The following is a 119,521-nucleotide window of genomic DNA, read 5'->3' as shown; positions in this document are numbered from 1 at the left end:
ACACGGAGAGAGGCGGGGCCGCGTTAGCCAAACCAGCACCGCCCCTTCAGCTGCCCTAGCGGCTCAGGCCTTCCAGCCCCAACAAGCGGCCAATTTGTCGGCCCCCTAAAGCGCGTAGGCAGTCCAGGGCAGCCCGACACACCCCTCCAAAGGGAGTGAAAAAGTAAGGATTCCCAATGCGCCTCTCCACAAACCGCCTTGGCCCTTTAACACTCCCAGCGCTCGCGCCCATTGGCGGAGAGGCTTACGTCATCGCTGCGCGCCGAACGGCGTCTTCCCGCTCCCTAAGCCTGACAACTGAGCGTCGCCGACCTCAGCGGCTGAGGAGAGCGGGACGAAGTCGCGGTGGCGGGAAGATGTAAGTGGGGGAATCCGACCCCATCCGACCTTCGGGGGGGCGCGCCCCGCTATTAGCGGGACGCATCTTGGAGCCGGCGCGCTCCTCGACCCCACGGTGAGGACGGAGGCCTGGCGGTGCAAGCGCGGGGACTAAGAAGAAAGTGTGGCCCGGGGTGGACGGAGTGGGAGGGTTCGAGGCCGCGGCCCGGAAGTAGTTGGAGCCGCGGCGGGCGGAAGGGCGGCCTTGCATCGTCCCCTCTGCGGCAGGCCCAGCTAGGCCCACCGGACTCGGAACAACCGCGAGCGTGGCCTCTGCCCTCAGGACCCTCTCGCCGGGCTGGAGATCCAGGCCTGCAACGCCGGGCCCTGCCCTGGAAGCGCTCGCGGTTCGGCGCCTGGACTGGGGAGTTGTGAGTGAACGGGTGCGGCGAGGTCGCGTGCGAAGCCCGTGCCCGGTGGGTGCGGAGTTGCTTTGTGGGATAGATGCCGACTAATCCTCCCTTCGGGGCCATTAATTCAAACATTTACTCCACGAATGTTTACTGAGCCCCTGTGTGCCATTCTCGGTGCTAGCCCTTGGGGATACGGCCCCTGAGATCACGGAGCTCAGATTGACGGCTTAACCCAGAAGGGAAGGCTAAAATCAATGGAGGAGATACGTGGCTTTTTCTCTCTTTGTTACTTTGCATGAATTGTGCCTAAAATGTACTTTTAAATGGGGAAGGTTCTCTGAAGATTTGAGCTGAACGCCATCTGCTCGAGATTTAACTAATTGTTCTCTCCTCTCTCTGACTGTTGGACGCGCACCTTTTCCGGAGGATGGGGGAGGTAACCAAGTCCTGTGCTGTTAACCCGAACTTGTGTGAGCAAAGAACCTCAACCTTTGCTTTTTAGCGTTCGGCCACACCCAACAAAGAGTTCATTTACTCTGTGGTTCTTAATTTTTAGTGTTTAAGAATAATTGGTGGTGCTTGTTTTCACAAAGTACATTCCAGTAGATCTTTAGAACTGGGATGGAGTCCAGGAATCTGTATTCTAAGTCAGTGTAGGTAGCCATTGGCCACATAGGGCTATTGAGCACTTGAAATACAATTATACCAAATTGAGGTGTTTTTAGACTTAATAGGGGGTGTTAAATGTTTTACTAATAAGATTTTATACTGATTGTTGAAAAGGTAATACTTGTTAACTTCTACTTTTTGTAATGTGGCTACTAGAAAATTTTAGGATGTTTGGAACTCTATTGGACAGTGCTGCTCCTAGTGATCCTAATGGGGGCTGTTCAGGGACCACTTATTGAGCATCAGGGATATGTCACTTGGGGGACAAGGGTTTATATGGGAAAAGAGCCTCCAAACATGAACAGCCCTTACTGAGCCTTAACTAGATGCCCAGTCTTTTTCATGAGTTAATTTGATTGTTGTCCTTGATAACTATGAGGTATAGGAACTGTAATTGTCACCATAATACTGGTGAGACATTGAGGCCCAGAAAGGTTAAGTGACTTATGCAAGGTTACACAGCAAAGCTAACTCAAGCAAGCTGACTCCAGAGTTTTAACCATAATCACTGATTGTCCAAGGACACTAACCTTATCTGGTATTGCCAGCTCGGTGTCTATAGTATGTTAATATTTTAAGGCAAAACATTAAAGATTTTACAGCCCAAGAAAAGAGGAGCACTCATTTGATTGTTTAAGGCCAGGCCCTTTGTTAACCATACCATTATTCACATTTTAGACACCCCCTTCACACACGGAAACAGAATCCCAAAGGGTGTGCTATGTCCATTTTACTTACAGGCTATTGAAAAAGGTGGGACAGAAGTAGTTAAGACTGACATCCTGAGATCTTTGCTTACAACTCAAGCAAACTTTACAAAACCTCACGGGAATTACTGAGGCAGCAGTCCCCAGGAAATAGGACACATAATGAATTAGCAGTTTGTTCTTGAGTAAAATTTACTAATGACCATTTATTGAGCACGTACTTAACCTGTGATATCTCGTCCAATTCCAATGTCTACTTCCCATCCCCAAGCATTTTATTTTTTAAAGAATATAAACAGCCGAAACCGGTTTGGCTCAGTGGATAGAGCGTCGGCCTGCGGACTGAAAGGTCCCGGGTTCGATTCCGGTCAAGGGCATGTACCTTGGTTGCGGGCACATCCTCAGTAGGAGGTGTGCAGGAGGCAGCTGATCAATGTTTCTCTCTCATTGATGTTTCTAGCTCTCTATCCCTCTCCCTTCCTCTCTGTGAAATATCAATAAAAAAATATATTTAAAAAAAGAATATAAACATACAGAAAGGTTGAAAGAATTGTGCAGTGAATACTCACATTACCACCACCTAGATTTTATTAGTCGAATTTCTGCAATATTTGCTTTATCATATATGAACTAAAGTTCAGTAGTTACAATGACTACTCTTTAACGTGTTGTTTCATTGCTTTTAAAACGTTCTTATGGGATAATTTATCTGTGTGTGGGTAGTAAACTTTTTTTTTAAACCTCATCTGAGGACATATTTGAGAGAGAGGGAGAAAGAGACATCAATCAATTGCCTTCTATACATGCCCCCCCCCCCCAGGATCTAATCCACAACCCAGGTGTGTACCCAGACCAGGAATCAAACTGGCAGCCTTTTGGTATACAGGACAATGCTCAACCAATTGAGCCACTCTGTTTTGATGCCAGTACCAGTAACTTTTGAAGTAGTTTTTGCTTCCAGTAATATCATATATCCAAAGTACCCTATAAGGAAATTAGAGCAATAAAACAAGATCTAAACCTATCAGGAGAGCCTCACATTCACTTAGGTTTTTCTCTATTCTGCATGCAAATGTGCTGTAGTATTTCTGTGGAATTGTAAAGGACTTATCGTCAAATTTACAAGTGAAAAACGGGTATTGTGCCATCTGTAAAATAGCAGTGACCAGCATCACCATCATTTCCTTAAGAAAAGACAAGCTGAGGTGACGATTCTACTGTGTGTCCTGTGAAGATGGGATCTTCCCTGAGGAAGTGGTCCCCAGGTGTTCCTGGCTTTGTGGACACTCGCTGCTGTGTTCCTTGCCACCATCTTGTGTGCTCAACTTTTGGCTGCAAAGTAGATTTGTTGCCTTGTCAATTTGTTCACTCTGTAAATCCTTTTATCTTGTTATTAGGCTGCACTTTGGCGTAAATTGCAATCGATTAGGGATCGTTTCTCTGACTCAAGTTAGAAGTGAGAGTTCAGATAAGTGAGGCCGCCATTGCTGCTTTGAACACCTCAGAAGGGGAGAATGGATTTATCAGGAGTGAAAAAGAAGAGCTTGCTAGGAGTCAAAGAAAATAATAAAAAGTCCAGCACTAGGTAATTCTTCTGTCAGATTTTTCTAGTGCTACTTTGGGGGTGCTTGTTGCTAGGGATTCTGAGAAATGGGAAGATTGGAAATGTCTTACATTGTATGGTGAAAGTGACCGAAGCCATAGATCATTTTTGGTCTATGATGGCCTGGGATATAGCCGCATGGATCCCCTCTTTTGGGTTGTGCTGTTGTTTCTGGGTTCGATCAAAGGGGCATGCAATCTCACACTCTTCTTCACCATCCAGGGCTCCTTCTCCTACCAAACGCAAAGACCGTTCTGATGAGAAGTCCAAGGATCGCTCTAAAGATAAAGGGGCCACCAAGGAGTCAAGTGAGAAGGATCGTGGCAGGGATAAAACTCGAAAGAGGCGCAGCGCTTCCAGCGGTAGCAGCAGCACCAGGTGGGGCTGACAGGATAGTGTTAAGAGGCCTCACTTCCCTCCTGAAGAGCCCAGAGAGTGCTCTGTCTTTTTTATTATTTATAAATAAATCACACTCAGATTGTTAATTGGCATTCTAATTGTGGCCAACTGGTTTGGGGTTTGCTCTGGTTATGTATAGGAAGTTGGTGTCTGGTTTTTCTTTCCTTGAGATGTTGAGGAATGAGACATCTTGGGGTATATTTTTCTCTAAAGTGCTTTTTATTCGGAGTTGTAATTGTATTGCCCAAGCCCAGAACTTTTTTCTTCCATTGAAAACCAGCCTCAGTTGGTCAGTCAGTAGTTACCTTTCAAGCTGAATTGATGGCTCTGATTTGCCAAGCTCCTTCTTTACCTTTCAGTAGACAGGGCTTCTGTGTCAGTAGGAAGCAGCCCATTCTTCCTTTTTTGTCACTGCACAATGTGAATGCTGTTTCCTGTTCCCACTGAGGGTTTTGGCTTGAGTGTGAGGTGGTAAATGTTTTCCCCGCTGGGGAACGTAGGGCCACTTGGAAAACTGAGAACAGCTATTTACTCTTGGGAGCATGTTGCAGGCTTGTTTGTGCTGTGAAGAAACATTGCTCCCACCTGTTGTCTGTAACACCCCGCTCTGCCATCTTACTCCTCAGGTCTCGGTCCAGCTCTACCTCCAGCTCTGGCTCCAGTACTAGCACTGGCTCAAGCAGTGGCTCTAGCTCTTCATCAGCATCAAGCCGCTCAGGAAGTTCCAGCACATCCCGAAGCTCCAGTTCCAGCAGCTCCTCCGGCTCTCCGAGTCCTTCTCGGCGCAGACATGACAACAGGCGGCGGTCCCGCTCCAAGTAAGCTCCCCTCCAACACCATTTCTCACCAGACTTGTGACTTATCTCTAAACATTTTAAGTTTAAAAGGGGGGGACTATAAAGTTACTGTAATTATTCTAAAAGTGACCCAAAAGGAGTCTTTCTGTCCTAGTAGTATTTCTAAGACAGGGATAATATGTATGAACTAGTAGGGAAGGCTTCCTTATTTAAAAACTCACACTAGCAGTTAACATCTCAACAACAACATAACTTTGATTTGACAGAAATTGATTGTTTTGGTATTTTGTTGTTTTTTGTTTTTGTTTTTGTTTTTTTTCAATCAGATCCAAACCACCCAAAAGAGACGAAAAGGAAAGGAAAAGGCGGAGCCCTTCCCCTAAACCCACCAAAGTACACATTGGTAGGCTCACCAGGAATGTGACCAAGGTGAGGAATCCCAAATCTAGTGGATCTGGGATGTTATCTTTGGATGTAGCCTTTTGGAGTCACTTGTGTGATGGATGGTACATGATTCAAATAGTGCACTGATTAATTCATTTTAATGGAGTGTGAGTGTGTGAGAGAAAGACTAGATTTACCCCCAAATGACAAGGTTGTAGTTGTTATGTGGTGAATTCTCGTGTGTGTGTGTGTGTGTGTTGTTTGTTTTTATTAATGATTTCGGAGAGGAAGGGCAAGATGGACACATCAATAATGAAAGAGAATCATTGATCTGCTGCCTCCTGCATGCCCCACACTGGGGATCGAGCCCGCTACCTGGGCATGTGCCCTGACCACAAATTGAACCGTGACCTCCTGGTTCAGTAGGTCGACGCTCAACCACTGAGCCACCAAGGCCGGGCAGTTCTCTTTCACTCTAATACAAGTGACTGGTGCTTAAGCATTAGTGACGCTTCTTTCCCTTTAGGATCACATCATGGAGATATTCTCTACCTATGGGAAAATTAAAATGATTGACATGCCTGTAGAAAGGATGCACCCCCATCTATCTAAAGGCTATGCATACGTGGAGTTTGAGAATCCAGATGAAGCTGAGAAGGCGCTGAAGCACATGGATGGAGGTGGGTGTGGGTGGCCCTACCAGCGTTCCTGGACTCCCTTCTCTGTCTCCTATCCAAGACCGGCTACCCACCACATATAGGGACCTTTAGAACCAATTTCCAACCTGGCTACACATCAAAATCTCCCTGGAGCTCTTTCAGGATTTTAATTCTTATTAGTGGGTGTGGTTTTACCAAAAACATGTTTATGGAACATTATTGAAAAAAAAAATAGCAGACATGAATATATTAGCTTTTTTTTTTTTTTAATATATTTTATTGATATTTCACAGAGAGGAAAGGAGAGGGATAGAGAGCTAGAAATATCGATGAGAGAGAAACATCGATCAGCTGCCTCCTGCACACCTCCCACTGGGGATGTGCCCGCAACCAAGGTACATGCCCTTGACCGGAATCGAACCCAGGACCTTTAAGTCCGCAGGCCGACGCTCTATCCACTGAGCCAAACCGGTTTCGGCGAATATATTAGCATTTTAAGAATTTTTCTTTAGATTGAATGGTGTGAGTTTTGTGTGGGTGTTTTTTTGTTTTTACAAAGAATAGATTATGGATATAATGGAGCCATTTGACTTTTGTATGGGAACGTTTCCTTTAATCCTCTCTGAGAATCATTTTTCTATTTTGGTAACATTTCAGCATTTTGGGGATTTTTTAAAATTTTCTGAATTCACAAATTTAACCCATTTTCTAAAAGCTTGTATTTTAACTGTTTATGCTATTTGCAGCCATTTGGTATTGAGCAGAATGATCTTAACGTTTAAACATTTGTGAATAGTTTCAGGTGGCCAGTTTTCATTTTGTCTTTAAGGAATGTGTAATTTGTCTCTGCCCCAGCTCACTGACTCCTTTTCAATTTATTTAAATCCCTTTGAACTGTTTTAGGGAGTAGTTTAGTTCAGAATAAACTACATTTCATCACTTTGCATGCATCAGCTTTTGGCTTTGTGAGTTACACCTTCGTATTAGAGGTTGTCAGTCATGTTTGACAATCTGTACACTTGCTAAAAATTCAAGAGACTTGGACACATCCAAGGTGTACCTGATTTATAAACATTCCACATTTTCTTTTAAGATTCTGGTGGACTTTTGTGTTTTCCCATATTGTGCTATGCACCATTGAATGGAACAAGTCTACATTATCTCCAGAAGGAAAGTGAAAGGCTTGGCCTTTACTGGCAGCTGGCCATGAGGTGTATTTGTCTCTATTTTATAATCAGTGCCATGAATTCTGTAACAGGCTGGCTTTGGTAGTGCCAGGGCGCTGCAAATACTTAAGCCTTTCGAGTCTCTTCTGAACACAGTTCCTCATGCCTCAGTTACCCCTCCATGCCTTTGAAATTTCCTTAAAGGTTGGAGCTGAGAAGATAAAAGAGTCCTCTACCCCGTGGGGGGACACACAGGAGCTGTGCTTGGTTCCCTGGGCAATTCCTAGACTGAGGTTGCAGTGTATGCTTCCCTGAGGTTCCTGGGTCTGTGGCTCAGTGTCCTTTGGTCTTTCACTGAATCCCTGCAGGCTCCTCTGGCCTCCTTCCTAAGCTGCCTCCCTGTGAGCACTTTTCCAAACTCTTAGGGCAGACTTGGCATCTCCTGAACCTCATTTCATTTTGTCCCCTCACTCCTGAGGTGTTCTTCCTCCTGAGCCCTACTTCTCAGGTAATGCATTCAAAACCTGGTTCTGGTGATTTTATGTCCCAGTTATCCCTTGTGTTCTTAGTTTTCACCCTATCTCAGTTCTTGTGAAACCCCCTCGTGGGTCTCCCTTCTCTTGCCTATCCCCTTCCCATTGTTCTTGAGAAGGAAGCTCAAGTGCTAATCCCATGGTCCTGCTCAGGGCCGGCACACTCTTCCCCTCAGTTTTGCAGATTCCAGCATATTCTTTAGATGTTGACCCTGGGAGGCCATCCCAGTGCATCAAGATTGAGTCCCTAGTAATGTTCTATGCCCACTTACAGTTTTCTTTAATGAAACCTTCAATGATAGTAATTATGTGGTTATTTCTGTGAGGAGTTGAGTTTGTCCTTATTCCCAGGGCCCATTTATCTTGCTTTCCATGGTATGCCTACATCTGACATGATAAGGGGCATGTTAGATCTTTTGTGACTTGATCCTTTTTTCAACAGGACAAATTGATGGCCAGGAAATCACCGCCACTGCTGTGCTGGCCCCCTGGCCTAGGCCACCCCCCAGGCGATTCAGCCCTCCCAGGAGAATGCTACCACCACCTCCCATGTGGCGTCGGTCACCCCCACGAATGAGGAGAAGGTAAGTCAGTTTGAGGTTTCACAGAAGACTGGGGCCAGTTTGGGTTTGTTTTATTTACACCACAATGTGACAGTAATGACTTTGGGATTTTATTCAGCCCCACATGTACTCATGCACAAGTGCACACACACCGTGATGCGCCTTCAAAGCTCATGTTCATTACAGCAGGGGAAAGGGAAAGAGAACACCAGAAGGTGTGGCCCTTGCAGATTGCACCAAAACTCCAGAACATCTTTCCTTTGCAAGCTATCCTGACTCGGGAGTGTTGAACCAGGAAACTGTACAGAATTGTTTCAAAAAGAAGCCAGCATCCAAGATGCAGAGCTGCTTCCATGGCGTGTGCTTCAATGTCTATGTTTTTCCTCTTCCCACAGGTCACGCTCCCCGCGGCGCAGGTCCCCCGTGCGTCGGCGATCCCGCTCCCCTGGCCGCCGCCGCCACAGAAGCCGCTCCAGCTCCAATTCCTCCCGATAAGCAAGCCACCGAAGCTCTGCCCCAAAACTTATATCCCAACCAACTCAGTTCTGTCACTTTTCTAGCTGAAGGACAGTCAGTAGGAAACAAATCCTCACTCAGGGGCAGGCTTCCAAAGGAGCATTGAGACGTTTCCTCTGAAGGCCAAGTTTGGCTACAGAAGTGTTGTTGATTTGGGGTTGTGCCTATGAAGATGCTCTCCAGTTTCATAGCTAGAAAGTTCCCACATTTCCAGTCTCTGAGAGTCAGTTTAGTGGCAGAGCCAACAGGAACAGAGCAGGGTTCCAGGTGGCAGTGCCGCCCCGCCTGGGAGCACATGTTTCCATTCCATAGATGACCTAGGGCCTGTCTAGTAGCCTGAGGATCCTTCAGGAAAGGGCATGCTTTTGTGCAGCTGCTGTTCCTATTAATCTGGCTGTGCTCCCCTGCTTGAGTTCTGACCTCTAGAGAAACATCCCATGTTAGTTGCTGTAAATGGTTGTTTTCACATGTACTCATGTACATACATCCTTATGGCACATCTCCTTTTTCTCTAAAATTGGTGGGCAAATTGAGAGCTCTGCAAGGTCATCACAGACCTTCTCCCCCTTCGTGGTGGTTTTTGGGGTTACCTTGACAATGTGTACATTGCTTTTTCAGCTATTATTGTACAGTCAGTACTATGAATTTTCTGTTTTGAATTTTTTGTAACTTTGTAGCATTTTAGATAATGTGTTTATACTTTGTTGTGTAGAGTAAAAGAATTGTGTTGAATAAATCTAGGATTAGAATGCAGATTGAATGTTGGGTTCATTGCTTTCTTCCTGTCTCTTGGCCCCAAAGATAGCTATGATTGTGAGGGACATGTGGCTGCCTAAGATCTTAATTGGTTTCGTTTTCAAAGTCACACCTCCAAAATCAAACAAGAGAACACTGGTCAGTTGGGTTGCTCCTGCACATAGACATATATGAGGAAGATGTTTTATCACCTTTATATTCCCAGGAACTTCTAGTTCTGCCTGACTGGAAACATAGATCTCATTTGCTGCTGCTATATTTGATACTATGGAAAAAACTATTTTTCCTCATCATAAATTGGTTTGTTCCAAGAGGAAGACTTTGAAACACTTAAGGTGTTAAAAAACAAAAGTTCGAATTATCCGATATTGCACTTGACCCTTACTGTGCCCACTGTGCAAACTGAATGGTCAGAACAAGACCATGTCCTGCCAGGCGGTATAAAGGCTTACTCCCCTGCCTCTCAGGTCATCTTTATTTGTTTATTGGGTATCTTTTCGGCGTTTCTCCATGTGGGGTCAAGCAAATGAAAACACCCACTATTTCTTGCGGAGGAGGTAGCAACTGTCCTGCCATTATTGCCAGTTGCAGTCTGCAGCAAGTGTGCTGGGGGAAAGCAGATATTCCCTTCTTAATCACCAGGCTATGCTGATTCCCATGCCTAAGCTACTATCCTCAGTTTTTTTCCCACCACAGGCAGGAGGCAGAGCTCACACTTGAGGCAGCACCTGGCTCCCATCTGTTTCTTGGTGTGAGTTTGCCAGGGCTCCCAAAGTCCCTATTACCCTTAAACTGACAAACCTCTCCTTGACCTCTGTGAGTTATGTGCAGTCACTCCCAGTTTCAACACTCCTGCTTTGGTAACTTGATCTTTGCCAGGTTGGGAAGCCTGCCAGCCTCCCATGGGCGTAGCTGTAGGTGGAGGGGAAGGGGTGCGGGTCTGTTCTGTGGGATTTATGGGAAAGGTCTGCCTTGGACCGGCGGCCCGCGCCAGTTCCTGCAACCCCGCAGCCGTGTCCTGCTCAGTGAAGCCCATTGCACCTTGTAAGCCAAGGAGGGCGGGACTGCTCCGCCTTCAAGAGGAGTGGCTTGAGGCCTGGACCGGGAAGCTTTGCACCCTGGGTGACACGGGGGCGGAGCGGGCTTGAGCCAGGGCTGCGGTGGAGTGGAGTGGACCTTAGCAGGCGAGCGGAGGTAATGCTGGGGGAGGGGGCGTGGCCTTCCAGCCCCTGACAGTGAGGCCACACCCGTGCGCTGCGGCCCGACCGCTTCCAGTCAAGATGGCGCTGGCGACTGGAATGCGCGTCCCGGCGCGCGCCCTGCTCCGCGCGTGTGCGTGACCGGCGGGTGGACTGGGGCTGGGGGTGGCGGGCTTGGGACGGGATGGGGGGCGAGCTAACAGGTCTCGCGCTGCCGTTCACAGGGGCCTGGCTCCCGGGCGCGGCCCTCGGGCGGACAGAGCCGGCGGCAGGCGGTAGCGGTGGCGTCGGCGTGCGACGTTTCGGGAATCAACGGGTGCTGGTGGAGCCGGACCCGGCCGCAGGTAAGCGTGCCCCGCGCCCTCGAGCTCTAAAGTCCGGGCCTTCCGCATGCCCGCCTCGCCTGCTCCGTGCATCGGCCCACGGATTCAGAGGTTCGGCACCATGCCGATGCCTGGCCGGCCAGAGTTGCCCAACGTGCTAAGCTGGCTCCCTGCCATTGCCCGCTGCCAAGGGGTGAGAAAGGCGAAATTGAATAATGCCTTGCAGTGCTGACAGAGCAGGCTCCATAATGCAGTTTGTCGTATTATTCTCCTCCAGGGTTTGGGGTCTGTGCCCCTTTAAGCTATTAAACTGGAAATTGAAAATAATTGGAAGTATTTTTGGAATAAAATATTTTAATTTTTCTTAATACTTTCACATGGCACAGAACCCAGCAGATATTGCACTAGTTAAAACCAGGATCCACAAGTGGAATCACTCCTAATACCGCCACCGCTCTCCAAAGGGGATAGAAAAGGTAGAAAAGGCACTTTCGAAAGAGAAACCTGGGCACTCCAGAGCTGGGTACGGAGAAGGCTTGAGGTCAGAGATGAGCAAAGTTTTGGATTTTAGGACATGCTGTGCCATGACCTCCCAGCGGTAAGGCCTTAGCCACATAAAAAGTGCAACAACACATTTTAAACTTTTGGAATGGATGGTGGTAATGGCTGCACAACATTGTGAATACATACTTAACACCACTGAATTGTACACTTAAAAAATGGTTTAAATGGTAAATTTTATGTTGTATTTAAAAAGTATTGTTGAGATCATTTTTTACCAAAGTGTGTTCCCACCCCACCACAGAACTCACTAGCTTTGTTGGCTTGTTAGAAAGTCAAGTTTGGGGTCTTAAAGCCAGAGCTGGTTTTGTCCTCACTGCTAGGCCCACTTAGCTTTCAGAAATCTTGAGGTTTGGATGAAGTAATGCGGTAAAAGTGCTTTTAAAATTTTTTATTTAAGTGCTGCTACTGAAACTGATCTTAGATTCGTTTGTAATATTTATTTTAATAATCATCCTGTGCCAGGGGTGTTGTTACTTATCTCTGGTTCATCCAAGTTCATCCAAATTTCTCTTTGTTAACTCATGTTCACCTTTGGCCTCTTACCTTTCCCCCAGTGTCCTGAATTCTGCCCCACCAGGCTCCACAAAAATCTAGGGTCACCTTCAGAAACTTCCTTCTGAACCAAGTTTGGGTAATTCACTTCTGGAAGTTTTGATTGCTTCTTATATGTAATAATTACCTCTCCCTCCTAAATTAAAGGCCTCAAAAGATTCTTTAGGACTTAGTTCTTACTCCTGCAGAATGGTGTGTGTTGATGGTCCAGAGATTTCCAAGGCCCTGGCCAGGGAAATGCACAAATGAACAGTGCGGTATCGGAAGTCCTTGGTGGCTGCCCTTGCTCAGGCAGTGAGAACAGATGCCCCACCACCCCCCCCCCCCCGCCCCGGCCCAGGCTAGCAGGTGCACTGTCCACAAGGGCAGGCCCTGTCCCTCCTGCTTTTCCTGCTGCTGGCATTATGAATGAATGAAGAACATCTGACACCCCCCCCCCAGTATTTTTTGCCTCTGTCCTTAGATAAGCATAAACAAAAAAGGGGGGAGGTCCCTCCATGTTATTTTTTGAGATAACATGGAGGACCTGGAGATTATGCTAAGCAAAGTAAGTCAGTCAGAGAAAGACAAATATCACATGGTCTCATTTATATGTGGAATATAATTAACAAAGTAACTGACAAACAAAATAGATCCAGAGACATGGACGCATGTGACAGACTGATGATTCTCAGAGGGAAGTGGGGAGGAGGCAGGAAGAGAATAACCGAAGAATTTATATGTTATATGCATAACCAATGGACACAGACAGTAGGTGTGGTGAAGGCCTGGGGAGGGAGCCAATGGAGGGAAAAGAGGGACAGCTATAATACTTTCAACAATAAAGACAAGTTTAAAAATAAAATAAGCGTGCCCTGACCAGTTTGGCTCAGTGGATAGAGCACCGGCCTGCAGACTGAAGGGTCCCAGGTTCGATTCCGGTCAAGGGTATGTACCTCGGTTGCAGGCACATCCCCAGTAGGAGGTGTGCAGGAGGCAGCTGAATCGATGTTTCTCTCTCATCGATGTTTCTAACTCTCTACCTCTCTCCTTTCCTCTCTGTAAAAAATCAATAAAATATATTTAAAAAAATAAAATAAGCGAGAACCAGAGTACCTCCCTGGATTCCTCCTTGCACATCTACTTCTCAGAGTTGGCTCACTCACTCCTTAAGAAACTAAGGCTATTTCCTACTCCCATGAAGTCAGTGGACTTGTGTGGAAGGAAAATTTGTATGTGAATGTTCACAGAAGCATTATTCACAATAGACAAGAGGTGGAACCAACCCAAGTGTTCATCAACACATGAATGCAATATACAACGGGATATTATTTGACCTAAAAAAGGAATAAGGCTTCCCTGACATGTGGCTCAGTTGGAGCATTGTCCCATGCACCAAAGGGTCGTGAGTTTGATTCCCAGTCAGGGCACATACCCAGGTTGTAGGTTTGATCCCTGGTCGGGGCGCATACAGGAGGCAACCAATTGATGTTTCTCCCTCTCCTCTCTGTTAAAAAAAAAAAAAAAAAAAAAAAAAAAAAGGAATGAGGCACTGATACATGTTACAACATAGGTGAACCTTTAAAAACATGTTAAGTGAAAAGAAGCCAAACAAAAGGTCACATATGATTCCATTTATATGAAATGTCCACAGTAGGCAAAATCATAGCAACAGTAAATAGATCAGTGGTGGCAAGGGGCTAGCACAGGAGGAATGGTGACTGCCCTGCCAATCGGTACAGCATTTCCTTTTTAGGTGATGGAAATGTCCTGGAACTCCATAATGATTGTACAACAGTGAATCTACTTAACACGTTAAGCGCCCAGCCTGTTTTGTCTTCCAGACAGAAAATATAGTGTCAGTCACCGGTGACTGAGAGGGCGCTTAATGTGTTAATGGACCTGAATTATTCACTTTTATTTATTTTTATTTAATCTATTTTTATTGATTTCAGGGAGGAAGGAAGAGGGGGAGAGAGATAGAAACATCAGTGACAAGAGAGAACCATTGATCGGCTGCCTCCCGCACGCCCCCCACTGGGGATCGAGCCCGCAACCCAGGCATGTGCCCTCGACCAGAATCGAACCTGGGACCCTTCAGTCCACAGGTCGATGCCCTATCCACCGAGCCAAACCAGCTAGGATTAATTTATGTTATGCAAATATCACCTCAATTTTTAAAACCCATGTAACTTCCCATGGCCAGGTTGTGGGTGCAGGATAACTAGGGGCACTTTTCCAATGCTGGGCATGAGCTTTCTCTTCATTTTCACACTAGGGATTGCTGTGATGAAGTTCAAGAACCCCCCAGTGAACAGCCTCAGCCTAGAGTTGCTGACAGAGTTCGTCATCAGTCTGGAGAAACTGGAGAATGACAAGACCTTCCGAGGCGTCATCTTAACTTCGGTGGGTGCTTGTTAGTGCCCTGTGTCCCAGGGTTCCCTGATCAAAGTGTGAACCTGTTACCAGATCAGAGTCCAAACTCGGAGACCATCTGTATGTCATAGTGTGGAATAACTAGGCAGCCTTGGATGCAGATGCCCACAAGAGATTTCTGGGGATCATGGTCCTAGGCAGGTGATGTTTTTGCAGGCACAATCCTGAGCCCACGTTGATTCATGAAGTCTAGACCTGTGCAAACTGGGCAGTGGATTCCTGGGGTGCCCTCCCTGAGTGGTCCTCAGAACCTGGGCTGGTTTTAACACCCAGACCCGCAGGACTTGGCATCTCATGTGTTCCTACCCTCCTCCAGTGGGTCCAGTGGGCATCAGGCTTACCTGCTCTGCCAGGCACCAGAGGTGCCAAGAGAGGACACAGATAAGACCAGGCCAGGGAGGTGAAGTGTGGACCCAACTTAACAGGCCATTTGTTGGGTCAGGAAGAGTATTAGGGTCACCTTTCAAGTTAGGAGCCACAGACAGCATGAGGGTCCCCCAAAGCTAAGTGCCTTCATATTAGATACCTGCCATCAGTAGTAAAGGTGCAGGAAGTAGACTGCCCCAGCCTCTTTCAGCCAAGATTTGGAGCATCCACTGTAGGTGTACATCTGCTTTCTTATCCCTCAGGTTGTCCCAGGGGTAGCCTGGTATTGTCAAAGCTCTGAGGAGCCTGGCTGCCTCTGACCCTGGGGGAACCAGCACTGTGCCAGCGACAAGGACCAGCAAGGAACTCCCAGGAACTGGGTGTGATGTATATACCTGGTGGATACTGTGAAGCTGGGGTTTGTAGAACAAAGCGTGGCCCCAGGCCTTGGAAGAGAGATTATCCCATGTTTCTCCGAAGGTGGGACTGATACTTGTGGGTGTAGATTGTTGAGGGCCTGGTGACAGAATCCCAGAGAACTTTTTGACAGTCGCAGCAGAACTTTCTGGAGATGCTAAAATTGCCTGGGAACTTTTCACCTTGGGTAATTTCTGAAAATACTCCACTTAAGATGTCATATCATAGCATGACATTTTCTTTATTGTGCTCTAACATGAGGGAACTGTGTGTCACCAAATATAGGACCTTCAGAAAGAAAGAGGGGGAAACCATCACTTCACAAGGCCCCAGCCTCTGTGCTTGTGGACACTGGGTGCTACACAGTGAAGGTCCCTGCTGTCTCCAGGCCTCAAAGTCCCACAGCCCTGAAGGAGGGAGCCAGGGTTTGTCCCTCCACGGCCCATTTTCTCCCCACTACAGCGTGATTGCCCCCCAAATGTATCTCTGTGTTGTGTTCTGTATTGAGTGCCTACTGTGCATGTAGTAGCACAGGCCTGCACAGTGGTTCCTCAGCAGATGAGTGTGGAATGATGTCACTAGTGTCATGTGACCACCATCACAAAGCACACAAATGGGCTGGTTTAAAACAACAGAAATGTACTCTCACAGTTCTGGAGTCCACAAGGTCTAAATCAAGGCATCGGCAGGGCTGACTCCTACAAGCCCTAGGAGAGAATCCTCCTTGGCCTCATCCAGCTCTGGGAGCTCCTGGTGTTCTCTACTTGTCTCCGCCACCAGCCTCCTCCATCTTCACAAATGCCTGCCCTGTGTCTCTGTGTCCACATTTCCCTCTCCTTAGAAAGATACCAGGCACAGGATTTAGACCCCCCCCCCCCACACACACACACACACACCACCACCACCACCACCACCACAGTATGACCTCATTTAGATCACATCTGCAAAGACCCTATTTCTGAATAAGGTCATGTTCACAGATCTGGGGGTGAGGAGCTGACCTTGTCCTTTTCAGGGATGCAATTTGGCCCACTGTCAATGTGTTGCTAAATCACAGAAACAGGCCATCCCACACCCCTTCTAGTTTATTTAACAGAGACCATCCCAGTTAGGATTATGTGGTTTATTCTCACATCCGAAATATAATGCTTTGCCTTTGATTTCCTGAATATGGGCAAATGCTGTTATCCTGCCCTACATCTGTGCTGATAAAATGTTTTGGATTTTGTGGGGGGAGGGGACCAGGGGATTTTGGTGGGAAAAGGATAAGGAAAAAGGCAGAAGCTAAATGTACTCTTGCCATGTCCTTTAAGCAAGAGCAACTCTGTCCCTGCTGCCATCCCTTTCCCAACCAAGGGCTGCCTGGTTTCCAGGTCCCTATGTCTGGCCCATGAGGAACAGTGGACTTGGTATAATGATTGCCCATCTTTCTCTGTTGGGTCTTTTTAAGTTACAGGAGTAGGACACAGTCCATGGAGACAAGAGGTCAGCCTCCCGAGTATTTTGCACATACAAGCCATTGAGTATGACTGTCCCATATTTTATCTGTCTGCTCTTCACAGACAATGGGTGGTTGTCATTCTCATAAGCGGTGTGGTACCCATAGTCAGTTCTAGTTGGCACCAGCCTCAGGCATCCCATCCCCCAGCCATGGGAGTATGGGAACATCTTTGCTCAGAGGTGCTGTGCCCACATGGGAGCCCCAGGGGTGGGTGTTTCCAAGTGAAGGCGGCTGAGCCATCCCTCCCTGTCTGTGTTCTTGGCCAACAGTCCTTTGAACACACACAACTTGGTGCCCACTGCTGGAAAGTGCCATCATGCTAGCAGCCCTTTATTTCAGTCTATCACTCCTCTTGTGTGTTTGCTCCCCCTCCCTTTCTTGGCAGCTGTTTCAGGACCTCTGGCATCCATACAGGACATATGTCTTCAGAGTCATTCCCCAGGCTTCTGTCTTACATGTGACAGCCCAGGGCAGAGGTCTAGCTTCTTTACTGGTCACTGCCCCTCTTCTGACCAGACAGCAGCATCTTCTTGTCTGCAGCAGTTGGCAGCTTGCTAGACCTTTGGGAGTACATCAACATGTGCCCCCAACAGACTGTCAGAAGTTCTCCCCATGCCTCTTAAGTTTTCTGCCTGGGATACCACATAGGTTTGCACAGAGCCTGGGGGAATGCCTGACCCTGCCTGCCTGTTCTGCCTTTTCCAGTTTGAATTTGGAAAGGGAAGAACTTCCTAGGACAGAGAAGGAACTGAGTCTGAGGGAAGTTGAGGCTGAGTCCTAGAGCCCCAGCTTTGGGCTCCTTGGGGCAGTGTTCTGCCTCATCCTGAGCAAGACCTCAGCCTTGCTGCCTCTTGAACACCTGTGGGCTCCCCCTGCTCTGGGAGCACATTGCCCTGGAAAGGTGGACTCTGAATGGGCCCTGGCTCCCTCACTCACCCAGGACAGCCCCGGGGTCTTCTCAGCTGGCCTGGACCTGAGGGAAATGTGCGGGAGGAACCCAGCGCACTATGCTGAATACTGGAAGGCTGTGCAGGAGCTGTGGTTGCGGCTCTACCTGTCCAATCTGGTGCTGATTTCCGCCATCAATGTGAGTGTTTCCACTCTCCACTGGCCTTGCTGACTCCCTGGAGGTTTGGAGGCGGGGGGCGCGTGCAGATGTGGCCCTGCCCTCAGGAAACCCTCAGAGGGGAACGGTGCCTTGGGGAGAGATGTGCACAGGTAAGCATGCCATTACAGATCACTATGACATGGTGACAAACAAGGTAGGGGCCACAGGGGTCAACTCACTCACTGGGGTGGGGGCAGGGCCCAGGATCCAAGGGCTATATGGGGAGCAAGTGGGGAATTGGATCCACATTTTGAAAACATCACTTTGGCCTGACCTGGGCAAGACAGGGACAAACAGGTAAGGTGCTGAAGCTAATGCTCCAGAATTAGTGCCCTGAAGAGATGTGGTAACAACCCAAGTAAGGTGCAAGGAGATCCTGAGCCTGGTGGAGGGAGGGGTGGCAGGGTTAGGTCAGTGTGAGAGCTCACACACACTAGCAGGCATTCCTCGGGACCCTGGCTCTCTGGAATACTATTGGGACCAGCAGTAGCAGCACCCAGAGCCCAGTGATCTTGCTTCCCCTGCAGGGAGCCTGCCCTGCTGGAGGCTGCCTGATCTCCCTTACCTGTGACTACCGGGTCCTGGCTGACAATCCCAAATATGCCATTGGGCTGAATGAGACCCTGCTGGGCATCGTCGCCCCTTTCTGGTAAGGCCAGGAACTGCACCCATTTTCCACTTGGCCCAGGGATGAACCAACCCACCTGGGAGCCCCCAGCCCCAGGTGAGTGGGTGTCTGCATTCCAGGTTCAAAGATACCCTTGTGAACACCATTGGGCACCGTGCTGCAGAGCGTGCTCTGCAGCTGGGGTTGCTCTTCCCGCCAGCAGAGGCCCTCCAGGTCGGCATAGTGGACAAGGTGGTGCCTGAGGACCAGGTGCAGAGCACAGTGCTCTCAGTGATGGCCCAGTGGATGGCCATTCCAGGTGAGGAGCACAGGGATGGGCAGCCACTGTGGATACTGGTGAGCAAGCAAAGCCTCCTTCCCTCCCCTTCTCTTCCCCCCTCCTTCCCCTTCGCTCCCTAGCCTGATACTCCTGGTGAGACCAGAAAGTTCTCATGTGAAAGTACACTGTGCAAATCAAGAACATGCAGACTGGCTTAGTGCCCTGGGGTTACTATAACAAATGATCACGGTGTGGAGACCAGAAGTCCAAAATCAAGTTTTAAAAGGGCCATGATCACTCCAGATATTCTAGGGGAGGCTCCTTTCTTCCTCTCAGTTCCTGGTGGCTCCAGACATTCCTTGGTTTGTGGCCTCATCACTCCAATCTTTGATTCCATCTTTACATGATCTCCTTTATCCCAAATCTCCCTTTCCTTTCTTTAGAAGGACCTCATCTTAATTGCATCTGCAAAGACCCTTTTCCAAATAAGGCCACATGCATTGGTTCTAGAAGGGTGGTTAGGACTTATATCCTGTATATCTTATTTATAGAAATAGGGCTGGTTATGTCAATTACAATAGGGACTTGGATCAGCAGACTCTATAAAAGAGCCAGGTGGATTTTTGGCTTTATGGGTCACACAGTCTCTGTCACAACTGTGGCACAAAGGCAGCCACAGAGAGGATGTGAACTAATGAGCATGTTGATGTTCTGATAAAACTTAGGGCCACTGAAATTTTATTTCATGTAATTTCACATTGCAACATATTACCCTTTTTGTTGTTCAACTATCCTATATAATAAAAGGCTAATATGCAAATTGACCGAACGGTGGAGTGGCCTGACATGTACTGACCACCAGGGGGCAGATGCTCAACACAGGAGCTGCCCCCTGGTGGTCAGTGCACTCCCACAGGGAGAGTGCTGCTCAGCCAGAAGCCGGGCTCACAGCTGGCGAGCGCTGAGGCTGTAGCAGGAGCCTCTCCTACCTCTGCGGCAGCGCTAAAGATGTCCAACTGAGGGCTTAGGCCGTCCCATAGGGAGTGGGCCTAAGCCGTTGGTCAGACATCCCCCAAGGGGTCCCGGGCTGAGGGACCTCTACCCCAGAGTGCATGAATTTTGTGCACCGGGCCTCTAGTACTATATAAAAATATAAAAACCATTCTCAGCTCAGACATGGGATGACCGAATATTGTGCAGCTGTTACTTATGATAGGATATTGAGTGACTTGGAAAATATTCTTGATAAGTCCTGGCAGGTGTGACTTAGTTGGTTGGGCTTCATCCCATGCATTAAAAGGTTGCTGGTTTGATTCCTGGTTAGGGGAGATGCCCTAGTTGCCCGCTAGATCCCCAGTTGGGGGCATGCATGAGGCAGTCTCACACTGATGTTTCTCTCTCTTCTCCCTCTCTAAAAATAAAAAAATGGAAATCAAAAATCTTTAATAAAAGGAAGATATTCTCAATAATATAGTTGCGTGAAAATAAATAGGCTAAAAATGCAAATTATTATTATTATTATTTTTTATTGATTTCAGAGACAGGAAGGGAGCGGGAGAGAGACATGGAAACATCAATGATGATAAAGAATCACTGATAGGCTGTCTCCTGCACAAACCCTACTGGGGATTGAGCCTGAAACTGGGGCATGTGCTGTGACCTGGTTCGTGGATTAAAGCTTAACCATTGAGCCATACTGGTCGGGCTAAAAAGGCAGTTTTTACAGTATCATCTTATGTTTTTAAAAGATAACAGTGGGTAGTGGGAACATAGGTGATTTCATTATCTTTTGCTTATGTTTAACTTCTAAGTGTTCTACCAAAGTTTGTTGGAACTCTCTTAGGAAGGTTGGGAATTATTTTTCACACATGGACCCTGTTATCTTTAGATCACGCTCGACAGCTGACCAAGAACATGATGCGAAAGCCCACAGCAGACCGCTTGGTGAAACAGCGTGATGCCGACATCAAGAACTTTGTCAGTTTTATCTCCAGAGACTCCATTCAGAAGTCCTTGCAAATTTACTTAGAAAAGCTCAAACAAAAGAAAGGCTAACAGCTGGGCTGCCCACACAGGTTTTAGGCTTATCCACCCTTCCAGGGGTGCTCTGGTCCCAAGGGGTTTTAAACAAGGTATTTCCAATCTAAAAATCCTTCAGCTCTTTGTTTTGCTGATCTTCCCAGAAGGCCCTCTTCCTTGTAGCCAGGGCCAAAGACCCACCACCATACATGAGTGCATTTTCTGCCTGGCAGGTGGGCAGAGTGGGGTTGGCGGGCAGTATCTGGATTTGGGAATTATGAACTGGCAGGTGGACCTATTCTGGACCTGGGCAGTGTCACCACTGAGTTCCTCCTTTCCAAAGAATTGTGACTAAAGCCCTGGCAAGTGTGTTTCAGTGATTAGAGCATTGGCCGGTACACCAAAGGGTCACGGGTTCAATTCCCAGTCCCTGGCGTGTGTAGAAGGCAACGGATCAATGTGGGACACATCAAGGTTTCTCTCTCCCCCCCGCCCTCCCTTCCACCTCTAAAAATTAATGGGAAAAATATCCTCAGTTGAGTGTTAAAAAAAAAAAGAATTGTCACTAAAGTTCTCAGGTTGTCCTGGCCTCTCGGCTGCCTGATTGCTAGAAGCATAAGGGAGTCATGGGCCCTGATGATCCACACAAGATACCTCCCCTCTCTTTCCCCCCGCAACTCCAGAGAAAAACCCTTTGGCTACCACATTTGTTCATTTAGATGGAGGGAATGTATAACAATTCAGAGAAATCGGGAACTTCTTCAAGGATCAAGGGAGGCATTATTTGAGAGGCATTCTATGTTTCAAAAATGTCCTAGATCTTAATTTAAAAAGACTTGTCAAGAAAAACCTGTTCGAACTTTTGACAAAAAGGCTTTTCCTCCCACCATACAATTCAGGACAGTTACCAAATCCTGCCAAAAACTAGAAAGCTCATCAGGGCCCTGTCAGTTATGCTGTGTACTCCAGCCCTGCTTGTTCCTGATCCTCAGGTGATGGGTTTACCTGGGATACAGGCCATTGTCCTCCTGGTCAAGTCCTTGCCCAGCCCAGGGCTCCTAAGAACCTACCCAGGAAGGTGGTAGTTTCCGGCAGGATATGAAATGGGCAGGCCAGACTGTGCCTGTCCCCTAAAGCAGCGGTCACCAGCTGGTAGTCCATGAGGTCCAATAGGTTGGCAACCGCTGCCCTGAAGAACCTGCTGGGCTGCAGGACAGGGTTTGTGCTGCAGGAAGACAATCCTAAGAAGACACGGAGGCCTCTAAGCTGACCTGTTTGTGGTCCTAGCTGAGCACTCTTGTTTATTGAGCAGAGCCACACCCAGTACTCTGGGTTGCTCCTCACACCCCTGTGAGGTAGGTAGTGGTAGGCCATTTACAGATGGGGGATAGGCTCAGTGTCCCAGTAACATGTTAATGGCCACCTGTCCACGCCCGGTTCACCCTGCCCTGCAGCCTTACTGAGGGCAAGCCAGCCACCTTGAAGGAGTCCTGTAGAGCTGTTCCTCATAGCCAGTCTGCAGGCAGCATGCCCTGGCCAGTCCTCGGAGCTGTCAGTGGGACTTGAGGGTTACCTCCACAGGAAAATGGTCACTGATGGCAAGGGCCTGGAGGGAGAGGGGCCAAGTCTCAGTGTCCCTGCTGGGCAGCCTGTCCTTCCTGAGGCTTCACCTCAGAGAATTGGCCCCCCACCTAGGATGAAGCACACTGGGTTTATAAGAAACCACTGCATCTAGGGGAGCAGGCCAGTGAGGCCTGGGCTGTTCATCCCTGCTGTTGCCTGTAAATGGGGTGTGAGCACAGACTCAGGACCCTACCTCTGGGAGAGGTGAAGGCATCTTATTCTGCCATCCCAGGTTTGTTCCATTCAGCCAGAACTGACCCTGTAGGGGCCTTTTCCAGAAACTAGGGCAGGGATGGGGTCGCCAGGTGCCCTGAGGCTAAGCCTGGTCCTATCTGCCAGTGCAGAGCAGCCTGGGGACACCCCCACACCTCCCTGCCCCACCCCCCATGGAGCTCAGCACTCACCTGAGTCTGGTCCAGGCCAAATAACTCCTGGAAGTTGTGCACCGTGGCCGACTGGGGCTTCAGACTCCTGCGCAGGTGAGCACCACAGACAACAATGCGGTCGTAGGCGCAGTCCGAGTTGCCCACTGTAGTGTCAGCACTGTCCGGGATGAGCCACTTGAACACTTCGCTGCTGCGCAGGCGGATAGCCGCCCAGTCTTGCTCCTTCACGTAGCTGCAGTCCGCGTTGAAGTCGCCCAGAAACAGCATGTCCTGCAGGGGACCAGGGTCAGCCAGCCCAGGCCTCTATGGCCGCCCCCAGGGCCTGCCTCCAGGGATCCAGGGCTGTGGGGACGCGGGGCTTACGTCGGTGCCCCACTTGTCGATAATGTCCAGGTACACATCGTAGAGAGCATCGATCTCCGCTACCGCGTGGTGAGGCGCAGCGTGCAGCGGAACCAGCACAAACTCCTTGGCAGCTGTTGAAGAGGGTGGGTGTCAGAGGTGGGGTGGGGCCTGCAGCAGGAGGGGGGCCTGCAGTAGGGGCGGGGCCTCACCGGAGCTGGGAGCTGAAAATTTGACTACGAAAGGTTCACGACTAAAGGTGTCCTCCGGGTCCGGGTACTGGTACGTGTCTACAACCGACACCGCGTCCTTCCTGGGGGCAAAGGGCGGGTGGGTACGCTAAGCCAGCAACCTCCTACCCCACACGCTGCGACCCCACCTCTCACCTGTAAACGAACAGGTACATTTCCTTGTACAGATCCCGCCCCAGGGGCTCACTGCTCACGTAGCTGTACTGGTACCTAGACACGCTGCGGAGATATGGACCAAGCCCTGAGTCAAAGCACCGCTCCAAGGCCTAGGATACCTGCCGGAGCTCCCGTCGCTGCCCTGCCCGCCACACCTGTTGATCTGCTCCATGAGCGCGGACACTGCGCTCAGGTCCGGGTCTCGCACCTCCTGCACGAGCGTGATGTCATAGCCAGCCAAGATCTGGAGAGGGGACCGTAGGGGCGGGGTCACGCTCGGCAGATTTCACCCGCAGAGCCCAGAGGCAGCAGCCCCAACCCAGGCCCCCGCCTCACTTGTGCGATGACGCTGCCACAGTCTGAGTCCAACACTTTGCTGTCACCAAAACTTTGGATATTGAAGGCTCCAATGCGCAGCGCTGCTGCCCCGGCAGCCCCCAGAGCCCAGAGCACAGCCAGTAGGGCCCGGGGCCGTCCCATTGCTCCGAGGTAGTGGGCTGGGAGGGACAGACACAGCCCTGAGCGCCCACCGGGAGTCGGACACACCCAACCACCTCTCACCTCCCCAGGCTTGGGGGCCTGACAGGGTATGCCACCCCATGCTGGCCAGCACCAAGGCGCTGCGCTCTCCCCAGGGTGGTGTGCTGGGTTCATGGCCATTCTCCTACACCGTGGAAGACTGAAGCCCAAACAGAGGGACCCCATTACCATCCAGCCCAAGACTCACCTGAGATGTGGATAGGGCAGTGCCAGAGGCTCAGGATTTGGGCCCAAGTAAGGGTTTGAGGTCCAGGCTGGGAGTGTGTCCGTGGTATCAGACTCCAAGGGCTTGGTGTGGCAAAAGGTCTGATGCCTGGGCACACTCAGGTATTTGAGGCCCTGGTCCAGGGAGGGGCCAACTGTGTTGGGTCCCGCCCCCTAACAAAGTTGGTGCCAGAACTCCTGGCTCCCATTCCCAGGAGACCTCAGAAGGCAAGGCAACAGGGGATCCCCCCTGTGGCTCCAGCCCCCAAGTCTGTCAGAATCAGGACTCAGAATCCCCTGCCAACACCCCAAGAGCTTCATGAGGAATGAGGGAGATGGCCAGCCAGGCCCTTAGTCCAGGCCTGTTCTTGTCCCCACCCCTCAGAAACTAGGTCACCCAGAATCTCCCTCCTAGGAGAGCATCCCCTCAGGGAAACTAAGGCAATACAATTAGGAAAGCCCCTCATTCTTGGCTCCACATCTTCCACTGTTTCTGCTACACATTGTTAAGAGACTCCTGGTCTCCTGGCCTAAGTCCCTTGCCCCAGAGCACAACATCGGGCCTCAGGAAGCTGGGGTCACAGATCCCAGTGGGCAGGGCACCAGTAGATGGCTGCCTGTCCACATGCCAGTGACACCCACACACAGCCAAGGTGTCGCCAGCCCCATCAGGAATACTGGGTGGGGTGGCCAGGCATGAGAGTTTACAGTGTGGCCTGGGCAGGCAGGTGCAGCCACGGGAGAGCCTGCCAGGGCTGCCACTGCCGCAATATCACAAGTGGTGGGTTTTCATGTTTTATTGTAAAGCAACAAAAAACTCTTATTTACACTTCCACATGTCTGAACATCTGAATTCTGTGCCTGTCTTGTCCATACCAGGCCAAGTAGGAGTGGGTAGGGCGCTCAGGTTCCTTGCCCCTGACCCAGCCCAGCCCAGTGGGACCCATGCTAAACAATGACAGTCTGCACCTCGAGCTGGCCCTCTGGCGAGGCAATGACCAGCTCGCCTGCATGCTCCAGGATCTCAATGTCCTCCGATGAAACCATGGTCACAGTAGCCTGTTCAGTGCCATTTGCACCCGCACGGGCAGTAAGCACAGTGCCCTCGCTGATGGCTGAAGCCAGTGTCATGGCCACCTGCTCTGTCAGGCTTTCAGGGGTGGCAATGGTAATGGTGTCTGCAGCAGCTGCTTCTGGACCTAGCCCCGCCTCCTGGTCCATGGTGACATTCTGCACAATGATTTGGTGCCCAGCGCTGGCCTGGTGTACGATCTGCTGCACCACCTTCATAATATGGCTATCCACCTGTGGGTGGCTCACAGCTCAGCCCACAAGGTTGGGTAAGGGCTCCACACCTCCCCTCACCCTCTCCCCCAGCCCCTCACCTCTGTCTGGGTGCCCTCGATGATCTCTGTAGCTTCACTGGTCTCCACATCATCTGTGGTGGCCTGGAAAGAGGGTCAGAGGTCATCCTTGCCTGCCCCTGGGCCACATTCCAGCCCTGCCCTACACCCACCTCAATGATGTACTCCTGGGTGTCGGCCACCACAGATGAGAATTCAACCAACACAGTGTGCGGGTCTTCATCAAGGACAGTGGCAGCTGCTGTGGGGCTCTCTTCAGATACCAGCAGTTCCTCCACCTCCAGCAGGCAGCCCCCTGAGGTGGGGAGCTCAGTCAGGGCTGGCCTCCTGCTGCCCCTCACTCCCTCCTGCCTCCCACTAGCTCCCAACCTTTAGTGCGTAGGTGCCGGTTGAGCGTGCCATGCTCGGCAAAGCCACGGCCACACTTGTAGCACTTGAAGGGTTTCTCGCCCGTGTGGTGGCGGACATGCCGCACCAGTGAGCCCTTCTCCCGGAAGCCTCGGCTGCAATATGGGCACACGTGCGGCTTCTCTTCCAGGTGTGTCCGGAAGTGTACCTGCTGGGCATTCTGAGGAGGCCCACTGTCAGGATCAACCTGGTCTTGTCCACACCTAAGACTGAGGCTTTCCCCATCGACTTCTAGGGCCAGGGAAGGGGCGGGATTCATTGGCCAGCAGGGAGGGTCCAAGCCAACATTGGGCAGAGGGGTAACAAGGGAGGGCTAGGGCAGAAACAAGGGACGGAGCTGGCCCACAGAGTGGGGAGCTCATGGGTGGGAGGTCAGAAGTCAGGGCTGGAGGGCCCACCTTGGTCTTGTAGCGCTTGCCACACTCAGGACAAGGGTAGGGCCGCTCATCTGAATGGACACGCCGGTGGCCGCGAACATGAGCGATGGTCTTGTAGAGTTTCCCACAGTCCCCACAGCGGAAACGGCGCTCGTGCACGTGGACCTCCTGGTGCTTCTTGAGCAGGTAGGCCTTGGGGAAGGCCTTGCCACACTGCATACATGTGAACAGCTTCGGCCCTGGGGCCACAGGCAATGTCAGGCCATGTCCAATCCAATCCCCAAGGCACCCCCCAATTGCCTGTTGCCTGCCCACAGGCCACCCTGACCACCATTGCCCAAGGGACCACCCTGGCCACTCACAGATCATCCACTGACCAGTGCCCCACACTCCTGCCACCCACCTGCATGGCTCCTTCTGTGGGCCTCTAGGGTGGCAGCTGTCGGGAAGGTTTCACTGCACTGAGGGCACAGGTGGGTCCTGGGTACCGCTGAGGCTTCATTGGCCACCTGCTGGGGGACCACAGCATATTTCCAGTATCCACTGCAGGCTGGGCCCCAGCAGTACCAAGGACAGGCCCGTAGTACCCCCACCCTTTTAGGCTCCATCATGGGCTTAGGGGTAAGCAGATCAGGGGACAAAGTCACTGCAGAAAGTGACAGCAGGGAGAACAGCAAGGAGGCTGGCGGCCAGGCCAGTGTAATGAATAGCTTCATCTAAGGTGCGGCCCCCAGGAACGAGCACACTGGCAGCACAGGTACCTACTGTCTCCACCTGCTCCACCTCCAGCAGCGGCAGTTCTGGGGGACCATCTCCTAGGGGCTGGGCACTGGACGCAGCGGGAGGGACTGGTTCCAGGGCCCCCTCCTCCCCAGTGACCCGCTCAAGGACAATGCCAGAGTTCTGCATGGCCTGGTGCAGCAGGTTCTCCCGACTGTCCTCGCTGGAACAGGGAAGCTCCTTGGGAGCAGGGGGCTGCGGGGGAGGTGGAGGGAGGGAGGTTGGCCAGGCGGCTCAGCACATGGCACCCACCCGAACCCACCACACAGGAGAAATCCAAGGGGCCCAAGGACCACTGTGCACACCCAATATCTTCACTCAAGAATGCCCCTGGGAGCCCCGCAGTCCACGCCCATCTGCTCTTGCCTGCCCCATCTAGGGCAGCCATTGGTCTTTCATCACCTCTGCAACCAAACAGAGTGCAGGCCCAGGTCAGTCCCATTCCCACTGGAGCCAGTGCCCAGAACAGATCCGGCACTGAGCAGTCAGAGGCCATACCCCCAGACGGCCCCCACCTCTGGAGTTAGGGCTTTCATGCCCAGTGGAAGCTCTTGCATCTGGACATGGACTTCATGAATGACAGTGCCCTTGGCATCTGTCACCAGATGAATCACGGGTGATGTCTCCATGGGCTCGCCTATCACCGATGATGATGTAACGGTCCCCATGGCAGAGGCACCAGACCCTTTAAGGCAGAACCAAGAAGAGTCCTTGAAGAAGCCTCCCTGACCAGGGCAGCTTCGGGGCTGGAACAGGGAGCCTTCACCATGCTGACCTGTATGCGCATCCTCTTTGCCAACAACCACATCCTTGCTCATGGTGAATCGGATTTTTTCAGTGCACGGGGTGAGAGACTTGAGGTGCCGGGTCAGTGCACCTGACTCCCGGAAGCTCTTTCCACACTTGGCACACTTATAGGGACGCTCATCTGTGGAATGGAGTCAGCTTTGTAAAGAAGGCAGGCCTGGAGCCATAGCCTCCCACCAGGAGGCAGGGGTGCCCCACATACTGAGCTAGATCACCTGTGTGCCGCCGGTGGTGCCGGATGAGAGAGCCCTTGGTCCGGAAGGAGGCCCCGCACAGCTTGCACTCGTGGTCCTTACGACTGCTGTGGGTGACCATGTGGGCCTTGAGGATGCTACCCTGAGGGGGAGGGGCAGCGAGGCTCAGGCAGCTCCCTGGGCAGGAGGCCTAGTCCCCTTAGCTAACACAGCCCAAGATCTGGGGCTCACCGTCTTGAAGGTCTTGTGACACAATGCACACACGTAGCGGCCATCCTCGTTCACTAGCAGCTTGAGCTGGGCCTGTTCACCCTGCCCGGCCAGCCCAGGCCCCTGATGATCAGGGCTGCCTGAGGCCTCTGCCATCTCATTGTCGCCTGGATCCACCTCAGCAGCCACAATGACCTCTTTGATGTGTCCACTGTCTAAAGAAAAGCAGGTCAGCCTGAGTCTCAGGATGCCGTGGGCCCTACCACCTCCTGGGATCCTGGCCCAGGAATACTGCTGGGGTATATTGGAGCTGCCTAGAGAAGTTCCAGGCCCCCAGAATGTATCCAGTGGAGACCATGGTGAGCAAATGCCCCCTCCCCTAAGCCAAAAGGAGTACTGCACTAGATGTGCACAGGGGTCCTACCACTTCTAAGGGCAATGGAGTACCCAACACAGAGCCAGTGGGCAGGCCAACCCAGCTCACTATAACCTATCCTGCTTGTTGCCCCAGCTCCCACTAACATAAGAAAATGCCTCCGGAGTCACCCACTAGCATCTATTTTGAAGCAGGCAGGTGAGGAACCCAGCCTGAAAGTGAATGCTCATGAGACACCTGGGACAGCCTGAGGTTTCTGCACCTGTTGAGAGCATTGAAAAAATCTGACAATCACCCTGGCTGGGTAGCTCAATTGGTTAGAGCAGTGGTCGGGAAACCGCGGCTCGCAAGCCACATGCGGCTCTTTGGCCCCTTGAGTGTGGCTCTTCCACAAAATGCCACGTACGGGCGCGCATGTACAGTGCAATTGAAACTTCGTGGCCCATGCGCAGAAGTCGGTTTTCAGCTCTCAAATTTCAATCGTTGTACTGTTGATATTTGGCTCTGTTGACTAATGAGTTTGCCGACCTCTGGGTTAGAGTGCCATCCCAATGTGAGTTCGATCCCCGTTAAGGACACATACAAGAATCAACCAATGTGCCCTGTCTAGTGTAGCTCATCTCTTGCACTGGGAGGTTGCCAATTTGATCTTGTCAGGGCACCTGCCAGGATTGGGGGCTCGATCCCTGGTGGGAGTGTGCAGGAGGCAGCCGATAGATGTTTTTCTCTCACATCAATTTTTTCTCTCCCCCCTCCCTTCCTCTCTCTCTAGAATAAAAACATATTTTTAAAAAAAATCTGACAATGTGTAAAGCTAAGCTGTAAACACTTCACAAATTTCTGTTCATAAAAATGACAGTTGGAAATGGTTGTGAAACTGCTTCTTTGAAGCCTCAATCAGGCTGGCACCATGTTTTGACAGTCATTCCCTCCAAATAGAACGGAAGCACAACAAATAAGGGCCCAGCCAGTGTGGTTCAGTGGTTGAGCGTCAATTTCCAGTCAGGGCACATGCCCAGGTTGCCAGCTCGATCCCCAGCAGAGGATGTGCAGAAGGCAGCCAATCGATGATTTTCTCTCATCACTGATGTTTCTCTCTCTCTCCCCACTCCCTTCCTCTGAAATCAATATTATATTAAGAAGAAGAAGAAGAAGAAGAAGAAGAAGAAGAAGAAGACGACGATAAAGCATGCCTGATGCTTTATCTTTCCTCTGCCCCAGAATGTGTCATACAGTAGACGAAAGGTTCAGGGAAGGGTTAACAAGTAAAATGCAAGTTTAGCCCTGGCCAGTTTGGCTCAGTGGATAGAGTGTAGGCCTGCGGACTCAAGAGTCCCAGGTTCGATTCCAGTCAAGGGCATGTACCTTGGTTGCGGGCACATCCCCTGTGGGGGGTGTGCAGGAGGCAGCTGATTGATGTTTCTCTCTTATCGATGTTTGTGACTCTCCCTCTCCCTTCCTCTCTGTAAAAAATCAATAAAATATATTTTAAAAAAAAGAAAGAAAGAAATGCAAGTTTGTTTCCCAAGAAGAGGCAGGAGTGGGTATCTAGCTGCTAATCAGCCCCAGCAGCCCCTGCTGACCATGCAAGGACACAGAACTCCCAACCCTGGGACAACAGCAGATGGTAGTTTAGAGTCTGGCCAATCCTGGGCAGCTAACACCAAGGGGACATTTGGGGCAACCAGGATGGCTGCAAAATGAGAAACTTCAAAGGATGTAAGAGAGGCAGGGGGTGCCCAGAGAGGAGCCCTCAGAGCTGCTGAGCTGCAGGCATGGGCAGGCTGGAGGTCAGGGTGGTGGAAAGATGCCTGACTAGACAAGGGTCTGCAGCCCGTAGATGCTACCCAAACACAGAAAATTTGTTTTTCTTTTTTCTTTATTTTTATTTTTTTAATCCTTACCCAAGGATATGCTTTTATTGATTTTTAGAGAGAGAGGAAGGGGGAGAGAGAGAAACATCAATGTGAGAGAGAAACATTGTTCAGTTTCCTCCCATAGGTGCCCTGACCGGAAACGGAACCTACAACCTTTTGGTGTACAGGACAGCACTCCAACCAACTGAGCCACCCAGCCAGGGCAGGGAACTTGTTTTTCTATATGACACTAACACCAAGCCAGGGCTGAAGCATGGCCCCACCTCCCACATGACAACATTCCTATGCCAGAGCGGCACCAGATGAACCTCCTTGTCCACAGGAATCTCAGGGGGAAAGATAGCATGGAAACAAGGACAGGTGTCCCATCACCTCCCTGAGGTGGGGCCTTGGCAAAAAGCCTGCTCTAAGGTTCCCCTCCCCCACGTCTCCTCCACCATCACTTCCTTCTACCCCAGATGGTCCTAAGAGCTTCCCAAGGGCAAATTCTACCTGTTGCCCAAACTTCCTGTCTAGCTCCTCAACCCACTCATGCACCTGTCAAGGTCTCTGCCCAGTAGGCTCCCCAGGTAACCACCATTCCCTTCCCAATTTCCCCGAGGCAGTAGGCCCAACCCAGCCTCCCTCCACTGCTGTGCACACACCCAGCACCTACCCTCTTCCCCCACCCCGCCCCCTCCAGCGCTCTTCACCTGCCCCAGCCCTGGGCTACCCTTTGAATGTCCCCCTGCATTGGCCTGTCCCCAATTAATGAGTGTGTGATCCAATCCAAACCTCTCAACACCCCTCCCCTATTGTAACTTTAAAAAAGCCATCAAAGAGGCTGACTTGGCGTTGTATGCTCATAAAAGCCTTGTGAGAATCAGGTCAGGAATCACTACCCCCACAGGGAATGAGCACTGGGGAGTAGAAGGCCAAGGTCAGACAGCAGATCATGGCCGAGCTGGAGCAGCAGATGCACCCCATGCATACCCACCCGGAATCTCCAAAGCCAACTGCGGGAAAGAAAAAGGAACCAGGGGGGGTAGCAGAAAAGTAGGGAAGATCCTAGGACAGCCCAGGCAACATGCTTTCCCTTTCCTGGCAGGAGAGGGCCTGATGCCCAATGCTCTATCCTCCTGTAGACCTTGCCCTGGGGAAGGTGCACACGAGGCCTCAGTTCCTCCTGGGCCAGGCCTTGCTCTCGGGGGAGCAGAGGAATGTGGGCAGCAGAGGTTCCAGCCTCCAGCCCTGACCACTGATGGCTACCAGGTCAGCAACACTTTAGGGCTAAAAGCCAGGAGTGGACACGCCCAGTGGGGCCAGCTTACCAACAATATCAGGTGTGTGGCTGATGTCCGGTGTCAGAGCAGCTGCCTCCACAACAATGTGGGCCAAAGTGATGGGCTCCTCCGGACTTGCCACGGCCGGGACCACCTATCAATGGTGAACAAGGGACAAAAGGAACTCATCTGTGGAGCTCCAGAGCTCCCTTGGTTTGGTGAGTGCAGGCTTGGTTTTATGTCCACGCAAGATGGCTGGGTGGAGGCTCTCATCTCCCCCAAGAGAGTCACTACTCTGAGCCCAACTCCCAGCCTGGCCCAGCGTGTCAGCCCCATCACTCTAACACCTTTGGCCACTGAGGAACACAGAGCACCAAGCACCCTCAGGGAGGACTCCGGAAGGAAGTGATCAGAGCTCCAGCTCGAAGCTCAGCTGGCTGTGCAGGAATGAAGATGGTAAAGGTAAGCAATTACACCCACCAGCCCCAGCCAGGAGTCACAGGAAAGGGCTCTGGGAGTGTGGGTCCAGGGGCCTTCCTAGAGGAGAGGGCACTTCTGGGAGGGGCACGTACAGAGCACAGGGTCGGAGTAAGACAACTCTGGGCCCACTGTCCTCTAGGCTACTCCCTGTAGTGACCTGAGGCAACTGACTTGTCTTGGAGCCTCCTTTCCCACTTCCCTCCGAGGATGACAAGAGTGCCCACTGTGCAGGGCACTATGGACCTTAACTGTGTGTGTACAGCCCCAAGCATACATGGGGTGCAACAAAGTCGGCCATTTTTATTATGGGGTGACAGGATCCAAAGCCATGCTCTGTTTGTGGGATCCACAAGAACTATGTGTACAGGATAGAAGACAGGCCAAAAATACAAAAACCATCATGATACCCCTGAGCCAAGACAGAACTTTGGGCCACAAGAAAGGAGGGACCACAGGCCCCAACTGCATATGCTTCGGCCAGAGGCTGCTGAGAAGGCTAGGCCATACAGGAAATCCTAGAGCACCACCAGGCTCTTGGTGGTAGAGCCAGATCCCCCCTCCCCCCGACAGAGGGAAGTCCCATCCGGATGGCTCAGAGTCACAAGCCAATCACTGCGGTGTCTGCCACCCTTTTAACCCTCCCTTGGCTCAGAGTCACAAAATCGGATGCTTGCTCTCTGCCTGCCCCAGTGTCACTTGGGAACCAGCTGCACAAGTCTGTCCCGCATGCCACCTCCTCCTCATCCTGCGTGTGTGGGTGGTGGGCTTACCTCCTGACCCAGCAGTGCAGCAGCCGCAGGGGTGGCAGGCAAGGCCTCCTGGGGAGCCCGCTGGCAGACCTTCTGGAGCTTGTGCTGAACAAAGTCCTCCAGAGCAGTAAACTCCGCCTGGCAGCGGCCGCATCTATGCACATCGTCCTCATCTGTAACAAGCCTGAGGTCAGTGGGGCTTGGCAGGGCTTCCAGGCCCAGGCCAAATCCACCCAGGGTGGCATCAGAACCAGAAGCGCCTTCCCTGGCCCTCCCAGAGGGGCTGAGAACACTCTCAGGAGCCCAAGGTGCAAGCCCCCATCCTCTGGAGGTCAGCCTCAACAGTACACTTAGGCTGCAGGAATCCACCGAGGCCGTCGTGTCCAAAGCCCCCACCTCAGAGATGAGGGGAGGGAGGCCTAGAGAGGCGGTCATGAGGCAGAGGCATTTGACCAACTCAGTTTGGGAACAGTGGTGTATAGGGTTTGCATGTGACCTTGGGTACCTCAATGACCACATCTGGGTCTGTTCCCTCCACTATAAAATGGGCTGACCCAATGCAGAGTACAGCAGAGGGAGAAGAGGTGCTGGTGCCCACGGGGCTCTGGCTAAGAGATCGGCCCTTGGCAAACACAGAAGAGGGGGCACCCTGACCCATAATTACTCTTCTCTCACTCTGACTTGGTGCTTCCTTGGTTCCAACAGGCAGCACCTCCCTGCTCTGGTGATGACATCCAGGATGGAACCTGAGAGGGGCTCCACGTCTTAGGGCCATAGCACCTGAGCCCCTCACCATCTGGGATAACCAGCCAGTGCCTGCCCCTCCTGCTCACTGAGTCCCTACCACATTCCAGGCACCTCACTGAGGATGTCACCAAATCCAGACAGTGCCCTGGGGAAATGGAAATTACTATTTCCACTCTAGAAAAGCAACTTGAGATTCAAGGCCACCCAGCTGGTGACTGTTGGGGCCAGAACCTGAACCTGAGGGTCTACTCCAGAAATCACAGTTTATACAAAGGGATGGGGAGGTGTTCCCTCTGCTTCCATAGAAGTCTGCTAGTTTCCATCATCTCATATGCAGTCCCACATTAGGGTCAAACCCAGGCCTGGTGCACAGAGGTGGTCAATGTCTATTGAATTAATGAGCAAACAAAGGGCCAAACCACAGCCATGACTCGCCTACAGGCCACCTGACAGAGGGCAGTCCCATCCAGATGGCTCAGAGTCACAAGCCAAGCACTGAGGTGTCCGCCACCCTTTTAACTTACTGAGTCTGACTCGGCACCAGGGTATTGCGGTTAAAGGAACTCCTGCCACAGAAGGGGACACACCTAGCCCATGTGACACTGAGACAATGCCATGGGCAAGCCCAGCAGGGCACAGCAATCTCCAAAGAGACCCCTCTTCAAGTTGGCCCTACCCCTCCCCAAGCTGGAATAAGGAGTAAGAAAAAATACTGTACCAGGAATATGAATGCTGTAGGGACAATGACCACCAACCCAATATTACTAGCCAACCTCCTCCTGTCTGGCCCAGTCTACAGCTGCATGGGACAAGCTCAGAGGGCAGAGACCTTAGTTCTATCTCCAAAAGCTACTTCTCTGTGAATATGAGCCCTCAGTGTGTTCCAGCTTTGTTCTCAGTGACTTACATGCTCTATTTTCACTCTCACCACTGCCCTATGAAATGGAAGAACACAGAAGTTAAGGAGTGTGTTGAGCTGTCTCACAGTCCTGGAATCCAATCCAGTCCTTGCTGCTTACTAGCTGGGTGACTTGGTCACTTCCACATTTTTGAACCTCAATATTCCTCAATCACAAAATGGGAATAACAACAATAATAATAGTGTCCAGAGTTGGTTTGAAGATGAAAAAAGCTGACACAGGTTAAGTGCTTGATACCTTGTTATCAGCAGCATCCCCATTTGTAATAGGAAATGAAGAGGGAGGTGTGTGGTCACCTGCCCAGGATCAAATAGCTAGAAACGGGTAGGTCTGGGACGGAGCCCGCAGGCTGGCGGCAGTGCACCGGCTCTCCTCCCCAAGTGCCAACCTAGACAAAGCCCAAATCCTGGAGAAACCCGAGGCCCCGCCCTCCTGGAGCCCCCAGTCACACCCCAGCCAGGGCCCTAGCGGCCCGTCAGGTGCAGTGGGAGGGGGCCCAGAGAAAAGCTGGGCCGTGCCCAGACAGGAAAGCAGAGAGGTGCCGGGCGGCGGGACTGAGGGCAGGGCTGGCGGTGGAGGCGTTCGTGGAGGTCTATACGGACAGCCCCGAAGGCTTGGGCAACTGTGAGTATCAAAGAGTAAGCACCGGAACACACGAGGATGATTGGCGCCCCGCGGGTGAGGCCCAAGAGTCTGAGGAAACCGGGGACTCGTGCAGGTGTCAGAGGGGTCCCATGAGAAAGAAATCCGGGTCTGGGAAAGTCAGTCGCGCCTGCAGCTCAGGTAATCGGAGCCTCCGCCAGCCCCGGGCAGAGTTGCCCCCACCCCGGCCACACCCCGCCGCATCCGACCGTGTTACCTTCCTCGCTAAAGGGCGCCGGGAGGCCGAGGAAGCCGCCAGGGGCTAAGGCCGCCGCCGACGCCGCCTCGACCCCGCCCTCGCCCGCTTCCCTCCTGGCTTCGGCCCGGGCTTCTGCCGTATGAGCGGCCGTCACCCGCACTGCCATTGCGCCCTCCATGTCGCAACGCGCCGCAGGAAGATGGCGGATTTACGACCGTGTCGTCATAACAACGGGCCGCGCCGGAGCGAGAAAGACTTTGCCAGGATGGCGGGGCGGGGCCAGGGTGAGTTTGATTGACAGTTAGGGGCGGAGCTTATAACGAGAGATGATGGGCGGGGCTTCTTATGTGGGCTTGGTTTACAGTGGAGCGGACTTTCAAGCAACGGTCTGGATCCAGAGGAGGGCTCTTTGGATTTGGTTTAGCAAGGAAGGAACGTGGCCGTGCTAGAGGAAAACGGAAGGCTGGGGCAGGACTGGAAGGGGTTGGGCTGGGTTCCGAAAGCTGCATCTAGACTTGAGAGCTGGAGTATAGGGGCGAGGTAGCCCGGCGGCGCCACCCGGCCAGCCTTGAGAATGTGCTGTGGCCCTGGGCACCACGCCGGGATCCGAGCTCCAAAGGGCCATATGGTGCCCTCCGTCCACCGACCCCCCCTCAGGTGTCAGAACATCCCTTGTTGGTTGCCCGGGTCATGGAGTAAAACCGAGTTTGGGATGGCTCACGCACAGTTAGCTTCACTAAGCCTCTTATTTTTTTGTATATTTTTTAAGTTGTAATAAATACACATAAAACTTATCATTAGTGACATTTAGAATATTCGCAATGTTGTGCAACCATCACCATCATCAAATTTCAGAACTTTTGTCATTTCAAAAGAAAACCTGTACCCATTAGCCGTCACTCTCCATTATCCCCTTACCCCAGCCCCTGGCAACTGTTAGAGAGTGGGAATTTTTGAGCACTCCGGAGAGGCCGTGGCCTATGCCCCAGATAGGGTTGTCAGTGCTGACACCAGGCCAGGCCTTGAGATATGGTCTCCTGGCCCCTTTCCCCTTGCACCTCACAAAATAGCCCTGCAAGACAGAACACTGTCAGCTTTCTAAAGAACAGGATAACCCTGTAAATAACATGGTCGTCAATAGCATGGCCCTGACATTATTTGGGAAAAACTGTTTTGTCTTGGGTTACTTACTCTGCAAAAACAGGATGTGGTTAATGTGCTTAAAATTGGTTTTACACAAAGGGTCGGGGCTGCTCTCTGACCTACCTGCGTGAAGAGAGAGCAGTCGCCGGCCGGCAATAAAGGCCCCCTCAATTTTATTTTATTTTTTTTTGTAAAAATATATTTTATTGATATTTCACAGAGAGGAAGGGAGAGGGATAGAGAGCTAGAAACATCGATGAGAGAGAGACATCGATCAGCTGCCTCCTGCACACCCCCCACTGGGGATGTGCCTGCAACCAAGGTACATGCCCTTGACCGGAATCGAACCCGGGACCCTTCAGTCCACAGGCCGACACTCTATCCACTGAGCCAAACCGGTTTTGGCAAGGCTCCCTCAATTTTAATTTGGTCTGTACTCCAGTGGTCTTTACTTGCATTTACTCCACAACAGCAACCACTTTCTGTTTCTATGGATTTACCATTTCTGGACATTTCATATAAATAAAATTATACATGTGGTCTTTTGCCTCTGGCTTTTTTTTTTTAATTTCTTTTATTGATCTCTGAGAAGGGAGAGGGAGAGAGAGATAGAAACGTCAATGAAGAGAATCACCGATGGGCTGCCTCCTGCATGCCCCCCACTGGGGATGGAGCTGGCAACCTGGGCATGTGCCCTGACCGGGAGTCAAACCGTGACCTTCTGGTTCATAGGTCAATGCACAACCACTGAGCCACTCCGGCTGGGCAACCTCTGGCTTCTTTTGCCTAGCATAATGTTTTCAAAATTCATCTGTGGTAGCAGTTAGACAGACATGAGCAGAGCAAAGGGCTAGGTATTGGAAGTCACCAGGGCGGGAAGCCCTGGGTACCAAGCAACAGACAAAGCTGGGAAAACAAGGACCTTGCCCTCAAGGTAACCTTTCCTCCCCTAGCATATTGCTAATCATGCAGTTTAGACCCGCTGACCTTCCATATCACTGGTCATGCTGTTTGGACCCTGCCCTGACCTTGCCTCCCCTGGCACGTTGCTAGTCATGGGGTTGTGGGTTGGGAAGTGAACAAGGGGACTGGAGAATAGCCCTTAAGCATTAACCCCGAGGGATAACATCTAGGCTTCAGTTGTATTTCAGCTACAGAAAAGCAACAAGCCCTAACCAGTTTGGCTCAGTGCCGTGGTCCGCAAACTGCGGCTCTCGAGCCACATGCGGCTCTTTGTCCCCTTGAGTGTGGCTCTTCCACAAAATACCACGACCTGGGTAAATCTATTTTGAAGTGGCGTTAGAAGAAGTTTAAGTTTTAAAAATTTGGCTCTCAAAAGAAATTTCAATCGTTGTACTGTTGATATTTGGCTCTGTTGACTAATGAGTTTGCCAACCACTGGCTCAGTGGATAGAGCATCGGCCTGGGGACTGAAGGGTCCCAGGTTTGATTCCAGTCAAGGCATGTACCTTAGTTGCGGGCACATCCCCAGTAGGGGGTGTGCAGGAGGCAGCTGATTGATGTTTCTCTCTCATCAATGTTTCTAACTCTCTATCCCTCTCCCTTCCTCTCTGTAAAAAATCAATAAAAAATATTTTTTAAAAAAGAAAAGTAACAAAACCTGGCAGCTGACCTCAGGACCAGCTGCATTTACTGATGACACCCTGCCCTGACACCGGCCAATCAGTGGAGACCATGACCCTGAAAAGATACACCTGGAAAGTTGATAAGTATTCTATTTGGATCATCCCCAGGGATTGCCCCTAAAATTCCTGCCCTTAGGGTGAAAAAAAAAAAAGCCCTTAGGGTGGAGGACCCAGCTTGCTCTCCCTCCCCTGAGCACACCCTCCACCTTTCCCTTCCCATGCCTCTTCCCTCTCCTCGCAAGGCATGTTACCTCCTGAGCCCATTTCTTCTGCCACTCACTTCTTCCACCTCTGTGATTTTCTAAATAAATGTTCTCTTATAGTTTGAGTTTTGGCTCTGAATTCTTTCCTAGCCAGAACTCAAGTACCAAGGTTGCTGAACCAAGGTGCAGTCTGACCCCACCCATCTAACACCTGTGCCATTCCCGCCACCACCAACACATCCAGGTTGTTGCATGTATCAGAACTTGATTCCTTTTTGTGGCTGAATAATTATATGGATACATCACAATTTATTTATTCATTCATTACACTTGGGTTGTTTCCACCTTGTATGGTAAATGGGAACATGGGCCGCTTCCCACCCTATTGGAAATATAGTGAAGACCACCTGTAAGAGGACTGTGAGGCCTTGGGAACCTGGCCAGAAGAAATGCCAAAGAGAAACTGCTTCTAGATTGTAAACAGTTAGTGGTCTTTTGGTTGTTGTTTTTTTGTTAATCCTCACCAGAGGATATTTTTCCCATTGATTTTTAGAGAGTGGAAAGGAGGGAGGGAAAGAAAGAGAGAGAAATAGAGAAACATTGATGTGGAACACATCAATTGATTACTTCCCGCACTTGCCCCTACTGAGGCTGGAGAATGGGCCTGCAACCCATGTACATGCCCTTGACTGAGAATGGAACCTGCAACCCTTTGGTGCATGGGCTGACACTGGCCAGGGCTCAACATCTAGTGTTTTTGTTTGTTTGTTTTAATATTTTATATGTCTTTTCAATATATTATTGATTTCAGAGAGGAAGAGAGAGGTAGAAACATAAATGATGAGAGAGAATCATGTGCCCTGACCAGGAATAGAACCATTACCTCCTGGTTCATGGGTCCATGCTCAACCACTGAGTCACACCAGCTGGGCTATATGTTTTTATTGATTTCAGAGAGAGGAAGGGAGAGGGAGAGAGAGATAGAAACATCAATGATAAGAGAGAATCATCGACTGGCTGCCTCTTGCACACCCCCAATGGGCATGTGCCCTAACTAGAACGAACTGTGATCTCCTGGCTCATGCTCAACCACTGAACCACACAGGCTGGGCAACAGCTAGTGTTTTGATCTCACACAGGCCCATCCCTCTTGCAGTGCATGCCCTGTTTTTCTATGTACTTTATAAAACCTTGTGTTGGGAAAGTCTGGGTAGCCGTGAAACAATAGCACCAGCAGGCTGCCCCTGATGCAGCCCATCACAGGCTGGGTGGGACTTAGCAGTTCAATTTCACAGTGGCAGCTGGTGCGGTAATAAACTTAACTGGATGACAGCCACCAGTGTTCACATAAGTCCTAATAAACCCATGTCCTTCACAGCCAGCCCTCTGGTTTATTTCTTTCTTTGGAATCCACGAACAATATGCTGAGGTTTTCTGGGACCTAAGTACTTTGCATAACACACCTTTTCTACTATTGTGAATAGTGCTGCCATGAATATGCTCATACAAGGTTTTTTAAATTACTAAATATTTTTTTCTTGATTTCAGAGAGGAAAGGAGAGGGAGAGAGATAGAAACATCAATGATGAGAAAGAATCATTGATTGGTTGCCTCCTGCAAACTCCCCACTGAGGATCAAGCCCACAACCCAGGCATGTTCCCTGACCAGGAATTGAACTGGTGCCCTCTTAGTTCATGGGTCAATAATTAACCACTGAGCCACACTAGCCAGACGCACACTGTGTTTTACAGTCAATACTGTGTTGACTTTCCGTGGGCAGAGCCTGATGGGAACTCCATCATCTTTATGATGGCTGCTCAATCTCCATTTTTTGGATATACTTTTATTTAACCAATCTCATGTTGAAGAATATTTAGGTGGAATATAATTTTTTTGCCACCTGAGTCTTTTATCAATGACCCCCTTTTTTTGCTTAACTCCTCAGGGGTGAAAATTCAGACTCATTGGCCACTTGTAATATATATATATTTCAGAAAGGAAGTCAGGGGGAGAGAGAGAGAGAGCAAGAGAGAAACATCAATGATGAGAGAAAATCATTGATTGGCTGTCTCTTGCACGCCCCCTACTGGGGATTGTGCCCTTGACTGGAATCGAACCCAAGACCCTTCAGTCCGCAGGCCGATGCTCTATCCACTGAGCCAAACCAGCTAGGGCTATTTTCTAGTACAATTTAAATCCATGCAACACTATTAAGATTAAATAGTGTTGTCCTTATGCCACCTATATCCATGCCCCATTCCTCTTGCAGTATGGTATTCCTGCTTGGGGGAGACCCTGACACCATTCATTTGTAGGTAAAAGCTGAGCACCTACTGTGTGTTGGGAACACATCATGGTTGTGATTTGCTCCTTTCCCATCCAGTTGCAGGGCACCTCACCCAAGGTCAGTCCTCTCCAGTAAATGGCACCAGCCCTTCTAATCTTCTCCTGGACCTGTCCACAACCATCCACTATGTCTCAGTACTGACTGTTATACCTCTCCCACTCTGCCACCTCAGTCCCCACAAACTGCAGGGGATGTTAAACCAAACAGGTGTAGCAGAGCTCAGCTTTGGGGTAAGCTGAGTTTAATCCTGACTCTGCATTGCCCACCTGGTGATTCCCTGTAGCTCGGTTTCCTCATCTATAAATCAGGATACTAATAGCCCCTGCCTCTCAGGGCTGTCCTGTGGTTCCAACAAGGTAATGCAGGTAAGGAGCAGTGTTCAGTGCATAGATGCTTACAAAGTGCCCAGTAAACCAAGGCAACCTGGCAAGTATTGTATGAGCCAGCCTATGGCTGCACAGCAGCAGTATTTTCCATTCTGGTCAGTTTACCACATACACTGGGTGTTTCTGGGAGCTTAACGAGGGGTTTGTGATCTTCTGTCAAATCCAGTTCCTCCCCAGGGTCAGCTCCACCCCCAAAACTGAGCAGGAAGACACAGGGAGGAAGGTACTCCCTTCTTGGGTTGTGGGTGTACCAATAAGGAACACTTTGCATGCCCTGCCTTTGTGGGCCATGGCCCTGTCTTTCAGGGGTTCCCAGGCCAGCAGAGACAAACTGAAACAGGTCTTATGAAAACAAGCAGGGCCCAGCTGATGTGGCTCAGTGGTTGAACGTCAACACATGCCCCGAGAGGTCATCAGTTCAGTTCCTGGTCAGGGCACATACCTGGGTTGAGAGTATGATCCCCTGCAGGGCTTGCAGGAGGCAGCGAATCCGTGTTTGTCTTTCACATCGATGTTTCTCTCTCTTTCCCTCTCCCTTCCTGTCTGAAATCATTAAAAATACATTTTAAAAGAAGAAGCAGAGGTCTTAGGACTTCAACTTTCTTTCTTTTTTAAAGGCCAAATAGAAACTGCTTCTAGATGTAAATAGCTAGTGTTTCGATCTCACATAGCTTATGTACGGGCACATCCCCCTCCCCCTGTGTGCCCTGTTTTTCTCTGTTTTTTGTACTCCATAAAACCTTGTGTTGGAAAAGTCTGGGTGGCAGCAAAACAGTAGCATCAGCCAGCCACCCCCATTGCGGCCTGTCTGCAGGCCAGATGGGACTTAGTGAGACAACTTCACTGGTGGCAGCCAGTGTGGTGGCAAACTTCACTGCTTGGTCGCCACTGGTACACACGTTAAGTCCTAATAAACACATGTCTTTCACAGTCAGTCCTCCGAGTTATTTCTTTGGAATTCATGAACAATATGCTAAGGTTTTCTGGGACCTCAGCACTTTGCATAAGAAGCCCCAAAGTGGAAACAACCCAAATGTCCATGAACTGGAGAAGAGATCAACAAGGGTATATTCTTACAATATTCCACATGGCAACTCTGGACAAAAAGGGGCCATATGCTAACCTGACTAGCTCAGGGAAGGCCTGCATGGTGGCCTTGCAAACTCAGAGATCTAAAGTAACCACAAAGGTTACTTTGTGATAAATACACATTAAATTGTATTTATGGTAGTCTTAAATTAAAACGTTTTAGCTAAAAACAGTGTATGGGGGGTAGTCATGACCTAAGCCAGCATCTTCCCTGACAAAGGTCAATCTTTACCCTAATTGAGCCTGTCATTGTCTTTTTGCATCTGTGATAACATATCTTTGGAATGTCAAAGTAATTTTCCTTTTTCTGGACCCCTCAAAGCACGGGCACCGCTCTGTGGAGACCAAGACCATAAATCCCCTCATTGTTATTGAGTTTATTGTTGACTGTTAACTATCCTATACCCACCTATATGTAAAAGAAGTATGTGTCTATCATTTTACTTTTTATCCAATCCCAGAGGTTCCTCCCCCCTACCCCGGCTTTCTCCTGCCTCCCTAATCTATCACCAATAGATTTCATATACATCTTCTCTTTTGATTGTAATGTATAAAATAAAGTGCAAAACTGCCATTCTCGAGAGCATTATCTCAATCTGTTGAGATTTTGCTTCCCAGCAATTGTTGACAGTTTGGCTCAAATAAACTCACAAAAATTCTTCACAGGTTTGAATGTTTTTTTACGTTGACACAACTGAAATGAAACAAAAACACTAAGAAGGAAGCATTTCGCCGAAACCGGTTTGGCTCAGTGGATAGAGCGTCAGCCTGCGGACTGAAAGGTCCCAGGTTCGATTCCGGTCAAGGGCATGTACCTGGGTTGCGGGCACATCCCCAGTAGGGGGTGTGCAGGAGGCAGCTGATCGATGTTTCTCTCTCATCGATGTTTCTAACTCTCTATCCCTCTCCCTTCCTCTCTGTAAAAATATCAATAAAATATATTAAAAAAAAAAAAAAAAAAAAAAAAAAGAAGGAAGCATTTCACAGACATCATGTTGATCCAAAGAAGCAAGAGCCAGAAGAATACACTCAGTAAGATATCTTTTTAAGATGGTCTGGAACAGGCAAAGGGGGCCATGACTTCATAGTGATAGTAGTCAGGAAAGAGGTTGGTGGGGGGAGTCCGCTATTGGCTGGATAGTGAGTGATGTGAGGGAAGTTTGTGAAGTGATGGAAATATTCTGAATCTTGATCTGGGTTGTGTTTACACAGGTGTATAGGTATGTAAAAATCCCATCAAGCTGCATACTTAAGATTTATGCAATTTATTATACATTACACCTCAATAAAAGATAACAATAACCTAATAATAATGATGATGACCAAATAAGGACCCTAATCCCACTGCCTCGAAATTACTCGTTCACAAAACCACTAAGACCGCAGGGAAAGCATTTTTGGAAATGACAACGCAAGGCTTGTGAGGAAGGAGTTCCGAGGTGGCTCTCAGGACTGGCCGTAATCGGTCTGCACGCTGACACTGTGTGCGGAGAAAGTCCAGTGGGAAGGACAATGCCTGGCTCAGCCTAAGCAAAGGTTAAGACGTGACTGCCTCCGAAAGGGGGGCAGCACCCCACCCCGACAGCGCTCCTGCGGAGAGCCCCGCCCGCACGACGGGAGAGAAGCCAGCCAATCAGTAGCCTGCCCGATTGAGGGTCATTCGATTAAGGGTCTCCGTCACCTAAGCTGACCACGAGCCTCCAATGAGCGAGCTGCCCATTGAGCTGCCCAATAAGCAGCGGCCTTACGTCCTGCGCCGGTTCCCCGGCTCCACAGCGTTTCCGCAGTCAAGGTTCCACAACGAATACCGGTTGGCTCTCTGCCAACCAATCACCGAAGAGCCCCTGGACTTACAGCCAATAGCTGTCCTCTTCCCTGCGCCGGGCCGTGACGGTTGGCGCTGAGCTCCGGCAACCTGAGGTAGGCAGGGGCGGATTGGCGCAGGCGGTGTCCAATGGGTGGTGCGCGTGAGGCGGGGGGCCAATGAGCACGGCGGGGGCGGGGCGGACACTGTGGCGGGCGGCTGTGAGGAGAGGCCGGTGGCTGCCGGTGGCGGTGACGGCGGCAGGCGGCCATGGCAGAGGCGGAGGCAGGTGGCGACGACGCCCGCTGCGTGCGGCTGAGCGCGGAGCGGGCCCAGGCGCTGCTGGCCGACGTGGACACGCTGCTGTTCGACTGCGACGGCGTGCTGTGGCGCGGCGAGACTGCCGTGCCTGGCGCGCCTGAGACCCTAACGGCGCTGCGGGCCCGTGGCAAACGCCTCGGCTTCATCACCAACAACAGCAGCAAGACCCGTGAGGCCTACGCCGAGAAGCTGCGGCGCCTGGGCTTCGGCGGCCCCGCGGGACCCGGCGACAGCCCTGAGGTCTTCGGCACGGCCTACTGCACCGCCCTCTACCTGCGCCAGCGCCTGACCGGCTCTCCGGCTCCCAAGGCCTACGTGCTGGGCAGTGCAGCTCTGGCCGCGGAGCTAGAGGCCGTGGGCATCTCCTGCGTGGGCGTGGGGCCGGATCCCCTGCAGGGCGACGGCCCTGGCGCCTGGCTAGACACGCCACTCGAGCCTGATGTGCGCGCCGTCGTGGTTGGCTTCGACCCGCACTTCAGCTACATGAAGCTCACCAAGGCCGTGTGTTACTTGCAGCAGCCCAGCTGCCTGCTCGTGGGCACCAACATGGACAACCGGCTCCCCCTCGAGAACGGCCGCTTCATCGCGGGTCCGTGCGCTTCGGGGCAGGAGGTTGGAGGGCGGCGGCGGGCCCCTCCAACCCTCTGACCTCGGGCGCTCTCCTCCCCTCCCCTCTCCGCCCCTCAGGTACCGGTTGTCTGGTCCGAGCCGTGGAGATGGCCGCTGAGCGACAGGCCGACATCATAGGGAAGCCCAGCCGCTTCATCTTCGACTGCGTGTCCCAGGAGTACGGCATCAACCCAGAGCGCACCGTCATGGTGGGAGATCGCCTGGACACAGATATCCTCCTAGGTGTCACCTGTGGCCTAAAGACCATCCTCACCCTCACTGGAGTCTCCTCTCTAAGAGATGTGAAGAGTAATCAGGAAAGTGACTGCATGTCTAAAAGGAAAATGGTCCCTGACTTCTATGTTGACAGCATAGCCGATCTTTTGCCTGCCCTTCAAGGTTAAAGATTTAGCGTCTTTAATCTACAGAATAAAAAAAAATTTGAAAATCACTTAACCAAATTAATAGGTGGGGCTTAAGCACTTGCTCAGCTAGGTGGCTTTAAAGGTAATACTTGGAGTTAAGCAAAGGCACTAGTAACCTTGGAAGTAAAGGTTTGGGGGGTGATTTTGTTACAGGTGTTTATAATTTAAGATGCACTTTTTTTTTTTTTTTTTTTTTTAAGAGAGTAAAGGAGAGAAACATCAATTTGCTGTTATTTATGCATTCATTGGTTGCTTCTTGGATGTGCCCTGACTGGGGATCGAACCCACAAACTTGGCATATCAGGACAACCCTCTTAACTGAGCCACCTGGCCAGGGCCTAAAATGCACTTTTAAACTTGGAGGGCATTGTGGGGATTCTGGGCCTTGGTTGCCATTGGCAAGAGCAGGTTTCACATCTGTCCAGAATTCAGATAACCTAAGGGCCTGCTGATGGGACAGGTAGGTCTAGGGGTGTCACATATTTTATTGAAATTTTTATTCAGGGATTAAGTCCCCTTGTTGGGCAAAGGGGAGAAGGGACTGATTATTTTGACTAGCAGGAGAAATGTACAAACCAACCCATTGACCCCATGGGTGGGGTCATCAGCAGAGGAGCTTGCTGCTGTATTCCATCTTCTCACCTGCAGGGTGTGATGGAGGATGGGATGGTACCCTGGTAGTGTCTCCCTGTCTTTGGGGCGTGGAGACCTGTCCTTACCACCACCACTCCACATTTCCTTACAAACCACTCTGCCATACTGAGTGTTGTGTTTCAGATGCTCAGGGCTGCTGCTCCTCATACATGGTCGTGCAGCTCTGTAAACTCGCCCCAGCTAAACCACAGCTTTCTCAAATGTGCATTTAAACCCAAGTGACATGGAGTGAGCATATTGTTGGCTGAGTAGCCAGGAGGACATGGGTGCCTTTGCTGAACTTTGGCCTGCTGTGTAGGGAGCTCAGAGCAGCATTGTTATAAAAAATTATTTTTTTAAACTTTTGAACAACTTTGTCAAGGGGTGGAATTGAATCTTAAGCATGTTAATAGCTGTGCTCTGTCTTGTAGGGCAAATCTCACCGAAGAAATCTCCAGACCCCGCAGTGAGCAGCAGGGCTAAAGTCATATGCAGGCCAAGGAATGCCTGTTATCCAGGGTGCCCTCTGGGTGGGAGAAGAAAGAAGTGTCCCTAAGAACAGGAAAAATGGTTCCTACAAAGCATCCAGCCTCTTCCTGTCCTCCCATACCTTTGGTTGTTGTGGGGGTTAGATGCCAATGGTCCATGAGGTCAACTGTCTTGGCTCTGAAGTCCTTTGTCAGTGGCCAGCTGGAGGACTGGCAGGGTTCACCGGCTAGCCACGGGTTCTTGGTAGGGAGCCCTGGCCTTTGCCTATCCCCTAAGTTGCTGACCTTTGGGAACAGGCCTGATAAGCAGACTTTCCAGCTGCACTTGTAGGGTAGAGCCTGGGAAGCTGTTCCTTTGGGCCGACTCCTTCCCGGCGCCTTGCTCTGCACCCAGTGGGGTCTGCCTACAACCTGTGGCTTCTCTCCTAGTCCCAGAGTTACAGCACTCTTTCACTTCTTTCTCTAAGAGTTCTCAGTAGTAAAGGGTATCCTGAGCCTTTAGCTCCTCCCAGGCTTGGAGTGTTTGGGGGTTGGACTCTGCCAACAACAGCAGGGCAGCCGGTGCCTGTGAGGTTGGTGGTGCTGACGTTGGCTCTGCGAGGTCGGCTCAAGGTGGGTCTGGATATTGAGCAGGCCTGTCAGGGCGTTGTCACCCACACCAGGAGCACGCAGCAGGTGCAGCAGCCAGCGACACCTTCCTCTTCTGCGCCCATCTCTGCCCTTATTGCACTGTGTGAACTCAAATGCACATTAAACTCTCAAACCCATGCTGACTAGCGTTCCTTGCTCTCGCCTTGACAGCAGCCTTCACACACAGGCTGCAGCTGTCTAGACTTCGTGTGGGTATGGGGCGGGAGGACTTAGTTGAAGGCTCTTCAATTCCAGAACTGGAAACAACCCTATCTCAGGTTCATAACAGGACAGGTTCTGAAGATCCAGGAAAAATGAAGCACAAAGCAAAACCAGAGTAGGACAGGGCTCCTGGTGAGGACACCCATGTTGTGAAAGCTGTCTGGGGAGCCCTGCCTGTGGCAATCCACAGTGTTAAGTGACTGGAAATGCAAGCTAGGAGCCAGGGCCATAGCACAGTTAGAGAAAGCCATGCTGGCCAGGGCAGAGGCTGGTGGACACAAGGCTGACCTAATCGTCTCAGGGTGCAAGCGAGGTTCAAGTAGGCTACCTTTACTGCAGCAGGGCTCCCTGGAAGCCATCCTGGTGTCAGGCACATTCTCTGGGATGCTGCCCAACCCAAAATTGCAGGGGTTGGGAAGTGGGGTGGCAGTGCAGAATACCAACCTTTCATAACAGGCATTTATTGATAGTTTGCTGTGTGCCAGGCCTTGTGCCCAGCCCTAGGAGTCTGGAGGTAACCCAGGAGACTAGAAACAGGTCTCTTTAGGAAAAACTAATCTGCCCACAACCAGACTCTACAAAGCTGCTCTTGCCAGGCCTGGGCTGCCCTCCCTGCTATTCAGCAGGTCTTGATTTCCACAATGGCCATGCTCTCATGCCCTACCAGGTTTGTGCTCTCAGGTTAGCACAGGCCAGGTGTGAGGAGAGCCAGGCAGGATGACAAGCTCATCCCCCTCCCCCAGGTGGAGGGGAGGGCTGTCTTGGCTCAGGTAGCTGGGCTGGGGAGGAGGCAGTAGGGTCAGGAGGGGAGGGGGCCAGGACGGCTGTTTGGCTTATCAGAGGCTCCTAAGGTTTTCCTGGCTGACTCTAAGGAGTGGCAGACAATCAGTGCATTGTCACCAGGGCTGCATCATGGAGCAGGGGAGCTGCTGTGCAGAGGACCCCAGGCCTGGGCCTATCAGGGTGAGTGCCTCCCATCACCCATTGCCCTCTCCTGGGACAGAGACCCAGGGCATGCCCTGAGCAGGGGACAAGAGGGCAACACCCATCACCCACACCTCCTCAACCCCTACCTTCCCTGAGCCAGTCTGCTTCAAGCCCACTGACTGCGATGTGCCCTCAGGTGAAGACCAGGCCCTGCCATGGGGGCTGGAAAGCCCTGGGCCTGCTGCTGCTGCTGGCATTGGCCACTGCTGGGGCTGTGGCTGGAGGGCTTTTTGGCTTTGCTCACAGCCCTCCCAAGGTGAGCCTCCTCAGGACCTGGGCAGGCATGCACACTGGGAAGGGGGAGGAGAAGCCAGCACATCCAGCCCTCCAATAAATCCAGGGCTTAGAGCTGAGCTTACAGGGGGAGGACAAAGGAGTGGAGGGGTCAGAAGCCTCGAAGAAGAGCTGGGGAAAGAGGGTGAGGGCAGCCCTAGCCTGTCCAGCTGAGCTCTGGCTTCCCACCCAGCCACTGCTACAGATGCTCCATCTGACCCTCCCGAGCCCCAGGGTGTACCCGTTCAACCAAACTGCCCAGGTGGATGTGGCCGGGAATGTGGCAACCATCAGGGTAACCCCCACTCAGAATAACCACAGCTGGGCGGTGCTGTTCGATGGGCAGAGCGTGAGTTGACTGGTGGGGAAGGGGGGTGGTCACTGCCAAAAGGTGTTCAGATGGACTTTCCTTACCTGCCTGCCTCCCCAGGGCTGTGTCTGTTACCGACCTGCAGAGCACCGGGCCTGCTTCCTCCACCTGATGGAGCCCAGAGATCGCAAGACCCTGCAGCTTCTGGTGAACACCTCAAAAGTGAGCAGCCTCCATACCTGCATGATCAGGCTTTCCAGGCCAGGGGCCAGACAAAGGGTCCTGTGTACACCCTGGGCCCGGGGTGGGCTGGGGCTCTGGTTTCAGGGGAACAGAAGCTCTATCTTCCCTTTGCTGAGGCTGCTGACAAGAATTGAAGGCGTGGCTGGCACAGTGCTGGCATGTCCAGAGATTCAAGGGCCCTGCCCAGCCAAAGGCAGTGCAAGTATCCCTGTCCCAAGGCCCACCAGAGTCTTCTCTGCAGACCCAGGGGTCTAACAGCCCCAGCCAGGATACTCACTATGCTCAGGAGCTGCTGGCAGTGCTTGGGAGCCATGAGGTGGACCCTGCCCAAGTGGGGGCTTCAGTGCAGCACTTTTGCTCAAAGATCCCCATTTACTGGGCCCGTCGAGCAGAGGGTGAGTTGGGGCAACTATGGGGAGAGGCCTGGGCTCCCATGGACATTCTGGGAGAGGGAGAGGAACTCTTTTGGGGTTCATTAAGGCCCTTCCCCACAGGGCCCCGGAGGCAGCGGCTGATCTATCTATGCATCGACATCTGCTTCCCAAGCAACATCTGTGTGTCAGTCTGCTTTTATTATCTCCCAGACTGAACCCCAAGCCCACCCAGCCCCACAAGCCAGCCAGCTGGACAGCCCTATCATCAGTACTATGGAAGGCAGCCACCAGCAGGGGCTAATAAACCCCTCTACCTGGCCATGATGGTGTTTTCTGTGGTCTCGGGACATATAATGGGTGGGGAGGGGGAAAAGCACTGGCTTGGGGTGGGCAGCAGCCAGGCTGCTTGGGTCAGCCTCCTGAGCCCTGTCACATCCAGATAAGCAACTGGGGACTAAAAGTGCCCCCAGGCTGGCCAAGGGGGTCAGGGTATTCAGTCAGGTCCAGCTAGCCTAAGCTGGTAGAGGCTAGCCTGAGGAAAGGTTCGCTCTGACTTGGCAGCTGAACAATCACATCTAGCCAGTGCTGCCTGACGGCTGCATGCAATCCCAGCGGGGCAAAGGCTAGCCCAGAACACTGTCATTGAAGGCCAAGCAGACCACGGCTTTCTGGTGGCCGCCGTATTCTCTCTTGATCTCTCCCGTCTCCACGCACCACAGCCGGGCCAGGTTGTCAGAGGAAGCTGCGGGGAGGGAGGATATGGGTAGCAACTCAGGATTCGGCCCCACACTGGAGGCTGGCTCCCAGGTAGCAGGGAAGCCGCAGCAATCACCACTGGGCTAGCAGGGCAGGGAGGCAGGGTAGGTGGGACTCACCCGTGACAATGTACTGGGAGTCCCCAGAGAAGGCACAGCCCCACATCCAGCCTCGGGATGACTCTCCGGGATTGCTGCTCTTGATGCTTAGCTCTGTCATCAGGGAGAAGTTGGATGTCCTCCAAATCTTGCATGTCTGGTCAGCCGAGCAGGTGGCGAGGAGCCTAGGGGTGGGTGTGAGCATGGTGGGGATGTCATCAGCAGTCACTCCAACCCTGCATTCCCTTGCCATCCACCAAGCAGGCACGGATCCATCAAGCCCCCAACCCAGGCAGGTCCCTTCCTCCCCAGAGCCATGGAGAACTCCTGGTCCACCAGGCCCCACACACACGTGGAGTCTGGGCTGAAGCGGCACTGCAAGGCGTAGCGGGTGTGTGCTGGGATCTTGGTCTTGGGGATGAGCTGCGTCACCTCATCGCCAATGCCCCCCGTCAGATTCCAGACATAGCAGTTCCCCTGCGGGGTAGGAGGAAAATCATGGGGGGACCAGGACCTCCAGTCTGACACATGGGGATGGATGCCCTAGCAGGTAGACCCAGATCCAGGGGCTGCCATCCAACACTGTGGTTGTACACAGGGGATCTTGGGGCCGGGGACATATTGCAGGCACATCAAGTCCCGCCTGCAGGGAGCACCTGGAGGCCTGGCCCCAATCAAGGGCTACCCCTGGTGGGCTGAGAGCAAGAGGCTATATCTAGCCTTCCTGATGCTGCTGGCCAACCGGAATGCGAAGAATGAGATGGGCCCTGGTTAGCATGGGTCAATGGTTAGAGCATGGCCTGCATCCTGAAAGGTCACAGGTTCAACTCTGGTTCAAGGGCACACACCTAGGTTGCAGGTCTGATCCCTGCCCGCAGTCAGGGTGAGTGTGGGAGGCAACCAACTAATGTGTCTCTGTCACATCATGTTTCTCTCTTTCCTCTTCCCTCCAATCCCTCCCCCAACCCCATCCTCCCTTCTACTTTCTAAAATCAATGGAAAAAATATCCTCATTCCTTGGGTGAGGATTTAAAAAAAAAATGAGATGAGAGGAGGGCACCCACAGTATCTTGAGGCCATGATAAGGAGCCAGGGTCATCATTGGATTTATGCAGGGAACAATGGGATCAGGCTGGTACTACTGAAGGACGCCCTGGTGGCAGAAAGAGAATGGATAGGGGTGAGGGGGGTCAGAGGGAGGCCACAGAGAAGGGGAGGCAAGGGAAACTTGGACCAGAAAATGGGGTAAGTGGGACAGATTTTAGATTCAGGAGATGGTAACTGATGGGGTTACTGCAGGTAACGAGAGGTGGCATCTTGACTTTGTGACTGAGTTGGAGCTGGAGTACAGGAGGGGAAAGCAGAACTGTGGGAGACACCTGCAGAGAATAAAGGAGATAAGGGGCTGGGTGCTGAGTTGGTCTCCCCCACTGCACCCACCCCAAGACTCACAGTGCTATTTACTGCTGCCATGTAGCTGGCATCCGGATCAATGTGGGCAGATGTGATGGAGACCTCAGGCTCAGGGATCAACTGCTCATTGTGGTCAGTTTTTAAGTCCCAGATGTGGATAGCGCCGCTCTGGTCACCCACAATGAGCTCTGCCTAGGGTGCAAGGGAGGTGAGATAAGGCAGGACCCCTTCCCCCCAAAGCCCCAGGGTGCCTAGACCTGTGCATACCCCTCACCTGGTTGGGGTGCAGGCACACACAGTTAATGGGTGCGTTCACCTGGAAGATCCGCTGACACTGCAGGTTGCGGGACCTTTGGGGTGGGAGACAAATACTGTAGATGCTGTTGGTGTCCCACCCAGATGACCTTTCCCTGGCCATTTATCCTTGTCCCTCTGCTGGTAAGAGCTATCCCACAGGAAATACTTAGGAAGTTCACACTCACCAGGGGCAGTCTGAAGCCAATGATTGACTCAGAAGGGACATAAAGGCCAGTCCCCTGCCTCAAGGCAGGACTTGCTCTTTGATGCAATTTATTCTCCTGAGTTCCCTGTGGGATCAGGCTGAGACTGGACTCATCTTTGTGTGGCTTTCTCTCTTCTCTAAACTGCTTTCCTCATTGCTCTCAAAAAATCACCCACATAGCAAACCCTGTCTCGGCTTCTGCTGAGAGGGAACTCTCCAGTTTGACCCCCACTCCCATACACCCAGAACCCCTACACATCCAGGCAGCTGGCCCTCCTGCCTGGCATCCACACCTGAGGTCCCAGATCCGGGCAGTGCAGTCCTCCCCACCAGTGTACATCCAGCGGCCATCCTCATGGAAGCCCACAGACGCGATGTTCTTATTGACCCCATCATAACTGATGATGGGGTTGGGGTTATTGGAGTTGAGATCATACATGCGGATGTGCTGGTAACCTGGGGGCACAGACCAAACTGAGGTTTGGCTGTGCCTAGATCAAACCACCAAGAGGTTAGGGGTCAGGTTGAGGGTACAGGTACCTGCAGCAGCAATCATACTGCGATCAGGCGTGATTTCCAGTGCATTCACCTGCTATGTATGCTAAGGATGATGACCAGCAGAGCCCTGGAGTCAGGAGCCCTCAAGGCCTCCACCATCTGGCTCAGCTGCTGCTGTATTCTCCCCACCCCAGGCCTTCGCCCAGGCTGTTATCCCCACCAGGGATCCTGTACAGCACCACCCTCCCCACCTCCCCAGCAGAGGATACAGAGTCCTGGTGCTGCACCGTGCGGGTGCAGATCCCGCTGTGGGCCTGCCAAAACCGCACGGTGTGGTCATAGCCCGCAGTAGCCAAGATGACTGGGTCACTGCCCACAGTGCCTGGGGATGTGTTCATGTTGTGGCTGCTTGGAAGACTCAGCAGGGGTCAAAGGTCAGAAGATCTGGAAAATAGAAAGGTGAGTATACCCTTTATGTCCTAAACCAGCGATTTTCAATCTTTTACACCTCATGGCACACATAAACTAAATACTAAAATTCTGCGACACACCAAGAAATATTTTTGCTGACCTGACAAAAAAAAAGTTATAATTCTGATTCATTCACACTGAAGGGCTATTGTTGTGTTGGCTGTTGTCATTTTTTAATTTGACAACCTAATGGAAAAGAGGTCAGTGCCCCTGACTAAATGGGAATTGCACGTTTTAAAAATTCTTGCGGCACACCAGTTTAAAATCGCTGTCCTAAACAGATTATAGGTCCACTCGGAGATATATATGAATATCATTCCCATTTTAGAGATGGAGAAACTGAGGCACAGAGAGGTTTAGGGACACGCGCGGCAACTGGCAAGAGGCAGCCTCCCAGCTCTGCGGCGTACTCCCGTGCCGGCCCCACAGACACGCCGCGGACGCCGCCACCCGCAGGGGGCAGCTACGCCGACGCTACTCTGCCGCAAGGATGGGTCGCGCGTGCGCAAGGCAGCAGATGGGCCGACCGGAAAGCCGAGACTGCGCATGCGTAGCAGGCCAGCGGCTAGACCTGATGTGAGGGGGCCCTCTGTGGCGGGATCCTGGCGCTCCCTGGTTCTCTGCCGGCCGGCCGGGCTCTGTCCCACTGGGCCAACTTCCTCCGGGTGCGCTCTCCGGGCCACACAGTAGCTGCTTTCTAGCCCTCGTCCCGCGACCTCAATACCGTACAGGCGGCTCGGCGCTCCGCCGCAGTCCAGGACGGCGAGTGGAGGAGTGAGTCGATAGAGTCTGAGGCCGAGCGTAGAGTTATCGATGGGCCGTTAGGGCGACACCACGGGCGCGCGGGGGGTGGGGGGGTGGGGGGGTGGGACGAGACCAAAGTTCTGGTGCTGCGAAGCCAGTCCCTCCCTGGAAGAACCAGTAGAGGTCTTGGTGCTGGCTGGCGGCGAGGGGTAGATGAACGAAGTAGTGGCCTCAGCTTTCTCCTCACTCGAGCACCCCTCCCTTGTGGCACTCATTTTCCATGCTTGGGTCCCGAGGCCAGGTCGCGCAGTCTCTTCCAGCCCCTACTCCCCGTGCCGGGGTAGGATTCCCAGGTAAATTACGGGACGCTTAGTTATATTTGAATTTCAGATGAGCAGCAATAACTTAAAAAAAAAAAAAGCCCCAAATATTGCATGAGATAAACTAAAAAGTTATTCGTTGCTTACGTGAAATTCAGATGTAACTAGGCGTCCTGTAAGTTTTATTCGCTAAATCTGGCAACCTTAGTCCGGGCACGTACAGGGCTTTGTAGACCCATCCTCCATTCCCCTAACTCAAACCAGTGACCCCTCCAAAACTGGGGTCCCTCATACTTTATTTTCCACCCCCCCCCCACACACACTCCAGGCACGTGGTCTCACCCTTTTTCACAGAAAAACAGCCCTTAAGACAGGCTCTCCCACTGTTTGTGCTCACCACGGTCAAAACGCAGCTGCACATCCACCCCCTTCCTTATCTGGCCCTTGTACTAAGGCCACATCCTCCAGCCCATCCACCCAGGCCCTGGGTCCCAAGAACCTTCCTTGTACCTTCCCCACCTCCCCTTCTTCCTTCTCCCCAGACTTGAAACGCCATAAAACAACCCAAAACTCTACTTCCAGCCAGCACTCTCTCCTTCAAAGAGCTGTCTTCACTGCCTTGCTGGTTCCACATTCTCACTTCCCACTCCTCTTGCTGTCAGGACTTTTATTCCCAGCTATCCAGTTAAAATGTCACAAGGTCACTGCCCTTCTCATGCTGCCAAACCCAGTTGATACTTTTCTTTCTGGATCTTGACACGTTTGCACAGGAGTTGACAGCACTGCTCCTGAAAAGCTCCTGTTGCCTAGCTGCTTGTCCAGGCATTCAGTCTCTCTCTATCCCTAAGGCTGGTGCCCTTCAGAGTTCTTGTCTCGGCACACCACACTGTCCCTGGGGTCTCCAGGGCTTCTAATACCACCATCCCTCCTCCCGGTCTCCAGCTCAGATCTGGCACCCTGTGAGACACTGTCCCTGGAAGGCCCCACTACATCTCTCCTTTTCATAGCCAAGACAATTCGCTATGGACCTGCTCCTCTGTGTGCAGTGGCTACTTGGGTGTTGCAACTAGTTATGTATGATGCAGGTGCATTCACTACCCACTCTCCCATAACATTCTCCTGGCCTGCCTTCCCACACCACTCTGGCCCCCCTTCAAGCTATCCTACACATTGCAAAACCGTCTCTTAAAAACCTAAGTTGAGCCCTGTTAAAAGCCTTCAGGGGTTTCCTGTCACCCTCCACACTCCTGGGTCTGGCCTCTACAGACCCCACAGCTTTCTCCCCCTCTCCGCTCCATAAGCCACTTGCTTTATGCTCCATCTGGCCAGAGGATATGACTTGCCACCACACGCTCGCTTCTGAACCTTTCCCCATACCTAGGATGCTTTCCCCTCCACCTCTTTACCTATTGATCTCCTGGTTTTCAGCACCTTTCATAGCATTTTGAGGGCTTATTCTGTGTGAGGCATTATGCTGTTTTTGTTTTAATTGAGGTGAAATTCACATAATATGAAATGAACTATTTTCAAAGTTTGTGGCACTTAGTACATTAAAAAGGTCTGCAACTACCACTTCTATCTAGTTCCAGAACATTTTCATCACCCCAAAAGAAAACCCCATATCCATTATGCAATCACTCATCATTCCCCACCCCCCCTCAACTCCCCCAGCTCTTGGCAACCACCAATCAATCTACTTTCTGTCTCTATGGATTTGCCTATTCTGGATATTTCTTTTTTATATAAAAAGAAATCCTCTCCCTTTTATGCATCAGCTTGTTCCCAGTGTGTTTGTTTTGTTTATTCATTTGTTTTGTTTTCAGGTTCAACATATAAGTGAAATCATAGGGTATTTGTCTTTCTTTTGTCTGACTTATTTCACTTAGAATAATGCCCTCTAGGTCCAACCATGTTATTGCAAATGGCAAGATTTCATAATTTTTATGGCTGAATAATATTCCATCATATATATATATATATATATATATATATATATATATATATAATCACATCTTCATTATCCATTTCTCTATTGATGGACATCTATGTTACTTCCATACATTGGCTATTACTAGTAATGCTGCAGTGAACATAGGGGTGCATATATCTTTCAAATTAGTGTTTTTGTTTTCAGATAAATACCCAGAATGAATTTGCTGGGTTATATGGTAGCTCTATTTTTAATTTTTTGAGGGATCTCCGTACTGTTTTCCATAGTGGCTGTACTAGTTTACAGTCCCATCAACAGTGTATGTGGGTTCCCTTTTCTCCACATGCTCACCAACATTTGTTGTTTATTGATGATAGCCATTGTGACAGGTGTGAGGTGATATCTCACTGTGGTTTTTATTTTAATTTCCCTGATCATTAGTGATGTTGAGCATCTTTTCATATTTCTGTTGGCCATCTGTATGTTCTGTTGGGAGAAATGTTTATTCAGGTCCTCTGCCCATTTAAAAAATTTTTTATTTTTCCATTAAAGTTGACATTCAATATTATTTTGTACTAGAGGCCCGGTGCACGAAATTCGTACACTGGGCGGGGTGGGGGGGTTGTCCCTCAGCCCAGCCTGCACCTTTTTGCAGTCTGGGACCCCTGCCGGCTTCTGGCCAGGGCCTGCCTGCTTGCTGCTCCTTAGCGCTGCCACGGAGGCAAGAGAGGCTCCTGCCACTGCTGCTGCACTCACCAGCCTTGAGCCCAGCTTCTGGCTGAGTGGCGCTTCCCCTGTGGGAGCGCACTGACCACCAGGGGGCAGCAGCTGCATTGAGTGTCTGCCCCCTGGTGGTCAGTGCACATCATAGCAACTGGTTGTTCTGGTCGTTCCGCTGACAGTCGCTTAGGCTTTTATTATATAGATTAGTTTTAGGGGTACAGCATAGTGGTTAAACAGTCATATACTTCATAAAGTGATCACCCCAATATTTCAAGTACCCATCTGGTACCATACATAGTTATTACAATATTATTGACTATATTACCTATGCTGTACTTTTTTTTTTTTTTAAATATATTTTATTGATATTTTACAGAGAGGAAGGGAGAGGGATAGAGAGTTAGAAACATCAATGAGAGAGAAACATCGATCAGCTGCCTCCTGCACACCTCCTACTGGAGATGTGCCCGCAACCAAGGTACATGCCCCTGACCGGAATCGAACCCGGGACCCTTCAGTCCGCAGGCTGACGCTCTATCCACTGAGCCAAACCGGTTTTGGCACCTATGCTGTACTTTTATATTCCAGTGACTATTTTGTAACTACCAATTTGTACTTCATTTTTGTTGTTGTTGTTTTTATTGTTATTGTTTTTGTTGTTGTTCTTAATCCTAACCCGAAGATATTTTTCCATTGACTCTTTTTTTAGAGAGAGTGGAAGGGATGGGGAGAGACAGAGAGAAAACATCGATTGGTTGTCTCCTGCATGCACCCTGATAAGGGCCAGGGATTGAGCCTGCAACCATGATATGTGCCCTTGCTGGAATCAAACCTGGGAGCCTTCAGTCTGAGGGCCCATGCTCTACCCACTGAACCAACTGACTAGGGCCCAATTTGTACTTCTTAATCCTTTTACCTTTTTCACCCACCTCTGCCCATTTTTTTAATTGGATTTTTTTGGTGTTAAGTTGTATGAGTGCCTTATATATTTTGGATATTAACCTTTTGTGAGATGTATCATTTGTGAATATCTTCTCCCATTCAGTAGGTTATCTTTTCATTTTGTTGATGGTTTCCTTCACTGTGCAAAAACTTTTTAGTGTGATGTAATCCCCTTTTTTTTCTTTTTCCCCCTTATTTGAAGAGACTATATCCAAAAAGATACTGCTAAGACTGATGTCCAGCCCAGCCGGTGTGGTTGGGTGGTTGAGCGTCAACCTATGAACCAGGAGGTCATGGTTCGATTCCCAGACAGGGCACATGCCTGGGTTGTGGGCTTGATCCCCATTAGAGGGCATGCAGGAGGCAGCCAGTCAATGATTCTCATCACTGATGTTTATATCTCTCTCTCCCTTTCCCTTCTTCTCTGAAATCAATAAAAAATATATTTTTTTCAAAAAAAAAGTGATGTCTAAGAGATTACTGCCTATGTTTCCTTCTAGGAGATTTTGGTTTCAGGTCTTACATTTAAGTCTTTAATCCATTTTGAGTTTATTTTATACTAGAGGCCCAGTACACGAAATTCATGCACAGGTAGGGTCCCTAGCAGCTGCCGGCTTCTGGCCAGGGCCTCCCTTCCCCCGGCTGCCTGCCACCACTGCCCCCTGGTGGTCAGTGCACGTTTACTCCTGGTCGGTTGAACTCCTGCCCATGGGGACAATTTGCATATTAACCTTTTATTATATAGGAGATTGCCAGTGTGTGTCATATGTACCGGCTGGTCGGACAGGTGGATGGATGGACAGTTGGTCACTTAGCCTTTTATATATATAGATATGGTGTAAGAAAGTAGTCCAGTTTCATTTTTTTCTGCATGTATCTGTACAGTTTTCTCAACACTACTTATTGAAGAGACTGTCTTTACTCCATTGAATATCCTTGCTTTCTTTGTTGTAGATTAATTGACCATTTAAGAGAAGATTTATTTTGGGAATCTCTATTCCATTGATCTGTATATTTGTTTTCATGCTAGTATCACACTGTTTTGATTATTGTAACTTTGTAGTATAGTTTGAAATCAGGGAGTATGATCGCTTCCACTTTGTTTTTCCCCAAGATTTCTTTGCCTATTCTGGGCCTTTTGTAGTTCCATGTAACTTTTAGAATGAGTTGTTCTAATTCTGAGAAAAATGCCATTGGTATTTTAATAGGGATTGCATTGAATCTGTATTATCTGTATATTGCTTTAGGTAGTGAGGACATTTTAACAATCCTTTCAATTCATGAGCAAGGTATAGCTTTCCATTTATTTGTATCTTCTTCAATGCCTTTCTTCCATGTCTTTTTTTAAAATTTCTTTATTGATTAAGGTATCATATATTTGTCCTCATCCCCCCATTCCCATCCCAAACCCCTCCCCACTCATGCCCCCACCCCCCTGTTGTCCGTGACCACTGGTTAGGCTTATATGCATGCATACAAGTCCTTTGGTTGATCTCTCCCCCTTACCCCCACCCTCCCCTACCTTCCCTCTGAGGTTTGACAGTCTGATCGATGCTTCCCTGTCTCTGGGTCTGTTTTTGTTCATCAGTTTATGTTGTTCATTATTTCCCCTAGATGAGTGAGATCATGTGATACTAGAAATACACTTATAAGAACCAAAAATGGGACAAGCAATAATGGTATGCTGATAGGCAAATGAATCAGTCTGTAGTGAGTTTCTTTCTGGGCCAACAGTTCTTTTGAGTCCCAATTTCAATGTCAAACAGTTCCTTATGTGTACATGTCAGCAATGATATTTCAGTTCTGGATGGTGGACAAATGGTGGTAATGCAGGTCCGACCCTCTCTGGTTTCTTCAATGTCTTAATAGTTTTCGGAGTACAGGTCTTTCACCTCCTGGCTTAAATTTATTCCTGGGTATTTTATACTTTTTTTTAAAAAATATATTTTATTGATATTTTACAGAGAGGAAGGGAGAGGGATAGAGAGCTAGAAACATCGATGAGAGAGAAATATCAATCAGCTGCCTCCTGCACACCTCCCACTGGGGATGTGCCCGCAACCAAGGTACATGCCCTTGACCGGAATCGAACCTGGGACCCCTCAGTCCGCAGGCCGACGCTCTATCCACTGAGCCAAACCGGTTTCGGCGGTATTTTATACTTTTTGATGCAGTTGTAAATGGAATTGTTTTCTTTTTCTGATCACTCATTATTGGTATATAGAAATGCAACAGATTTCTACATATCAATTACCCTATAACTTTACTGAATTTATTTATTCTAATAGTTTTTTGGGGGAGTCTTTAGGGTTTTCTATATATCACATCATATCTACAAATAATGAGAGTTTTACTTCTTCCTTTTCATTTTGAATGCCTTTTTTTCCCTCTTACTGCTATGGCTATGACTCCAATACTATATTGAATAGAAGTGGTAATAATGGACATCTTTGCCCTGTTTCTGATCTTACAGGAAAAGCTTTCAGTTTTTCACCAGTAAGTATGATATTAGCTGTGGGTTTATCATACATAGCCTTTATTATGTTGAGATATGTTTCTTATATAACCACTCTGTTGACTTTTTCTCAAAAATGGATGTTTAATTGTGTCAAATGCTTTTTCTGAATCTGTTGAGATGATATACGATTTTTATCCTTAATTTTGTTAATGTGATGTATCACACTGATTGATTTACAGATGTTGAACCATCCTTGCATCCTTGGAATGAATCCCACTATGTCATGGTGTGTAATCCTTTTAATGTATTGTTGAATCCAGTTTGCTAGTATTTTGTTGAAAATTTTTGCATCTGTGTTCATCAAGAACATTGGCTTGTATGGGTATTTCATATAAATGGAATTATACAATATATGGCTTTTTGTGTCTGGCTTCTTTTATGTTATAACAAGTATTAGTACTTCTTTCCTTTTTAAAAAATAAAGCAGAACTCTTTTGTATTGATTTTAGAGAGAAAGGGAGAGGGAGAGAGAGATAGAAACACCCATGATGAGAGAGAATCATTGATCGGTTGCCTTCTGCACACCCCACACTGGGGATTGAGCCTGCAACCCAGGCATGTGCCCTGACCAGGAATCGAACCATGACCTCCTGGTTCATAGGTTGATGCTCAACCACTGAGCCACGCTGGCTGGGCAGTACTTTTTTCCTTTTTATGGCCAAATAATTTTCCATTGTGTAGCTAGACCACATTTTATTTATTCATTCAACTTAAATTTGTTTCTACTTTTTGGTTATTTTGAATGATGCTGCTATGAAAATTCCTGTACAAGTATCTTTTTTTTTAAAAAAAAAAAAGTATTTTTATTGATTTCAAAGAGGAAGGGAGAGGGAGAGAGAGATAGAAACATCAATGATGAGAGAGGATCATTGATCGGCTGCCTCCTGCATGCCCCACACTGGGGATTGAGCCCACAATCCGGGCATGTGCCCTGTCCGGGAATCGAACCATGACCTTCATAGGTTGACGCTCAACTACTGAGCCACACCAGCCAGGTTATACAAGTATCTTTTTGAGTACATGTTTTCATTTCTCATATACCTAGGAGTAGAATTGTTGGGTCACATGGTGACTGTTTAACTTTTTGAAGAACCACCAAACCGTGCTGAGCATTTTAACTACATTATGCATCAGGTTTTCACAATGGCTCTGCCAAAGAGAAACCACTCCATCTTGGAAACAGGAATACTGAGGCTCAGAGATGTAGAGTCATGTGTCTAAGGGCACACAGCTAGGACACGATAGAACCCATCCTGCTGGGCTCAGCTCTCCCCTGGTTTCCCTGCTTCTGGCTATGGTGACTACTCTCTGGGCAGCCCCCTGCATTTCGTATGTCCTCCCCATATTCCTCTGTAAGTACAGGAGCTATCCTACTCCTCCAGGGCAGCTCCACCAGGCTCAGAGGCAGCTCTGGGAGTGGCAGATGAATATGCAGGACCCAAAGGCTGAAAAAGGAAGAGTGCTACGAACCCCAACATTTGAAGGATATCCAGAGCAAAGCGGCAAAGGAACCTGAAAGCAGGACAGAGGGAAGGGGCTGAGGGAAGGTTGGAAGCCTTGGCCAGGTGTCTATGGCGTCGTTCCACTTTGGGCTCAGGAGACGGGCTCTGAGCTATTTGCTTTTGTGTGGGGGCTCTGGATGGAGTGTGGCAGCTGCCCATGCTCCATGCCTAGGGGTAACTGGCAGACCAGGCCATTCTCCCTGCCCAGCCTAAGCAGCTCCAGCATCTCTGCTGGACAGGAAGGGTGGGCAGGATGCATGGATGTGAATCCCCTCTTATGTATCAAGTATCTAGGAGAGTGATAGAAGCCATGGCAGCTAACATATACTGCATGCATGCTCCCAAGCAGCCCATGGAGAGAGTACATTCATCATGTCATCCCCATTTTATATATATGGAGCAGGGTACTAGGGCTCTGGAGGGTAGAGAAGGGCCCTAGGGAGTGCCTGAGCAGGCATATAGCTGGTGGGCAGAAGCAAGGGCAGGGCCTGCCGGTGGAGGCGGTTGTGCAGTGGGAAGGGGGCCAGCCCAGGCTGCAGTGAAGTGGCCGCCAGCTCTGCTCCAGGCTGAGCCTCAGCAATTCTGCTGGCTCAGCAGCCTCTCCTACCAGAGATGAGATTGGAGGCCTGGCTTCCTGGAGGGCTGCCCAAGTCCCACACTTCTGCATCCTAATCCCTCCGCTGGATCAGCTGGTCTGCTCTGTGGCCCCCATCCCCAGGGTTGGGGGATTCCGGAAAATACACATTTTTGTTTTCATATGGATCTTCCCATCAGCCCTGCGCTACAGGCAGAACTACTGGCCCATTTTACAGATGAGGCAGCTGAGTGTCAGGAGCTTGTACAAGGAGCTAGTCAGCCATAGATCCAGGACTTCCTGGCCCTTCCTAGGGCATTAGCCTCACTGAGCAGGTTGAATCTAGGAGAATCTATACAGCCCTCTTCCCAGGTCTGTCCTCCTGAAGGTGGACTACACAGCAAGGGGCCCACCCCTAGGTGTGAGGTGTGACTAAGGGGTATAGATGGAGCTGGAGCTGGGCAAAGAATGGAAGTGCAGCAGCTGTGGGCAGGGGCCAGTTCATTACCCAGAGGAATCAGAATTCTAAATTGGAATTTGGCCTTTCAGGTCATGATGAAGGTATATTTGTCAAAGTAGGATGATAGAACATATTTTATTTAACAAGTTATTAGCACGATTTATAACATTTAAATATTTAGACATTCACTGTGTGGGTGTCTGTTTGTACTCTGGCCCCAGGCCCTGCAAATGTTAGGCTCAGGCCAGAGTGGTTTACCTTAGCCAGCCAAAAAATAGAAATAATAGTAAGGATGATTGCTATCTTTGTACTTTTTTGTAGTGTTTCCTGTGTGCTACACTGATAGGGTCTGCAATTATAAAGATGAATAAAATACAGTTGCTTCTCTGATAGCCCAGGTAGGGACACACAAGAATATCACAATATTCACAGCAGCTATTTGTTGAGCACTTAATAAGTTCTATTGCAAAGTGCTTTATTGATTGCATCATAATGTATCCTCAAATAACCTAAAGGGGATCATTTTTTTAAAAAAATTTTGATTTTTAGAGAGAGGAAGGGAGAGGGAGAAAGAAACATTGATGTGAGAGCAAAACATCAATTGGTTGTCTCCTGCAAGCCCCCTACTGGGATCGAGCCCACAACTTAGGCATGTGTCCTGACTGGGAATCAAACCGGAGACCCTTCAGTGCACGGAACAAGGCCAACCAACTAAGCCACACCAGCCAGGTTGGGAATATTATTCTTACCACATTTTATGGACGGGAAGCTACGACTTGGAAAGACAGAGTGATAAGAAACAAACCCAAAAACCCAAAACAATGAGAGGCAGAACCGGGACAAGTGCAGTTGAGACTAATGTGGGTTCTAAGCAAAAACTCATGATCTCGAGACTCTGGGACCGTAGGTGAGTCGCTTGGCTTCTCTGAGCTTCAGTTTCTTCATCTGTAAAATGGACACAAGCTCCTCTATGAAGTGACTAGCACAGTTCCTGACTCAGCAGGTGCCTAGGAATTGGTCACCATAAAGGATGGGAGAAAGGGCCCTTGCATTTAGCGGCCCTTCTGACAGACCAGGTCCAGACTTGCTCCCTAAACTTCATGGGAGACCCCACTGGAGAGGGGAATTGACCAGCTGCTGGTCACCTTCCTTCTGTAGGTGCTTGATGGTCTGGGCCAGTGGTCGGCAAACTTATTAGTCAACAGAGCGGCAAACCGCGGCTCCCAAGCCACAGTTTGCCGACCATTGGTCTGGGTATAGGAAGAGGGGCATCAGGCTATTATATGTGCAAACTCACCAAACAGCCTTGCCCCATGGGGTAATAATCTTCCCCTCCCTGCCAATGAGGAAACAGCCTGAGCCAGGAGACAGACTTCAAGACTGTTATCTCTGGAATGCTGCAGCCATTACAAGGTGAGGGATTGAGGCTCAGGAAGTCAGAAGGGTGAGACCTGTATGAGTGTGTGTGTGTGTGTCATGTGGGGGTGTCAGCATCTGTCCAGCAGCCCCTGTCTAGGCCTGCCAGAGTCTGAAGCTGGAGGCTGGAGGGTACACAGGCTTTGTGGGGGCTCAGATTGGTGTTGAGCAGGCCTGTGACCCTGTTGGTGCTGGAGATGGGGGATTGAGGACCCCTTGGCAATAGGTGGGGGCTGCACCCCAGTTTGGGGTGCTTCACTGGGGTTGGGGTTCAGATTGAGGCTTGGGAGGAAGGAGCTATTGCCCAGTGTTGTTTGTGGAGAGAGACAGAGAATTCAAGGGAAGAAGGTGTAGGGTGCAGGGCGGAGCGGGGGTGGGGTGGTGCAGGTTCCCTGACACTGAATTCATTATTGGGAGATTCCTCTTCACAATCCCTCGACACCTCCCACGGGAACCACAGGCCAGAAATGTTTGACAGCCTCTGGCGCGCCGACTCCATGGCACAGCTGGTGCTCTGGTCTCTCAGTGCCTGGGTCTGTGCCCGGGTACCCGCCCGCCCACTGCCACCGAGTTACTCCCCCGCTTGGGTCCCGCAGCCTTTGGAAACCTCTCTCAGGCTCAGCCTAGCAGCGCCGCCGCCGTATCAGGGCTTAGGGTCCATCTCCCCCTACGTCCCCAGTCCCCGGCGCTCCGGGGCAGCAGGGTGTTCGCGTAGGCCCGGCCTGACCCCCGCGGCCCGCACGTGGGGAGGGGGCGCCTAGGGAGGACGCGGCCTGATGTAGGGGCGGAGCCAAGGAGCCGGGCGCGCGGCCGGTGCTGCGGACGGAGGTCAGCAGCCACCAGAGAGGGACCCAGGCGTCCCGGAGGCGGTGCCAGGTGCCGCGCCCCCGCCTCGCGCCCGCCGCCGGCCCCCGCCTCCGGGCCGCCCCCCGCCCGTGACGCGCTCCCCGCCCCATCCTCGCCTGGAGCCCGAGCCGGAGCCGGAGCCGGAGGACGGCAAGGGGCGCGGGCGGTGGAAAAGGCGGTGGAGGAGGGAGGAGGATGCGGCCGGCGCCGCGGGGCTGCCGCCCTTGCTTCTGAGCCGCGCAGAGCGCACGGAGCGCAGCAGCGTCGCTGCGGCCCCGGCCGCGCCATGGGGAAGGAGCAGGAGCTGGTGCAGGCTGTGAAGGCGGAGGACGTGGGGACCGCGCAGCGGCTGCTGCAGAGGCCGCGGCCGGGGAAAGCCAGTGAGTGTAGGGGGCGCGGGGTTGGGGGGGCGGGGCGGAGGGAGCCGCGGCGCGCTCGGGGGCTACCTCCAGCGCGGAGCCCCTCACCCCTCCTGGCGCAGGAGGGGGATGCTGTCGGTCCCCGGGGGCGGGGCGGGGCCGGGCCAGCAGCGCCCAGAACCTCGGTCCACACCCGCACCCCCAGCACTGACTGAGGGGCGGCACCGAGCGCCTGGCCGTCATCCCGAGCCCCCCATCGGGCACCTGGCGATACCCACCTGCCCGATCTTGACATTCGCTACCCTCCCTCCCTGCCTCGGTCCTTTTCTCTCCCCGGGCTGTGGGCTGACAGCTGGAGGTCTCTGCTGGGCCTTTAAAGGGCAAGGATGCCCTCCCCTTGGAGAGAGGAGGGGCCCCTTGCGGTGAGGGGCATCAAGGCGCCTGATAGTCCCTGTCAGACCCCCCTTCCCTCCCCATGTTTAATAACACGCTTTTCAGGGAAGTCGGGGGGAGGACCATGCTGGGGGTGTGGCTGCCCAGGCATGGCTGGGTGGGGGCCATTTACTGATAGGGGAGCAGAGGCCCAAGGTCGCCCAGCCTAGGCCAGGCTGAGCTCCAAGCAAGTGCAGACCCTGCAACAGATCCCAGTTCATTCTGGCTTCCCTGTTGGCAAAGAGGGCTGTAGGAGAGGGAGAGGTCTCCCACTGGCCATCCTGAGCTTGTGCTGGGGGTACCCCAGGGAAGGGTTGGGAGCTTGAAGCCCTGATCCCAGCACTCATCCCAGCTCAACCAGGAGCCTCCCTGGGGGCTGCTGGAGATGGATGGATGGGCGTGTGGACCACATGTGCGGCTGCGCACGTATGGCTGTGTCAGTGTATCAGGGCACCTGTAGGGGCGCGGGCAGGCTCTGCAGGATGGCACGTGGAGTCTGGGGACCCCACTCCCTACACCACCCCCAGGAACTGTATGGAAGCCAGGGTGGCCCCCTTCCCCTCTCTCCAGGAAGGATGCTGAGAACTGAGACTGCCTCGGAAGGTGGGAGGTATGTCCTTGAGCCCCAGAGGGACCCTCCTGCGGCAGAGCCTGCTCGCCAGATCCTGTCTGCTCTGTGCAATTAGAGCTGCACATCTGTGCCTTGCGGGCACAGAGACACAGGCTGGCCTGGCCTTCCATGCCTAGTCGCCTAGTCGGGGCTGGCTTCAGGGTCTCAGGATTTCGAGGAGACTGAGCCTCGAAAGCAGGTGGAGGGATTGAGATGTGGAAGGCAAGGTCAAGACTTCCACCTAGTGGTCGTGCCACCTTGTACATAAACAACTCCAGCTCCCCAAGCCGCGTCTGCAGGATGGGGATATTCGTGGTGCCTGTCTCCTAGCATTGTTGTAAGAATAGTGAGAGAGCGAACATGAAGCTTAGGCTCTTACTAAGTGCTCAGTAAGCACTAACTGGGACCATTTCCTCAGCCCAGAGTGGGCAGGCCAGGAAAGTGGGAGCATCAGATTTGGAGGCTCCTCCTCCCATCTACTCTGGCCCCTTGGGGGAAGGTGTGGGGACTTTTACTTTTACCTGGGTCTCACCTGGATCTCACCATACACCCCTGCCTGGACTGGTCTCTGGGCTCTGACTCACAGGAGCGGGCTTAATAAGTCAGACGGAGAAATCCCTCCATGAATTAGCTCAGTCGTCATGACAACGCTGGCCTGCTTTGGAGTAAAATGTATTTTGATTCAGCAAAGTACAGCTGGAGTTTGGGCCATGGGGTGGGGGGCACCCAGCAGTGCTCCATAGGGCCCACTAGACTCCAGAGGTATTTTTATAACCCTTGTTCCCATGATCTCCTTCCTGTGCTGGCATCTTCCCTGGGCCCCAGCCCCCCAGTGTGGCCCCAGGCTCTGTCAGCCCCCCATCCCACCTTGAAGGGCACCTCCCTTTACACACACAGGAACTAGCACCCTTAGCAGTTGTCTTTGAAGGGAAGAAGGGAGAAGACTGGATGGGGGTTGGCTTTATGCTGGGTGGGGGATACCCTGCTTTTCCTTCTGGCCCACTTGCCCTTTCTGAGTTTCCTGAAAATTACAGGCCAGTGCTCCTGTGTTCTCTCACCTTGCCCACTAATAGTTCCCCTCCAGCATCTGACCTAGAGTCCCCTGCCTGGGGGCGATTGGGAAGAGACAGCATTGGCCTTGCTTCCCTGGAGAAGCTGGGTGGGTACCTTGCCCCATGGAGGCCATGGGGCTCAGCTACTCTGAGATGAGACCGGAGGAGACCAGGACCACATCCCTGTAGGGGAAGAAGTAGCTCTGTGAGGCGGCCTATAAGAGGCTTCTGTAGTTGGAGGAGCATCTGGGCAGAGGGGTACAGGGAGGCCATGGGGGTAGGGTGGGAGAGGGGCTGGGGCCTCTGCAGCCTCGAGTTTGGAGCTGACCTCAAAGGTAGAGATGGTTCCAGGAGAGCAGTTAGAGGTCAGGGTTGATCAGAGACTGAAGAGCGCAAGTCATGTGGGGTGGGGGTGGGGGTGGGGTGGGGGTGGGGGTGGCGAAGTTTATGCGCTGTTACTGATGCGGAATCCATAGGCTTAGTGCCCTTGCGGAAAGGGAAAGGGGGCTTCTAAGACTTTCAACTTGGTCCCCACTTGCCCCCTTATCCCACCCTTACCCAGTCTCCCCCCTCTCCCCCCCATGCTCTGCTCCAGCTTCATTCAGAGCACCTGTCTCCACCTGGTTCAGCCTCCCCAGTCCTATGAAGGGTTCAGTTCTGGGACCTTCCTCAGTGCTCAGTGTCTCTCATAGGAATCAGGTGACTATTCCAAAACCTCGAGCTCCCCTCCATCCAATTCCAGCCATTTTCCTCTTTGAGGAGACCAGTGGCAGGGAGAAGGGTGAGATGACCTTACTGTGATGCCCCTCCTCATGGGAGGAGTGATCCCCTTTGGGATGGAGACTCCTCCTCCACTGGCGACTGTGTCACTTCCTGGGCCTTGCACTCCAGCCCCTCTGAAATTTCAACAAGTATGGGCCAGGTGAGCAGGTGGGCCTGGCTCTGGGTTCCACTTGGAGCACCTGGCTCAGCGGCTGCTTGGAAGGCATCTGCTGTGGGAGGGAGGAAAGGGGCCTGGACTGGGAAGTCTTGCTGGAGAGGCTGAGAACTGGCTACTAAGAACTGAAACTAAGAAAAGTGGTAGGTGGCAAACATTAGAATTGTGCAAGGTGCGTGTGTGTGTGTGTGTGGGGGGGCGGCGTTGAACATGTCCTGAGTGTGATCCTGGACAGGGTGGGAGGTGCTACGGGACAGCCATGTCTCACTCTCTCTCTCTCTTTTTTAATTCTCACCTGAGGATATTTTTTCCCATTGATTTTAAGGAGAGCAGAAGGGAGGGAAACAGGGAGGGAGGGAGAGAGAGAGAGAGGGAGGGAGGGAGAGAAAGAAAGAGAAACATCGATGTGAGACACATCGGTTGGTTGCCTTTGGCACGCACCCGGCCCACTCTAGCCACTGAGCACACTGGCCAGGGCATCACTGTCCTCAGTGTAATAAGGAACTGCAGCATAGGGCCCCGTGCAACATGGGTGCCTTGTCCAAAAGTAAGAATTTAAAATAGCAGTTTGAATGAACAGATGTAGATATCTATACTAATAAAAGGAATATATGCTAATTAGACCAGGAGACCTTTCGGGAGACCTTCCAGACATCCTTCTGGACAAAGCCATGGTGGCGGGGCCAAGGCAGAGGCAGAGGCGATCAGGCCAGGAGGGGAGGTCAGTTGGGGGTGATCAGGTCAGCAGGGGGGGGCAGTTGGGGGCGAGCAGGTTGGCAGGGGGGGCAGTTGGGGGCAAGCAGGCTGGCAGGGGGGGCAGTTGGGGGTGATCAGGTCAGCAGGGAGGGCAGTTGGGGGCAAGCAGGCTGGCAGGGTAGGGGGGCAGTTGGGGGTGAGAAGGCCAGTGGGGGGCATTTGGGGGCAAGCAGGCTGGCAGGCAGAGTGGTTAGGGGCGATCAAGCAGGCAGGCAGGTGAGGGGTTAGGAGCCAGCAGTCCCAGATTACGAGAAAGATGTCCGACTGCCGGTTTAAACTGGCAGTCGGACATCCCCTGAGGGATCCTAGATTGAAGAGGGTGCAGGCTGGGCTGAGGGACACCCCCCTCCTGTGCACGAACTTCATGCACCGGGCCACTAGGGTGTTCTATAATGGGCCAGAAATAAGGGAGGTTTCAAAGTTAAGGAATAAAACATCTCATCATTTGTATTGTATCTCTTTAGTCAAAGTTATCCTAATATACTCGCACATCGTGGCTTCTAAAAAGTTGTTCAAAGGATTAAAGAAAGCACTCTGTAAACAGATAAAAGCATTGAACATAATGTAGGCTTAGAAATCCCATAATATTTATTAGGAAAAGATTAGTACATTTTTCAGAGGTTTCCCTTTGAGTCAATAAAATTTTTCTGTTGGAACAGCAACAACAACAAAAAAGAATTTAAGATGATGACAAGCAGATTATCCAACCAGGTGGGGGGCCCTTTGTGTGACAATATAGGTCACATGCCTGAAACTGGCCCTGGCAGGTGGACAGAGTGTGGGGACTAGGATATGACTTCAGTCTCTAATTTACTGAGCACCTTGTATGTACCCGGCACTGTTTCAGCCACCAAGGTTATAGCAGTGAGCAAATCAAAGCCCTGGTCCTCTTGGAGCTAGCAGTTTAGTGACGGAGATGGACAATAAACAAGGTCCATGGTGGTGATGGAGGCTAAAGAGAAATATACAACAGACCTGGGGTGGGTGGGGTGTTACTATTTTATTTTATTTTTTTAATATATTTCTTTATTGATTTCAGAGAGGAAGGGAGAGGGATAGAGAGATAGAAACATCAATGATGAGAGAGAATCATTGATCGGCACGCCCCCTACCGGGGACCGAGCCCACAACCCTGGCATGTGCCCTTGGCCGGAATCGAACCCGGGACCCCTCAGTCCGCAGGCCGACGCTCTATCCACCGAGCCAAACCAGCCAGGGCGGGGGGTTACTATTTTAGATGGGGAGACCATGCAGGTGACATTTGGATAAAGACCTCAAGGACATGAGGTAAGGAATCATAGGAATAACTGGCGGAAGAAAAGCCTCACACGTGTATGTAACATGTGCAGTTTCAGTGGCAGGGTGGCCAGTGTTCTAACAGGGTTCCTGCGGGTATGGAGGGTAAACTGAAGGGGGCACAGGGGAAGTGAGGGCACCAGTGGCGAGGTGATGGCAGTGATTCCTCTAGAGATGCTGGCCTGGCTCAGGGTTGTAACAATGGCGGCGGTGAGAAGTGGTAGGATCCTGAGTGTACTTTGAGCGTGTCTTAAAGATAGAGCCAGCAGGATTTACCAATGGAGAAGATTTAAGGTAGTCAAGAAGGGACTCAGGGCTGACTTCCAGGTTTTGGCCTGGACCACTGAGGGAAGGCTGGCATTGCTGCTGAGATAGATGGATTTCAGCACCAGCAGTGTCTGAGCAGAGGGCAGGGGCAGGGAGGGGTGATGCCTCTCTTCCTGGAGCCTCTGCTCTGAGCAGGAGAAGCCCCCCATCACTGGAGGGTGTGGGTGGGGTTCCCATAGAGCTAATATTAGTCATCGCTACTCACTGAGCCGACTCCTTGCCAAACCCTTCCTGCTTTATGTCTGGAAACGTCCTTAGGTCTCCGAGGCCAGCCCCCTTCGAGCTCATTGCTGGTGCCATAGGGGTGGTGTGAGGGGCAGAGTAAGAATTCGAATTTGGGCCTGTCTGACTTTGTGCGCTTTGTGGGCCATTGGGGGACCTACACCCTGCACTGAGCTGCCCTGCAGCAGCCCCTCTGTGACTCGACTCTCTTGGTTCCCTGTCCTTGGGCCCCCCTGCCCCCATCCCTGTCTTGGGCCTGGACAAAGGGGCTTCTGTCCTGCCAGCCCCTCCCTCCCTCACAGAGCAACTGACCCACAAATAGGTTATGTAACCATGGCCTAGACAGGCAGGGGCTTGGCCTGAGTCTGGCTGGACCTGAGCCCACGGGGAGGGTGTCCGAGGGCCCCCCTCCTTTTGGCAGGCAGCTTCTAGGGGCCCCAGGAGGAGACTACAGCCCTGAAAGGAGGACTTGGGCCCCTCGGGCTTCAGGTGATTAATCCTAGGACCTGTGTGTGCCCATGAGCATGTATATTAGGTGGCCATTCTCATGTGGTCACTCAGAGGCACTGGCCCAATCGCTTTCTTTCTCTTCCTGCCCTGCTGAGTAGGGCTCATCTTATACTGGCCAGCCCCAAGGCTGGGAGTTGGGGAGGCTGCATCGTGGAAATGCAGATCTTCCCTCAGAGATACCCTCATTTCTGGGTGTCCCAGCCTTCCCGGGCCACCCCCAGCCCATCTGGGTCCTTCTGAAAGACAGATTGGGCCGGCTCTCTCCCTCCCACTGTTGGCCGGGGATACGTTTGCACATGTGTGTGCCTGTGTGGGTGTACATCCCTGGCTTCTGTCTGCAGGCAGGGACAGGCCTGGAGACCTTGGACCTGTGACCCTCCCAACGTCTTAGTTTAGTGGGAAACCAAGGTCTAAAAAGCTGGAGCTAAGTGCAGGGAACAGAGTTGAATGAATGAATGGACGAATGAATGAATGTTTCTAGACTAAACACTTAGATAGCTTTGGCTCTGAGCCTTCCAGGGAGCCAGCTAGCACCCTCTGCCTGCTTTTAAGCTGCTGGAGTGGGCTAGGACCCAGGCAGACTGCAGGAGGGGCAGGGCAGATCCTCCCTCACTTGTGTCTCCTTCCCACTCCCAGAGCTCCTGGGCTCCACCAAGAAGATCAATGTCAACTTTCAGGACCCGGATGGGTGAGTTCTCAGCCAGGGCAATACCAGTCTGGGATGGGGGCAAAGGGGCTTCTGGGGGAGGCTGGGTGCCTGAGTCCTTGCCCATATGTGTTTGTCACCTGTCCCAGCTTCTCTGCCCTGCACCACGCGGCCCTGAATGGCAACACGGAATTGATCACCCTGCTGCTGGAGGCCCAAGCTGCCGTAGACATCAAGGACAACAAAGGCAAGGCCTGGCAGGGACCTTAGAGCAAGGGGATGGGTTGAGGTCAGGGGTCCCTTGAGGACTGGATGGTTCTTCAATTGAGGTCTCCACCCAGGGTCTCAGGCTGGGTCTAGGCAGGTCCTCATGGGATCTGCATCCTAGAGGTCAGGGGTGGGCTCAGGGTGAGAGACCAGCTCCCAGTGGCTCCTGCCTGCCCCCAGGCATGCGGCCACTGCACTATGCGGCCTGGCAGGGCCGGAAGGAGCCCATGAAGCTGGTGCTAAAGGCAGGCTCAGCGGTGAACATCCCATCAGATGAGGGCCACATCCCCCTCCACCTAGCGGCCCAGCACGGTCACTATGATGTGGTGAGGACCACCTCGGGGGTTGCGAGTGTGGGAGGCGTGAGCCTGGCAGCACTGGGCTGACTGCACTCTGCACCCCCAGTCTGAGATGCTGCTGCAGCACCAATCGAACCCGTGCATGGTGGACAGCGCCGGGAAGACGCCTCTGGACCTGGCCTGCGAGTTCGGCCGTGTTGGGGTAAGTCTCCCAGGAGCTGAGAGCCACTCCATCTGTTCTGCTGCCTCTTCTGGGGTTGGAGTTGGGGACAGACCTGCAACCCCCTGGCCTATTTCTGGGTGCCCCCTACTCTGACCCTTCCTTCAAGGTGGTCCAGCTGCTCCTGAGCAGCAACATGTGCACAGCCTTGCTGGAGCCCCGGCCGGGGGATACCACTGACCCCAATGGAACCAGCCCCTTGCACCTGGCAGCCAAGAATGGCCACATTGACATCATCAGGTATGGTTCTGTGCGGGTGGGGTTCCCAGCTCAGGGGCTCTGCTCCTGGCTTGGTGACAAGATGGGAGCAGTCTTGTAGCTGTGGCCTCTGGATGCTACGGGCACCTCCAGCTGCCCACATGAGGGATGTACTAGAAGGGGATGGGGAGTGGGCATCCATAGCCACATAGCCTGGGCTCTGTTGCAGTCCTGTCACTTGCTGGGTGACTTCGTGGATACACTTAACCTCTCTGAGCCTCAGCTCTTCCATGGGCATCACAGCAGTACCAATGGGAAAAGACGAGATAACTGCTGGGAAGGGTTAGCACAGGGCGGGCACTTCCACAAGTGCTTCGTCACTGTCAGGTATGTTGTCAGGGAGACGGGTAGGGCTGGTTAATCCTTAGGCACTTGGAAATCGGGGCTCAGCTTTGGGGTGCTGGGGCAGAGGGCTCCTGCTGTAGGCCCTGCCTGCTCCCCCTGCCTTCCTGCCAGACTCCTGCTCCAAGCTGGTATTGACATTAACCGCCAGACCAAGTCTGGCACGGCACTGCACGAGGCTGCACTCTGTGGGAAGACAGAAGTGGTTCGGCTGCTGCTGGACGTGAGTTGGAGGCCCAGGGGACGCTGGATCCAAGGCAGGGTTGGGGGAATGGGGTGCTCTTGACAGACCTCACCTTCTGGCACATGCAGAATGGGATCAATGCCCATGTGAGGAACACATACAGCCAGACGGCCCTGGACATCGTGCACCAGTTTACCACGTCGCAGGCCAGCAAGGAGATCAAGCAGCTGCTGCGAGGTGGGCCCAGGTGGGGCAGGGGATCTGGAGCAGGGCCTGGGCCAGGCTGGTTCGAAGGACTGGGGAGTCTACCTCCTGTGTCCCCAGAGGCCTCGGCGGCTCTGCAGGTCCGGGCAACCCAAGATTATTGCAACAATTATGACCTGACCAGCCTCAACGTGAAAGCTGGGGATATCATCACAGTAAGGATGGCCTGGGGCTGCTGGAGCTGGGATGCTCACCCCACATTTCCCCCTCAGCAATTGGCGAGTCAGGGGGTCTGGGCAGAAGGCCCAGGCCACCCACCCGCTTGACCCAGAAGTCTCCCTGCGTGTGCTTTCCCCACCTCATCTGGCCAGGTCCTTGAGCAGCATCCAGATGGCCGATGGAAGGGCTGTATCCATGACAACCGGACAGGCAATGACCGGGTGGGCTACTTCCCATCCTCCCTGGGCGAGGCCATCGTCAAGCGAGCAGGCAAGTCCTACCCAGGTCTGGGCTTGGGGGCCAGAAGGAAGTAAGTGCACATGTGTGTGGGATGGCAGGGCTAAGGACTGAGCTCTAGCTATTGCTAGGTGTAGGGTCCAAAGTGGTGTTCAGAAGTTTGTCCTGCCAGCTGTCTCCTCATCAGTGTCCTCATGCCCATTTCTTCATTTATTCAACCAACATTGCACACTGACCACTAGGAATAGATAGTGACTCAGATGGACATCAGTCCTGCTTTCAAGGAGCTTACCCCCAGGGAGGGAGGGGAGCAGGGGACAGTGAAGTAAACATGGAATAAAACATACCAGCCAATGGCAGAGACTGTGGATGGAGACCTGCTTTAGACAGGGTGGTCAGAGGAGGCCCTGAGAAATGGGAGGGACTGGCTACAGGCAGAGCAATCCAGGCAGCGGGAACCACGTGTGCAAAGGCACTGAGGCAGGAGAGAGGGTGATATGTGTAAGGGTCCATAGGAGGCCAGCATGGCTGGCGCAGAGTTAGGGAGAGGGAGAGGGGTGAAGGCATGGCCCCAGGAGTGGTTTCAGGTGGGGGACTGGTGAGATCACAGAGGTGGACAGGTGGGACAAAAGAGAGAGTGGTCCAGTCAGGTGATGTATCTAGTCTACCCATCTAACTGGCCACTAGTTTTCCTGGGGTGGAGAGCCTCACCCCAGGCTCCTGGGTGCCTCTTTCCTCCCCCCTGTTCCCCTGGCACAGAGGAGGTTTCACCCTCTGACAATCTGCACCCCTCCCCACAACAGGATCACAGGGCCACTGGTAAGCCGGCAGGATAGCCTGGCTTGGGCTCCGCTCTGCCACATTCTCCTGCTCTCCAATGTCTGGTGTGGGGAGAGGGTCTTCTAAGGGTCTCTCAGGGCAGGAGGAGACAGTGTGCTGACCCCTTAGGTGTGCATGTGTTGGGCCTCTACCTAGGCTTGGGGCCGGGCCAGGGGACGCCCTCCTTTCAGTGTCTGCTCCCAGGCCTGGGCTGGTCCAATACTCAGGGAGGCTATGGTTGGTCCACAGGTTCCCGAGCAGGTGCTGAACAAAGCTCACCTCAGGGAGGCAGCTTGCCGGGACCCTCTGCACCACCTGAAGAGATCTGGGTGCTGAGGAAGCCTTTTGCAGGTAGCGGGGCCTCTGGAGGGCAGGGGCAACAGTGCTTCTGCAAGGCAGCTCCCAAGCTAGGCAGGGCCAGCACTGGCTGATGTTCCCATGCGCTTGCAGGTGGAGACCGCAGTGGCAGCTTGAGCAGTGTGGCTGTTGGCCGGAGCAGCGGGGCCCACACCCTGCATGCAGGCTCTGAAGGGGTCAAGGTAGGTGGGGTGGTGACAGGGCCAGGGTAGCCTGGGCCCAGAGCAGCGCTGGCCAGCTGATCTGTCTGGGTTGCAGCTCCTGGCAACAGTGCTCTCCCAGAAGTCCGTCTCGGAGTCTAGCCCCGGGGACAGCCCCGTCAAGCCTCTGGAGGGCTCAGCAGGTAAGAGCAAGGACGCAGCACTGCTGTCCTGGCTGACAGGTAGCCTTTGAGCAGCCCTTGGCCCACCATGCCCTCTCATCCCCAGGGGCGGCCAGGTCCCAGCCTCCAGTGGCCCATGCTGGGCAGGTGTATGCGGAACTGCCGTCCAAGAAGCTGGAGCCGGCATCGGAGGGCAAGGTACAGGGCCTGGGCTGGCAGCAGGGAGGGTGCCCAGGGCAGCCTGCCTGGCCTGGCCACAGTACAGCCAGGGGCTCTTGACAGGCTAGCCCCCTCCTTCTGTCTGTCTCAGTCTGTGTGTGTAGGTGTTGTCTATTGTGTGGGCTGTGCGTGTGAACTAATATGTGTAAGAAGTGTGCACAGGTGTGAGGTGAACAAGGATGTGCATGTGTTGTGGTGTGACTGTGAGGCGGGCACGTGTGCATGTGTGCGTGTGTATGAAATGGCACGTGTGAGACAAGACAAGTTGTGTACATGGGTGAGATGGGTCCTGTGTGCATGACTTACGTGCTGGGGAAGGTGGGAGCTGCTGGCTGAGTCCTGCATACTTCTGGGCAAAGCTCACCTTCCAGGGAGTGAGGGGCAGTGCTGAGGCCCCATCCTAGAGCCTCACATGGGGCCACACTGCAGGGTGTCCCTGGTGCAGGAAGGGGGGGATGGTCAGAAGCAGCTGAACCTACCCGGTGGAGAACATAGAACGATGCTGCAGTGCCATGCGAAGCTCAAGACAACGGCATCCAGGACCACAGAGTGAGGAGGGAGCACCGGTGCCAGACTGACTGGGGCCTAGCTGCACATGGACCCGTGGACGGCAGACTGAGCTTACACAGAGGAGGCACCGTGGTGGCTGGGGTGTGTGCCTGGTGGGTGGGTGGGTGGGCGGGCCTGCAGCGGGTGCCTTGTGTCTTCCAGAGCGCTGAGGCTGTTAGCCAGTGGCTCGCCACGTTCCAGCTGCAGCTGTATGCCCCCAACTTCCTCAGTGCTGGTTATGACCTGCCCACCATCAGCCGCATGACCCCTGAGGTGAGCTGCCCAAAGGCTGGCCACCAGCCATGACCCAGAAACAGATCCCCCACCTCCAGCTAACGGGCTTCTCCTCTAACTAGGACCTCACGGCCATTGGGGTCACCAAACCAGGCCACCGGAAGAAGATCACGGCAGAGATCAGCAGCCTCAGCATCCCCGACTGGCTGCCTGAGCACAAACCCGTAAGGCTCCCTGCACCCCGTGGCTGGGCCCAGGATGGGCAGATAGACAGACAGACTGCCTCCCTGGCTACAGCCCTCAGCTGCCCTCTGGAGCTCCAGGGAGAGGAGACCAGAGGACGGTCCCTCAGCAGTGGCCCACCTGGACGGCGTTTTTCCATCACAGGCACTGGGACCAGCCTTCCCAAGGCAGGAACAGGGGTGACAACCTGTGAGGGCCATCAGGGTGAAGGGAGAATACCTCTCTTCACTCCATGCTCCTGCAGCGACCCCCCTCCATATTCAGGCAGTCACACAGGGACACCGGCACCCCAGCAACGCTGCCCATTGCACACCTACCCAGACAGCAGAGGGAGCCTGCATTGATGGGATATGCTTGCACACACCAGGCATGTGCGTGGGGAAGATGTGTGAGTGAACATGCTACATGTACACAGACAGCACACGCACACTAAATATATTCAAGGTGCCCATTGATGACTGCGCACGCACACCCACATATTTAACTGCACGTGCCAGCTGTGTTGACAGCTGACACCCACTCTGACTGCAGGCTGTGCTATTACTAACAGGCACTCAAATGGTGGAACCAGTTCTGGGCCAGGAGAAGGTAGGCTCAGGGCCTGTTGCATCAGTGCTGCCTCTCTGCTTCTCACGCAGAGCTGTGATTCCCCATCCGTTGGTGGGGGAGATGCCATGACCACCTAAAGCCCCAGGGCTGTGGGTCAGGGACAGGTAGGTTGACACCCATCTGCCTTGCCGCACTCCATCAGTGGCTCAGCGGTCCTCCCGGTGAGCACGTCAGGGTCCATGGGTCTCACTCTGCTCTTGCGGATGTGCTGTGCGTTGGTGCATTAGTGATGCCCTGCTGGGAGTGTGGACAGGTGGATGCCATTCAGGAAGCCACTGGGTGGTACTGGGTGAAGACTGTCATGGCTGTTTGCACACGTGTGATGTGGCTGTGTGACTGTGCCTGATGTGGGTGGGAAGTTGTGAGAGGGTGTGAGCATGACACAGAGGGGAGTCAGTGCCCGTGTATGGCTGTGATCCAGGGTATGCGTGTACACGTATCTGATTGGTGGTACTGTGTATCTGCGTCCATGATGTATGGTATGTGTCCACTGGGTGCTGTCCCCATGGTTGCCTGGACAGGTGAGGAAGTGCAGCCTTTCCCGAACCGTGTCCTGAAGATAGGGTTGCCCTGTGTGTGCGTGTTTGTGTTTGCACGTGCACGTGAGCTGGACTTGGACTCCTGCTGAGGCTGCGCTGTCTCCAAAGCTGACACTTATGTTGGTTTGTCCTCTGTTTGTCTGTACCGGGCTGGCCCGATGCCCCTGCCCCAACAGCTCCCAGTAGTCGACAGGCTGTGGGTAGCCAGCTCTGGCTACCCTCTGTGTCCCCTGCTCTGTATATAGGCTAACCTGGCTGTGTGGCTGTCCATGATCGGCCTGGCCCAGTACTACAAGGTGCTGGTGGACAACGGCTATGAGAACATCGACTTTATCACCGACATCACCTGGGAGGACCTGCAGGAGATTGGGATCACCAAGCTGGGTGAGGCTCCAGCCACCACCACTTCCTGGTCCTTGCCACTCTCCCTGGCCTGACCTGCCCCATACCCCACTCAGGACACCAGAAGAAGCTGATGCTGGCAGTGAGGAAACTGGCAGAGCTGCAGAAGGCAGAGTACGCTAAGTATGAAGGGGGACCTCTGCGCCAGAAGGCGCCGCAGTCTCTTGAAGTGATGGCCATCGAGTCGCCGCCCCCGCCTGAGCCTGCTCCAGCTGAGTGCCAGTCTCCAAAGATGACCACCTTTCAAGACAGCGAGCTCAGTGGTGAGCTGCAGGCTGCCATGACTGGCCCGGCAGAGGCGGCTGCCACCCCTGCCGCTGCCGAGAAGCCCTCCAATCACCTGCCACCCACCCCAAGGGCCTCTGTGCGTCAGGAGCCCAGTCTGGGTGGGCGGGCACGGCATATGAGCAGCTCTCAGGAGCTGCTGGGTGATGGGTTCCCTGGGCCTGGCAGCCCTATGTCACGAAGCCAGGAGTACCTACTGGATGAGGGACCAGGCGCTGGTACTCTGCCCAAGGAGGCTCGGCCCAGCCGCCACGGCCACAGCATCAAGCGGGCCAGTGTGCCTCCAGTGCCTGGCAAGCCACGGCAGGTCCTTCCACCAGGTGCCAGCCCCTTCACGCCCCCCCAGACTCCCACGAAAGCTCGGCCAGGTTCCCCCCAGGCCCTGGGGGTGCCTCATGGTCCAGCCCCGGCAACAGCAAAGGTGAAGCCCACCCCACAGCTGCTGCCACCTGTGGAGCGACCTATGTCGCCCCGCTCCCTGCCTCAATCGCCCACACACCGGGGCTTTGCCTATGTGCTGCCCCAGCCCGTGGAGGGTGAGGCAGGGCCAGCTGCTCCTGGGCCTGCCCCCGCCCCCGCCCCCACCCCTGTGCCCGTGCTGTGTCTGCCCCCTGAGTCCGATGTGGAGCCAGGGCGGCCTAAGAAGCGCGCCCACAGCCTGAATCGCTATACAGCGTCTGACAGCGAGCAGGAGCGGGATGAGCTGCTGGTGCCAGCTGCCGCAGGGCCCTATGCCACAGTCCAGCGGCGTGTAGGCCGCAGCCACTCAGTGAGGGCACCTGCTGGTGCAGACAAGAATGTCAATCGCAGCCAGTCCTTTGCTGTGCGGCCCCGAAAAAAGGGGCCCCCACCACCTCCGCCTAAGCGCTCTAGCTCAGCCATGGCCAGCGCCAACCTGGCTGATGAGTCAGCACCTGATGCTGAGACCAAAGGAGCTGGGACTGAGGATGGCCAGCTGGGGGTCCGGGCACAACGCCGACGGGCTAGTGACCTGGCTGGCAGCGTGGACACAGGCAGTGCTGGCAGTGTGAAGAGCATTGCAGCCATGCTTGAGCTGTCATCCATTGGGGGTGGGGGCCGTGCAGCCCGTAGGCCCCCTGAGGGCCACCCCACACCTCGCCCTGACAGCCCTGAGCCAGGCAGGGTAGCAACAGTGTTGGCCTCTGTGAAGCACAAGGAGGCCATTGGGCCTGATGGAGAGGTGGTAAACCGGCGCCGCACACTCAGTGGGCCTGTCACAGGACTTCTGGCTACTGCCCGCCGAGGGCCTGGGGAACCGGCAGGGCCTGCAGATCATGGCCAGTTTGTAGAGGATGGCACTACCCGGCAGAGGCCTCGAGGTCCAGCCAAGGGAGAGGCAAGTGGGGAGGGTCCTCCCTTGGCCCGGGTGGAGGCCAGTGCCACGCTGAAGAGGCGCATCCGAGCCAAGCAGAGCCAGCAAGAGAATGTCAAGTTCATCTTGACTGAGTCTGACACAGTCAAGCGCCGGCCCAAGGCCAAGGAACGGGAGGCAGGTCCAGAGCCACCCCCATCACTCTCCGTGTACCAGAATGGCACAGGCACTGTGCGCCGCAGACTGGGCTCTGAGCAAGCTGGACCCCTGGAGCTACCGCCACCACCCGTACCCACCGAGTCCCTGCCCTCCGACCTGATGCACTTGCCCCCGCTGCCCCCACCAGACAGTGATGCCCGGAAACCAACCAAGCCGCCTGTCTCTCCCAAGCCTGTCCTGGCTCAGCCGGTACCCAAGATCCAGGGGTCACCCACACCTGCCTCCAAGAAGGTGCCACTGCCAGGTCCCAGCAGCCCAGGTAGGTGAGGGAGCCAGCTGGGGAAGGGCCTCCACCCCACCTCCCCACTCCGAGGTCTGAAGGGTTTTTCTCTTTTTGGATTTGATGGCAGCCAGGTGGAGTAGGGTGGAGTGTCCTCAGACTGTCTCATCCATCCACCTAGAGGACACCTCTGCCAACCCAGAGCTGGGAGGAGGGTGGCTGATCCTCAAGTTGCTCTGTGAAGGAGGCACAGAAACTTATTAATAGTAGCACCAGGGGAGGGAGGGCAGATGCTGAGTTAGGAAGGATTCTGACCCAGCTGGAGAGGGATCCCAGCACTCAACAGGGAGGGGAGAGGTTTCCAGGCAAAAGGATTAGAGGTGCAAAGGCCCTGTGGCAATCAAACAACCGAAGGGCCACACCTAGAAGGGGATACAGTGGGGGAGGGGGGCGGACCGGGAGGGACTTGGAAACAGTGATGCCACCAGAGTTTGCATGGGGAAGCACATCCCTTGGTTGCCATGGAGGCTGGGGTGGGAGGGGCAGTGGAGAGCTGCAGCAGCGGCGATGCTGTGCTGAGGACCACTGTATTTCCGCTCCTGGGTGGGAGGCAGGGTGCTGCGGTGGGGCTTGTGCAGGGATGGGCTGCGTGCACTTTGTGCGACCTCCCGCAGCGTGCGAGTCTCCTCCCCCCCGCAGAGGTGAAGTGTGCCCATGGCACACCGCCGCCCGTGTCTCCCAAGCCGCCGCCGCCGCCCACAGCACCCAAGCCGGTCAAGGCCGCGGCGGGGCTGCAGTCAGGCAGCGCCAACCCGTCGCCCACGCCCTCGCCGGCGCGCCAGCCGCCCGCTGCCCTCGCCAAGCCAGCCAGCACGCCGCCCTCGCTGAGCGCCAGCCCTGCCAAGCCCCCGTCTCCGAGCGCGCCCGCGCTGCACGTGCCCGCCAAGCCGCCGCGCGCCGCTGCGGTCGCGGCCGCTGCAGCCGCGGCCTCAGGGCCCCCTGCTGCACCCGAGGGCGCCTCAATTGGGGACAGCGCCCAGCAGAAGCTGGAGGAGACGAGTGCGTGCTTGGCGGCAGCGCTGCAAGCAGTAGAAGAAAAGATCCGGCAGGAGGATGCTCAGGGCCAGCGGTAGGTGTGGGGCGGGGTCCGGTTGGGCGTGGGCATCTGGGTGCCTGGGTTGGTGAAGATGTAGTGTACGGGCTAGGGCTGAGATGTGCACGGGGTTGGGGGGGGTGCGCGTAACCAATGCCTTGAGGGCGAGGTCTCGGACACCTTATACAGCGGGGTGAGGCCCGGCGTGGGCTGGGCCTGCACTTAGGTTCTGAGGCGGCTGTGCTCCGCTGGAATCGGGGGTGGGAGGGTCAGAGACCTTGGAGCGTGGCCACGCCCATGCACTGCTGATTTGAATGGGAGGCGTGGTCTATGCAGGGATGGGGCACGGCCTTTTTCTGCCGACCCCACCTTGCCCCCCTCTTCTCACACTGCGCCCACCCCAGCCCCTCTGCCTCGGAGAAGAGCACGGGCAGCATCCTGGACGACATCGGCAGCATGTTTGATGACCTGGCGGACCAACTGGACGCCATGCTGGAATGATGTGGCACATGTTGGGCCCACCTATGCTGCCTGGGCTCTGGCTGCACACTGACCTTTACCTCAGGATGGGCATTTCTGGGCGCAGCGCAAATAGGCGGCCGAGGGGGACGGAGTGCAGGGGACAGCCTGCCAGGGCCACGAGGTGGGGGCGGGTCGTGCTGCCCTGTCCCTGCATAAGCACAACTCCTTCCCCCTGGGCCCAGGCAAGATGCCCAGCATGGAAGACTGCCTGGCCTAGGGACCCAAGGGCTCTGGACAGATGCTGCTGCTCTGTGGGTGCCTGTCCCTGTCTGCTGCTCCCTGTGCAATAACTGCTGGGCCACCTGCCCACCCACCACCAGGCTCTGCCCAGTGTGTAGAGAAGGGGCAGCCCCTGGCACCCCTGCCCTGAATCCATGTTGGGCCCACCTTGGGAGGTAGTGGGAGGGGGGGCAGCCACTGTAGCCCCCTCCCCAATCAGTGGCAGAGCACAGGCCTATGCCCAGCACAGAACTGCCCATTGGGGACCTCTGCCAGCTGCTCTGGCACAGCACAAAGGGCAGGGGTCAGGACCCCTGCCCTATTCTACCCCACAGAATATAAGCTATTGAGAGTATTAATTTATTGGGAATAAGCTGAGGCAGATTTCCCTAGAGAAACAAAAAGGTATAACTTTAACGAATATATATTTAAAGAAAGAAAAAAATATTATTGATTCTATAGAAAACCATTTACCAACTGCAAGGACACTGGAGTCTAGCTCTAGACAAAAGCTGTTACAGACCCTGGCTACTGTCTGTCCTTTCTATCCAGGAATGGCCAGACCCCTGGGCCAGTAGCACAAACAGTAGGCTGGGGTCTGTGCTCCACCAGGGCCTCCCTCTGCTCTCTCTCTTAACTTGTGTCTGAAGAACTTGAAGGATGTGCCTTGCTGCTGGGCTGTGTCCTCCATGCCGTGGAGACGGTGGGGAGGGCTCCCTCTTCTCTGGGGTATGCTGCTGTGAAGGTCTGCCTGGGTTTGGGGGAAGCTATGTGCACAGCGTGAAGTAGTGGTCAGCCGGATGACAGCAGTGGGTGTAGGGTGTGCATGCCAGGCTGCGTGTGGCGTGTGTGAAGCTGTGCCGGACTCTCCCACCCCAGGCTCTGAGCAGGCAGCCAGCCCAACCCCGTCTGAATTCCCACGGATGCTTCTGCTCGTGGTCCAAGGCTGTGTCGTGTGGTTGTTCTTGCCTCTCCCTCCTCGCCCCCTCCAAAAAAGTACTGACCAGCCTCTATTGTGTTTGCTGATCCACGTGTGTTGGACACAACTTTGACATTTCTTAAAAAAAAATTTAAAAATGCCAAAACCAGCAATTGTGATGCAGGTGGGTGGAGTTGATCAGCCAAGGCGGCATCTAGAAATGTGAGGCCCCTTTCAGTTGTCATGTGATGACGCTTTCCCTAGTGGATTTACCTGGTCGTCCACCTGGCCTCTCCTTAGCGGGTGGCCAAGGCTGGGGCTCCAGCAGGTCGGGAGGGGGGTCTGGGCAGGGAGGTACTCTTGGCTGTCAATAAACAGCAGAAAATGGCCTGGCTCACTTTTTGGTGGTGTGTGTTGGGAGAATGGTGGTGGTGGTGGTGGTGGTGGTGGTGGGGGGGGGGGGTTGGCCTGTCCATGGCAGGGAGGTGAAGTCAACTGAGAGGGCTACATCCTGGGGTCAACAGACAATAGGAATCCTTTTTGTGACTCCTCCCAGCTTCCCTCCCACTGGCTTCTGGAGCCTGGGCACACCAGTATTCTTAGGCAGCCTCTCCCTCATCCCAGGACCATCCCTACTCACAGCCACAGTCTGTGTAGCTTTTATTTCAATCAGAAGTAATCAAATCTATGTACAGTCTAAAAACAATAGAAAAGGTGAGTAAAAAGGTCCTATAGTCCAACAGGAATGGGGATGGAGGGTGGACCGGGCGAGCATTATACCTGGAGTGTAGAGAGAGGGTCTGGGCACTGTCCTGGCAACAATGACGACAGAGCCAGACAGAGGGAGACTTGCCGGGTGCAGGGTCAAGACAGTGCCTGGCCAGGTGAGCCTGCCCGCCTATCCCCTAATGGGCAGGCAGAGACCCTGAGCCCAGCCTGGCTTAGATAGGCCTAGGGTGGGCCCAGAAGAAGCCAAGACCGGGCCTGGATTTTGTCAGCAAGTCCAAACCTGTAGAGGAAGGGCTCTGTTTCAGGTGCCCCCCCTGGCTATCATGCCCCAACACCACCTGCCGTTCATACCTGCCCTCCACTGTCACCTGCCTGGGGCTGCTGGCTCCTCACCCCCAACACCCTGCTCTCCATGTGCAGTCAGCCCCTTTGGATATCCCCAGCCAAGGCTCTGACCTTCACAGTGCTGTCCACAGCCCCTGAGAAGAGCCGGCCCCGGGACACGGCCAGTGCAGTTACACTGCCCTGGTGACGCAGCAGGGTCTGTGTGCAGATCATGTTGTCCATGCTCCAGACCTGGGGGCACATAAGACATGAGGACTGCCAAGCCAGGCTACGCACCCTGAGCCTCCCACTGTCACCAGGCCAGCACGGACCCTGAGAGACCGATCATAGGATGCGCTGAAGACTTTGGTCTGGTCTGGTGTCGAGATGACCGCCAGGGCATACACAGTGCCGACGTGGCCTGTCAGGGTCCGAACCTGCTCCTTGGACTCGATGTCCCACACCTGAAGTGATGGCACAGGCACGTCAGAGACACAGATGGGAGAGGACAGGGGCCCAGAGTCAGGCCTTGCCCCAGGTGTCCACTCTTACGTGGATGAGGTTCTCATAGGTGCCACAGACAATGTGGTGATTCGTCACGGCGATAGAGTACACACTGCCACCAGATGTCTGTAGGACGTGGATGCAGTCGAGGGTCCGGATATCCCAGATCTATGGGCAAGCGCAGACCACTTGGTCCTAGGCCAGGGCCTCGGAGGCTTCAGACATGTGGGCAGCCCACCCACCACCCAGGTTGTGTGTGAGGGTCTCCCTGTCCCAGTGGGAAGGGGGCAGGGCAGCGCTGGTACAGGGAGGGGCCCTGCCACCAGGAACGTGGCAAAGGGGTACCTTGATTGTCTGGTAGGAGCCACTGTACAGGTAGCTCTGGGCAGCCACCAGGGCCCGCACCCAGTGGTTTAGGCCTGTTAGCTCCTTCTTCAGCTTCAGCTCAGTGCCTACAATGTCCCAGACCTGTGAGAACGTTGTCAGCATGGGCTGGGTGGCCAGGCATCCGGCACCCTAAAGCCTGGCACACGCACGCATACTGCCTTGCCTGACCTTGATGGCCTTCAGGGAACCACTGAAGAGCATGTTGTGAGAGGAGACCAGCGTGCACACTGGGTTGTCATGGGCCCGGATCGTGTTCACTTTCTGCAGGTTCTGGATATCCCACACCTGGTGGGTGGAAGGACAGGAAGCCTCAGCACCAGCCCTGCTGCCCTGAGCCCAGGCCCCAGTGTGCCTGGGACTCCCAGATACTAATACGTGGCCTGGCCCTTCCCACGGGCCCTACTCACAATGATAGTGCAGTCTGCTGAGCCGCTGTAGAGCTTGCACCTGGGGAAGCAAAGCTAAGGTGTCGGGGCAGAAGGCACTGTCCTCACTGACATTGCCCTGCAGGTGAAGGTAGCACTGGCCACCAGGAATCAGCAGCTTGGGGCAATGCCAAGGCCAATACCGCTTCCTTGAGCCCAGTCTTAGTATTTCGGTCTCAGTGAGGGATGCTAGAAGTGGAGGCCCAAATCCTGGTGCCTGCCTGGCAAGTGCTGAGCTGGGAGGTAATTACCCAGTTAGCACTGCTGGCAGTCAAGCTGCTACTTCTTGTGATTGAGAATCCATCCCCTTCCCTCTCACTTACTCATGCCCAAATACAAAACCTCATTACACGAGACAGAAGGGAAGGTCTAGAAAGGGCCACCCTGGGGGCAAGGAGGTGGCTGAGCCAGCTGTTGTGTGGTCCTGTCCCCGACCTGTGCCCATGCCAGAGATAGCTGAGCTCCTGCCTCCACTCTATGATGTCCCACCTCTGCCCTCTAGCTGCCTGAGGCATCCAGGGCCAGGGCTATGCTTTGTGAATGTACATCGTCAGAGATGGAGGGCCCACATGTTACCACCGAGATGCCACCCTGCTCAAGGTCATGAGTGCCTCAAGGGAGAGGCAGACACAACCACATGTGGACATGTGGGCTATACGGGCTTGAGCTCACCGTCCATGGGTCAGTAGCATGGGGTCGCATGTCCCCAGCTCCATGTGGGCCCATGGTCAGTGGGTACACACATACACTCACCCCTGGATGCAGAGTGCCAGCACAATGCCATCATGGCCCTCCAGTGTCTTCTGACACTTATAGGTAGTACAAGTGTCCCAAACCTGCAGAGACCAGGATCAAGGTGGGTCCCACAAGATCAGCCAGGTGCCAGGGATGGCATGGTGGGAATGAGGAAGCAAGCCATCCTCAGAAAGCCCTTCATATAAGAGGAAGACCCACCCATGGCCAGTACCCACCCTTCACCTGCCAGGCTACCGAGCCCACCTAGGCAGGATCCCACCCACCTTGATGGTCTTGTCAGAAGAGCCACTGAAGAGCAGGTCCCCCATGGAGTAGACACAGAGACACCAGACAGGGCCCTGGTGGCCCACAAAGGTTCCTTTGCACTTGAAGATCTGCTGCGGGTCATAGGCTGCAGAGACAGGAGTAGCTGTGAGAGACATGGGGAGGCCTTGGGGACAGTGGTGGGAGCAGCAGTGGGCCCATACTCACATCCTAGGATGCCCATGTTCAGCCGTGCATTGATGTGGGACAATTCATCCTGCAAGGCCGAGAGTGGAGGGCATGGTGGCTGTGGCTCCACAGTACTCCTGCCCGCCAGCCTGAGCTTGGCTGGTACAGGACAGGTGCAGCAGCAGCCCTCCCCACCCCAGACACCTAATCCTGAGCAGGGCAAGCCTCCTGTTGGGGCCCAATCAGAGGGATAGTCCTGTGTCCCCCACACCACCCAACCTTCCTGTTTCTGTCTCTCGCCCGCTCACATTCAACATGGATGCGTCCCTCCGGAACTCCATGAGGTCCTCGCTCAGCTTGCTCTGGTTTTCGTCCAGGACATCTGGGTGGCAGGGCAGAGGGTGTCAGGGACCAGGAGAAGGAGCTGCACCTCCATCCCTTCTGGGCTGGGCTCTCACCGAACTTGAGCTCCAAGCTCTTCTCCAGTTGGTCAATCTTCTCTGAGAGCTTGCCCAGCATGGAGCGCAAGAAGGCGATCTCCTGGTCCTTCTGGGCCAGTGCCACGTGCATCTCGTGGAAGCGGTCATCTGTCTGCTGGAGGAACTCCTTCAGGCCCTCAAAACGGCAGGTCTCCAGGTGCGTCTCATACGTGTCCTGGTTCCCGATGAACGTGCACCTGGAGGGACAGGATGGCTGCCTGCCCCTTTGCTCACCTGCCCACCCGTTAGGACCCTTCCCTCTGCCTCCCCAACCCTAAAAATCTCTCTTGAATCTCACTTTTGTGCCCACTGCACCCCAGATGGGCCACCATCCTCTCCACACCTGCATGCCCACCCATCTCTCCTGCTCCCATCAGCACCCAGCACCCAGCAGGCCATTATGCAAGGAATATCCAATCACTCTACTCCTGCTCAAAGCTCTTAAAGGGCTCCTCCACATCCCTCCTCAGCATGCTTCTTTCCCACTCCACCTCCCCTCTGCTCTCAACTCTGGCCATTTGTTCAAGTCCACCCCGGTTGGTCCAGTTGTTGGAAGCCCTTGCCCTGGTCTTTGCCTGGCTTATGCCCACACATAGGTTAGTTCTCATCTCACCCCTTTCCTGACCACCCCCAACTCCCCAAATGCTCTGACCCCTCTGTGTTCCCATGGGACTTTGATCTTTCCTTCACAGCACCTGTACCTCAGTTTGTAATTACATAGTCGACGGTGTGGCTCCGCTAAGGTCCATCTCCCCAGGGACCCTGGCTGTCTCCCCAGTGCCCGGCACACAGGTGGATCTCAACAAAGGTTTGCTGAAGGAGGGACTGTGAATGCCAGCCCAGGCCCACCCACCCTCCTGCCCACCTGCCCCTGCCCTAGGACGGCCCCCTTGAGCCCACCCCCGCCCACTCACCCGTACTTGGAGTGGGGACACTTGATGTGCTCGCACTCCTTGAGGTGGGCCTCTAGGTTCATCTTGAGAAGGGGCGGGCAGTTGGGGTTGTTGGGGCACCGCACAGGCCTGTAGTCACAGCTGCTCTCGTGGTCCCTGTGGGAGACAAGACACCGAACAGTTGAGTCCCCAGAGGCACCATTTTTAGCACCCTGATCGGTGGGGAGCTGGGGGCCATTGGGGGCACTTACTTCCGGGCACTGAGCTTAATGGTGAAGGGGCACCCTCGGGGGTCCACCTCAAAGACAGTGGGCTTCCCGACCCCTGCTGCCCGACAGCCATGCTTGCAGTGGATGGAGAGCTCCCCGATCTGCTCGGCCACGGCAATGTTGTTCACCACCACCGTCAGCTTGGCGTTGTCCACAGGACACTTCTCTGGAGGGGAGGACATGCTGACCCCATGGCCCGCCCAGCCAGCCCCTTCCCTGGGAGCTCTGCCCAGGGCACTGTGGCCAGGCTATGCAGGGGCGAGTGGCTTGGAACCTGCTCCCCCAGCTGGTGGGCTGAGCCTGTTGGGGGCTTGATCTACCCGTCTACCTGCCCTTCTGAGGTGCCCAGAATAGGAAGGGGGTCACCAAAAATGCCCACTGGCTAAGTGAAGGCCCCTCAGCTGACCCGAGAGTGTGGGACAGGGCCAAGAGGACTGGGGGCAGAGCAGAAGGGAACCCATCTCTGAGCCCAGGAGGGATACCTAGATGCTACTGAAGTTCGAGACTGCGAGACAGCAGCCTTGACAGTGAGGGCGGCCTCCACCAGGGAGAGCGGGTGCAGAGCCTTTACTGCTCTGCTTGTCAATGCCTTGAGCCTGGCCCGAGTGCAACCAGGGGCTGCCGCCACCCACAGCAGAGATGCTTTGTGCAGGACTAGGGAGAAGCTGCCATGCAACCATCAGTGCTAGACCTGGGCTGGGACCTCCCTAGAGGGGCCCTCCCCCAGCTGGGGAACAAGGTGGCCAGGCCTGGGCCTGAAAGGGCCCTACCTGACTTCAAGGCACATCTTCGACAGAATGTATGCTGTGGAAACAATGGATAGAGTTGGGGCATGGCTGTAGTCAACCCCACCCCGTGCCCCTGCAGAGGGCACCTGCTGGGCAGCAAGACCAGGCCTGTGACCAAGGCCCAGGTTCCACATGGATGGGCTGGCAGCCCACCTAGCCCCAAGGTGGTGCATAGGTCAGGGAGGGGACAGTAGCCTCACCCCACAGGTGGTGATCACAGGGTCCTTGAACACACTGCAGCACAGCTGGCAGCACAGCTTCACCGAGAGCTGCTCAGCAAATACCAGTGGCTCCTAGAACCAGGGAGGGCAGGTGAGGGCAGGCCCAGGGGTGCTGACATGGGTCGGGGAACCCAGTCCCCTCCCCACAACAGGCTTGGGCTGCCCTCTCAGGGTAGAGCCACCATAGCTGGGGTGTATCCCAAGAGGAGCCTGCTAAGGCTAAGGGCTAGACCTGAACTTGAGGGTGGCCAAGCAGGGAGGACTCCTCTAGCTATGTCCTCGGCCTGCCAGCACCTATCCTCTACCTGGGATGGCAACAAGAAAGGGCCCCACAAGGTTTCCTGAAGCAGGTCCCTGGGCAGCCCCTGGAGTTGGGGACCTGGCCTGGGGTCCTTGGTGTGGACCAGAGAAGTTGAAGGGCTCTGATGAGGTCCTATCACCCCCTCATTGTGCCTAAGGGGAAAATGCCCCCTGACCACTGCCACAGGACAGTAAGGGTCCTTTGGAATCATCTGCACTGAGCCCACCCTGTGACCACCACACCTACCGGCTCCTCCTCCTCCTCAGGCAGCGAGAACGTGGAGCGCAGGGACATGCTGGACTCGGAGTGCAGGGAGCGAACAGAGATGGCAGAGTCAGAGCGGCGTGGGGTGTTGATGGGGGGCTGCAGCATGGAGACAGACACCCGTTAGCCAGGAGGAGGGCGGGGCCAAGCCCCTGTGTACACTGAGGGCAGTGGGGCCCCCAGGGCCACACCATCCTACTGGGTGCTCACTCAGGCTGCAGAGACTGTGGTGTGAGTATAGGGAGCCAGTGCAATGCCCAGGCCCCCTCCTGCCCAGCGGTCCAGGCCCTGTTGGGCCGCCCACTCAGGTCTGCCAACTTTCTTTGTGTAAATGGAGAGACTTCCTGCTATTCAATTCTGGGAGGACACGCTAGCCCTGCTTCCTGCTTCCCGTGAGGGAATGTGGGCTGCAGAGGGGGCATCTCCAGCAGCCAATCCCAAGGCAGCAGCAGCCCTGGACTGCTGGAACGAAGGGAATGGAAGGCTGGCCGGAAGAGGCTCCAGGTCCGCCTGGCCTCCCTGGTCGGGGACAATGGGGCAGGCAAGTGAGGCTCCAAGGGAAGGCCGGACATCCTAAAACCTTGGCCAGCCTTCTGAGTGCAGGAGAGATGGCCACGGGTGCCAGCCTCTGCCAGAGCCACCAAAGGTGAGGATTTGGGGGACTCCTGGGGCGGGGGCTGTCCCTTCCTCCCCTCTAGGCCTGGAACCCTCCAGAAGAGATCCTTCAAGAGCCATTGCTCCCACACTCCTCCCCTCATGCTGAGAAGCCTCATTCATGAGCCACAAACCTTCTGCCTCCACAGGCCCCTCCCCGTCCTGGCAGCTCTGGGGCTCAGTTGCCTCTGAGCCTCTGTGGGTGTGGGAGCTGTTGGAACTAGGGACACGGGTCTCTGCTGCCCTCATTTGGGAAAGCCGACTCACCAGCCCAGGGTGTTGGACCCACCAGGGGCAGAGGGAGGCTTGGCCAGGTGCTGCCAGCTCTTTACAGAGGCCCGGCCAGTTCCAGGGGTCGGCTTTCCCAAATGAGGGCAGCAGAGACCCGTGTCCCTGGTTTGCCCACAGAAGCACCTCCCTCACCAGTGCTATGCCCACCTCCCTTCACAGCATCCCAAATGGCAAGTTTGCATGGAAACACCACATGAGAAGCAAGGGGAAAGTCAGAGGAAGTGAGTCAAACCATCCCATGGGCAGCATGGAAACCAGAGAGCAAGAGCAGGTCCAGACAGGAGCCGAGCCAAGCAAGCCAGGTCCGGCCTGGCTCCGCTCTCCACTGCCTGCCTGCCCTCCTGAGTGAGGGGGCCGACACTGTCAGCCACCCAGGGCAGTGGAGGGGCAGCCTGAGGGGGACCAGCAGCCAACAAAGAAGGTGCCCAGGTGGCCATGGCCTCAGGGCCCTCACAGCACATTTCCACCTCTTTCAAGCCACCAAGTGCCATGATCACAACCACATACACAGGAAATTTGCTTCCTTGGAGGCCTGGATGGGAGGGTAGGCCTTCTGATCCCAGCCACACTCCGGTGGGCCAGTCAGGGGTTGTGCAGACTGAGGCAGGAAGAACTGGAGGGAGTGGAGCACGTTGTGTGACTTGTCCTCATGAAGGCCTAGTGCAGTGCCTGGCACACAAGTGTGTTTGTTCATGTAATCAATAAAACTCTTTTCTTCCTTTCACATAGGGAACAAAGGCCTGGCAGCTCAACGTGAGAGGCTGGGAGAGTGGGGGAACCAGGAGGGTCTGTCAGGGGCCACCTCCAAGGGAAAGCAGAAAGCAGGGCACAGGACAGGTCAGTGGCAAGAGGGCTCAAGCATGCTTTTGTCCCCCCACTCCCCCTCCAGCTGAACCAGTCCTTGCTTCCCCAAGCAGGTCCAGAGCCCAGCAACAAGTGTCATTGGACAGACAGGAGGGCGTGTCCACTATGATCCCAGCCATATGACCTGGGCACCGACAGCAAGGCCAACTCTGCCTTGAACCTTTTTCTCACTCTGCAAAGCCAGCAGTAGGGGACTCTCTGGCTTCCCCACAGTCAGCACGGGCCTTGCAGGCCCCCTCTGCTGACCCTGTCTTCCTTTCCCCATCTGCTGGGGCCCATCTCCCTCATCAGGAGCCCCTTCTCAGGGCTCCTGCCTCTACCTGGCAACCCACCCCTCATCCTCCACTTGGGCAGCTCAGGGGCTTAAAAAAATGGAGATCAGATTGAACTTTCTGTGGCTCTCACCCACTCCAGATGGAGTCAAACCCATCACACCTCTGGTCCAGCAGTCCCTGGCAGCTACCTCTCCATTAATCTAGCCTTGGTGCTCAGGTCTCAGGTGTCCACACATGCTAGCCCTCTGTCCCACCAGCTCACTTCCCACTAGGGACTGTAGCTAAGGGCTTCTGGAGGCTGAGCATCCCACCTTCAGCTTCTACTGGGATCTTGCCCTGGGAGGGAAGGCATGGTGTGAGATGGAGGGATGAGTGTGACCCAGACCTACCATGCTGTCCTCCTCATCCCGAGGGGAGTAGGCAAGGGTGCTGGAGGAGGAGGGCGTCCTGCGGTGCTGTTTGTATGTGCTGGTCCCATCCGCTGCCAAGAAAAGAGGGCCAGGATGCCATGAGTGTGGGCCACAGAGGGAGGCCTGACTTACCGTGCCCATGCTGGCTCCCATTGCCTTTGTCTAGATTTGAGTACAACTTGGCTAGGGCTGGGCTGGGGGGCAACTGGGAAACATAAGGGATCAGCATGAAATGGCCCTGTGCCTTCAGTGAGAGCCCTGGCCTGCTCTGTGGACCATCACTAGCTCTCAGCGTCCCCAGTGCCGGGCAGGCGGGGAGGGCACAGGCTCAGGTGGCATCTCCAGGTCTAATCACTGCTGATTCCAGGCAGACGGGGGTGATGGTGGAAGGGTCCTCTCTCAGGCTCTACAACCAGCTCCCAGCACCCAGCCGGCCCTGGGGCCACTTGCCCAGCTGAGGCTTGAGGTCAACACCTGAGTGACTACACCTAGGGTCAACGGTAGGAGCTGGGATATCGTCTTATCTGACCCTTGAGGTAACTCTGCGGAGTGGGTTATCTGACAGCCTCAGTCCATGAGGAAACTGAGGCGTAGAGAGGTCTGAAGCTCCTCAGCTGGCATATGGAGAGGCTAAGACGGCAGCTCATTTCCCACCTCCTCCCCTGGCTCCACCACAACTCGGAACTGGCCACCAGCCTTCTTGCTTCCTCCAGGGAAGGCAGCCGGAAGCTCTCGCCCTCCTCCTACTGCCTGTCACCCTGGCTGCCCTAAGAAGGCACTGGTCAGGGGTCTATGTGGGAATCAGAGAGCCTCCCTCATAGTCCTACAGGTGGCAGCCAGAGGCTAGGAATGGCTGCCACTGGCCTCAGGACCCAGCCGGGCCCAGAAGTCACAATAACCAGCTCTGAAGGCCTGGGTTTATGATACAGGCTTCGATAGGCTACCCTGTGACTGGGCCTCACCCATCTGCAATGAGAGGGGCCAGACAAGGCAACTGTTCATGCCCAGCTCCGACCCATCCCTGCCACTGAGTGGGTTGCTGGGTGGGAAGGAAGGGCAAGGTGGGCCTGTCATTCACTGCCGGGGAGCCATCTCTACAGGTTGATGAGGAATTAAGAAAATTATTGGGTGATGAAATTAGAGGTGAGGTTTATTTTTTCCCTCAGGAAAACATGTCTAAGAAGAAAAGAGGGCTCATTCAGAGGCCCCGACGATGTCACCAGTGACAAAGACGAGCTGGTGTGAGCAGGTGTATGCAGTGGCCCTGTGACTACACTGCCACATGCATCAGAGGAAGCCAGGGAAAAGCAATTAAAAAACCAATTAGCAGCTAGTGTGCTCCTACCAGGGGCCGAGTGCCTGACAGGAGGGGCCCACCATCCTCGTGACTCTGGGAAGGAAGCTGTACCCTCATGTGCCACGACCTCCTTGAACACACTAGCTGTGGGATCAGACCTGAGAAAGGACCCCATGAGCACTTCTTATCCCCTACCCGTGCCTGCCAGGAGCCTGGGGCAGGCATGAGCGGGGGTCACTGTGACAAGGGACAGGTGTGCATGGGGTGCCGGGGAAGTTGGGACAGCCCTCCCTAGAGAGGTGATGAGCAAGGCACCAGAAAGGAGCAAGGGGAGGCCAGGGGGTGGGGCGGGGGAAAGGACACAGCAGCAAGAGCAGAGCCACAGGGAGCAAAACGTCAGACTCCTGCCCGGGGGGTGGGTGGGGGCTGAACCAAGCTGCCAGCTCCCACTCCCCACCCCACCAAGAAGGGCCCCACAGGGTGCCCAGATTCTGCCTAGCTGGGCTGGCCTGGCCTCACAGGCTCACCTTTGGTGATAGTGGTGACAGCTGAAAAGGCGGGCCCGAAGGTCGTTTCCATTCTGGTCTGGAAAGAGAACTGATGAGACCTGTTGACTCCAGAGAGAACATGGACACACGTGGACATGCAATGACATGCTTTCACACTAACACACCATGTGTACACATCACAGACACACCACCCACACAAACATCACAGCCTGCCCACGGGACCTCCACGTAGGGAGCAGACCTTTACTCATGGGGTGTCCCTTACCCCGGTGGTGACGTCTGGGGTGGGAAGATTGGTAGGTCCCCCAGAGAAGCGGTTGTACCAGGCACTTTTGCCCGAGCTCATGCTCTAGAGAGGCATCTAGGATCCTCCGGCAGCATCTCCTGTGTGTGGAACACAAAGATGGGCTTTAGAAATGGTGGTCAGACCCCTGTCAGCTGGCCAGGGCTGCTTCACACAGCAGCCTGCTCTGACCAGTCCACCACAGGGCACACCTCCACCTTTCTCCATCGCCAATACCAACAAGGGCAGTCCATTCAGGCAGTTCCTTCCCTCCCTCCCGTCCCAGGTGTGACAGGCCTGAGGGAGGGAGGAGGCCCTGGGTGCAGGCAGGCAACTGGCAGTCAGTTTTACTTTCCTTTAAGGCTTAACCCTTCAGAAATGCCCACCCAGCTTCAACCCAGAGGTGGAGAGCCCCCCACCCATGCTCCTCTGGGTCTGAGGGCCAAATGTCCCTGGGGCCAAGGCTGGGCACACAGAGTGACCAGGTTACATGCCGATCTCCTGCCACAATGGCAGAGACACTGGCCATGCTCCAGAGAACCTACTGGATGATGTACCTGGAGCCCAGCTCCTCACAAGCCTCATCACATAAAGAAAGCCCCTCTGGGCAGGGGCGGGGAGGGACCCAGAGAGAGGAGCCAACTCTTCACCACGTGCAGGTCACCCACCCTGGAAACAAAGGACACCCTTTTGCCCCCCAATTGTGTGGCTCCAATCTCAAGGGTTGGTGGCAGGGAGAAGGCAAAGTGTGAACCATCCCAGGACTCCAACTATTCCACCCCCCAGAAGAGAGGGACTAGAGTGGCTGAGGAGCACTGGCCAGGCCCGGGTGTCCTGTAGAAGAGGGAAGACATTAGAGATACTGATGATAGCAGAAGAGCTGCTCTGCCGACGGCGCCCACCCTCCAGGGGTCCAATCAGCAGGTGCCCTTCCAATGGTCTTCCTACTACCACGACACACAGCAGTGTGTAGCCAGGAGCCCCACCTGCCCCTACTGGGATATAGTCGGTTGTGTTGAGCCACAGGCCCAGGCTTGAAGCTGGGCTCCCCATGGGGAGGGAGGCCAGACTCATTTTGCTCCTAGAGGTGCTAAGGGAGTTGGGAGGACCCATCCTGTTCTCTGGAAGCCCCACAGGACTAAGAAGGGCTCCAGGTGGAATGCTGCTGAGCCCCCCACATTGTGGGAGAAGGTGGGAGACACACTCTGCCCCCATCTGAGGTGAGTACAGCATGGAGGGCAACTGCACAGTCCAACTGGTTCTGTCATTTTCTCCATCGGCCCTCCTGACCTGGCCCATCTGGCAATGTCTCCCTCCCTACACACCACGGCAATGCAATGTGACCTAGGTTCTACCCAGTGGGTCTCCAACCCAGCCTACGGGTCTGCAGGGAGGGGGCTGGTTCCTGAGCCCTGTGTCCCCACACTGTGCTCATGAACTACCCGCCATCCCTGCTGTCTCCTTGTCCCTCTCTCCCCATCTGCCCCTTCAAATGCCACCTGCAATGCCACCCTCCCAGCCTTCATGCCTCAGTCCCCATCGGGAAGGCTCTCAGACCCTGAAGTTGGCACTGACATCAGGCACTACCCCTACCCTGGGATCTGATTGCCCTTTGGGTCCAATTAGATAGGGAGTCCTGAGAGTTTGGCCAAAGCCTTCCCAACTGTCCACCGCTCCCCCTGCTGTGCCTTGAGGGGTTTGGCTATGTGCCACAGACCAGGCTCTCTAGTGGCTTGTCCATCCTCTGGGAGAAAGGCAGAGTCTCCTGAGAGTGGGCAGTGCCAAGCTCTCAGGCAGAGGTGTAAATATGGGCTGTCTGGGAGCCTCACCTTCAGCACCGCTGCTGGTCTCCACATGAAGAAGGAAGTTTTGAGGGCCACCCTGCTTTGTGTAAGAACATCTTGCCAGGGTGAGGACCAGAGAGCTCAAAGCAGGAGCTCCAGGACTCAACCAGCGGGTGGAAAGGCTCCCTTCTCAGGAAACCCAAGGTTCACTCATGTCTCAGCACCATAGGGCAGGGAGGAGGGTGGATTCACAGGGAGGTCACTAGCTGAATCGACCTGCATTTACAATCCATCTGCTCCCTCCACTGCAAGTTCCCAGGGCCGAGGCCAGCTGATGGCTCCAGTGAGCAGTGCCTGAGGTCCGGGCCCAGGGCACCAGCAGGCATTCCCCCTGGGACCACGGCCAGCCCACCAGCCCTTATGGGTCCAGTCTGCCCAAGTGCAGTCTGGGAGAGCAGGGGTCTGGCTGTCCCTCGCTATAAAATGAAGTAAACAGAAAGGCATGCGGGGCTCACTGGAAAGTCCCGGGAGGCCAATAGCAGCCAGGCCCACAGCCCTGACACATAACCTGGTGAGGGACCTACAAGATTGGCCCACCAGTCAAGCTGATCCAGGGAAGGAGGGAACCATTTCCGGGTTCACACGGGTTCAGCATACAGCCCCAGCCAGGGACTGGGGTGGGGGACCCAGTGCTGCAGTCCAGCGCCCCTCATCAGTATGCCCCGCCCAGCCCTGAACACAGTGATTACTTGCTAAACATCTCAGAATTGAGCAAGATGCTCTCAGGCCGGTCCCTGGGGGCTGCATTTTGCAATAGCAGTCTTCCCCTTATGGTGTCTTCCAGCCCTGCAGGCCCAAACCCCAGCTATAGGAATGCTGGGCCCAGCTGTCCTAGGGATGTGCCCTACGCCACCCCCAGGGCAGCAGATGCTTCCCCACCCCATAGTCAGCCTGAGGCTCCCAGGCAGTCAGAAAGTGGTATCTAGAGCAAGAATCCTCACCTGCCTGAAGGCCTGGTCTCTGCCAAACTGGGAAAAGCCTTGGGCTGAGCAGGCTAGGGAAACCTGGGTGAGGGTGGGGAGGGTGAGAAAGGCTTTCCTCCCCTCAGCTTCCTCCAAGCCTCCACCCTGCCTGTTTCGAGAGACCTCAAGGTAGCCCAGGGGAGGGGCCCAAGGATCTTTGTCTACCCATGTCCATATCCAAGGGGATCCCAGGCCCTGTGGGGAGAGGAGGCCTGGGAGCCACTTGGATATGGATATAAGAAACCACAGAACCACCTGCAGTGCTCTAGCCCCTCTTTAGGCAAGCCCCCACCAGACCCCTTCTCTGAGCAGCCTGCATGGGAGAGCAGGCCAGCTAGTTGGGAACCTCTCCCCAGCCCACCCCCTGGACAGAGCCCATGATCTGCTGCCTCCACTTACCCTCAGAGGGGTTGTGGATCAGGTGTAGCTGGAGTTCCTGCCCACTTGGATCCTGTGGCTAGTAGCCAGGGGAGTGGGAGGCCCAGGCTGGCCATGCTGAAGTCAGGGGTAGTGGGGTGGCCAGATGCAAGTCCCCACTAGGGAAGTCTTGCCTTGAGGCAGCTCCTCGAGCACCCCAGGCCTTTGCTCCCTCTGCCTGGCAAGCTCTTCAACTTTGCTCCCTCTGCCTGGCAAGCTCTTCAAGCAATTTCCGGGACAGTCTGCTTTCTATAGGTCCCCCAACCCACCACAAACCTTTCTGGAGCCTTCAGTACTCTCTCAGCACCCTGTTTCTTTCATAACACCTACCACATTCTTCATGAATTTGTCTGTATATTGTCAGCTCTACACCCTGTCTAGATCACCGGTTGTCAAGGGGGGGAGGATTTTGTCCCCCAGATGTTTGACAACTTCTGGAGACATTTCTGGTTGTCACAACGGGGCTGGGAAAGCTTACTGGTATCTACCGGGTTGAGACCAGGGATGTGGCTCAACATTCTAAAAGGCACAGCAGAGAAGGATTGGCGCTGAGTGTCAACAGTGACGGGGATAAGAAATCCTACACTAGAAGAGCCTATGAGAACTGGGATCATGCTCTCCACGATCTTCCGACGCCTACAACAGTGCCGGGCACACCGACGGCGTTCAATAAATGCAGAAAGAAGGAATGAATAAAGAGGAAGAGGAAAAAAGAATGGAGCGCGCGATGGGCCAGCTGACAGTCAAAGAAAGGGACGGGAGCGGAAACCCCTTTTCGTCTCAGCCCCGCCCCCCAAGGCTCAACCCTCGCCGACCCCGAAGCACCCGCCCCCGCCCCACCGCGCGGCTCCGGGGTGTGAGCCCCCGGCCGGGCGCGCCGCGGGGAAACTCACCCGCCCGCCGCCGCCCGGGAGTGGCAGCGCCACCCGCCCTCTTCATCATGCCCCCACGGCCGCCGGCTTGGAAAGGGACTGGACGTGCGAGCCGGAAGTGCTCAGGCGCTGAACCCGTAGGGACTTGTAGTTCTCCGGCTCGCTCCTGGCCCGGGCAGACGCCTCCAGAGCGACTTTTCAGAAACTACGACTTCCGGCGACTCAGATAGCGCGGGACGGGATTGGCAACTTCAGAATCATTCTATGTAGCAGTTAGGAGTCTGATTGGATCTTTGCATCCGTCACTCACAGGTTTAATCTCTTCAAAAGGGAGGATCGCCCCAAAAAGAAATGCTATGGCGCTATTGGTGGAAACCAGTAGAGAGCGGAGCGTATCAGCAGCGGGGGTGGAGGATGGTACTTCCGCTGGGATTGCCCAATCGCCGAGGTGGGGCAGTTTCTATAAAAGCTTGAACCTCAGCGGTTCTCATCCTTTCGGGATAAACTTCAAGGCTGAGAAGTGTCAGTTCTGTGTGCTACGCTTGGAGAGGAACTGAGCACCGAGTGAAGCTGCGAAGCTGCGGGGGGTCGCCCAAACCCGTGGGCCGGCGTAGCCCCTGGGCCAGCCGCGGCCTGAGCGCCATCGTGGTCCTCGGCATTGTAACATGTTCCTTTCCCGTTCCCCTCCCCAGTTCCGGCCGGGAAGTCCGAACCTCCAGACCTACAGCTCCCTACAGGTAAGACTGGGCCAGGCCTGGCTTTCCCGATGCCGCCCGAAGCCTATGATGAGTTGCTTTAATTTCTGACACCTCGTATGAAAACTGCACATGCAGTCTGATTATTTTGCAAGACTGAGGCTTCGGGCGGGTGGATCTGGGGGTGAAAACAGATGGGAAGAGTGGGCTTCTGTCTAAATTTCAGCACTCTTTGCCTTTCAGTGCCATCGATGGCCTGGATGGAGACCTTGAATGTAAATCAACATCAGTCAGTTCAGGGACCTGGTGGTAAGTAAGGCTGGAGTAACCCTGTAAGAATCAAATGATCTTTTCATTCAAAGATGTAACCTAGACAGGAGGATGCCATTTTGTGGCTTAACCGAAGACTAACAGTCTGTATCTACCCGAAGTGCTTAGCAATAAAGCAAAAGTGGTATGAGTTAATTGGGGGTGCAAGAGTCTTTATTTTCACACCAAAGGGGACTCCATAGGAGGACTGGCTCCTCATCCCTGGGCAACCTTGGGAAGGGGTAGAGGCATGAAAATGAAACTTTTTTTTTTAAAGTATATTTTACTGATTTTTTTACAGAGGAAGGGAGAGGGAGAGTTAGAAACAGCGATGAGAGAGAGACATTGATCAGCTGCCTCCTGCACAACCCCTGCTGGGGATGTGCCCGCAACCAAGGTACATGCCCTTGACCAGAATCGAACCTGGGACCCTTCAGTCTGCAGGCCGGCGCTCTATCCACTGAGCCAGACCAGTCAGGGCATGAAAATGAAACTTAATACTTGCCATCTGCTGAGAAGACCGACCTCCATTTTTGCCTGTAAGGCCAAAAAAAGATTTTGTGTGCCTTTTGCCATAGGGGGGCGCCCATGAGTTGATTTCTTTAATATTTTTATTGATGTAAGAGAGGGATAGAGAGATAGATCATCGATGAGAGTGAGAAGGCTAAAGGCTAATTCTTTCTATAACATCTGGTTCCCTCTAAGGGATCTTTCCTCAAGTGGAACAAATGAACCCAGATGGGGAAATATAACCTATTGCCCCTTTTTCTGTAGTCTGAGCTAGCAAGATTTGTTGCCAGTTTGCTCACATGTTACAGAGGCTATAAAACGTAAAACAATACACAACCCCCAGAGGGCTGTCAGTGCTAGCACCAGATCAGGCCCTTAGGTATGGTTTCACAACCCCCATCCCCACACACTGGGCTTTTTGCAAAGCCCCCCAAAAGGTCCAGAAGTCCCATCCATTTTGGGGGGACAAAGAAGCCGAAAAGGTTTAAAGGAAAAGCTTCCACCAGATTGCTTTGCTCAGACTTTGAGAGGCACTCTAAGTCTGCCAGAGTGATAAAGCTGTGTAACTCCATTTCTTAAGCATTGCTTGGTTTTTCTCCGGTCCTCCATAACAAGAGAAACATTGATCTGTTGCCTCCTGCTCGCCCCCACACTGGGAATTGAGCCCACTCCCTAACTCACTCCATGTCCCACCTCTTCCAGGTCAAAAAACAACTAGGATCTTTGGCCCCACAACATTCACAAAATAATTTTGATATCTTTAACTCCACTTGAAGCATAGTTACCTCCATCTTGAGTAAAAACTGCTGTTTAAAATTTTAACCCTGCTATTCTGGCTTCTGTAAACATTTGCTTGCTTAAATAATAGGTAGTTATTTTGACCTCCGTTTCCAGAATGAGACCTGGAAACACATAAATCACTCCATTTTGTTGCCAGCCCCTTTGTAGTTTTGTAAATATTCTTGTGTGCCTGAGAAACAACCGCAAAAATGCTTTCCGTTGACTCAGTGGCTCCGGAAACTGAAACTACAGATAACCTTTAGAAATAGTTAACCGTGCTCAATTTAGCTTCTGTACAAACTGCTTTTGCAGTATAGTTCCTCATTCCGATGCTAGGGATGTGGTTTTTGCCTTTATAAGTTTGTTGCTGTATTCACTTGGGGCTGTGAGATTTGGAGAGCTAATGCTCCCTTGTAGCCACCGGCTTTTAATTAAAGGCTCCTTAATTTGATTCTTTGGCTGAAGGCATCCTCTGTTCAACTCTCTGGGCACTATACAACACACTCCCAAAGAAAAAGGCTGGCAGCTCAGGCACATGCTGATGGTCTCCATTGGCAAGATAACCAGCAGCTAGTCGGACAGGATGTAGTCCCCCAAAAAGAACCCTAAGTGGGAATTCCAAGTAGACTCCCCAGGCCTCTGTCTCTGAGCCCACATGGTAACATGCCTCCTACCGGGGCTCCGAAAGACTGCCCACAAGGCAGTCAATTATGAAACATTTCAAAGACATTGCCCAAGGCCCAGAGGAAACCCTGCCCTTTTTCTCTCTCAGCCTAACAGACTTAAAATTTATCACCCTAGTCAGGGGTGGGCAAACTTTTTGACTCGAGGGCCACAATGGGTTCTTAAACTGGATCGGAGGGCCGGAACAAAAGCATGGATGGAGTGTTTGTGTGAACCAATATAAATTCAAAGTAAAGGAGCGGAGGGGAGAGCAAGAGAACCCTCCGCTCTTTCGGCTCCGCGGGCCAGATAGAACAGCGGAACGGGCTGGATCCGGCCCGCGACCCGTAGTTTGCCCATGGCTGCCCTAGATCCCAGTTCTAGGGAAGGACTCATTTCTAAACAGGAATTTCATCTCAATCATCAGATGCAAGTCACAGAAATTATAGGATGGCCCTCAAACCCCACAAAAGGACCTTTTAAATATAGCCTTTAAAGTTTTAACCTCTGAGGTAAGGAGGCCAAAGTACAGAAACAAGAGAGATCAGGCTATCAGGGCTCTAATGAGAATAAGCCTCTCAGGGTTAAAAGTCCCAAAACATTCTAATGTAATGGGCTAAGGCCACACCCTTCCCTAGGACTCTGTCCCTGCTGTGATAAAACCGCCACTGGACTGCTACCATGCCCCCCAAGGCAGGGCTATATCCCTTCCTCCAGGACATTCGGACTTCCGTTTACCCAGCCTCCTAGGCTTGGCCAGGGAAGAGTGTCGGACCTGGGTAAACCAATCTCTGTTGGTATGGAGGCCACTTATTCTTTTTTTTTTTAAAATATATTTTATTGATTTTTTACAGAGAGGAAGGTAGAGGGATAGAGTTAGAAACATCAATGAGCCCTGGCTGGTTTGGCTCAGTGGATAGAGCGTCGGCCTGTGGACTCAAGGGTCCCGGGTTCGATTCCAGACAGGGGCATGTGCCTTGGTTGTGGGCACATCCCCAGTAGGGAGTGTGCGGGAGGCAGCTGATCGGTGTTTCTCTCTCATTGATGTTTCTAACTCTTTATCCCTCTCCCTTCCTCTCTGTAAAAAAAAAAAAGTCAATAAAATATTTAAAAAAAGAAAAAAAGAAACATCAATGAGAGAGAAACATCGATCAGCTGCCTCCTGAACACCCCCTACTGGGGATGTGCCCGCAACCAAGGTACATGCCCTTGACCGGAATCGAACCTGGGACCCTTCAGTCCGCAGGCCGACGCTTTATCCACTGAGCCAAACCAGCTAGGGCATGGAGGCCACTTACTCTGCCCTACCAGAATTTACAAGCTGTAGGGAGCAGTTACAGGGTTAAGCCTCGGACTGACCTGTTGGCAAAGCCCAAAACAAGTCCCAACTTAGAGGCCACAGCACTCTTAGCATAATTAAGCTTGATTTTGTGACCCTCCCTAGATCTTTCCTGGGTAGCTAATGGACTGTGGGAGGTGCAGCAAGTGCTGCCAAAACAAGTGAAACTTATAAGAACATTGTATATTACCTTGCTTACCTCTGACTATAAAATAAAGGCTCAGCTTGCAGTCTGGATCTGTTCTGTGGTCTCAGCCAGGCACAGAAGATCCACCTAGACCCAGCTTATTCTCTTTGTCTTTGTCCTTCGCCGGCCCTCCCTCAGGCTCCTGGAACCCTTGGCTGTGCTGGCGCGGCACAAGCCCTGCTTACAAGTCTATTGTGGGAGTTGGCCTACTTTCTAAACCCCTAGCCACACTTTTAAATTGTCTCATAAGGAATCCCCTTTAGTCACTCTTAATTTCCCCAAGTGCTCAACCCCCATTCTCTGGTGAGACATTTTGTCAATCTCCCACTCCCTGCCTCCCTAATTAACTCAACATCCCCTATCCCGAGAGAGCAGAAAGGGCCTCCAGTCTGTCAAATCTCCCAAAACCTAATATCCCACCAACTTCACATACAATACCCCATTGTACTCATCAAAAAAACAGGTAGCTCCTACCACCTAGTTCAGGATCTTTGGGTCATCGATCAAGCTGTCCTCCTCACACATCCCAAAGTACCCAACACCTCTCACTTCATGGTCCTTGACCTGAAGGATGCCTTCTTTACCATCCCTTTACACCCAGATGCAAAATCTCTTTGCCTTCACTTGGGCTGACCCCACAACCCAATAATCCTGTCAGCTTATATGGAGGGTCCTTCCCCAAGGCTTTTGAGACAGCCCCCACTTTTTCAGACAGGCACTGGTGTCAGACCTTTCCATTCCCAATCTTGGCCCCAGCATTCTCCAATATGTAGACTACCTCCACCTCTGTAGCTCCTACTGCCTCCTGCCACACTACTACTCTCCTCAATTACTTAGCAGAGAAAGGATACCGAGTCTCAAAAAAGATTCAACAGTCAGCTTCTCAGGTCACTTACTTGGGTCTCACCATAACTCCCCAACACAGTGCTATCACCCTAGATAGAAAAGAACTTACTGCCTCCCTTTTTCCTCCCTCCTCAAAACAAGACCTCTCCTTGGGACTTCTAGGATATTTCCACATTTGGATCCCCAATTTTAGTGTCCTTGCTCACGCACCAAAAGGTCCATTGACAGAACCTTTAGATCCCACCACTAATAGCCCATATTTCAAAAGACTTCAATAAGCTCTCATTTCGGCTTCTGCTCTCTCTCAGACCTCTCCAAACCTTTCAACTAATGAAAGCTAAATGCCAAACATAACCGTGCCTCTCTCACCCATTCCTAACAAAGATCTCACATTCCTGCAGAGAAATTCTTGACTTCAATAAAGCAATTTCTCAAATATGGATCAGCATTTATCTAATACTAATTACACTTGGTTTATTGACGGTAGCTCCTGTTCCCAATGCTGTAGTATCACTCGATGGAGTTGTCGAGTCAGAGTCTCTTCCCAAAGGTACTACTTCCCAGAAGACAACCAATTGCCCTAACTGGCCACGGATAAGACCGTCAATCTGTACAATGATTACAAATATGTCTTTCACATCATACACTGTCATGCCTCAAAGCTGAGAAGAAAGGGGATTCTTTTATAAAAATGTATTTTTTATTGATTTTTTTACAGAGAGGAAGGGAGAGGGATAGTTAGAAACATCCCAATCAGCTGCCTCCTGCATGCCCCCTACTGGGGATTGAGCTCACAACCAAGGTACATGCCCTTGACCGGCATCGAACCCACTTCAGTCCGTGGGCTGTCTATCTACTGAGCTAAACCAGTGAGGGTGGGATTTTTTTTTTCTCCTCACCTGAGGATATTTTTTCATTAATTTTTTTAGAGAGAGGGAAAGACAACTATTAATGTGAGACACATCGATTGGTTGCCTCCTGCACATGCCTAGAGTAGGGCCTGGGCCAGGGAGGAGCCTACAACCAAGGTCCATGCCCTTGACCAGAATTGAACTCAGGACCCTTCAGTACATAGGCCGATGCTCTATCCACTGAGCCAAATTGGCTACGGCAGAAAGGAGATTTTTAACCATCAATGGCTCCCCCTTAACCGATGCCCCCTTAATCCTCAATCTCCTACAGGCAGCACATCTTCCTAATGCAGCAGGAGCCATACACTGTGGGCAATGATTCCGTAACACGGTGGACCAGGAAGCTGGAACAGTGGCCCAAAAAAAAACCTCCCTCCTCTCAGCTCCTAGTTACTTATAACCACAATACACACCTGAGGAACTCAAGTCCCTCCTTGCTCTCGGAGCCACCCAGGACAACCCCCTGGATAAGACTTACGGGCACATATGTCCTCCCCCAGGGACAAGCCCACAATATATTATGGGCCATTCATGACTCCTTACACATAGCATACAGACCACTTTTACAGCTTTTAAGACTCTTATTACATGTTCTAACCTAGCTTCCTTATTACAAGATATCACCAAAACTTGCTCTGTCTGTTGTACAGTATCTCCACAAGGACACATTAGCTCTTCTGCACTCACCAGGCCAGGGGCCAGATTCCTGGACAAGACAGGTAAAATGATTTCACTCATGTTCCCCCTATTAAAAGAAGAAAATACCTTCTACCCCTGGTAGATACCTTTTCAGGCTGGGTAGAGGCATTCCCTACCACATCTGAAAAGTCATCTGCGGTCACACAAGCCCTCGTACAACATATTCCTTGATTTGGACTGCCCACCTCATTACAGTCAGACAAGGGACCTGCCTTTATATCCCAAATAACCCAAGAAATCTCTTCTCTGAATATCCAGTGGAATTTACATACCCCTTACCGAACCTAATCTTCAGACAAAGTAGAAAAGGCCAACTCCCTAATTAAATCCCATTTAACTAAATTAAGTTAAATGGGATTTAATTAGGTTCCTTGAGACTAAGGAACCTTGGACCTCCCTCTTACCCCTCACCCTCATGTGCATCTGAGAAACTCCCCGGGCCGCATCCTTTCTCATCCCCTTCAAACTCGTGTGGAAAGCCCTTCCTAGTAGGAAATTTACCTTGCAAGGAAACCCCTTTAGGAGATTATATATCTACTAGAGGCCCAATGCATGAAATTCGTGCAAGGGGCTCGGCCCTCACAGCCCGGCCTCGTCCAGTAGGTCGTTAGGCTGTCGTCTAAATAGCATATTACGCTTTTATTATAGATTCTAAACCATGTCAGGCAACTAATGAGTGCATGCAGACTAGATTCTTCCACAACCCTTTACGGGAGAGATCCCTCCCACGCCTCTACAGCCAGGGGACTGGGTCCTACTGAAGGAAATTCATCCATCGAATAATTTACAGCCCCGATGGCAAGGCCTATATCAGGTACTTCTAACCACTCCTATGGCCACTAAACTGCACGGCCACCCCACAGGGTTCCACTTTTCTAGATTAAAACAGGTCCCCGGAACACCATCACCACAGAACCCCCTGACATTGAAATCCCCAAGATACCACAACCACCAAGTTGGACCCACGAAACTTCAACTCACCTGCATTCCAGAGGAAGAAGACATATGAGTGAGCACCCCTGCACATGTCCCCTCTGTATAGCCCTTGATACTTCTGAGCCCCCTGAAAGCTTACCACCTCTTCCCCAACAAATCCTCTCATCTTAGCCATGGCCCCTCTCCTCCTTCATGCCTGGATTCTAACCTATGGGATTCTTATTTACAAGGAGACCTCAACTATCCATGGAACAAAATCTCTCCCTACCTGGATCCAGAAAACATCCTCATTTGCCCTTGAGGGAACCCAAGCCCTGGAAACTGGGACTAGCTCTCCTCCTTTTCCTCTGCCACCCCTGTTCTCCCACTCCCCTGAAAAACTTTCTTACCTCAATTCTCTTAACCTCACCCATTCTCTTCTAAACAAATCAAACCCAGCACTAGCTCAAGACTGTTGGCTTTGCCTGTCCTTTTCTTCTGCCTACATTGCTATCCCGGTTCCACTCCTTAAGTGGAATCAGGCAAAGGCCACTTTTACCTATAAAAAAGGAAAAGGAGTCATTTTTCTAAATAAAGCAGATACTCTCCTAGGCAACTATCCTACCACTCAGGCCCACCAGGCTTCTCTTCCACACTTACATTCAAACCCTCGCCACTGTAGCTCCCATCTCCATACTTGTCACAGGCCCTGTCACCCTACACACCCCACTAATTGCCCAAGTCCCTTTGTGCTTTACAAGATCACAGGGCAATATATCAACAGGCCATCTTCCATCATCACCCTGCAACACCACAGTTACTCTAGTGAAGGGGAATATAGGGGGCACTGGGGGGTGGGGGGAGCTAGCAATCTGAATCTGTGCCAGTAACCAGTATCCTAATGCACATTCTTTTTTTTTTTTTTTTAATATGTTTTATTGATTTTTTTACAGAGAGGAAGGGAGAGAGATAGAAAGTTAGAAACATCGATGAGAGAGAAACATCGATCAGCTGCCTCCTGCACACCTACCCCTGGGGATGTGCCCGCAACCAAGGTACATGCCCTTGACCGGAATCCAACCTGGGACCCTTCAGTCCGCAGGCCGACGCTCTATCCACTGAGCCAAACCGGTCAGGGCACCTAATGCACATTCTTATTAGCCTATAATTAAGTCAATTATTGCCTCTTCCTTAAGCAATAATCTGTTTTCTTAAATACTCCCAGTTTACAAAGGCCATAAACCAAGAATTTAATAGCTTAGCCAGAGGGGAGGTCACTGGCAGCACCCAAGCCAGGCTTTTGGGTGTAATCTCACTTCCCCCATCCCAACTCACAGAGGGACTGCAAGTCCCACAAAAAGTCGGGTGGGGTGGGAGGATGAGGGCATGCGATAGGGGTTAGGGGAGGCTGGGGGAAGGTCAATGGGGAAAAGAAAGGAGATATATGTACTACTTATGTAATACTTTAAACAATAATAATTTTAAAAAAAAGTCTGGAAGCCTGGTCCATATTTGGGGATACAAATCAAGGGGATAAATGGGAGGGACCCTCCACATTCGGTACTTGGGCTTTGGAGAATGATTCCCTTGAGTCACCATACCTGTACATCTGAAAATAAAGAGTTTTTCCTGAATCTTCTGAGTACCCGTTGTGTGTTTTTTGGTCACCTGGTAAATTCTGAAACACTGGAACTCCTGATAGGCCATTGATCCCAGTTGGTCAATTACCAGGTCTCATCAGAGGTCAATGGTCATTTCCTGCAGCCTGTCTGTTTTACTGCCTACCCAATCATCCAAGCCCAGGGCTTCAACTGCTCCTTTCTTTTCCTCTTGCTTTTTCTCTGGGTTACAACCCATTCTAGTATTCCCGCCCACTTTCACTGCACTAAAACCTCAACCACTCATCCGTCACTCCTTATAGGCAGCGCTTTGGCGACCACCCTTATGATTTGGAGCACAGAACCAGTAAAACAAGGGAAATCCATTACATCCCCTCTAGTCCACCTTTTTTCTCTACATTTCTCAGTTTGCCCGATTTGGGATTTTTCTTCCTCTGGGGAGATAATGCTTACATCTGCCTCCCAACTAATTGAACAGGAACTTGTACCCTTTTTTATCTCTCACCCAATGTAGATATGGCTCCCAACAACCATTCTTTGCCCGTTCCCATAACCCATCACATTAGACATAAAAGGGAAATACAGATAGTCCCTCTCCTAGTAACCCTGGGAATCACCTCAGGAGTCGGGACTGGCATAGGAGGGCTGACTACTGCTCTTTCATATTTTGAAACCCTATCTTAGGACTTACAAGAGGGCTTAGTCCTAGCCAGTTTGGCTCAGTGCATACAGCATCAGCCTGCGGACTGAAGGGTCCGGGGTTCAATTTTGGTCAAGGGCACATGCCCAGGTTGCGGGCTCAGTCCCCAGTAGGAGGCATGCAGGAGGCAGCCAATCAGTGATTCTCATCATTGATGTTTCTCTCTCTCTCTCCCTCTCTGAAATCAATAAAAATGTATTAAGAAAAAAAGAGGGCTCAGATGATATCGCTAAAAGTTTAGTTAAAATCCAAGACCAAATTGACTCCCTTGCAGCCGTAACATTACAGAACAGACGAGGCTTAGACCTACTGACAGCTGAGAAAGAGGTCTTTGTCTCTTCCTGCTAGAGTGCTGCTTTTACATTAACCAGTCAGGACTAGTGAGAGATGCAGCTCAGAAGTTGACAGAAATGGCCACCAAAATTAGAGAATGTCAATGCAACACGTGGGACTCGGCTAAAAAGTATAAATCGGTATACCTGACTGCTTCCTTTAATAGGCCCGTTAACATTCATACTCCTTAGTCTTGCCTTTGGCTTTTGTATTCTGCACCACTTTTCTTTATTTCTCCAGGACCATTTCCAAGCTTTCACCAACCATCCATACGGAACCAGAACCTCACCCAGACAGCAGGGGACCAATACCTCACGTGGGCTTACTACTACCAAAATCTGTCCCATTACATCTTTGACGCCACCATCCAGCATGAAGCAGACACAGAAGAAACAACCTCTGCCCCCATTCCATAAACAAAAGATCTGGGAAGCAGTGAACCAAACTTCCTCTAGAGCTTGTCCTTCCCTGCATGAGAACCTGGCCTTTAGACATCCTCCTTGACTAAATGCAGTAACGTTCCATCATACCCACCCAGAAAAAACCCACCCAGGGTCCTATAAAGGCCCCGACCCCCCGACTGCTCAGGGGTGACACCATTTCGGGACTCAGCCCATCTGTTTGCAGATGCCTTAATACACTTAAAATTCTTTACTTCATCTGACCTCATGCGTTCCTCCTCCAGCCATCTAACACTAACAGGATTAATTGGCCACTGAGAGCGTTCTCATTGGGTCTTGTGGAGGGAAGTTGACTGCCCAGATTACCATGTGCTCCTTGGATAGCACTGAGGTTCCCAGCAGCCCTGCTCTGCTTTCTTTCATGGGCATATTCTTGGATCTCAACCTGGTTATGAGGGAGTACCACCCTCTTCAAGTCAAGATCTGGGCTTTGCTGAGAGCTCTAAAAGTTTATTTAAACAGACGAGACAGGCACTCCAGAAAACACAACTTTATTCGCTAGGACTGAAAACAAAGGCTCTCAATCAACAAGGCTTGAAGATTTTAGTGTAAGGTGTAGTGCACTATCAGCCCTCTCAGCTTGACCTCGCCAAGTACAGTCCTCAGCTGTGAAGACAGTACCTTCGTCAGCAGGCGAGGGCTGATGGTCCTAGTTTACCTGACATTTTTGTTATTTACCACATGCTAGTCCTTGTGTTACAAAGCCATAGTCTTGGCATCCTCCAAGGGAACATGAGAAAAGATCCTGTTGATTGAACCAGAGCCTCCTAGTGGGTGGGCGGGCTGGGAGCACGTGCCCCTGGTCCTTGGCACAAACGCATGTGATTCTCAGTGAAGTCCTCTGCTTGGGGCATGGTCAGGAGTCCTGCCATTCTCTGCCTGGGCAGCAAGCATGTGCAGCTGAAGACATGGCTTTTTAAGGGGTTAGAAACTGCTGCCTACTAGTAAAAATTGAGTATGTCCAGGAGGGGGCAGCAGGAGCTCCAAATGCCCTGCACAGTGCATCCCTTCCTACAGTAGCTTTTCCGTGAAGGCCTTGGGAGTAAGGCTCTCAGGCAGCAGCAAGTGAAAGAGGGCTGCAGACCCGCTAGCTCTCTGGAGCCCATTTGTTAGGACTGAGGTTATACAGATTGCAACACAGACAAGGGAAGGGCTAGGCTCAGCCTGAGAGTCCTGGAAACCCTGGGATTGACCGCTGGGTGACAAGTAGAGGGCCCTGTTGACCAGCTTTCCCTGGTTCAGGGTCTGCAGCAGGAGGCCCTGCGGCCCTCCCTCTTGACATAGTCATGCAGCTGGAAGTGGAGCTCGCTGGTGCTCTTCGTGGAGCGCTGCTTCAACTCCCTGTGGGACAGGGGTAACTATGGAACAGGGTGGCCAGTACCCCCAACAAGGGGATTCAGATCCTGGATCTGAATTTGGAGGCCTTCCTGGTGACTGCAAGGACTTACTTTGCTATGGCTGTGAAGGCCAAATCCACGTTGAGGCCCATCTTGGCACTGGTCTCCATGAAAGGCAGCCCATACTCCTGCAAATAGCTGCTGCCAGCCAGGTGGCAGCCTGGTGGGGACAACCCAGGCCCTACAGCCCCAGGGGGCACCCTTACCCACCCACCTCGCCCAGACTCACCTTGGCCAGCTTCTCCCCATCCTCCCTCTTCACCACACGCTCCTGGGCAGAATCCACCTGACAAAGGGATCTTGGTGAGAGCTGGCCTCAGGCTCACCCCCCTGTAGAGCCAGGGGAAGAGGATAGGCAGGGGTGCCCACCTTGTTCCCTAGCAGCATGAGCACCACGTCGTGCTGGGCATATTCTTGGATCTCGGTCAGCCAGGCCTGTCATGGGAGAGCTGAATCCAGACTGGAGGCTGGTGTTCTCCACACCCCTTGCTTCTCCAAGCCACACCCCACACAGTGCCTCTCTAAAGGCCCAGAAATTTAGCCATGGGCCATGTTGAGATACTCCTGACAAGTATCCAAGATGGTTGGGCTAATGGACCTGGAAGGTCAACCAGGCCACCTTCAGCTCATACTCTAAACTTGGGCCACCAGGAGCCCAGAGGGGCCCTCCTTCCCCCTCCCTGCTGTCAGTAGGGTCCTCAGACCATCTACCTAAAAGAGTTTGGAGTGGGACCAGGACCTATCATGGCCTCTCACACCACACACACACACACACACACATACATACACACTCACCAACCCAGAAGGAAGCCACTGACCTGGATGTTGTCAAAGGAAGCCTTGTTGGTGACATCATAGAGCAGTAGCAGTGCTGGGGGCAGAGGGCCAGTGAGGACACCTCCAGTCACCCACAACCCTCCTCTGAGCAGAAGCCTAGGGAACAGGGCACACACAGACACAGACCACAGCCCCGACTCCTTGGCCTGGGACACTGCCCGTGAGCTCACCATGTGCATCACGATAGTAGGCATGGGTGACACTGCGGAACCGCTCCTGGCCAGCTGTGTCCCAGATCTACAGTGACAGGGACAGGCCGGTGGTCAGGCCTGCCCAGTCCCTCCTGAGTTCCCTCAACTCACCCTCCCCCAGGTGCCTCACCTGCAGCTTCACCTTCATGCCATCCACGTCCAGAACTTTGTTCTGAAACACAACCAGCCAACTCCAGTAATAGGCCCAGTGCCATGTTCTGGCAGGGGCCAAGGGGTGGGGGAGGGGAGAGGCAGGCAGTGCAGGACCAGGACTGAGCCTGAAGTTGATGAGCCCCTGAATTGACTCTGCCCCCAACACCCACATGGTTCACCTCCCTCTTTCCACCAGGAGGTAACACTTCCCCTGGAACCCAAATCTGAGAGTCAACCCAGCTCTCCCTGGTGCCTTTAGGGAGCCCCTCCTGATAATTCATGCTCAGAGGGTACCAGCCTTTCTCCTGCTCAGATGGCCATACTGATAGACTTGCAGGGTGTCTAATTCTGGGCCAGGTTGTCCTTCCTCTGCCCACCCTGCAGCCTGGCACATGGCCCCACCAGCTCTACTGCCCCTTGCCACCACCCATCACAGTCAGTCACTAACTCCAGTTGCTCTGACCCTCTCCCAGCACCTCTCAAGCCCAGCCCCTTCACCCTAGCCAGCTCTCCTCTCCCTGGTACCTACCGATTCAGCTTCACCCCACACACCTGTCCCCTACATGCTCCCCAGAGTGTAGATCCCAGCCCCCTTACCAAGGACTGACATCTCTCAGCTCTGCAGGTGCTGCTCCTTTTGCTTAAAGCCATTTGTGTGATATTGGAAGTCACCCACCGTATGATCACAGGTCCACTACTAGTACTCTGTGCTTCAGTTCTCCCATCCACAAATGGAGATAACCAGGGCACCCATCACATAGCTGCTCCAATAACTTTATGAGTTACTATGTGCAAAGCACTGAGAACTGTCTGGCCCAGAGTGACAGCTAAGAGCATTTGTTCTAATATATTTCATTTAATTTATTTATTATTGATTTTTAGAGAGGGAGGGAGAGAAACATCAATCAGTTGCCTCCTAGAAGTGCCCCAACTGAGCCTGGGTACATTTGTTCTGATTTAAAAGCTGCTCTCCACATGGGGATGGCAGTTCTCTGAGGACAGGGCCCAGTGCAGTAAATAGAGTGCAGAGCTCTGCCCCGTACACAGTGGGTGCTCACTATGTGTTTGCTGCCTGGCCATGCTCTCTAGTCAGCCCTAAAGGTTGTGGCCCAACCCTGGTTTCCATTTGCTGGGTGGGGATGAGGGGTGGCTGGAATGTCACTGTCTCCCTTTTCCCAAACTGCTGCTGTCAGGCGCTTCTGGGTCTCCAGGGAACCAAGCCCAGCCATCTGCCAGGCTGGGGAGGACACCCCGCCTTCCCTGACGCCTGGAACAGAGGTATGAACCAACTGCCTCACCTCCCTCACCACCTGCCCCAGAGCCAAGAGGGAAGTGAGAAGGGGGAAGCAGGGCCAGAACAGGCGAAGGACCACTTACCCTGGGCCTACACAGCCCCTCTGACATTTCAACCTTTACACTTCCTCCCAGAGGACTGGAGGGGACCTTGTCCCCCTAAAGAGGGTAGAGAATGGCCCCCAGACTGGAGGGAACCCCCCTTTGCTATCCCCAGAATGGGCTCCCTCCCAGCCTCAAAACAACTGGGTCTAATTAAAGGGTGAGAAAAATGCAAATTCAGGATTTGCAGAGAACACACAAGCACTTAAACAGCACCCCAGCACTGGCATGCAGAATTTAGACTGATAGGCAGAAGTGGGAGCTCTGATGCTGGAGCCCTGCAAGCTTCAGACCCTGGTCACCATCATTTCCTACTGACCCCATAAGCTGCCTGGGGTGCTGTAAGGGCTTTGGAGCCAAGAATCCAGGGGCACCCCCAGAAGAATCCCAGGACACAGCCCTCCTGCTAGGGGTGGTAAGGGGACCGGCAGGGGAGATTAGCTGGGTAGGAACATTTCCCATGAGCCTCCTCACCCAAGGACAGGGACCTCTGCCCTAAGCAACCCCTCAGTCTCTACATAATACCCTTTCCTCAGCTTCTGGATAGGTGTGTGTTCAAGGGCCACAGCCACCTGTCCTGTAGGTCCTGGATGGCCTGCCTGGCACCTAAGTGGGGCAGCAATGCTGGCCTTCCAAGTGAGCATGGACCTTGAATTCCCTCTGACAGTTCTGGGGGCACCAGTGACCACCTATCCAGAGGCACAGGTTAGAGCCGCAGGGTGTGCTAGCCCCAGGCACAGGGATGCCATCTCTGCTTTGGTTAGATGGAGCCACCATCTGTCTCCAACACCCTAGGGTTTTCAGAAGGCAGGCAGCTTGATGATTATGGCATTCCACCTCAACCACCCTGACCCTGGGAGCCAGGGGTCCATCCAAGACCTCCACCTCATGAGCCTGTAAGTGCCACAGGATAATGGAGAACCAGCTGCTAGGGGTGTTGTGAGAACTCAATGAGCTGGTGTTGGGGGCCCAGGACATCAGTCTCCACTCACCCGAAAGTCGATGCCCACAGTGGAGATGAAGGTCCCTGCTAGGAAAGCCCCATCCTTGAATCGCACAAGCAGGCAGGTCTTCCCCACGCCTGAGTCCCCCACCAGCATGACCTGAGGTGAGCAGGGTGGGCAGAGGTGTTAGGGCAGAGGGGACCAGAGTGCAGGCCCACTCAGAGGGGTGTCTAGTCTTCCCTGAGCTGGCCTTGTCAGAGAGAGGCTGTGAGTGAGGGGCAGGAATGGAGAGAGGCATCCCAGGCCCACAGGTGGACCCCAGGACTTGGGTTTAGGACGGGGGTAGGGGGTGGGGGACAACACAGTAGCTATGATCCCAGCTGGCCTGCACCTCCAGCTTCTACCTATGTCTACAAGGTTCTGTCCCCTCTATCCCAGAAAGAGGCCCATCTCAATCAGTAGGGAGTGGGGGCAGATGCCTCCATCCAGGGCCCTACCTGACCCCCATCCCTCGGCCCTGAGCACCATGCCTGATCTAGAAGGGAGCATCTGGGGAGCAGAGTCTGGGGGTTGGTGGCTAGGGACCTCCTAGGAGGCCTGTGGGGGCCTCTATGACAGAGGGTTTCCAATCTGGACCAGACTCAGGAGGAATGTGCCACTTGAGGGTCAGATCTTGTCAGAGGGGGCCTAAATCAGGTCTGTGGATAGGAAGGGGCAATCAGGCCTAACCCCTCCTCCACCCCTTCAGTACCCCTCCCCAGCCTGCTGCCAAAGGCCTCCAAACCCAAAGATGGTCCTGCCACCCCCCACCCCTGTGACACACACACACACACACACACACACACACACACACACACACTTTCACAAGCTTCTACAGCCCCCGGGATGAGGGAAAGCAGCATATGGTAAATAATGAGATTGGGGCCCCAGCGGGGGGAGGAGACATTGCGGAGCGGGTAGAGAGCACCTGGATCTGACTTCCGCAGGACCCCTTATCCTGCCCAGCCATCTGGGGGTAGGGTGGGGGGCAGGCCTGTTGGGTATCCCAAACCCAGGTCTGACAGCTCTGTGTGTGTGTGTGTGTGTGTGTGTGTGTGTGTGCGCGCGCGCGCGCGCGTTGCTCTGTGCCAGCCGCTCCAGCCAGCTCCGTGGGGCGAGGGATTTGCAGGGCCCTGCACCTCTGCCCCGGACAGCCTCCGGATCAGCTCCCGCCAGACACCACCTGCTGCCGCTCGCATGGGGGCTGGGGGTTTGCCCGGCTCACCTTGAAGGCGACATCGTAGAAATCGCCACCACTGCCCAGTGAGGGCCGGCCGGGCTGCAGGGGCCCGTTGGGCGGCACCTGGGGGCCGAGGCGCACAGTCCCGGGGCGCGCCGCCCGGGGCCCGTTGGCAGCGGGTAGCACTGAGGCAGTGGGCGCGCTGGCCCCCTTGCTCTTGGGAGTCTTCTTTCTGGACATGGCTTGCGGGTGGGCACTCAATGCACTCCCACTGCAGTCGCCGCACACGCACACTCGGCCTCCCTGCTCTCTGCTCCCACGGAGCTCGACCCGGACCCGGACCCGAACCCGTCCCGTGGCGGCGGCCGGGGCATCCTGGGCGCTGGGCTCTCTACAGCCCCACCCCCGCCGCCCCACAGCCCCGCAGCCACTCAACCCCGTCCTCTCGTCGCTGCCACCAATGGCTGTGCTGAGGCGGGGCCATGCAAATGAGCCGGCCTCCCCGGAGGCGGAATCAGGAGGACCCCACCCCCCACCCCCACCCCCACCGCACAGCGTTGAGTGAGCGGGTCTGTGCGCCTCTGCCTGGTGGGCGCAGCTCCGTGGCCGCCTCGTGGCCTGGGCAGAGGTATGGGGCAGTGGGCCTGGGTGAGGGAACACCCGGAGTCCTGTCGCTCCTCTGCGCGCTGTGTGCCACTACTCCCCGCGCTGCCTTTTGCCCAGTGACCCCCACTGGACCATCTCCGGGCCTGGGACAAGGGGAATACTCTGAGGAAGGGGGCGCTGAGGCAGTGGGTCTGCATGGGGGGTGGGCATCCTGGATTCTGTTTCTTCTCAGCCAGAGATGCCACCTGGCCTGTTGCAGAGCCCCCCTCTCTCCAGGGCAGGCGGGTCCAGGAAGCTTCAACACTTGGTCTTGGCAAACAAACGCCGCGGGTGTGCCAAGGGCTGGGGCTCAGGTGACAGCTGGTTATCAGTGGCAGGACTTAGTGGCACCGCTGAGCGTCAGGGCTGAGCTGACAGGGGCCCTCCCCCACAGCTCCTGCCTGTTCCGCTGAAGTCGTGGGAAGTCAGTGGTGTCACAGCCAGCAGCAGGGCCTCTGCTCTCAAGGATCTGGTTGATGAAGGGGGTGGGAGGCCCCTCCCCCAGGCAGTGGCTGGCCCTTGGACTTCCATTGCCAGGTTCTGGCCCCAAGCAGGCCAAATGCTGATTTTCAAAACCCCACACTGGTCCCTCTCCAGGGTCTGACACCTTCTCCCCACCTGGGCTGCCTAGAGTTCTGTCCCGGGACCTCCACCTTGGTTTTGAGAATGAGGCTGAGATGGTAATGGAATCTAGGAATAGTAAACCAAGATGCCCCTCATCCAGGGTTTAGGGATAGTAGGTGCAGACAGAAGGGCAATCTTTGTTCCATACTCTTCTGGGAGCTGGAGGGATGACCTTGCTGTCCACCCTCCACCACCACCCCAGATGTGACAGCTATCACTGGAACCCTGGGCCCTTCTGAGGCCTGAGCCTTGTCAGCTGGCAGTGCCCAGAGCTCAAATACTTATGCTGCTCACAGGCTCAGAGATTTAGGAAAACACAGATGGAGGGATGCTGCCCAACAGAGCAATTCCTCCAGAGGACTTGGCAGGGACCTGCCGGGGAAAGGCTGTGGAAAACTGCCCTTCATTAACATCATCATGTGCCAGGCACAGGTCATTTTCAAAACTGTCCATGAGGTGGGTGCTGCTGCCATGATCCTCAGTGTTAAGATGGGAAAACAGGCCCAGAGAAGGGAAAGGAGCGATCCAAGGTCACCAGGCTAGGGAGTGACAGAGCCAGGATTTGCATTTGGGAGCTCCGGTCCAGAGAACATAATTGTCTCATGGCAGGGTGGACCCAGGTCCCCTGGAGACCCACCCCTCATGGCCCTGTCATAGCTGGGGTACAAACCTGAGGAAGCCCCTGGCCTCCTTTCCTGACTCATTCCTCTGGCCTCCCACTTTTTCCAGACCAATGAATGACCAAATATGAGGGTAGTGGGACTTGGGGTGAGATTGTTGGTCTCCCACTGCTGTGGTCCTGGGGACTCCAGGTGTCCCACCCCTAGGAGGCCAACTTCAGGGTGTCTGGCCAGGGTCTCAGCTAGCCAAATGTCCACTGGCCCCAGGGTCCTAGGCAGTGGGTTCCCTGCTTCCTTCTGACAGCCACTGCCCATACTGTCCCCCCAGGCATGGAGCCATGTGGAGTTTGGGTGCCCTAGAGGTGGGGGCTGCAGGTAGGGCAGTCTGAGTTGGGGTAAAGGGGAGCGAGTGCTGATGGGGTGACCAGGAAGAGAGGAGGTAGGCATGTTAGGGGTTGGGGGGAGAGGCCAGGAGGGGAGGAAAGCTGAGAGCAGCAGAGTAGAAAGGCTTGATCTTGCAACCTTTAAAATGAGAAGAATAGCCCTAGCTGGCTTGGCTCAGTGGATCATTGGCCTGTGGACTGAAGGGTCCCAGGTTTGATTTCATTCAAGGGCACATGCCTGGGTTATGGGTTCAATCCCCAGTGGGGGGCGTGCAGGAGACAGCCAATCAATGATTCTCTCTCATCATTGATGTTTCTATCTCTCTCTCCCTCTCCTTCCTCTCCGAAACCAATAAAAATATATTAAAAAAATAAAATAAAATTAGAAGAATATATGTACAAGAATATATTCCAGGTCTCTGAAAAGAGGGAGTTCTGGGCCCCTGCATCACAGCACCCCCTTGCTTCTCTCCCTCTTTTTTTCATCCTCACTTGAGTGCATGCTTAGAGGAAGAGAGAGAGAGAGAGAGAGAGAGAGAGAGAGAGAGAGAGAGGCAAAAGAAATATCAATCAGTTGTCTCCCATGTGTGCCTGTATGCACCTGCACACGCCTGTATGCTCCCCAACTGTGGATCAAAGCT

General features: G+C 53.2%; 10 protein-coding genes across 40 annotated transcripts; 5 read left to right on the top strand and 5 right to left on the bottom strand.

Annotated features, from left to right (window-relative positions):
• The first annotated feature begins 237 nt into the window (after positions 1 to 237).
• RNPS1 (RNA binding protein with serine rich domain 1) lies at positions 238 to 9,486 on the top strand. Of its 12 annotated transcripts, XM_080679950.1 has the most exons (10): positions 258 to 358; positions 607 to 749; positions 1,158 to 1,201; positions 3,505 to 3,692; positions 3,933 to 4,088; positions 4,736 to 4,927; positions 5,233 to 5,335; positions 5,817 to 5,970; positions 8,091 to 8,232; positions 8,607 to 9,485. In XM_080679950.1, exons 4-10 carry the CDS (start codon positions 3,622 to 3,624, stop codon positions 8,704 to 8,706), a joined length of 918 nt encoding a protein of 305 aa, XP_080536076.1. In that variant the 5' UTR covers positions 258 to 358; positions 607 to 749; positions 1,158 to 1,201; positions 3,505 to 3,621; the 3' UTR covers positions 8,707 to 9,485. The 12 variants fall into 12 exon arrangements, with proteins under 12 accessions (XP_080536072.1, XP_080536076.1, XP_080536077.1 ...); XM_080679951.1 differs by lacking the exon at positions 1,158 to 1,201 and having other exon boundaries at positions 8,607 to 9,486; XM_080679944.1 differs by lacking the exon at positions 1,158 to 1,201 and having other exon boundaries at positions 662 to 749.
• Positions 9,487 to 10,610: 1,124 nt separating this feature from the next.
• ECI1 (enoyl-CoA delta isomerase 1) lies at positions 10,611 to 21,423 on the top strand. Its single transcript, XM_080679372.1, has 7 exons — positions 10,611 to 10,815; positions 10,907 to 11,026; positions 14,379 to 14,506; positions 17,761 to 17,907; positions 18,456 to 18,577; positions 18,676 to 18,854; positions 20,704 to 21,423. The coding sequence occupies exons 1-7, from the start codon at positions 10,764 to 10,766 to the stop codon at positions 20,868 to 20,870; spliced, it is 915 nt and encodes a 304-aa protein (XP_080535498.1). The 5' UTR covers positions 10,611 to 10,763; the 3' UTR covers positions 20,871 to 21,423.
• Positions 21,424 to 22,102: 679 nt separating this feature from the next.
• DNASE1L2 (deoxyribonuclease 1 like 2) lies at positions 22,103 to 25,162 on the bottom strand. Of its 2 annotated transcripts, XM_080679371.1 has the most exons (7): positions 23,929 to 25,162; positions 23,748 to 23,836; positions 23,572 to 23,655; positions 23,398 to 23,498; positions 23,207 to 23,319; positions 22,862 to 23,113; positions 22,103 to 22,440 (listed from the first exon to the last, which is right to left on the bottom strand). In XM_080679371.1, the coding sequence occupies exons 1-7, from the start codon at positions 24,301 to 24,303 to the stop codon at positions 22,387 to 22,389; spliced, it is 1,068 nt and encodes a 355-aa protein (XP_080535497.1). In that variant the 5' UTR covers positions 24,304 to 25,162; the 3' UTR covers positions 22,103 to 22,386. The 2 variants fall into 2 exon arrangements, with proteins under 2 accessions (XP_080535497.1, XP_080535496.1); XM_080679370.1 differs by lacking the exon at positions 22,103 to 22,440 and having other exon boundaries at positions 22,615 to 23,113.
• Positions 25,120 to 35,954, bottom strand: E4F1 (E4F transcription factor 1; the record flags this gene model as incomplete). 6 transcript variants are annotated; one of them, XM_080679368.1, is made up of 14 exons in its annotated part: positions 35,747 to 35,954; positions 33,242 to 33,393; positions 32,040 to 32,145; positions 28,498 to 28,691; positions 28,288 to 28,408; positions 28,041 to 28,193; positions 27,781 to 27,950; positions 27,251 to 27,460; positions 26,889 to 26,997; positions 26,507 to 26,724; positions 26,070 to 26,339; positions 25,853 to 25,995; positions 25,722 to 25,784; positions 25,120 to 25,641 (listed from the first exon to the last, which is right to left on the bottom strand). In XM_080679368.1, the coding sequence occupies exons 1-14, from the start codon at positions 35,904 to 35,906 to the stop codon at positions 25,623 to 25,625; spliced, it is 2,088 nt and encodes a 695-aa protein (XP_080535494.1). In that variant the 5' UTR covers positions 35,907 to 35,954. The 6 variants fall into 6 exon arrangements, with proteins under 6 accessions (XP_080535494.1, XP_080535490.1, XP_080535491.1 ...); XM_080679364.1 differs by having other exon boundaries at positions 26,070 to 26,268; XM_080679365.1 differs by having other exon boundaries at positions 26,070 to 26,268; positions 26,889 to 26,994.
• An 8,589-nt stretch (positions 35,955 to 44,543) lies between these two features.
• Positions 44,544 to 47,590, top strand: PGP (phosphoglycolate phosphatase). The gene is made up of 2 exons (XM_080681946.1): positions 44,544 to 45,257; positions 45,356 to 47,590. Exons 1-2 carry the CDS (start codon positions 44,618 to 44,620, stop codon positions 45,679 to 45,681), a joined length of 966 nt encoding a protein of 321 aa, XP_080538072.1. The 5' UTR covers positions 44,544 to 44,617; the 3' UTR covers positions 45,682 to 47,590.
• A 518-nt stretch (positions 47,591 to 48,108) lies between these two features.
• MLST8 (MTOR associated protein, LST8 homolog) lies at positions 48,109 to 54,391 on the bottom strand. Of its 2 annotated transcripts, none has more exons than XM_080681944.1 (9): positions 54,172 to 54,391; positions 53,399 to 53,573; positions 53,172 to 53,223; positions 52,925 to 53,087; positions 52,404 to 52,479; positions 52,169 to 52,321; positions 51,069 to 51,193; positions 50,738 to 50,901; positions 48,109 to 50,604 (listed from the first exon to the last, which is right to left on the bottom strand). In XM_080681944.1, the coding sequence occupies exons 2-9, from the start codon at positions 53,525 to 53,527 to the stop codon at positions 50,486 to 50,488; spliced, it is 981 nt and encodes a 326-aa protein (XP_080538070.1). In that variant the 5' UTR covers positions 53,528 to 53,573; positions 54,172 to 54,391; the 3' UTR covers positions 48,109 to 50,485. The 2 variants fall into 2 exon arrangements, with proteins under 2 accessions (XP_080538070.1, XP_080538071.1); XM_080681945.1 differs by having other exon boundaries at positions 50,029 to 50,604; positions 53,172 to 53,220; positions 54,172 to 54,361.
• BRICD5 (BRICHOS domain containing 5) lies at positions 48,561 to 50,181 on the top strand (the record flags this gene model as incomplete). 3 transcript variants are annotated; one of them, XM_080681949.1, is made up of 6 exons in its annotated part: positions 48,561 to 48,638; positions 48,799 to 48,918; positions 49,129 to 49,284; positions 49,366 to 49,467; positions 49,730 to 49,883; positions 49,983 to 50,181. In XM_080681949.1, the coding sequence occupies exons 1-6, from the start codon at positions 48,588 to 48,590 to the stop codon at positions 50,075 to 50,077; spliced, it is 678 nt and encodes a 225-aa protein (XP_080538075.1). In that variant the 5' UTR covers positions 48,561 to 48,587. The 3 variants fall into 3 exon arrangements, with proteins under 3 accessions (XP_080538075.1, XP_080538073.1, XP_080538074.1); XM_080681947.1 differs by having other exon boundaries at positions 49,730 to 50,077; XM_080681948.1 differs by lacking the exon at positions 49,983 to 50,181 and having other exon boundaries at positions 49,366 to 49,743.
• An 11,330-nt stretch (positions 54,392 to 65,721) lies between the features above and the next one.
• Positions 65,722 to 84,450, top strand: CASKIN1 (CASK interacting protein 1). Of its 3 annotated transcripts, XM_080678993.1 has the most exons (20): positions 65,722 to 65,955; positions 72,713 to 72,764; positions 72,872 to 72,969; positions 73,170 to 73,315; positions 73,395 to 73,490; positions 73,618 to 73,748; positions 74,223 to 74,331; positions 74,421 to 74,529; positions 74,617 to 74,711; positions 74,868 to 74,985; positions 76,021 to 76,122; positions 76,222 to 76,310; positions 76,387 to 76,471; positions 76,557 to 76,648; positions 77,381 to 77,491; positions 77,575 to 77,676; positions 79,089 to 79,227; positions 79,302 to 81,341; positions 82,002 to 82,431; positions 82,800 to 84,450. In XM_080678993.1, the coding sequence occupies exons 1-20, from the start codon at positions 65,862 to 65,864 to the stop codon at positions 82,894 to 82,896; spliced, it is 4,335 nt and encodes a 1,444-aa protein (XP_080535119.1). In that variant the 5' UTR covers positions 65,722 to 65,861; the 3' UTR covers positions 82,897 to 84,450. The 3 variants fall into 3 exon arrangements, with proteins under 3 accessions (XP_080535119.1, XP_080535120.1, XP_080535121.1); XM_080678994.1 differs by lacking the exons at positions 77,381 to 77,491; positions 77,575 to 77,676; XM_080678995.1 differs by lacking the exons at positions 65,722 to 65,955; positions 73,170 to 73,315 and having other exon boundaries at positions 72,748 to 72,764.
• Positions 84,442 to 99,682, bottom strand: TRAF7 (TNF receptor associated factor 7). 3 transcript variants are annotated; one of them, XM_080678997.1, is made up of 21 exons: positions 99,527 to 99,682; positions 95,393 to 95,511; positions 95,146 to 95,203; positions 93,301 to 93,392; positions 90,810 to 90,926; positions 90,242 to 90,334; positions 90,024 to 90,057; positions 89,236 to 89,419; positions 89,006 to 89,140; positions 88,071 to 88,288; positions 87,921 to 87,994; positions 87,652 to 87,700; positions 87,444 to 87,571; positions 87,178 to 87,260; positions 86,407 to 86,446; positions 86,168 to 86,284; positions 85,958 to 86,080; positions 85,661 to 85,780; positions 85,441 to 85,572; positions 85,241 to 85,360; positions 84,442 to 85,064 (listed from the first exon to the last, which is right to left on the bottom strand). In XM_080678997.1, exons 2-21 carry the CDS (start codon positions 95,471 to 95,473, stop codon positions 85,050 to 85,052), a joined length of 2,013 nt encoding a protein of 670 aa, XP_080535123.1. In that variant the 5' UTR covers positions 95,474 to 95,511; positions 99,527 to 99,682; the 3' UTR covers positions 84,442 to 85,049. The 3 variants fall into 3 exon arrangements, with proteins under 3 accessions (XP_080535123.1, XP_080535122.1, XP_080535124.1); XM_080678996.1 differs by having other exon boundaries at positions 95,146 to 95,215; positions 99,527 to 99,603; XM_080678998.1 differs by lacking the exons at positions 95,146 to 95,203; positions 99,527 to 99,682 and having other exon boundaries at positions 95,393 to 95,489.
• An 11,265-nt stretch (positions 99,683 to 110,947) lies between these two features.
• RAB26 (RAB26, member RAS oncogene family) lies at positions 110,948 to 117,052 on the bottom strand. 7 transcript variants are annotated; one of them, XM_080679505.1, is made up of 9 exons: positions 116,654 to 117,052; positions 115,438 to 115,548; positions 113,028 to 113,069; positions 112,877 to 112,943; positions 112,688 to 112,740; positions 112,239 to 112,304; positions 112,099 to 112,155; positions 111,921 to 111,997; positions 110,948 to 111,813 (listed from the first exon to the last, which is right to left on the bottom strand). In XM_080679505.1, the coding sequence occupies exons 1-9, from the start codon at positions 116,846 to 116,848 to the stop codon at positions 111,711 to 111,713; spliced, it is 771 nt and encodes a 256-aa protein (XP_080535631.1). In that variant the 5' UTR covers positions 116,849 to 117,052; the 3' UTR covers positions 110,948 to 111,710. The 7 variants fall into 7 exon arrangements, with proteins under 7 accessions (XP_080535631.1, XP_080535625.1, XP_080535626.1 ...); XM_080679499.1 differs by having other exon boundaries at positions 111,921 to 112,010; positions 116,654 to 117,049; XM_080679500.1 differs by having other exon boundaries at positions 111,921 to 112,007; positions 116,654 to 117,049.
• Between the last annotated feature and the right edge of the window lie 2,469 nt (positions 117,053 to 119,521).

The sequence above is a fragment of the Plecotus auritus genome (assembly GCF_963455305.1).
Source record: "Plecotus auritus genome assembly, chromosome: 7".
Classification (NCBI taxonomy): Eukaryota; Metazoa; Chordata; class Mammalia; order Chiroptera; family Vespertilionidae; genus Plecotus; species Plecotus auritus.
This window is presented reverse-complemented; position numbering and strand designations above follow the sequence as displayed.

Bases quoted from the DNA above. Each gene is read 5' to 3' on its own strand.
- CASKIN1 (XM_080678993.1), top strand. From the start codon at position 65,862: ATGGGGAAGGAGCAGGAGCTGGTGCAGGCTGTGAAGGCGGAGGACGTG. The intron at 65,956-72,712 runs GTGAGTGTAGGG...TCCCACTCCCAG, and splicing joins GCCGCGGCCGGGGAAAGCCA to AGCTCCTGGGCTCCACCAAG. The intron at 74,332-74,420 runs GTGAGTTGGAGG...TGGCACATGCAG, and splicing joins TGGTTCGGCTGCTGCTGGAC to AATGGGATCAATGCCCATGT.
- PGP (XM_080681946.1), top strand. From the start codon at position 44,618: ATGGCAGAGGCGGAGGCAGGTGGCGACGACGCCCGCTGCGTGCGGCTG. The intron at 45,258-45,355 runs GTCCGTGCGCTT...TCCGCCCCTCAG, and splicing joins GAACGGCCGCTTCATCGCGG to GTACCGGTTGTCTGGTCCGA.
- MLST8 (XM_080681944.1), bottom strand. From the start codon at position 53,527: ATGAACACATCCCCAGGCACTGTGGGCAGTGACCCAGTCATCTTGGCT. The intron at 52,322-52,403 runs GTGAGGGGTATG...CTTGCACCCTAG, and splicing joins TGTGCCTGCACCCCAACCAG to GCAGAGCTCATTGTGGGTGA. The intron at 50,902-51,068 runs GTGTGTGTGGGG...ACCCACCCCTAG, and splicing joins CGCTTCAGCCCAGACTCCAC to GCTCCTCGCCACCTGCTCGG.
- ECI1 (XM_080679372.1), top strand. From the start codon at position 10,764: ATGGCGCTGGCGACTGGAATGCGCGTCCCGGCGCGCGCCCTGCTCCGC. The intron at 10,816-10,906 runs GTGCGTGACCGG...TGCCGTTCACAG, and splicing joins GCGCGCCCTGCTCCGCGCGT to GGGCCTGGCTCCCGGGCGCG. The intron at 11,027-14,378 runs GTAAGCGTGCCC...TTTTCACACTAG, and splicing joins GGAGCCGGACCCGGCCGCAG to GGATTGCTGTGATGAAGTTC.
- TRAF7 (XM_080678996.1), bottom strand. From the start codon at position 95,473: ATGAGCTCGGGCAAAAGTGCCTGGTACAACCGCTTCTCTGGGGGACCT. The intron at 90,927-93,300 runs GTAGGTCTGGGT...TCCATGCTGCAG, and splicing joins GGGATGAGGAGGACAGCATG to CCCCCCATCAACACCCCACG. The intron at 87,572-87,651 runs GTGAGTATGGGC...CTGTCTCTGCAG, and splicing joins GAACATGGGCATCCTAGGAT to CCTATGACCCGCAGCAGATC.
- RAB26 (XM_080679505.1), bottom strand. From the start codon at position 116,848: ATGTCCAGAAAGAAGACTCCCAAGAGCAAGGGGGCCAGCGCGCCCACT. The intron at 113,070-115,437 runs GTGAGTGGAGAC...GTTGTGTTTCAG, and splicing joins CTGTGGGCATCGACTTTCGG to AACAAAGTTCTGGACGTGGA. The intron at 112,741-112,876 runs GTGAGCTCACGG...CTCTGCCCCCAG, and splicing joins CTACTATCGTGATGCACATG to CACTGCTACTGCTCTATGAT.
- RNPS1 (XM_080679951.1), top strand. From the start codon at position 3,622: ATGGATTTATCAGGAGTGAAAAAGAAGAGCTTGCTAGGAGTCAAAGAA. The intron at 5,336-5,816 runs GTGAGGAATCCC...CTTTCCCTTTAG, and splicing joins TCACCAGGAATGTGACCAAG to GATCACATCATGGAGATATT. The intron at 8,233-8,606 runs GTAAGTCAGTTT...CTCTTCCCACAG, and splicing joins CCCCCACGAATGAGGAGAAG to GTCACGCTCCCCGCGGCGCA.
- DNASE1L2 (XM_080679370.1), bottom strand. From the start codon at position 24,303: ATGGTAATGGGGTCCCTCTGTTTGGGCTTCAGTCTTCCACGGTGTAGG. The intron at 23,499-23,571 runs GTGAGAGGTGGG...CTTTGCCCCCAG, and splicing joins ATGTACCTGTTCGTTTACAG to GAAGGACGCGGTGTCGGTTG. The intron at 23,114-23,206 runs GTAAGCCCCGCG...GGTCCCCTGCAG, and splicing joins TCGACAAGTGGGGCACCGAC to GACATGCTGTTTCTGGGCGA.